General features: G+C 33.0%; 7 protein-coding genes across 9 annotated transcripts; 3 read left to right on the forward strand and 4 right to left on the reverse strand.

Annotated features, from left to right (window-relative positions):
• Positions 1 to 5,663: 5,663 nt before the first annotated feature.
• BDCG_16533 (uncharacterized protein) lies at positions 5,664 to 7,011 on the forward strand (the record flags this gene model as incomplete). Its single annotated transcript, XM_045425752.1, has 4 exons — positions 5,664 to 5,964; positions 6,171 to 6,505; positions 6,657 to 6,693; positions 6,928 to 7,011. Coding segments are annotated over 4 exons (756 nt in total), but the record flags the coding sequence as incomplete, so codon positions are not given.
• A 14,627-nt stretch (positions 7,012 to 21,638) lies between these two features.
• Positions 21,639 to 23,199, reverse strand: BDCG_02258 (40S ribosomal protein S30). Its single transcript, XM_045417800.1, has 4 exons — positions 23,114 to 23,199; positions 22,806 to 22,938; positions 22,478 to 22,582; positions 21,639 to 22,360 (listed from the first exon to the last, which is right to left on the reverse strand). The coding sequence occupies exons 2-4, from the start codon at positions 22,863 to 22,865 to the stop codon at positions 22,337 to 22,339; spliced, it is 189 nt and encodes a 62-aa protein (XP_045274529.1). The 5' UTR covers positions 22,866 to 22,938; positions 23,114 to 23,199; the 3' UTR covers positions 21,639 to 22,336.
• Positions 23,200 to 23,343: 144 nt separating this feature from the next.
• Positions 23,344 to 24,940, reverse strand: BDCG_02259 (60S ribosomal protein L24). Its single transcript, XM_045417801.1, has 3 exons — positions 24,788 to 24,940; positions 24,432 to 24,575; positions 23,344 to 24,201 (listed from the first exon to the last, which is right to left on the reverse strand). The coding sequence occupies exons 1-3, from the start codon at positions 24,836 to 24,838 to the stop codon at positions 23,914 to 23,916; spliced, it is 483 nt and encodes a 160-aa protein (XP_045274530.1). The 5' UTR covers positions 24,839 to 24,940; the 3' UTR covers positions 23,344 to 23,913.
• A 540-nt stretch (positions 24,941 to 25,480) lies between these two features.
• On the reverse strand, positions 25,481 to 27,578 carry BDCG_02260. 2 transcript variants are annotated; one of them, XM_045417803.1, is made up of 5 exons: positions 26,885 to 27,389; positions 26,719 to 26,784; positions 26,535 to 26,623; positions 26,329 to 26,460; positions 25,488 to 26,179 (listed from the first exon to the last, which is right to left on the reverse strand). In XM_045417803.1, exons 2-5 carry the CDS (start codon positions 26,769 to 26,771, stop codon positions 25,983 to 25,985), a joined length of 471 nt encoding a protein of 156 aa, XP_045279959.1. In that variant the 5' UTR covers positions 26,772 to 26,784; positions 26,885 to 27,389; the 3' UTR covers positions 25,488 to 25,982. The 2 variants fall into 2 exon arrangements, with proteins under 2 accessions (XP_045274531.1, XP_045279959.1); XM_045417802.1 differs by having other exon boundaries at positions 25,481 to 26,179; positions 26,719 to 27,578.
• Positions 27,579 to 34,681: 7,103 nt separating this feature from the next.
• BDCG_16534 lies at positions 34,682 to 35,174 on the reverse strand (the record flags this gene model as incomplete). 2 transcript variants are annotated; one of them, XM_045425754.1, is made up of 2 exons in its annotated part: positions 34,946 to 35,174; positions 34,682 to 34,828 (listed from the first exon to the last, which is right to left on the reverse strand). In XM_045425754.1, the coding sequence occupies exons 1-2, from the start codon at positions 35,123 to 35,125 to the stop codon at positions 34,682 to 34,684; spliced, it is 327 nt and encodes a 108-aa protein (XP_045279960.1). In that variant the 5' UTR covers positions 35,126 to 35,174. The 2 variants fall into 2 exon arrangements, with proteins under 2 accessions (XP_045279960.1, XP_045279961.1); XM_045425753.1 differs by having other exon boundaries at positions 34,682 to 35,174.
• Positions 35,175 to 61,566: 26,392 nt separating this feature from the next.
• Positions 61,567 to 62,045, forward strand: BDCG_16535 (uncharacterized protein; the record flags this gene model as incomplete). Its single annotated transcript, XM_045425755.1, has 2 exons — positions 61,567 to 61,740; positions 61,767 to 62,045. The coding sequence occupies 2 exons, from the start codon at positions 61,567 to 61,569 to the stop codon at positions 62,043 to 62,045; spliced, it is 453 nt and encodes a 150-aa protein (XP_045279962.1).
• Positions 62,046 to 71,570: 9,525 nt separating this feature from the next.
• BDCG_02261 (WD repeat protein) lies at positions 71,571 to 77,370 on the forward strand. Its single transcript, XM_045417804.1, has 3 exons — positions 71,571 to 72,168; positions 72,249 to 74,804; positions 74,866 to 77,370. The coding sequence occupies exons 1-3, from the start codon at positions 72,029 to 72,031 to the stop codon at positions 76,586 to 76,588; spliced, it is 4,419 nt and encodes a 1,472-aa protein (XP_045274532.1). The 5' UTR covers positions 71,571 to 72,028; the 3' UTR covers positions 76,589 to 77,370.
• The last annotated feature ends 35,455 nt before the right edge of the window (positions 77,371 to 112,825 follow it).

Raw genomic sequence — 112,825 nt, forward strand, 5'->3', positions numbered from 1 at the left:
TCAGTGATATTATATATTCAATATTAATCTTATCTTACAGAGCTGCAGTATTATCAGCTTTCAAGATTTTAATAGTAATTCAAATGTTTTTAATAAGACTTAATAGTATACATCTATATAGAGACTTGAAATGAATTCTTCACTTCTTAGAGTTGATATAATATATAAAAGAGAATTCTTGTTAAATTCTTAATAGAATATCAGTTTCATTAATAACTTTCACATCAGTTAATATATTAATATATCAGACTTTATAATTAGAGTTATTAAATGTAATCACTGATTTAATATCTAGTATATATTTAACTTTCTTCTAATATTTCTATAACTCATTTCTCATAGTGTCTCTTTATACAGAGATAGATATAGTTAGACTGGCCGCTGGAATCATGAATTTCACATTTGATCTCATTTAATCTGATCTCATACATTTCTTGGCGTGAATCCCGCTGGGACTGACTATCAAAAAAACATGTAAAGTGACTATATATCAGATTTTAAAATGAAACCATGACTTGAAAAAAATGAGAAAGTGATTTCATTTGATCTCATTTAGTCTCATTCTTGATATAAAGTTACTATTTTTAGACATTTTAAGGTTTTTTTTAGACTATTTTTAATTTTTTAAAAAGTAACACTTTTTGATAACACTCAAATAAGATTTAAAGTCATTTAAAGCAATAAAAATAATTTAAATTGAGAAGTGGAAATCATGATCTCATTTGAAAAATGTGACAAGAGTAGATAGTAAGTCTCACTGAGACAGTATAAGACTACTATCTAATGTTAAAACTGTGTAATGAGATCAGTCAAATTAATAATGAGACTATTAAAAAATCTGATTCTGATCTCAGACACGGTCACATAATCAGTCTAGATATAGTGAGATATTAAGTAATTTCAGCTATAATTATTTGATTCTGTAGTATTATCTATATAAGATTTATAAGATTATCTGCAGTGTAATAGATAGATTGATTCAGATCATTATTAAAAGTCAGTATTTCAGAGATAAGAAATAATGAAGAATTTAATAAGTTAAAATAAATAAATTCTGTAGATAAATATTAACTCTGCTTTTCTTTATTCTGAAGTTTCTCTATTATCTCATCATTAAATTTCATACTCTGGTAAAAACTAATCTCAGTCTCATCTTATAAGTCAGAAGTCTTGTGGCGTGCTTCTGCTCTCTATTTAAGTTAATTCTCTATTCAGCTCTAGCTTCTGCTTCATTTCTTGCTGTTTTCTGAAGCCTTCACTTCTATCTTCTCTCTCTGTTCTTCTCTTCATATGTAATTACTTCTTCTATGAGAGCTTTCACTTCTTCTCTACAGAGCCTTCATTCTTTTCTTCATATATAATCACTTCTTCTATAAGAGTATTCACTTCTTCTCTACAGAGTCTCTGTTCTTCTCTTCATAGATGATCACTTCTTCTACAAGAGTTAATCTCTATAAAACAATCACTGTATATATAAGAGTGTATGCTCATCTCTCATCTTTTAGAGAATAAGACAAGTTTTTACTCTTATATCTGACTCTATATAGCAGTATATACTACAATTTGATAGTATATCTTGTTAAGAATCAAGTTTTTCTAGCCTCTTTAACTTTCACTCTGCTCTTAATATATATAGCACTGATAATTGAACTGAGCTGCAGACACTAAGAATTGACTAGCTGATAATTAATCTGATTAGTTACTCTACCTTCTTTTAATACTGCAACTAGTGATTGATCTAGCTTGTAATTATTCAGCTGTTTTATCTTCTTCAGTACTGTAGCTAGTGATTGATCTGATCTGCAGTTATTTGAATCTACTTCATTTAATACTACAGCTGATAATAGGTCTGACTAATGATTATTTAAGCATTTTCTACTTCAGAATATTATAGCACTAGTGATTAGTCTAGAACATGATCACAGTTGCAGTAAACTCATCTTTACACTCTTATATAACTTCATCAGCTCTGTCATGATAATAAAGCAGAATAAATGAATTACTTAAAGCAGCTCTTATCAATCACTTTCTTCTGCTGAACTGAATGAGTCTGTCAGTGAAATTGAATGACTTATCTGAGAATTCACTGATGAACCTGACTCAGAATGAACTTACTTACAAACAATGACTGAAAAGTATGCTATTATAATTGCAGAAGTCTGGCAGAACACAGATGAACAGTATAAGAGTGTTAAAAGTTAAGTGACACTTGTAAAGAGTCTACACTGAATAGATTGATATAATATTGATAGATCTTATATAACAAAGATAAAAACACTAGAGAAGAAAAGAAAGAGAAAGTATGAGAATCAGTGATTAAGATGAATATTTATACACATATATAGTAATGTACACAGTGAAGCTTCAGAGTGAAAGAATATACATGCATTTATAGCAGCTGAGAATTAATGATCAAGAATAACTAAGAATTGAAGTGTACATGAAATCTGTGAAGTGTAACAGAATAGTCTATATAATTGATCAGAGTGACAGCTGAGAATTGACAATCAAGAATAACTGAGAATTGAAGTGTATATGAAATCTGTGAAGTGTAATAGAATAGTCTATATAATTGATCAGAGTGACAGCTGAGAATCAGTGATTAAGAATGACTGAGAATTGAAGCATACATAGAATCTGTGAAGTGTAACAGAATAGTCTATATAATTGATCAGAGTGGCGGCTGAGGATCAGCAATTGAGAATGGCTGAGAATCAGAGTGTACATGAAATCTGTGAAGTGTAATGAAATAGTCTATATAATTGATCGGGCGCAGCCTGCCACATTAGCCCCCTCTTTCCAGAAGCAGTTCCCATTGATAAAGGGCTGCTGTTTTGAATAACATGGAACTCGGAGTCTGGTCAGTTGAGAAGAGATTGAATTGATGGCGGCGCGGCGGTTCAGTGTGAAGTATTTGATAAGGGGATATGCTGGAGATTATGATGTCTTACAACTGGAGATTTTATCATTGCATAGTGGCATAGACCGCTGTCTACCATGGCTTTCATACATGTTATCAACCACAGTGAATACAAGGATCGCATCCATTGCCATTTTCTCTTCAAATTGTTGTCATTCAACCTCTTCAAGCTCCTGTTTGCGAATTTGAACAGGAGCTAATCTTTTCCCTGTTTCATTGGGGCATTCTCATAGTTATCTTCTGAATCTTCCTCTAATGTAACGTGGTTATATCGATCGTCGGATGTATGATATCTGTGGAATCTGAAGAAGTGTAATCGTATTCTCATACGTCTGGGTGTCAGGACTCTCGGGTCTTTCGCTGATGTTCTCTTGTAAGATCTTACTCTCTTTGTAAGATCTTGTTGCAGGGCCAGGGCGACTGGCGAGCAAGCTTCTATCTGGGGACTATCTGGGGACTCGGTGTCTGCTTAACTGTGTTTTCTCTTTCTTACGCGTCGTTACGCGTTCGGATATCTCTCGATGGATAATCGTTCCTGATGAGGAGACGATGCGTGGATAATTGTTTCCTAATAAGGAGACGATGCGTGGATAATCGTTTCCTAATAAGGAGATGATGAATGTTTTTATAGTGTAAGAGGCCTACGCTGAATAGATCGGTATAATATTGATAGGTCTTATATAACAAAGATAAAAACGCTAGAGAAGGAAAGAAAGAGAAAGTGCAAGAATCAGTGATCAAGGTGAATATTTATACACATATGTGGTGGCGTACGCGGTGGAGCTTCAGGGTGGAAGAATATACACGCGTTCATAGTGGCTGAGAATCAGTGATTGAGAATGGCTGAGGATCAGAGTATATGTGGAATCTGTGAAGTGTAACAGAATAGTCTATATGATTGATCAGAATGGCAGCTGAGAATCAGTAATTAAGAATGATCAAGAATCAGAGTGTACATGAAATCTGTGAAGTGTAACAGAATAGTCTATATAATTGATCAGAGTGATGACTGAGAATCAGTGATTGAGAATGACTGAGAATCAGAGTGTACATAGAATCTGTGAAGTGTAACAGAATAGTCTATATGATTGATTGAGATAGCGGCTGAGAATCAGCAATTGAGAATGGCTGAGAATTGAAGTGTATGTGAAATCTGTGAAGTGTAACAGAATAGTCTATATGATTGATCAGGCGCAGCCCGTCACAACACTGTACAATTGTATCAAAGTGAAAGATATTCTTATGAGTGTATCAGTCAGGTGTTACAATAACATAAAAACAGCTCTTAACTTCACTTCAGTAGTAGAATGAAAGAATACTATTGATTTCTGATTGCAGGCCTTCTGCACAGACATTACAAAGAATACTAAAAAGAGAGATTTAATAGTCTCAAGCTTTTATAAATTTAACTGTCAGAACTATGCTTCTTCTAATAAAGCAGTAATACTAGATATGATTAAGAAGTTAGAATAGTTAGAAGTCTGACTGGTCTGATAAGAGAGTAAACTCAATGAATATGAATATCAGCTTAATCAGTGAAAGAAGTAGTTGAATAAGTGTATCACTCTTATTAATAAATATATTGACAAACTTCAAGAGAATCTCAAATAATTGACAGATGAAAGAAACAGATTGATGAAAGTATAAAATAGCTTTCATACTGAGAAAGTCATACTCACTGCTCAAAGATAGAAGCTGAACTGTTATCAGCAGATAAACTGTTTAGCTTAGATTGATAGAATAGATATCAGAGCTAATAATTTTCTCAATAAGTCTGCACAGTAATTACATATCTTTTTTGAGAAAGACTTTGAATCATCTTCTAAAATCTGATAAATACTGATAATTTCACAGAGACTATGTAATACTGAAGACAGAATACACTGTTATAATCTAATAAGAGATAGAATTAATTTCCTCAGAGAAGCTAACACTGTATATTTTACTTATAACTCAGAGAGAAACTGAATGTACAGAAATCAGATATTTACTTATAATAATCTTGATCTTCTGCTTGATAGTGAACTCTGTTCATCTGTATGAAGTGATAATAGATCAGTGAGATTATAAGCTAGTGATATCATACTATTTAACTCAGTGAAAATGAATATAATAATATTTATCAGTTGCTTGAAATTCATTATTATATAGAAGAGAGATAATATAATTCTCTATGTATTCTCTCTATATCTGAAGAGTCAGATGTTGAAATGACATAACAGTCTATCTATTAAAATGAGAAAGAATATGAATATCTTTCTTTCTATTACTATTAATAAGTTAAAATGTGAGTTTCAGCTATCAGAAGAAGAAGCTTGAATGAAAGCTCAGATTCTGTATTTTTTCTTTGAAAAGTCAGATGAACTGTTTCTGATATTATACATCTCATAGAAAATTAACTTACTGCAAGCTGCTGTAATCTCTGACTCTGTTATAATAAAGAGACTCTTGTAAGAGAGTTTAGAGTTCAATCTTTTTTTAATTACACTACTCATTCTCATGTGATTCAAAGGTTGCTTAAGTCAGCGTACGATTACAGGCGTACGCCGGCTTCTTATATTGTAATCTCATACACTAAATTAATTAGCGTACACTATGGCCCCTTTACACACATATGCTAGTAGTTCGGAAGCAGCCGCGTTATTATCTGACAGTCATACATTCTTCTGAACCACATCCTTCCCCACCAGATTCAGTCATGCTCATGTGACCATGTTGTATGCCCTAGCTTCATGCGGATTAGCTTGTCACTAGTGTTTCACAATCATGTGGCCTATCCCTGATTCGGCTAGTGTCCCGCGTACACCCTCACAAAGAAACTTCCACTATATTACATCACTCATTCACTAACTTTTCTCATTCTTCAATTATCATCTTCATCATCATTATCATTGAACATCACTATCTCATTCAAGATTCCTACTCCTTCTTCTGTTCAACTCTTTTCATCTGTTCATCTATCACATCATATGTGTTCCTGACAATGACCCCCTGTTCTCACAACAAGTGTCATTGTAGTACTCATACCAGGCAGTTTGTTAGCAGTAAGTGTAATATATTGTGAAATGTGATCAGAACTTGTTTATCTTCTAACAATTGTCAGAATGATGTATTATCATGAATGATGACACATCTTCTTCATCTTCTCATACATTCTTGACTGTTTCTTCTTCTCAGCAGGTTTCTGATTGTGTTTTCTGGCATGATTTTGCATGGACACAGATGCTGATGTTTGTTTTTATTTGCATAGAATCTTCATATGTTGACAGATCTGTGTCTGCTGATGATAGTGAACCCAGTGTTGAATCATTGATTAAGAACTTGAAGAATGTGATAATGAAGGAATTGTCTGTGTCATGTGTGACTGAGTCTTCAGTGTCCTTCTCTGTCTCTTCTGCTGCTTCTTTTCCTGCTGCTCCCTCTCAATCTTCTACACTTGTCCCTGTGTCTGGTTCCCCTGCTCCTGCTACTTCTGTTCCCGCGACCTCTACTTCTGCTACTCCTGGTTTTATTGTCTCTGCCTTTCTTATCAGCTCTCCCTGTTTCAAGGAGATGTTGTGTAGGCTCAGTGAACCATGTTTCTCAGTGTGTATGCTTCTGCCCTTCTTACTGACCTCTAGAACAATTTATTGTATGAAGACTGTGTATAATATAACTATCTGAAGCTCAGTTGCAGATGCTGATTATTATGTTTATTTTAAATATTCATGATGAGATAATCATTCATTCATATCAGAGAATCATCTCTCTCTTCAACAGTGTTAAAATTATAAGTCTTTTTCTTTTTCATCTTTTCTTTCTAATGCTGATTTTTCTGTTCTTAGAGAAAATTATTATGAGTTTTACTGTGCACAAAGTCATGATATTCACAGACATCAAGAAACTTTTTACAACTGTAAAGTTCAATATCACAGAGACATCTGCTCTGATAAATTCCTTCAGAATGATAAATCTGTATCAGTCTATTCTCTGATATCTGTCATCTGACTTTGTGATGCAGGCAAAAGATATCTGTGTTTTTGAGAATGAGAATGCGGATGTTGTACTCTTTTACATCTGTGAGTGTGAGACTCATACATCTTATCTGAGATGTTGTTGTGAGAATGAGCTGTTCACACACTGTGTTCTGCTTTCTGCATTTCTCTGTGTCTCTCTCTCTTTTTCTGAGAAGCCTCATGCATGTTGTAATTGCACATACAATTCTAAGATCAGTGAGTGTTTATTCAGTAATTGTTATCCCTGTTTTTGCAGTTTCATATACTAACAATAGTTCTTAGTTGCTTCAGCATCAGAGATCATTTTAATCAAAGATGACAATGCTGCTGAGACTATCCTCTTCTACTCTTAAGCTTCTTCTGTCACTTCTTCTCCCTTCTCTGCAGAGAAGGTCATGTGCACACTGAGTTATAAGTGTTCAGCCCTGAGTGACTTCTGTCATTTGTCCAGTCCTGCATCTTCTTCTTCTTCTATTTCTTTCACCTCTGTTCTCCCTGTTCTGGCTTCTGGTTCTGCGGGTCCCGCGCTCTTCTTCAATTTCTCTACATGTACACATACACATTTCTATATTGGCATTCCAGCCAATCTTGTGATCAATGACATTAATGTTGTACACAGAGTGATAGAGAAATCAGAGACATGCACAGTGTTGTTGCAAGAGCAGCTTGTGACCCTTGAATTTCTTACAGATCTCAAGTTTTGAGATTTCCTTTGTTTTTGATGTTTTTCAGGTGGCATGGCATTGGAAATAGATTAAATGTGTGGCATATAAAAATGAATGAAGTGTGTATGATAACATTTGTCTTTTGCAGCTGACTCTTACAGTTGATGATCAATTCATCATTTCTTTTCTTATGCTTTTTCTCTATCTGCTAGTCACTACTCTTACATGACCTCTATATGATACAGCATTCAGTGACTAGATTCAGCAGCTTTCATCTTTTGTGATTCTGTCTTGTGTATTATACTGTCTCTCTTCGCCCACTCAGACTACTACAGTGAACAGCTCATTGAAACTAACCTCACCCAACCTCTGAGTGTTCTCAGAGATTGAGATGACTTGGTCTCATGTGTTCACAGATGTTTCAGATAGTTTGTCCTCTGTGATCTCTGTGATTGAACTGATGTAAACAGTTGAATTCAACTCTGAATTTCTTTTTCTTCTGTGACCTGACTCATGTGTAAGTCTGCTGCTTTGAGACTGCTCTTTGCTGTGTTGTGTTCACTGTCTGCAGTGTGTTATTATATAACTGACTACAGTCTCATCACTTATTGAAGTATGATATTTACCTGATTTCTTCATTTCTTTCCATTCTTTTCTTATAATTGTGAAAAGATCAGAATAAGTGAGATCATCTGATTCATAAGCATCTATGATTTCTCTTACTTTGTGAGGCTTTTCAATTGTAAGTCTCTTCTTTTTCAACACTGATGATAGTGCTGTGAATAATCATAATCTGCTTGAGTCTTGTATCTTTGCTTTCACAAGTTGTGAATCATTGATTAAGTTGTGTAAGATCTGTTCCTCTGATTCTTTCAATGCATACATTCTCAGAGAATGTGATTTGAGTATCTTATATGACTCAAACCATCTAGGTTGAAACTTCTCAGAACTCTCATTGTGTATGAGAACTCATGTTCTCATCTTGAGACTCAATTCCTTAACAAGTGAGTCTCATATTCTTTTTGATTGAATTGCTCAGTTCAGGAGTAACTTGTTAGCTTTTGCACATGTGTGGCTGATCTCTTTCAATCTTGGTTCTGTGTCTGTGACTGTTGTGTCCACAACTGCTGTTCCTGCTGTGTCTGCAACTGTTGTTCCTACTGCATCTGCAACTGCTTCCTCCCTCACCTTTTCTGAAGCATTCTCCAGGATGCGCGGATGCAATCCATACAACAGGTAGAATGATGAATGCTTGAAGACTGCATGCTGTTGAATCTGCATGGTCAACAGCACCTGCCTGAGATATTCATCTCATAGTCTCATAGGCTTGCTCACTAGATATTTTGTCAGCATGTTGCCCAAGATTTCATTCAAGCATTCCATCTTTCTGTTTGTCCGCGGATGATATGATGTTGTTCTATGATGTCTTGTCTGTAACTGGCCCATGAAATGTCTCACTGCTTCTCTCACAAGGTTTGCACTGTTATCAGTTAGAATCTCGCGCGGCATTCCATAGTTGACATAGATCTCATTGTGTAGGAACTTCACTATCATCTTCTCTGTCACCTCTGGAACTGCTTTTGCGACTGGCCAGCCAGTAGTGTAATCAATAGCAGTGATTATCCATTGATTTTCATTTGGTGTTCGCAGCAATATGTCTATGAGATCCATCCCTCATTGTTTGAACAGTTGTATTGTACATTCCATCTGGTGTTGCACTTCCTCACATTTCAATCCTTTCTTAGATTCTTTCATGACCTGGCAATTCGGGCACTTGTGAGTGTACACCTGGATGTCCTCAGCCATGCTTGGCCAGTATGCTCTTGATTCAAGTACACTCATAAGTTCAGAGCTTTCTAAGTGACTGAATTCCTTGTGCATATGAGTCATCAAGTTGTGTCTAAATGAAGGTTCTAGATAGAGAGCTTCTGTGTATTCTAGATCGCGGTAAAGCACAATGTTGTTTTTCAATTTTCTCAGCTTGAAGTTCAGAAGCATCTCTTCTACTATTTTTATGAGATGCTTGTCATCTGACATCTTGTCATTCTTTAAGCAAGAGATCATAGTGTTCACTCATTCTGATTCCTTGCATTCTCTCAGCATGTTTAACATGAATGTCTCTTGTGTCTGATTTACAGAACTCTCACTCATGAAATTAAGTCTGTGACTGATTGTGTCTGACATCACTGTGTCTGATCCCTTTCAGTATTTGATATGAAGATTGTATACTTGAAACTCTGAGATTCAATATGCTAAATATTTGAAAGATTTTATTATTAATTATAGATAGATGAGGCTTTCATGATCTGTGATCACTGTTGTTGTATGCTTGTTATCAATATATCTATTTCACAATGCCAGTGTGTGCTTGATTGCTAGCAATTTCTTTTCATGCACTGAGTAATTGAGCTCAGCATCTGATAGTTTTCTACCATCATATGTCACTGAGTGCAGCTTGTCATTCTTGCTCATCTGTAGAAGAGCGTCTTCAATAGCTCATTCAGATGTGTTCATCTCAATGTAGAAAGGTTTATCATGATCTGATTGAATAAGCACTGAGAATGTTGTTACATGTTTTCTCAGTGTGAGAAAAGCCTCTTTGCACATGACATTTCAGATAATTGAATGAAACTTCTTCTTTTGCAGATTTGCATCTGTTTCTCTTAAGAGATCTGAGAGTGATGCAGATATTCATGTGAAATCCTTAATAAATCTGTAGTAGTATAAGATCAACTCAAGAAACTGTTGTACATGATGTATGTTTCTCAGCTGTGGTCAATTTGCTATGACATTCAATTTCTCTGAGATGAGATGTATACAGTCATCACTCACTACATGTCTCATGAACTTCAACTCTTTCATTTCAAACACACACTTGATTGATTTGATGTAGAGCTTATACTCTGCCAGAGTTATAAGCACTTCATTGAGATGCTTCAGATATTCATCATATGAGTTTGAAAAGACTAGAATGTCATTGAGATATATAAGACATGAGATTCTATTCTGTTTATAAAGAATTGTATTCATCATCATTTGAAAGATGATGAGTGCATTTGTCAGACTGAATGACATTGCTAGGAATTTGAACTTCTCTCATTATGTATTAAATATGATTCACAGGACTGACAGTTTGTCTACATGAATCTGCCAGTATTCTGAGAGAAGATTAATCTTTGATAGATATCAGATGTTTCTGATTGTATTCAACTGTTGTTGAATTCATGACAGTGAATATTCATTCTTGATTGTTAGCTTGTTAAGTGCTTGATAATCAATACACATCTGTCACTCTTCATCTGCCTTTTTCATGAATAGAACTGGAAAGTCCCACGCGCTTGATGAGAGTTGTATGAGACTATGTTCTAGAAGGTCTGTGATCTGATGCTTCTGTTCTTCAAGATGTGTTTGTGACAGGAGATATGCATTCTGATTGACTGGTTTTGTGTCCTCTATGTCAATCTCATGTACAAATCCTCGTTCCAGCAGTAATTCCAGTGAAAGATCTGTTTGAAAGATCTTTTCATACTTCTTCAGAAGCTTCTTCATACACTTATCCTCCTGCATATCTTTTATCTTGGTTTCCTCTGCTTCCAGGTCCTGTATGACATACAGAATGCTTTCAGATGAGGTCTTGTGAATTGTTCTCTTTGCTTATTGATGTGTAAGCAGATTTAATCCTTCTATATCAGAGGTGTGAAATGTTCTTCTCATATCAGTTAGTAGAATTGTATGAATCATTTTCTTTCTATCAGTCAACTGCATATGACATGTATGCCATTGAATCTGTGAATTGAACCTTTGAAATCAATTGAGTCTGAGAATGAGATTGTATTCCATGTTCTGCAGCTCTCACGCTCAAATATAGCAAGATCATTCTCTGAAGTGCAAGAGAACTCTTACTTTTGCAGGTGATATCAAATATTAGTTATCAGATAATCTTATGCATCAGGGATTCTTCACTCAGCAGACTTCTTTCAATCTTCAGATTATATGATCATCAATATATTGTGTTGAAGCTTCTGTATCTGCTAACACTTTTGCAGCCATCTCTCAATTCTTACTCAAGTGCCTCTTATACATTAACATTTCAGGCCTCAAGGCATTGAGATGAGTATTCACTTCATTCTCACCTGCACCTCAGTCAGAAGCCTGCTTCTTCTTTGCATTCACAGAATTCAGAGAGTCATCTAATGCAGGCATCTCTTTCACTTTGAAGACTTTTCATAGAATATCAGTGAGTGTCTCTGAGCTCACTGATCCTGCTAGTTTTTTAACTGTGTACACTGAGTGCAATCTTTTGCATCATGATTTTGATGTCTGCAGTTGAAACAAGCTTGATGCTCATGATATCAAGGTTTCCACCCAGGGGATCTCTTTTTCAGAGGATTCAGTGCTTTAGCAATGACATTCAGATCTAGATTCATCACATCTGAGTGTGTGACTTGTGTTGTAGAAGTCTGATTATCTGTTCTCTGCTGAGATATACTTGATTGCAGTATTTTCTGTCACAATTGACTCACTTGTTCCTGTATGATGAGAATGTTGTATACTTTCTCCACTGTGCCTGACTGTGAGGTTAAGCATTTTCATTCTGCTCTCAACTCAGATGTAAGATCATGAATGAAGATCTGTAAACAGAAAGATGTTAAAAGCTCTTCATTCAACATGAAATAGTGTAAACTGAAGTGTGTGAAGTACAATGTAAGATCACTTACTTATCTACACTCAGTGAAGTGTTCATAACACTTGTCTCATACATTCACTTTCTCAAAGTTGTGTAAGATTCACTTGAAAAACTCATTTCATGTTTGTGAGAATGAATATCACTCTGAGTCTGTGAGATTCATCTTTTCATCAGTCATTCATAATGACTTTGCTTTTTCATGTAGAAATGTGGCAGATCTTAAGACTTGTTGAAATTCTGTTGACTACCTGTCTGTGAGTTTATGTTTAATCTGATAATATAATCATATCTGACTTAGCCAGCTGATTGCAGCATCATTTTTTCAGTCACTATTGAAGCTTGATGACTCTGGCAGATCTTCTGACTTGATGTATTTCATACTCAGATTCTCATCCTGCACAGCAGTCTCTGATGATGTGTACACTTCTGAAGAGGTTGTAAACAATTGTGATGAGATCTTCAGGTTCAGTGTAGTCACCTATCTGTGTAAACATTCAATCTTCTGCTGCAGACCTAAGATCTGGTTTTCTCTATTCTTATTGATGATGGTGATTGCATCAGCAAAGCTCTTCATAGTGAATGCTTAGTCTGCAGTGAATGTCAATTGTTATTTGATCTTCATCTCAGTCTGTCACTGTGTATGCAAGGCCTTGATCTCATTTAGAATCCTTGTATATGTACAGAGCTTCAATTCTGATTCAGTGATCTCAGCCACTTTTCTTACTGCTTTGAGTAAACCCTCTGAGAGGTTCTGCATATCTTTCAGTTCAGATAGCAGAGAAGGATGTTGTTTGTATTGACTAGAGAAGATATTCATTTCAGTGATTTCTCATTGATTATATGATGTCTATCATTATCACTGTATTGTTATATTACTATATCACTGTATCATTATATTGCTATATTGTTATATCACTATATCACTCTGTTATCATTGTACAACTCTGGTGGTGGTCACCCTCTCTTTTATCCTTCTTTTGAGTAGGGAGTGGACTCCTTTGAATCTGGTTCACTGCTCTCATTTTCTTTCTCACATCTCATCTGTTCATGTCTCATACATGACATTCATCTGGGTGTGGAGTTTTCCCCTAACAAGTGAAGCAGCATCAATCAGATGCTCTTCTGCTCACCACTCTTTGTATGCTATCTTTTGAGACATTCTAGAACCACACTGGCATGATAACTATGAATCACTTTGTAGATGGAATTATCACACCCTGGAGGAGCCTGCGCTCCTCACTGGTTTTTAGACATGCTATCAGATGTGATTCAAAGGTTGCTTAAGCCAGTGTACGATTACAGGCGTACGCCGGCTTCTTATATTGTAATCTCATACGCTAAATTAATTAGCGTACGCTATGGCCCCTTTACACACGTACGCTAGTAGTTCGGAAGCGGCCGCGTTATTATCCGACGGTCGTACGTTCTTCCGAACCACACTCACTGAATAATTGAATAACTTCTGATAATAAATTAGAGATAATAAGTTAGTTATCTGACATGTCTGAACTGATTGAAAGACTTAATTCACTGACTACATATGTAGTTTCAGACATTTTAAACAGAATAATAACTGCTGTCTGTATTGCATCTCTCTGTTTAAGCAGACAGAAGTTACAAAGCTGTCTATATCTACTGCAGAGATGACAGTGATTCTCATAAGTATTCTTACAATGAGTAAGTTGTCAATTCAGTGTATAATAGAAGAAGAAAGACTGCTGATACTTATAGCAGAGTGCTACATCTGTGAAGACTCTCATTATATTAATCACTATCTTAAAAAAGAGAAGAACAGTAATTATCTAATAAATTAAGTTGAACTGAAGAGTACTGAGAAAGATGATGATAAGCTGCTGAATCTAGATCTCAGTCTAGATTCTGACAGTGAGTTGAAAAAATAATCAGTGAGATAAGTACTGAGAAGCTTATCTTATCTACAGATATTCTCTCAGATAATTATCAAAACATCTTTAATACTGATATATATGTAATTGCAGTGTATGATATCTCTATAAGTGATTGAGAATATGTTAATAAACTACAGTATTTGTCTTACATCTTTCTCATCATTTCTATCATTATGTCACAAGATGATCTCTCTATTTATATGAATACAGATATGAATATATCACTTATTAATATAATAATAGCAAATCTATTCTTCTCTTATTATTAACTAATCTCTATACTGCATGATTAATATGTAAGCATTCAAGAAGTTGGCTTAAAAGCTGATGAATTAAATCTATTCATAATAACAGATCTTATCTTAAGAGTGAATAATAATTCTCTTTTCATTATTGAAGATGAATTTCACTTAGTGTGATATCTCAGATATAATATAATCATAGCTAATAATGTATTATTATTGATGAAAGCAACTATCAATATTTATAATGAGCTTGTTACATTTCATGAAAGATATTTTATAAACATCAAGATTATCAGAGATGCTATTTACATGAGTAGACATCTATTAAACTCACAGTCATCTCAGTAGTGAAAGAAGATTGTCATTTATACTATTAATACTGATATTATTCATCATTCTGACTGAAAAGATTCTCTGTTTTCTACCTTGTACATTGAATTATATTTAACAGATATGAAAGATCAGAATAATTCACTTCAAATTCTCACAGCAGACACTCTTACTGAGTGAATTCAAGTGAATGTATAAGATCACTGAGTGACAGAAGACTGAGCAGTTATTCAAGTGATCATTGACTGATATCATAAACTATTTAGCTTCATTCTAGACTTATTTTCAGATAATATTAAGATATCACTGTGATTTATTAATGAGAGCAACTTTTTCAGCCTGAAACAAAGACTCTATTCTCTATCTTGAAGAGATTACAAAGCTGCTGATCAGATTCTGAACCTGCTTCTGTAAGATAGAAGAATTGAATATATTCTTCTTGAAAACAGAAATCTTATTACTTCATTCATCTTTGTGATCTGACTTAGAAGAAAGTTGAGAGTGATGATTAATTTATGAAAAGTAAACACACACTTACTTCTCAATGTATACTCTCTACTGATATAATAAGATATGTTGTAATCACTCAGCAGTTCTATGATATTCTTATTTATAAATATTCATCAAGACTTCTTTCAATAAGTGATTGAATAGAGTGATTATTTTAAAATCATGTTTATAATTCTGTACTAAGATCTTGAACATTTTACAGTTATTATAATAAGATTAATAATCTTATCTGAGTTCTTTCAACAGTGTATAAAGAAGATTCTAGTGAAATTTCTATGATAATTTATATTAGTCTATGTAGATAATATCATCATCTTCTCTTACTCACTGAATAAATATCTTCATCATATGCAGCAAGTCTTCACAGCTCTCAAGATATCTGAGATAATAATATCATTAACTAAATATCATTTTATGTATCTCTCAGTGTGTTTGCTGAATTATCATGTCAGCTGACTAGATATATCTACTCAAGAAGAGAAAGTAGCTATTATTACTAATCTAGTCTTCTCTATAATACTCAGAGAACTAGAAGAAATCATCAGTCTCTTCAATTATTATTATGATTTTATCAGTTTTTATACAGATCAGATGAAAGCATTAGAGACTCTCAAGATCAAGTTACTGTATAACAGTTCAAAAACAGGCCAGAAAAGAGTGTTATATACAGCTAAGATTAAGTTAATGAGATTTAAGAACTTACTGCAGTTTCACACTCTGCTCATAGAAGTCAGACATTTACTTAACATGATAAAGCAAGTCTTGATAGACATCTTCACTCAGACATATTCTGACTTTAAATATCTCTTCATATTGTATGTAAACATCAGTAAGTAAAGAGATATTGAAGTAGCTCTATATCAAGTTGAAATGAATAATATTAAAAGACCTGTTCTATTTCTCTTTTACTGATTAAGTATGACTGAAAAGCACTACTGAACAACTGAATTGAAGTGTCTTGAACTTATATAAGCTCTGCAGAAATTACTGCAGTATTTAGATAATGAGTTTACAGTTATCATGAATTATATTACTCTTGTATCTGCTTTTCAGTTGCTGATAATAGATTATTGTAGCAACTGACTGATGAATTGAGTCTTAGTTCTAAGCTTATATCTCTCATGAATGATAATTCACTATTACAAGAACACTGCATATACTAATACTAATGCTCTATTCAGATTGTGCTGTTTAGATAATAATTCAGAAGAGATTCTTTCTGAAGAGTAGAAAAAAATTCATCAGATTATTATCAATCAGACAGATAAACTGATAACAGATACATCTTCAGTGAAGATATATATAATTTCAACTACAGTGATAGAGCTTACTGATGAATTTAAAAAGCAACTACACTGAGATATTCTCTATGACTCAGCATTGAAAAAGATCTTTTGCAAGGCCAGTCAGAAAGAGTGATATCAGTTATTTACAGTGTGAGATGAGCTATTGTTCTTCAAAGAATCATATCTCTGTATTCTCAAATCACTGATATAAGACATTATCTGTATATGTTACAACACAGCAGGTCACTCTGATCTTTATTAAATGAAAAACCTTATTCATCAGTTCTTCTTTCTTTCTCATATCTGAAAGAGAATTCTGAATCATCTATCACAATATCTCAATTATTAACTAGTCAAACTGCTGAATCACTTATCAGAGAATAAATTACATCTCATCTCATCTTTAAAACAGCTATTTGAAGTTCTTTTGATTGATTTTATTATAGAATTATCTGTGAGTGATAATCATAACACTATATTGACAGTTACAGACAAATTTTTGAAAGCAGTAATTCTAATTACAGAATAGAAATGATGAGATATTTCATAATAAGTAAAAGACTTCTATAAGAAGATGATCTGCTGCTGACAGCTCTCACTGATAATTATTTCAGATAGAGATCTCAAATTTACATTGTAATTTTAAAAGTTGATTCTTCAACTCATGAAAATTAAGACATGAATGATAACTGTCTATAATTCTCACTCAAATGATCAAAGTGAGTGAATCAATCTCATGATTGAAGTCATATTATGAATACTTCTTATAGATGAATATAAAGTAAATTGAACTGCTCTGCTTAAATAAGTAAAAAGAGTGTTGAACTCAGTAACTGTATAGTCAGCAATGATCTCTCTCTTTGAATTGCTCACAGGTGTAAAGTTTAGATAACTGTCATTGAATCATGAGAAAGCTCTGCTAGATATAGCTGAGTTCATTGCTATGTGAAATGCAGTGTGATAAGATATTCTTGACTCATATATTCTGATAAAAGCTAGAATGACTGAGTTCTTCAACTGATCTCATTCTCAATCAACTATTCAGATTAGTAATTGAGTCTTCTTGAACCTTGCTTAAAAAGCTCAAAAGAGCTGTACATTAAAAGAGATATTCAAGCTATCACTTTTATAAGTAGACTTGTTTCACATTCTTCAGAAGATATTAGATACTATATTTTAATTAAAACTGTCAGCTGATTGATGAATACACTCAGTAATCTTCATCATTCATCTGAAAAAGACTGTATTAATAGAAGTGAATATGAAGTACTTATAATCAGAATCAGTACTTATTGATGATCAGTTGTAATTTGAAGTTGAAAACATCATAAGAAAGCACACAGAGAATGATAAGACTTATCTTCAGATTAAGTGAAAGAGATATGAAGATCTGATCTGAGAGTCTCTTGAAGTTATTGTATAAGATACTCTGTACCTGATCAAGACCTTCATGACTAAGAAGTCTCACAGTCAGCTGAGTAAATGATAGAAAGAAAAGTAAAATAGAGACAGAGTGAAAGAAAGAAAGAAAATATATTATAATCTAATTTTAGCTATTAAATGAGAAGATAAAGAAAATAAGAAAATCATCATCTTTCATTCTTTTCATTATTTCACTCTGTCTCTTCTTATCAATCATCTTCAAGCTCTTTCTGCAGCTTGATCTCCTGCTCAGTGAGATGTGTATCTTAAAATACAACATTCACTGATAATCTCTTATTCATAAGATCACTGAAATGCAGTCTGCTGAGCAACTTAAAGAAATAATTATTAATCACAGTATCTCTCACAGCTGAAACTATATTAATGAACTCAGCTATCTTATTCAGTTCCTTTCACACAGTCTGAATAATGTTCAGATTATACTTGTCAAGATTAGACAGCTGTCTCAGCATCTTTAAATCTTGAACTCTACAATTGACTGTGCAGTCTTCAGAAGACTGAATTGACAACTGTTATACACTACTTATCTTGACCTTATTGATCATCTTAGCAGGAATTGAATGACTTGTCTTTGTCTCAATATCTGTCTTCACAGGTGTCAAGATGCCTCACTCACTGATTTAAATGCATTTCAAGAATTTCAGTGCAATCAGACTTAATGCCTTACACTTGAAAGATATAGATATTTTCTTTATTAAAACTATAATTGAATTATCCTTCTTCTCTGTATCACTGATCTCAATGATGTCATTAACATCTGTCTTCTCAGTCACAGTCTTTTCAAATTCAGACACACTCTCTTTAAATAGCAAGTTATCTGTGTTTCACCTGAGTTCATATCAGCTACAGTAATTTAAAGAGTAGTAAGATCTCTTATTTTCTCACTAACAGTTAATGCAAGTGTTATACTCTTGTCACATCTGTTTATCATCTGCAGAGATAATTATATATTTCTTAAATCATCTCTGACTCTTCACATAAGACTGATATGATATAGAAGCTATTTTTCTGTGAGTCTGTAGAATAATGAAATTCTGATTAGCAGAACTTTTAGAATTGATAATCTGTGAAGTGATTAGCTCATTATTATTCATTCATCAGCATAACTTTCACTTAATAGATAACTATCTTAAATCTTTAATTAATTACTAACTGAGTAAAATGAAAAATTTATAATTAATAAATAACATCTTCTTACTACATTCTGCAAGTCTTTCAATGATTGAGATAGTATTCACAAGCTTCTTCACAGTCAGGTTCTGCATGATTGACATACTCAGACAAGTGAGCTTGTCATTCTGCTGAAAGTATAAGTCAGTCTTATCATTGTAATACAGATATCTTATATATACTGTGCTATACAGTCAAGATATCTGATCACTCTTGATATTCTTCTTTCATTCTGACTTTCTTAAAATATTATCACTCAGAGTTTCATACTGCTTCTGACTAGCTCTCTAACACTTCTTATTCTCTTCTATCAGTGATAATTCTTTAGCATCTGTATCTGTCTATTCAGCTTCTGCTTTTAATTCTACTTACAGCTCTTCATCACTGACTGCTTCTACAGCAGTCTTCTGACTCTCTTCTCTCTTATTCATCTTAATGTCTTTTTCTGAAAACCAGTGTGTGAATAACTATAACTTTTTCAAATGAGTAAACAGTGTTATAAGCTTTCACATTATAATCTTAGACTCTTCTTGATTTTTCAAGCTTCTGTCATGTGATTCATCTGTTAACTCTTCTGTGATTGTATCATACAGTCTAGCTGAGTAATGATAAGATGTAACTGCCTTTCTCTTATTTTAATCTTTGACTACTTTGTACATGAAAAGATAAGTTGATAGTATTGAAAGCTTATCTCTGAAGTTTTCAGAATTGAAGATTTCTGACTTACTCTCTGTCTGAAATTCTAACTCTTTATCTTTATTATTTTCTTTCATCTCATTCTTATCTGTCTTCTCTTTACTGATCTTCTCACTCATCTTCTCTTCTCTATCACTTATATGAAGAAGAGTATCACACTTCTTCTGACTTAATAACTGAAATAATTTCTCTAAGATCAAGGCCTTTTTCATCATACTCACTGTGCCTGTCTTTATAACTATTAACTTCTTCTTAAGACTCATTGTTTCTGTAATCTAATCTTCTATATATTGTGATTTTCACTAATTCCACTATGTTAAATTTTAGCAAGATGTGTGAGAAATAAGAGAAGAATAAGAAGAAAGTAATTATAATATATATATTAATATAATCATTCATTTACATCAATCTCTATTACTCACAGAATCTTTTTTCTATCATAATAAAACTTTTATTCTTATCTATCTCATCAAAGAACTCTTTCTTATTCAAGCTTCTTATAATTTCTATACAATCTCTTTCTTTTCTTACAGCTGTTTTTAAATTAAAGAACTTCTGTCTCTTTTTTATCATTTTTTTTCAAATTATTCTTACATCTTTTGTTCTTTATAGAGATAAATAATTCTTATATCTGATCACTCTTTATATAAATAAGTGATTCTATCACTCAGTCTCTTCTTTTCTATAATATCTGTAGTATATGTAAATAAACTAGCACTTCTGAATAATATCTGTCTCTTTGAGTCTAGTATCTGTGATATCTGTTATCTTTTTTCAATGTCATTTTTTCTTCTCTGTGAATGCATTCTTTCAGATAGAGAGACTGTGATATGCTTTTATTCTCTATTCAAGTCAATTCTCTATTCAGCTCTAGCTTTTACTTTATTTCTTACTATTTTCTGAAGCTTCTGTTTCTATCTTCTCTCTCTGTTCTTCTCTTTATATGTGATTACTTCTTCTATAAGAGCTTTCACTTCTTCTCTACAGAGTCTTTATTCTTTTCTTCATATATAATTACTTCTTCTATGAGAGCATCTACTTCTTCTTTACAGAGTCTCTATTCTTCTCTTTATAAATGATTACTTCTTCTATAAGAGTTAATCTCTATAAAACAATCACTGTATATATAAGAGTGTACACTCATCTTCTATCTTTTAGAGAATAAGACAAGTTTTTACTCTTATATCTGACTCTATGTAGCGGCGTACGCTACAAGTCTTCTTATAATAAGTAATTATTCTATCAATAAGTTATCTAGTAAAGCATGTAATTCTAGATCTTAAGCTGAACTCTAAAGTAATAAATATATCACTTATAGTAAGATGACTCTACTTTCTCTAGATATATATAAAAAAAAAAGTAATATTCTTCACAATGAAGAATATACTTTCTTAAAAATATAAAGTATATAAATCTACTGATTAGCAGATTCAGAAAAAATGAAATATCTCTAATAAAGAGTGAGAGTCTTTTCAAAAAAGATGAACTATCTGTGTTAAAAATGTTAATGCAATGTTCTAAAAAGAAAAATGTGCCATTCAGGCTATAACCTGTAGAATAGTTGAAGGTTGTATTGATAGCTATCTACAAGAACATAATATAGTGGTGGGTCACGTGATCTAGTGGGATCGCTAACCGCAACGCCCGTAACGGCCAACAATAAATAGTTTAAATATTACCTGCAGACTAGAACTTACAACCTTCTCCACCTTCGCACTAGGAAACTAGGTTGAGATGATGGTGAGAGATGGACAACATAATAAAATGAGGAAGTAAAATATGAAGCGGAAGAGGATGTAATTAGCAGATATGTACTGTACATAGAACAACGATGCTCTTAATGAGGTTCAGAGCTCTTAGCATCGCAGGTCCGGGTTTGGAACCAGACGAGAGTCTATCAACGGATCCTCTAAAAAGAATACTCAAATGTAGAAGGTAGCGATTATGAAGGCATAAAATCCGCAAAACAAATTCGAGGTGTAGATTGCGTACTGCGATCGGGATGAAGCCGCTAAAAACATCACTCAATACAAGATACTCCGTACCCAGCTAGCCTCTTTGGCATCACAAAGGTCGAGGCCGGAAAATATTACTGAGTCAACACCAAGAAACCAGGCGCAAAGGAGAAAAAAAATTGAAAATTGAATTTCCGAAGTACCCGACACAAGAGTAAAATATATATTCAGAAATGGTTACACAAATGTGCCGAGAGGTATTGTAACTAGGCCCGTTTAGTCCTCTTCCCCGACTTCACTGAGTCGCCTGTTATTGTGTTCATGAATACACACATCTCTCCCCCCATTCGGTCCTACTCTTCCACCACGTTGCGAATGAGGGCAATAGGGCATCGCGAAACTGATCGTGAAAATAGCTCCGTGGGCTCGTTCAATTCTCATTCCGGCCGGTTTTTAAAGGAGATAAATGATTCCCAACGCATAAAAACATAACACAACAGAGCAAGAAAAACCGTAAAGAAATGCGTTTATGAGGTAGGGTTGGGGTTCATCTAGAGGGACGAGAAAAAAGTCATATTGTTAGTTCCAGGCTCCTTCGCAGTAGATAGCCCCGGTTGGGGGGTTCCTTTCCCCTTATCAGATTGGTATAAGGGCTCTAAAGGACGCACCTTTCGCTTTCCACCGGTCATGGTGACGTTGACGAATCGTCTGGTGTATTGCAGGCGCTTCTTGGCGCGACCCTTGGGGGACTTCTTCTTCTCTTGAGGCTCGACCTATGTCCATAAAAGTACTCCAAGTCAGTCCAAAAGTGGCTCTTGCCTCCCTATCTTCCATATCCCTCCACGTGTCTCCAGTATTCCCCTCCCATATATCGCGATCCATCTCGGAATCTCAGGATTCGCCGGACGGACAGAACGATTTTCAACGAGACGAGGGAACACCGCTGTTCGAAGACCATAGCTGGGTGCGAAAAAAATGAATGGGCGAAAAACTGACCTTGGGGGTCTGAGACTTGACTTTACCCGCACGGGCGAGGGATCCGTGAACTTTACCCATGATGCGCGATAAGAGATGGGGATGAGGTTTCGGAGGATGTCGTCGACGAAGGTGTTAATGACTGTGCGGGAGGCTGAAACGAAGTTGGGTTGATGAGACCCCAGTTAGCGTTTGTCTTCTCCGGCTCGCCGTATTAAGCGAGGTGTGGCGACTAGGGGAAGAGAGAAATAGTAGAAGGCCTTCTAGGTGTCTCTTTGCGGTGCTGGGAAGGAGGGACTAGATAGGGAGAAGAAAGAGGAGCTACTTACAGTCGCTCGGGATCCGATCCTCTTGTCGTTTGTCGTTGTCGTGGTTTGCCGTTCAACCGCTTCAAGCTCTTCTGTGTGACTTGAAGTTGGCGATGTCAAAAATTAGCGAGTGCCAAGACTTGGAGGCTGATGTTTATTAGGGCAGTGCCCTATTGCTTATTTTGGAATATCTCAGGTCTGGTTACTCCGAGCCTGATGACGGAGAGTCTATGCAGCTCTAGAAGACGATACTGACACCGAATTGCGGTTTCGCTCACTTGAGGGATTAATAGACTATATGAAGTATTAAGTTATGGTGATTTAGATTCTAATGAGCGGGACATGTACTGCGGATAGCCTAGGAATTGTGGTGCCACCTCCTAAGCTATCAGCACACTTGCTGCGCCTACAAGGTGTTCCTCATAAAGCATCGCTGGCGTTACGACTCCAAGAACCGCAAGAAGCCAGTTTGGGATCGTCTTGCCATAACCATGCAATGTCAAATGGAGTGAGAATGGGCTGGGTAAACAAACTGCGAAACCGAGCTCTTTCTTTTTAGCTAGAAACCACAGGACATTAAAAGCGTAAAAGAAAACAAGAAATCCAGCAAGAATCCATTTTTGCAAACGGAAAATCATTGCGCGCAAAACCTCCCATAGTAGAAGACTAATCTGTGTCTCACAGGGTTCCAATACAAAGGAATATACATCCCCAGTTGCTAAAATCATAGGAGGCTCCCGCACACTGATATTCATAAATTGCACCATTTCCCTTCCGCCTCACGAAAACCACCCCAGGCGCCACCACTAAATCCCAAAATCTTAACGAGACTTAGCAGCAACCTTGGGAGCAGAACCCTTAGCACCCTGCTTGCTTTGGATTCTGCTGGCCTGGCCTCTGGCAGCGCTGGTAGCGGCCTTAGCCTTCTCAGCTCTCTTCTTGCTCTCCGCAGCGGACTTCTTCTCCTTTCCTTCCTTGATGGCCTGTTGGCGGGCAGCGAGGCGGGCCTCGGGGCGCATGCTTCGTCGTTCTTTGATGACGTCTAGAGAGGCGCCGACAACGGCACGTTGGGACTTGACGGCGCGACGAGTACGCTTCTTGGCAACTTCCTATATGCGGTGATGAAAGATAAAAATTTTCCCTTGGTTAGCCCATAAGTCCCAATTCGTTCAATCCCCCATCTGCAAAAATTTAACATTCCTATCCATCCGTGATGTTTCCTTCGTTCTTTTCCTCATCCTCAGACCATGTATCTTCTGCTACTCCACACATCCTCCTTCCCAACCATAACCTTCGCATCTTGAAAACCCTAGGAGAAAAGGATGGAAATGCCACTGACTTCAGAGATACCCTTCTTGTGTTGTCTTCTGTAGAGGGTCGTCCATGAGATTCGGCGAGGGTTCTTGCGTTGGAGGAAGAGGGATTCGGTCTTGCCGTTCTGGAAGCGGAAGACTTTGCCGTCGCCGCGGACGAAGAGTTTACCCTGCACACATCACAGCCAAAAATGTCAGCTTGGTGTATTTTCCACAGTATTCCTCCACACATTCAAACGCGTATTTAAATTCCCATGTAAACTCCGGCGCATAGGAGGGAATCCTCCATAACCCAAACCAGAACGTGCGTGTGATGATCATTCTGATATCGAGAGCCCCCACAACATCTTCCAAAAAAGACAATCTCATTTTTTCGACATACCTTGCCAGGGTAAATCTTCTCGCCGCTGAAGGTATCGTCGTAGGTACGCATCTTGGATGAGTGGAGATGCGCAGCCGGTGGGTGGACGAGGTTGGATTTGTTGACTTCGTGGATTTAATTAATTGAACTCGTTACGACGCACGCCTTTCGACGCTTTGGGTTGTGGTGGTTGGTTGGTGCGAGATGCTTTCGCTAAAGTGTGGCACGTGACTTTGGTTGCCCTTCCGCGATATCTCCAACGAACTTTCCTCATTCTCTTCAACCACACCCATGCGAATTCCTTGCAGGAATACTTTCAGCAAATGCGGGTTTGTTCTATATTTTCTGGGACGAGGAATGAATTTCACAGTCGAGTCTATTACTAGTTACTGTATTTTCGTGTTACATGAGCTCGAATAGCGTGCCGAATGACTGGATATGAGTTACGGGACGTCGGTACATGATCCTTTCCTTTCCCTCCATTGTTGGAGTATTAAATCGCACTTTTGACCTCCTGGAGGAGACTCTACGTTCCATATTGAAACTCTCGGAACTCTTCATAGAAGTCTTCGAATGCTTACGAATGGCAGTTGGAAGTACTAGAAAAGCGTCTTCGCTAATTCTATCGCCTTGAGACACTTGGTACGTAGAACGGAACCGAAACAAGAAGCTCAAAATGAATCGTTTATGAAATGAGAGCAGATGAAACTCTCGTTTTCAATCCGGCAAAAGAAACAGAACCTTCATTAACTAATAACTGACATAACTATGAACCCATTTCCCTGCTCTGGTCCACTTCGTAGTTTCACTGGAGTGTAGGAAATTAGGAAATATGAAAGCACCGCGTGTTGCTCCCCGAAAAGAGAGCGCCGTAGTCTGTATTCTATCGAGCGGGCATTGAATCATCACAGGTTATATCTTCAACCCTGAAAAAAAATACATGACTATAGAAATGGAAATGAAACAGAAGATGAAAAGCCCAAACGCTCAAATATCAAAAGAAAGAGAATCGAATCATTAAACGATGAACAAAGAAAAAAGAAAACGAAGAACAAGAGCAGGGTGGCTCGCTGACAATATAAAACAAAAGCCAATAAGACGCAAACCAAGTAAAAAACGCAAAGGAATCGTCCGTAACGAATCAATCAATAAATCAATAAAGTGATATCACCCTCTTACTCAAATGATATTGTTAGCCAAACCCGGTTTCTTTATATCATGGCTTCTTGTCCGCTGCCTCTGGCATTGCATAGCGCTTCGTATCTGCCTTTGCTTGCGCAATGGCAGCGGCTGGGTTCTCTCTCCAGTGCTTCGCGACTTCCTCCGCGAGCGGGTCTTCGGCATTTGGGGCCCCAAGTAATGCCTGGATCGAGAGGAGGATGGTGCGGATTTGCAGAGCTGGGGACCAGTTTTCTATGGTTCAAGGTAAGGAGATTAGTTACTGTAGAGTACTCCTAGTAGTAGTAGTAGTAGTAGTAGTAGTAGCAGTGATGATGATGATGGTGGTGGTGGTGTGTGCGCTTCTGATGCTGCTACTAAGGAGGGGGAGGTTTTTGCCATACTCTTTAATACATCAAGACAAACCCTTCCGATGCCGTCGATGTTTGGGTGGTATATCTTTGTCTGGAACAGAACTTGTGGAGGCGCCATGGGATAATCTTCCGGTAGGAACAGCTGTAGCTTGAAGATTCCACCTGAATTACGTGTTAGCCCGGGCGGGAGGCCTTCATAGTAAGGGAGTTATCTATAGATTAGATATATCCCATACCTTCATAAGGTGAGTCGGCTGGTCCTTCGAGGGTAACGTCAAAGTGACGGAGATTGTCTTCCCTAGGGCTTGCAGTGATACCAGGAACACTTTTTGAACGGAACAAGAAGAGGAATAGACAAATCGCAGTTAGTCACCCAGAGGAGCAAAGGCACACTTTCTATTAGAAAGTAAAATAACTCACGGTTCAGTCATCAACCGCTGCGTCTCCTTCACTATTCTCTTGGGCAAATCCATCGCGGGCAAGTTGCTGTGCAGGCGCGTTTGGGCGGCCAGAAATTAAAATGGAGTTCTCTTCACGGTAAAGGATGAAACAAAAGCAGGCAGAATAGCCGGTTACTGCTACTGACAATATTTCTCGAAACGAAGAGCAACGCGCCTGGTGATTGGGAAAATTCGGTTGGAGTTTGGCGGGGTAGGGGGAAGCAAACAGCAACCGCAGCTCCCAGGCAAAAATCCAAAGTCAGACGGTCGCAGAAGGCCTGAAGAGTTGATTGATTATTATTCCCTTAACTTGCAGGGTCGATGTTATGCTGGAAGGGTTTTTTGCTCTGAATCTCTCGTGCGGCCCGCAATCTGCAATCTATTAGGGTTGGGAGTTGTTGCGGCAGATCAACGTTCGTCGGATAAACTGAGCCGGGCTAGGGGATTGTTCCGTGCCGTGCTGGGTAAGTGAACTATGTTAAGTTATCTGATTGTACCCAAATATAATAATGGCCAACAACTCTGACAAGCTATGGATCGTGGCCCTTTAAAGGCAACTGTGAGTCTGTGGCTAATAAGCAGATTACAGCTCATGCTTTTTCGCCGATAATGTGGAAGTATTTACTCATTGGTCTAGTCGGGCGTGATGCTCTTGTTTGGTGTGTTACAGCCTTTTTGCAATTAGCTAGGTTCAAGTGTAAATTTCGTTTGCAATACGCTGGGCTGGATGTAGAATAGCAATCTTTCAATTATAAACCCAGGGATTCGGTGACGATGATTGAAGGCTAAATAAGTTAGTAGGGAAACCTCAACATAAAGTATTAATTGCATTAACTAAATGCTGCAGTTATATAACGTATGATACAGAGCAAATATCGCTTTTCACCGCAAACTAAGCCTCTATCTACTATTGGCCGGATGCCCTATATGGGCCACGTGACCCACCACGTATAGAATGTGGGATGGTTAATCTGTTGTATTCGTGTAGGAAGAGCTAGCTATATATATTACATATGAGATCACGTGTAGGCGGAGCGGTCGCTACGGCAACGCCACTAGGGCGGATGCTACACCTCCCCTCACATCACCATGCAAGATCACAAACACTATAATAAAGAATCAATCATCTCTTGCAAATCTAGCTATGTCATTCTCAAATCCATTCAAATCATGCTACCTGTATTGAGTTTGTGTATTCTGTCTCTCTTCACCTGTAAAACCTAGTAAATCAAGAAATTGATAAAATGTAATTATACTCAAGAATTTAGTCAATTCATCTGCTGTCATTTCTTCAGTTGAAATATAATTAATTGAGATTATGTCATTATTCAACTGGCTGTAGATGTAATAAAATCAGATATTAATATACTTACTTCTTACAGTGATTACAGTCACTGTGACAAGATCAATCACTTTCTTATTATTCATCTTAATTGATAGAAGATCTTCTGTTTCAATGAAGCTCAGATTTATCATCATACTTCTCAATTATATTACTTTATATACAGCTTTGCTCAATGTTATGTATTCAGCCTTATTAGAGCTCAAGAATACACAGAGTTACTTGCTTAATTGTTATGAAATTAATATGTTTCTCAATTTGAAGATATAACTGAATGTAGATTTATAATTATTATTTAATAAGCTGACTTAATCAGAATCTGTATATCTGATCAGTATGTATGTTATATTTAAGAATTCATTCTTAGATTCCTCATTATCATTCTTTATATAGAATATGTCAATCTCACACATTTCTTTCAAATATTAAATAATGTGTAATAGAGTCTTTTATATCTTAGAGATAAGAGCAGTGTTCTTCTGTATCAGTAGAGATATCACACAGATGATATTCAGTTACAGCTTAACAGCTAAGTATTACAGACATCTGATATTATGCTGAAATCATCACTTTGTAAAATCACTTTCTTTTTCAGAGATGAGAGAGTTATCTAGTTATAGATTCTTATTCATAAGTATACAGACAGCAGTTGTATTATCTAGATGAAAATCTTCTATCAATTTATTAATATAATGTTAAAGTATTAATTTGATTTCACTCTTTATATATTTCACTTTCATTTCTAGATATTTTGTGAGTTTCTTTAAGTCTTTGATCTCTAGTTTTTACTGCAAAATATTAACAAGTCAATCAGTATTCTTCAGAGCATTCACAAAGATATGAAGATTATCAATATATATAGTCATATACAGGTGTTTTCAGGCTGAATACTTCTAAAGAGCAGAGTCATAAGAACTCAGACTGAAGTCATTTTCTCACAGTATAGCTGTTAAGTAGTTATATCATATTTTAACAGCTGAATTCAATTCATATAGAGATTCTTCAACTGCATAGATAAGTATACACTGAGTTTCTTATTCAAAGTCTGTGAGTTATCTTATATGAACTGTTTTCTCTAATCTATTATACAGATATGTTATTACTATATTCACTTACTATAGAATTCAATCATACTTTACAGCAATTATAAACATTATTTAATTTATTATATCTGTAATCACAGAGATATAAGTCTTCTAATAAGTATCTTTCTTTAATCAGTTATCATATACAACTCATTGAGATTTTCACAATATATCATTCTCATCAGTATTGAGATTATCAGAGCAGTTCTTTTCAATAAATACTCAGTGATCAGATATCACTGATTCATTATATAAGATATCAGAATGTGAAATAAGTGTTCAGATCTTGTATCTCTTAAGATTAGATATTTTATATTGTATTAATTTCTTTTAATAATCTCTTATCACTTCTGATCTACTCATAGCATTCTTGTGTGATTTTGAAAGAGAATCAGTAATAAAGATGAGAGTGTAAGCTGTAAATATCTTCACTGACTGCATTCAATCTGTACTTATCAATTCAGAAATGTCAGAATTCTTTATTAAATAGATAATAGAAACAGTGTCAGTTGCTGCAGTTATAGTAGTTATAGTAATCTTCAGCATTTCTTACACTTTTGTGAGAAAAATTACATCACTTGTATCAATAATTTTATCTGTTGTAGAACTTCACAAGCAATAGATTGAATATCTGTGAAATTTAATAAGCTTATATGAATCAGCTCATACAGATAACTTATTCAACAGCTTCTATAATTCATGAAGATGAGTAAAAACATCAGTTTCAAGCTCATGAAAATGTGTGATCTGCAGTGAGACATTCATCAATGCTGAAAAAGAAATTGTATAAGAGTTATGAACAGCTTCTTTACTATTATCATCTGCAACTGCAGGTCAATACTTTTCATTATATAGAACTGTAGATATGAGTGTATTATTTATGATTGAAACAACTGTTTTTAGAATATCTGTTCAGAATTTCTTCAGAATCTTCTTGCTAATAAAAACTGCTCTGACATGAGTCATAATCATATATATTTCATGCTCAGACACATCATCTTAATGTAGTGATTAAGAAGTAGTTGATTTTCATACTGTGTCATAATTAATGAATAATGCTGTAATCTTCATGAATCTGAACATATTATTAACATCAGTTCTGACATATACTGATACAGTAAAACCTAGATTCTTCATGAATTGAACTCAGTGCACATAGTAATTGTAAGCTTGATTCTTGATATATAAGAAATAGATTCATCTATATCTGATCACATCATCTGTGATTAACATGTAATATTTATTATTCTGTCACAATTCAACAGAGTGATCTGTAGACTTACTCAATATTCACTCATCACCTGCAAGATTGATATGAATTCACTTCATTGAGTGTACAGTCTGTGACATGAAAGTGATTGAGTATTTATATATCATACCTGCTTTAATACAGATGTTGCAAAAGAAATTGATCTTGATACTTTTAACATAGATGTCAGATAGTGAATTCTTTGTCAATACTATAATAGCTTCCATGTGTATATGTCTCAGATCAACATGTCACTTCATAAGTGTTTTCATAATTGTAGATGATTCTTGATGTTGAGATTGATCAATGATGAGATTATTATTGCTAATAGTGATCATGACTTTAGCATAGTCATTATCATATACATATGATTTTACTGTGAAGTAGACTGCTTTAGACTTATGATGTATATCAACTTCTGACATTCTTTCAACTATTTTATAAATTGAGTTTTGAGATGTACAGATTGCAGTGAAAATCACTTCACTTGATACTTTAATAATGAAATAGAATAAGGTGTTTGAGCTTGAAAGCTTATATTGAAAACTCTGATTCTTCAACCTGATAAATGACAATAGATTAACTGTGAGATTAAGAACATAATGAATATCATGAACAGTGATATTCTCTTCTTCAGATTCTAGAAGAAGATCACTGATCTCTTTGACATGACTGTAATCTTTATCTGCTATATGAATCTTCATATTATCATCATACATCTTTCACTGAATGAGGGACTGCTTTTCACCTGTCATATGAAAACTCACACATGTGTCAAGAAATCAAGATTTGCTTATTATATTAATAGTTGCTGAAAAAGCAATTGCTGTGTTGACAGCTGCAGGTTATAAGATCATAAGATCAGAGAATTTCTTCTTCTTATCATCTTTGTTCTTCTTTTTACTCTTTCACTTGCCATGTTCACTGATACTGACATTGTTACTATTGTTCTTCTCAGATGTAATGATATATTTCTTATTTAACTCACATCACTGTTCAGTAGCAAGTTCTGAATGCAGACATTAACAGGTGTTTTTTCAGTGTCATCTTGAACTGCATATCTCACATTTGAAACTGAATGTGAATAATGTAGAGAGAGTCATGATAGTTGTATTGACTTACTGAGACTTAGAATTTTCATCCTTGAACTTGCTTGTACAGTTTGTCAACTATTTTATAAGATCATTAATATCAATATTGTATATAGAGTTCTGATCAGACATGTAGAAATCATTTAAACATGTCTTGATAAAAGACTTTTAATGCTTCTTCAGATCAATAAGAAAGAGATTGTGATAGAAGTCTTCTGAGTTATTTATCAATTTCTTATGATGTGTAACTAGATAACAGAATCTTCTCTGAAATATCAGATAATTGTTATCTCTGATATGTAAGATGATGAATTCTTTCACAATATTTATACATTTCTTCACAAGTGAGACAGCATATTTAACTTCAATTCTTTCTCATAGCACAGCTGCATTATCTGGCTCAAGAGTTTCAATGATTGTATATACAGATTCTAATAAGAACTGCAATATATATTAATACAGTGCTTTGATATAAATGCTTCATTTTTTAGCACTTAATATGTCTTAACTGATGTCTTCTGAACAGACATGTTGATTCTTTATAAGAATGTCAGATTCACTGATGACTTCAGCATCTGCAAGAATTTCTGTACATCAGATCTCATAGTTATTGCTATCAAATGTAATTACAGCTTTAGTATTCATGACTTTTTGAACATTCTTTTGATATTCACAGATCTCAGATTTGAAATCATCTGCTGCAGAGATGACTACTCAATACACACTCATTCTATTATAGAACATTATCAGATTATTGAATGTTATTGATATTATATTATCTGAACTCATTCTAGACATGATACTTGTGTGTCACACTTCTGTACATGTTGCTTATGAGCTTAAGATGTCATCATTCAATTCATGATCTGCTTCACTGTTTACAGATAACTTTATAATCTCTTCTGTGACTTCTGTGTATTATGTAGTATCTATTTTCTCTGATTCTTCATTGATAGATGTCTGAGTGTGAGAATGTGAATATAAAGTTCTTCTTCTATCACTCTGTGACATAGACATACTACTCATCAGTCAAAGAAGAATTGAATGAAGGAATTGAAAAGAAAAAACATGTTATATTATATTATAGAATTCTGCTATTTCAATCATCAGTCAAGCAGATACACTTGAAATATGCAATGTAAACATGGTAAAAGAATTCTCCTATTCAGAGTGAACACATTCAATGCTTACACAGGTGTTTTTAAACAAAAGTAAAAAAAAAATGTAATTCTTTGTAAAAACATGCTATTCAGACTTATAATCTGTGAGATGATTAATCTGTTATATTCATGTAGAAAGAGCTAGCTATATATATTACATATGAGATCACGTGTAGGCGGAGCGGTCGCTACGGCAACGCCACTAGGGCGGATACTACATAGAATGCTGCGTGTTATCTCAGTGAGCTCAGATCTCTGACTCGGTTTGAACAGGTTACAGACTAATGTTACAGAATGAAGATTAACTTTACCAGAGTGAATAGCAGCAGTATACTAGATCATATTGAAACTGAATCTTGAAGAAGAAGAAGAAGAAGAGGAAGAAGCTATCTAAGCTAGAGATGAGTAAGTGAATATGAGATGATAAGACTTGTGTGAGTTATCTGATCATGCTTTATACTCTAAGATTCTTATATTCTGCCTTCTCATCTCTGCCGCGGGTCCTTCCTTCTGTGATTAAAAATACATAAATATGTGATATATTAATATTTGTGATTCATTGCTAGCAGAATGAGTCTAGAAATTCATTACTAGTAGAATAAGTTCTGCTCTAGTCATAGTCAGCAGAACAAGCTCTATCTCAGAGTTTCTAGCAGAACATACTCTGCTCTAGAGATTATAGTAGCAGAGACTCTCAGCTCTACTATATATTAGAATTATATACTAGCAGAATAAGCTCTGCTCTAAATTCAGTACTGATTATTATATTAGATCACTGTGTTGATATTATTATGATCTATGATATTGAACTTGAAATGAGAAAAGCATATCTACTTGATTAATTATTCTAGCTGATATACTGAGAATAGTGTTACTGAGTGAAGAAGACTGCAGTCAGTGTAAATAGTGCTTATAAAAGATCTCTATATATAATTGAGTATTGATAAGATGAGCAGAGTACATTCACTTATCAGACTGAGATTCTTTTTCAAGTTAATATATGAGAAACTTGACTTTGTTTTCTCTTATAAGTTTCACATCTAGAATCTCATCAATATCATAGTCTTCATCTGCATTGTCTATCTCTGAGTGAATAATCTCTGAGAATGTGTGATTGTTATTGATTTCTATAACTCTGTAAGATTCTAGAAGAGAGACATGGAAAACATTATATATACAGTATAATGAGAATAGTGATAGCTTGTAGACTTGAATATCAATATGTTTTTATACTGTGAAGAGTTCTAGAAACTTATGATTCAACTTCTTATTAGAGCATCTTATTTTTATATTTTTATTATTGAGAAAGACTAGATCTTCTTCTTTGAATTCTTGAGAATTATTGTGAACATAGTAAGTCATGAAATCTTAGATATATAGTAGATAGAAGTAAGTCTCTTCTTGAGCTTCTCTGATTAGTACTGTGTGATATTCAGTATCTGAGTGATTCAGTTCTGAGACTGAGAAGTCAGATATAGTCAGCAGTGATAAATGATGTTCTAGATTCATGAAAAAGAATGTGATATCTAGTACTGAATGAACTGAATTACTATATACAAACTCTGCAAGAGCTAGAAGATTCACTCAGTTGATTTGAAGATAATCTATATAAAGATGAATATAGATTTCTAACTCTCAGTTCTGTCTTTCTATTTATTCATCAGTCTGTGAATAATATACTGTTGAAAGTCTGTGATCTGTGCTCAGAGTTTGTAAGAGAGTTTGTCAAAATTCTGAGATAAATAGATGAGTGAAAGTATCATGAAAGTATTTTAGAAGAAGTTGCTTTGTAAGAAGATATTTAGAGACTATAATATAATTCTGATAGAAAAGCAGTTCATTTTCAATAGCTTAATTCTCTAGATGATTGTGATCAGTAAGAGAGATAAGAGATTCAAGATTCTCTGAAAGATGCTGATGTATAATGTCTAGAAGCAGGCTGAGAGTGAAGTCATCACTATAATACATATCTGCAGCTATTAACATAGCAGCTATTTTGACTTAATAAAGATGATCTTACAATCTGTTCAGAAAGTGATGAAAATTGTTGACCAACCGCTCCACCACGAACTCGCTCGATTTTTCGAATAAGAACCCGCCGATAGATCCATCGAAAAGCCCTCGATCATACGAGCATTTTGACCCCATCGCCGACCGCATACCCTGTGTGGTGGTGGAGTTATCCAGCCAAATGTGAACTGGACGTTGTTCGAAGCTCCTGTGTGGGATTATCCCCCGTTCTCCCCTACCACACCACAACCCCGGGCCAGAGTGCCATACAAATTGTAAGGTGAAGTGACCTAGCCATATGCACCAATCTTCTCGATTTTGGAAGACCCCCGACCTGTAGTTGTGGAGATATCCGAGGAGCGACCTCCGCGAAAACCCTGTCCATCTTTGATGTTCCAAAACACCAACGCCAAGTCTCACCCTCGTACCGCCCTTCCCAATCTGGCCCATCCCCGGCAGAAAAATACAAAAAGATACCTCAGCGATAATATCAAGCACATAATCAACAGACTCTTCTGAAGTGCAACCTCCACAGTCCGCCGCCAGTGTATCTAGACTTCAACACCAAGTCTCACCCCTGTACTACCCCTCTCAATCTGGCCCATCCCCAGCAGAATGATACAAAAAGATACCTCAGTAACAGTATTCAATACATAATCAGTGAACAATGAGTCAACAGCACATCAACAACTATAAAATCAGTATATCTCAAGATCTGACTGAGCCTTTGATCCCTGCACAGTGAGATATATTAAATCTAGTTTTAATATCTCAATATTCAATAGATTCTGCAAGGGATTGAGAACAGCAACACTAGATTTCTATTGAATTTGAGAATTAACTCTATATTAATATAATCATTGACAAAGTCTTCTATTTTGAGATATAAATAACCAGTTCCTCTACATCCTGCTGGCAATATTTATATTATCATATAGAAACAGACTTATATTCTCTATAATATCAAGACTCTGAAGAGAGAAAGTCTTGATAGAGAATATATAGTAGTGCATATCTTAGCAGTTTCTATCTCATTCTTCTACAGCAGTTAATGCAAAAAAAAAAAGATCTTAGAAATAGTTTTTTACTTCTCTTGAAAAAGTAAGATGTTTTTCTCTGAGTTTTACACAATATTCTTACAAAGAATTAAAAACAGAGTTGTTTTCTGTCATAATTTCATATTCTTTTAAGTAAGAATTACTTTTTCAGTGGCTGAAGAGCTTTTATTAATACTTAATTCTTTTTTACACTTTTTATTAACTGATTTGAGTTGCACACTTGTTATTATTATTATTATTCTTCAATTATAGATGTATGCAGTCAGAGACTATGACATCTACCTGAGAACTTTAGTTCTCAGGGTTTTTTCTATGTCTGTAAAGTTAACTATTATACATTCATCAATTTCAGATATGCAAAATCAGAAAATTCCAGCCCAGAATACAAAAACTGTGTTGCACACTTGTGTGAGAAGAATTGAATGATTTAGAATAAAATTGAATAGTTTTAATCAATTTCTCTGCAAAAAATTGATTTATTTTTTGTCAGTTTTTCTCTCAAAAACTGTCATATCATCTGATTTATTATCAATTGATATCATACTTTTTCTCACTGTATCCCAAGAAAGAGATTGTAAAGATTTTATTGATTTATCTTAAAAATCAATTTTAGTTTATTAGATTCTCTTCAAAAATCTAACCTAGTTACTGAACTAGTGTGAAAAAAATCAGGTGTTTTATACACAAAAGTCTTTTATTCTTCTTTTGAAACAGTCTGATCAACTTTTCAATTGAAAACAGACTTAGAAATATCTCAATTGAAACAGTCTGATCAACTTTTCATTGAGTGAAAACAATGAGTTCAAAAATACACTCAGTTGATGTGGAAAAAGATGCTTTCTCAAATGCTATTCCTGAGATTGAAATTCTGAAGAGAAGAAAGAAAGAAGAAATAGAGAAACAACAAGTTCTTGAAATACAGAAACTTGAAAAAGCAAGCAAGATTCTTGAAAAGCAGTGTCTGAGTGAGATGAATGAAGAAGTTCTGTTAATTCTTCATGCTCAGGTCAGACAACTACAGAAGATGATCAAGTTCAAACTTGGAATCTCAAACACAGTTCAAAAAACCTTGAAAATTCCTAGTACAATCACTGACTCTTCATCTTACTCTTCTTCTTTCTTTCTTCCTACTTCTTCTTCTTCTTTGAATCAGAAGAAAACATATGCTCAAGCAGCTGAATCTGCTGTCTCTAAACCTGCTGTCTCAAAACCTGCTCAAAATCCTGAGAAAACTGAGAAGAATACTGCTCATGCCTCTATTCATAGAAAAGTGAAAAAGAAAATGCAAAAAGAGAAAAACTTTCAAATCTCTAGAAATAGAAGACTCATTCTCAAAGTCTCAAACCAGGACATTCTGCAAAGAAACAAGCTAAACTCAAATCTCATTTTCAGAATCAGAAATGAAATTAATCAGCAGTTCTTTTCTCAGTTGATGACTGATATTGAAGTTTAAAAACCAGTTATAGCTTCAATTGAGTCATCATTCTTTGAAAACTCTATTATTCTGACTACAATGCCTGAATTCAGTGCTGAATTCCTTATTCAGAATGAGAATCTCTGAAAGTCAGCAGTAGAATCATTGCTAAACACAATAATTCTATCTAAAAGAGATGAAAAGTGAGACAAATTCATTCTTCATGATATTTCAGTTGAAATTTTTGACTGTGAAGAAGAAATGCTACTTCTCAAAAATGAATTGAAAGAATACAACTTCATTCAACTGAGAAAGAAGCCTGTATGACTAAATTCAATTGAGTTCAGACAAAGCAGGAGAAATGCCTCTGTTCTAGTATATATAAAAACACTTGAACAGTCAAAGATCTCTGAAGTAAGAGTAGCAGGTTTGAAAATGAGAGTTCATGAATACAAAGACTCAAGAATGAATCTCAAAGCTCAAACACAGTGTTCAAACTGTCAAAGATATGAACACTTTGCAATCTCATGTTTTAGAGACTCAAAATGTGCATTCTGTGCCAGAGATCACAAAACTAGTGAGCATAAATGTGAAACATGCTCAAAAAGAGGTGAAATTTGTCAACATACTCTGCTTAAGTGCTCTAATTGCAAAGAAAAACATGCATCTAGCTCAAAAGAATGTATGTTTGCTTCTAGAACTCAAAAGAACTGGAGAAAAGATGAAGCTCAAAGTCAATCTAGAACTGAAGAGAAGAGTCAAGCCAGTAAACTCACAACTGCAAGCTCAAAAAGAAGAAACTCTCAATTATCTAAGTCTTCAAACTTCAATTCTTCAGCAAAATGTAAACAGAATTTGAATCCTCAAACTTCTGTTAAGATTAGAGAATTGAGAAATGACTCTGATGATAAACTAGATATAATGCAAGCAGTTGAGATTTCTACTTTTCAGAACAGTTATAATCTACTATCTGATGATAGTGATTAGATTCTTCTCTACTCTCTTTTAGTATAAATATACAACAAAAACAACAAAAAAAGTTTAAAAACTCTTCAAAAATCACATTTATTCAAAATAATGTGAATAGAAACTCAAATTGCATTTATTCTTGTCTTCAAATTGTATTTGAACAAAAAGTTGATTTTGTACTGCTTCAGGAGCCGAATTTTAATGCTGAGCAAAAATATGTCATTTCTCATTCAAGCTACTACTGCTTTTTATCTCAAAAGTCTGAGATAAAGTCAAGAGTAGTGATCTATGAAAGAAAGAGATTAAGATATCAATTTAATCTAAGATTTGATATCATATCTGACTCTGATATTCTGATGAGTGATATTATAGATAAAGAAAATGAGTTTGATACTATACAGCTTATAAATATCTATAATGAAAAGTCATTGAAGAAAAATAACAATATCTGAACAATTGATAAAGAATTTCTGAACATAACTTCATCAAGAAACTCTATAATTGTGGAAGATTTCAATACACATCATCTCTGATAGAATTCAGAATGCAAGAGAGTAGTGAGAGCTGATAATCTGATTAAATGAATCTTTGAGCATTCAATAGATTTAGTGAATAAGTCTGATCAACAAACATTCTTTAGAAAAGGCATGAAACAGAAGTCTATTATAGATCTAATCTTCATGTCATAAAATCTAATGAAAAGAAGACTTGTAAACTGATTTATTGATTCAAATGAGACATCAGAATCAGGTTATGAGATTATTCAATTTAATATTGAACTGAGTGAAAAACAAATGAGTGAAAATCCTCTTCTCTCTAATCAGTATAACTTTGAAAAAGCTGATTGAAAAGCAGTTGAAGAAAGTATAAAACTGTTTAAATCTGAAAGACAGAATAAGCTATATTGAAATTCTGGTCAAGATATCTCAAATGAAATGCTTAAGAATAGAGTTAAGCTTATTACATCTATTATTCTAACAAGTGTTAGAGATAATATTTCAAAGAGAAAATCTTCTGAGTATTCAAAACCTTGATGAAATGAGAATATCTCATCTAAAAGAAAAGAATTAGCTACTGCTAGAAGAGATTGAAAGAATGATGTAATATCTGATGAAGAGTTCAAAGCTGTCAGAAATGAATACTTTTCAGATATTAAAAGAGCTAAAACAGACTGCTGGAATAAATTTCTTGAAGAAGCATAAGAGAAGAAAGTTTTTAAAGCTTTTAACTATACTAAAACAAGAAGTGTAGCAAAACTTCCAGTCTTAGAATATGAGTTTCAGAATGAATCATATACAGCAAACTCTTTTGAGAAAAAATATCAAGCTTTTATGAGAATTCTCTTTCAGAACTCACCAGATTCAGATTCAGATTCAGAGAAAGAGAATATATCACTTCTCAACTACATTGATGAAAATGACTGAGAATGGCCTGATCTTATACAAGATGAATTAGAGTCAGCTATTTTCTCAAGTTCTGTTAAAACTGCTGCAGGTCCTGATTCAATTAATCACTTAATTATTCAAAATATATATTCCTACTTAAAGAATGAATATTTTGAGGTCTTTTTCAATCTCTTGAAAAATGAATATCATTCTGAATGCTGAAGAGAAGCCACTAGAGTGATTCTTATAAAACCTAATAGAAAAACTTCAATTCCTAAGTCATATAGAGTAATATCTCTATTGAACTGCCTAGGAAAGGTTTTAGAAAAGATAATAGCTACTCAACTATCTTTTATAAGCTTTATAAATGATTCTCTTTTATTCAGTGAATAAATGAGAGATAGAAAACAGTGTTCTGCAATTGACACTGTTCTCTCACTTATTTATGATATTCAAATAGCAAAGCATGAAAGTCTGGTCTCAACTGCAGTTTTTATTGATATAAAAGAAGCATTTGATCATGTTTCAAAGTCAAAGTTAATTCAGACATTGAAGATATTAAAACTGCCACTTTCCCTAATAAAATGAGTTAACTGTTTTATGTCTAAAAGAATTATACAACTCTTCTTTGATGAAATGAAACAAGACAAGACTGAGATAAAAATAGGAGTATCACAGAGGTCTTCAATCTCACCCATTTTATTTGCAATATACACTGCATATCTATTCAAAAATAGAAATATGAGAATAGTGCGATCTCCAAGTTATGTGGATGATATTGATCTAGTCTACAGCTCAAAAACTATCAAAGAGAATTTGAAAGTAATTGAAGAAGCTGCAAAGGAAATCTTTGTTAGAGCAGATATCAATCAAATTCAATTTGATATGAATAAAACTGAGTTAATTCATTTCTTTCCTAGATTCAATGAGAAAGAACTATCTCTAACTCTTTTAAATAGAGAGATTAAACCCAGTGTAAATGTCAAATGATTAGAAGTATGATTAAACTCCAAGTTGAATTTTAAATATCACATTCAACAAAGAACTGTCAAGACAGAAAGACTATTGAACAACATAATCAGACTATCAAATACAGAGAGAGGTCTATTCTTTCAGACTATGAAACAGTTATATATAGCCTGTATTACATCAGTAGCTGATTATGGAGTTCAAGTTTGATGAAATAATCAAGGGAATTTCACTGAACTCTTTCAAAGTCTGTAAAACAGAGTCTTGAGAAGAATTCTGAGAGCATTTAAATCATCTCCTATTAAAGCAATGGAAATTGAAGCTTCAATTCCTCCTTCTACTATTAGATTTGAAAAGGCCTGTATGAACTATGCTCTGAGAGTTGTAAAGATGAGCTTAAATTATATAATCAGAGAAAGAGTCTCTTCTTCATTTCCATCAATTAACTCTGAAAATGAACTGAATTGAAATAGATTTCTTGATTGAAATGAAAATAATTCTTCAAAGAAAATGCCTTCTCAACTGTACAGACTATGCTCTCTGATTAAAAATCAATTTTCTTCTTTAAATATTGAAAAAGTTGATCATGAGAAGTTATCTCTCTGGAGAAAAAAGCTTGAATCTCTTATAGACTTACAAATAAGTGAACTATCAAAAGAGAAAGAATATGAACAGCATTTGAAGAGAATTTCTACAATCAATATAAAAGACTCTATTCTGATTTATTCAGATGGCTCAAAAAATGAGAACTTGAATAGATTAGGCACAGGCATTGCTTATACTGAAGATAATATTAATTTTATCTCAGATTTCTGGAATCTAGGCTCTGAATATGAAGTCTTTGATGCTGAACTATTTGCAATAGTGAAAGCTTTCAAACTCATTGAAATAAAATCTCATAAAAGAGGAAATTGTTTGAAAGAGGCATGGATATTCTCTAATAGTCAAGCTGCTTTAAAAAGACTTAGAAATAGTCAGATTCATAATGATCAAATGAATCTTGAACTGATCTTAAACTCTGTTTTAAAAATTCAAGAGAGAAGAACATCAAAGCTGAGAATTCATCTGCACTGAGTTCCTGCTCATATGAATATTCATGGCAATGAATTGGCTGATTCAGCTGCAAAAAAGAGTGCAGAATTAAGCAGATCTATTCAAAAAATTGTGTTCTGGTCTTTTATAAAGAGAAAAATAAAAGAATCTTGTTTAGACAAGTGGAATGAAAGCTGGCAGAAACAAAAGAAGAGTATACATTATTCAAGATTTGAAACAAAACCCAAGTGAAAATCTTGTTCAATTAAATGTAAAAAGAAAATATTCTCACCTATAATACAGCTGAAACTAGGACATGGCTATTTCAAATCTTATATACAAAGATTTGATGATAGATTTGACTCAATAGAATGCTCATTCTGCAATACAAATGAGAATCCTGAGCATATTATAATGCACTGTGCATTATACAATAGTCTCAGAGCCAGATTGAAAGAGAAGTATGATCTAAATCAATTAAATATGAGATTCTTATTCTCAACTGAGACAGAAATTAAATACTTAATAGACTTTCTATCAGAAACTCAAGCAGCTATAAGAAAATGGCTAAATTCAGAATTATCTGAATATGAAGAGGAGGAAATCAATCAGATATAGTCTGTTAAAACAGCTATACACTCTCTTTTAAGAATTTGTTTTATTATAGTCTCTCTTTACTTTTTCTTTTTCTGTATCTTTTCCTTTCAATTTCTTTCTATCTATCTATTTAATGTGTCTATCTTTGAGACTGTGTTCTTTCTCTCTTTTCTTTTGTCATGATATTGTCAAATGGTTTCAAAGTATCAAAAGATGTTAAAACACTGCAATTTGTAAACAGTTTTTGTATTCTGGGCTGGAATTTTCTGATTTTGCATATCTGAAATTGATGAATGTACAATAGTTAACTTTACAGACATAGAAAAAACCCTGAGAACTAAAGTTCTCAGGTAGATGTCATAGTCTCTGACTGCATACATCTATAATTGAAGAATAATAATAATAATAATAATAATAATAATGAAAATTGTTATTAAGCTCTGTCAACTTCTCTGACTTTAATCTGTAGTCTGAGCTAGACTGATCATATGATCATGTCTGAGATCAGAACCAGAATTTTTAATAGTCTCATTATCAATTCAACAGATCTCATTACACAGTTCTAACATTAGATAGTAGTTCTATACTGTCTCAGTGAGACTTACTGTCTACTCTTATCACATTTTTCAAATAAGATCATGATTTTCACTTCTCAATTTAAATTATTTTTATTGCTTTAAATGACTTCAAATCTTATTTAAGTGTTATCAAAAAGTGTTACTTTTTAAAAAATTAAAAATAGTCTAAAAAAACCTTAAAATGTCTAAAAATAGTAACTTTATATCAAGAATGAGACTAAATGAGATCAAATGAGATCACTTTCTCATTTTTTTCAAGTCATGATTTCATTTTGAGATCTGATATATAGTCACTTTGCATGTTTATTTAATAATTAGTCTCAGTGAGATTCACATCAAGAAATGTATGAGATCAGATCAAATGAAATCAAATATGAAATTCATGATTTCAGCAGTCAGTCTAGTCTGAGCATTAGCTAGAGATATCTGCTGAGTTTTTATAATCTTTCTTATACTTAATAATAATATCTAACTCACTCAGATACTGTGCTCAGCAGGCCTGAGAATGACTGAGTACTTTGATTATTAGAAAGAGAAGAAGGTTATTATAATTACTGTAAATAACTGTTTCATGATGATTACTCTGTATGAAGTGACTTCAATGTCTGATTAACTCTATGATAGTCAGTATTTTCTGATTATATGTGCTGTAATTATATTCTGCATTTGTCATTTTTCTGCTGTAGAATGTAACTGAGTGTAGATATTCATCTGCTTCTTTCTGCATGAGAATTTCACTTATAGTATAGTCACTGACATCACAGAAGATTATGATTTCTAGTTCATTAGAGTAGAAGATGAGAAGAGAGATCTTGATAAATTCATCTTTTAACAGCTGAAAACTGAAGTCTTCAGTGTCTATTCATTGAAAGATCTTATTAGCTTTCAGCAGATTTATCATTGATAGAGTGACTTTGCTATAGCAGTGTATGAAGTGACAATAGAAGTTGCAGAATCTCAGGAATTCACAGACATCTTAAATAGATCTAGAGATGAGCTATGATACTATAGCTTCTACACACTTTAAATTCATTCTTGTGCTGTGACAGCTGATTATATAACTCATAAAGTCAATTTCTTTCTGTAGAAAGCAGCATTTAAAGAGATTGTATATCAGTCAGACCTGTCTGAGTTTCTGAAGCATCTTTCAGATATGTTATCAATAAGTCTTCAGACTGTCATCTTTTGTGTATATGATAATATCATCTATATAGATCACAGTGAATTTGTCTATATATGAAAGAAGAGCTGTCTGAATATACTGTTGAAAGTGACTGAAGAAGTTGCAGAGACTGAAGAGAATAATCAGATATTCATAATTTTTATAATATATTTTAAAAGCTATGAGATGTTTGTAATTCTCTGTGATTTGTAGCAGATGAAAGATGTGAATCAGATCTAGCTTTATGACTCAGTGAATTCTGTTAAATCTTTTCAGAAGCTCTGAAATTAGAGATATTGTATATTGATTTTTGACTGTGATTACATTTAGATTTCTGTAGTTAATATAAAATCTTTTAAAGTCATTCTTCTTGAGAGTAAATAATACTGAGGATGCATGAGAGCTTTTACTAGACTGAATGAATTCTCATTTCAAATTCTCATTAATGTACTTCTTCAGAAGCTGTAGTTTCTTCTCACTTATATTATATAGTGAACTCTTCTTGAGAGTCTTATCATTTATCAAAGTTATCTTCATATCTGTATCAGAATGAAGAGAAAGAGAGTTTGCTGTGAGTAGATGAAAAATATTCTGAAAATTCTCTAACTGAGATGACAGAGTGTCTGATACTGATTGTGTTAGTTCAGAGAATTGTAATCAGACTATGATGAGAATCATTTCCTCTCTGAGGAATTTTTATAGCAGAATATCTTCTGCATATTATTGATATACTTAAAACCTGTTGAATATCTGACCTGTGTCTCAATGAATATTAAGGTTCATGTTATATAGTCAGAGCATGCCTAGAATAAGAAGTAAGATCATTGACATAGAGCAGAAGTAGTGTGTGATCAGCTGTTCATCAGAGTTCAGCAGAGTAAGTTTGTAGATAAAGAAAGCTGTTTAATATAAGCAGTGCTGTAGATTCTTCAGAGAGATCTCTGCTACTAGTATTTTAACAGCATTTAATGCTTCTGTCACTTTTAAGATTATGATATTTGACTCTGTGTCAGAGTTAACTAAGGCTGACAGAGTGACACAGCTGGGGTATTTTATGTTAGAAAGAGTGTTGAAGATGTGATATATAAAATGTATTATGTTATTGAGAGCTGAGATGATATTGAGAATTGATATGTCATAGTGAATGACCTTCATAGATAAGATGTATTCATTAATCTGCTGAGTGAAGAGATTGACTTGAGACTTGTCAGTGCACATAGTCACTTCTAGTAACATACTGATTCATTTTTTGATTTGAGAGAGAAGAATGAAGAGTGTGTGACAGCACAATCTGAAGAGACTGTGTGTGAGTGATCATTGATGATCACAGACATAGAGATACTCTGATGATTACAGATCTCTACAGATGAGTGTATAGAGACTGATATTAAACAAGTGTAGCATTCTGCTATTCAGTGTCTCATTTATTCACACCAGGTGCAGACATCTTCATAGCATTTTCAATATTCATTGTCTGTGATGTTCAGATTCTTGTTGCTATTATATAATGATCTGAAACAATCTCTATTAACAGTGATGTTAGATATTGTATTATCTCATGTAAAATTGAATTTAACTTGACAGTTCTATGAGATGAGTTAGCATGATATAGAAATGTAACTCTCTGTCATTGTGACTATCTTCTTTCATTTAGTGAAGAATGCTGATCAAGTATTAAAGTAAGCTTGATTAATCTGATGAAGAATTGATGTTATCAACTTGATACAGAATGTGACACATAGTACAGAATCATTTCACTTCAAGTCTGCTGTAATAATCTTAAAGTCAGTAATGAAGTTCACAGTATATTGATTGTATTGTATACAAAGAAAGTTTATTTATAGCTCTGCAGTGAGAGTCATATTAATCTTCTGATAGTTGTCACAGAGTCATATCTTCAGAATGTCTCAGATGATGATATACATGTCATGTTTTATTTGCATTTGCTGAACATGTTGACAAATCTTAGAGCTAAGATAGCTGATGCTGAAAGAGCTTTTGAAGACTTCATTGATAATGAAGTGTTCGCGGATGTTGTTATTCATATTCAGTAGCTAGAAATGAATGTCACTAGTCTCATCAGCAATTTCACCTTAGTAGCAGTGATCATGAGTTGATGATGAATCAGGGCCGGGGGCGCGTCTTTCATGTGAGTGATGACTTTCAGTGTTTTCAAATGTCAGGTCAGTTGTGCATTGACATCAGTTATTTGATGATTCTGAGTGATTAGTTTATTGACTTGATCTGTAAGAGCTTGAATTTGTGTGATTTGACTAAGTGCCATTTTTTTGCTGCAGGACACTGCATATGAAGATGTAGAGAAAAAAAAATGCTGCAGATCTATGACTGATAGTGAGATGAGAAGATTCAGTAATGTTACAGAATGAAGATTAACTTTATCAGAGTGAATAGCAGCAGTATACTAGATCATATTGAAACTGAATCTTGAAGAAGAAGAAGAAGAAGAGAAAGAAGCTATCTAAGCTAGAGATAAGTGAGTGAATATGAAGTGATAAGACTTGTGTGAGTCATCTAATCATACTCTATACTCTAAGATTCTTATAACTAATCCGGCATGACACTAACCTACTTTTAATACAAGTCATGTGCTCAGAGCAATTCTCATCATAGAGTCTGAGAAGAAACAGTTTCATCTTCAATAAAGATTCTCAAGATTTACAAGGATTTTTCAGATTCTTCAACTTTGACTTTCTATTACTATATATTTACATATCTTTGAGATTTGAAAATCACCTTAGCTTATAGCTAAGGAGAAGAAGAATAGAAATATTTCTTTAATATTTCAAAAAAATCTATATTTAAGATAGATGTATACTCTTGAAAATGATCATATTTTTTGATCTCAGAATTTCTAAGATGTGGCGGGCTGCGCCTGATCAATCATATAGACTATTCTGTTACACTTCATAGATTCTTCCGCTTCATTCTCGAATGCGTACACTCTGATTCTCAGTCATTCTCAATCGCTGATTCTCAGCTGTTATGAATGTGTATAGATTCTTTCATTCTGAAGCTTCACTGTGTATATTATTACATACATGTATAAATATTCACTCTGATTACTGATTCTCACACTTTCTCTTTCTTTTCTTCTCTAATGTTTTTCTCTTTGTTATATAAGATCTATCAATATTATACTAATCTATTTAGACTGACTGTGTGACTGTGTCTGGAATCAGAATCAGATTTTTTGATAGTCTTATTATCAATTCAACTGATTTCATTACACAGTTTTAACATTAGATAGTAGTTTCATACTGTCTCAGTAAGACTTACTGTCTACTCTTATCACATTTTTCAAATGAGATCATGATTTTCACTTCTCAATTTAAATTATTTTTATTGCTTTAAATGACTTTAAATCTCATTTAAGTGTTATCAAAAAGTGTTACTTTTTAAAAAATTAAAAATAGTCTAAAAAAAACCTTAAAATTTCTAAAAATAGTAACTTTATGTCAAGAATGAGACTAAATGAAATCAAATGAGATCACTTTCTCATTTTTTTCAATTCATGATTTCATTTTAAGATCTGATATATAGTCACTTTACATGTTTTTTTAATAGTCAGTTCCAGCAGAATTCATGCTAAGAAATGTATGAGATTAAAGTAAATAAGACTAAATATGAAATTCATGATTCTGATGATCAGTCTAGATCTATTCAGTGTAGATCTCTTATACTAGAAAAACATTCATTATCTTCTTATTAGAAATGATTATTCACATATTATCTTCTTATTAGAAACAATTATTCATTGAGAGATATTCAAATATGTAACAATGTATAAGAAAGAGTAAACAATCAGTTAAAGCAGATACTAAGTTCTCAGATAGAAGCTTACTTATCAGTTATTCTGACTCTGTAATAAGATTTTACAAAGAGAATGTCAGTGACAAATCTGAGAGTTTTAATATCTCAGATATATAAGATATTCATATAATTACACATTTAATAATTAATATAATCATGTCTAATAATAATATGAAACTCTTGAATATAAGTATAGATATAATATCACAGTGACTTTAAATAATATTAAAATTACAACAGTAATAGATAGTGAATATATATATAACTCACTAACTTTAATACAAAGAGATTTAATAATTAACTTATATAATTTTAACATCTACAGAATTAAATATAAAAGCACTGAAAGAATGCTTAGATACTTCTATATATTTTAATACTTCTGATCTCACTCTCTACTTATCATGAAGAATAAAAATGCTTATAAAACTAAGTATAGATAAAGATATCATCAGTTCATTAATTAATTAAGATTAATATATCAATGAATAATTGAAGAATTATATAAAACAGAAGTTTTATTCATGAATGAAAGTATGTGAATCAGTGTTATGAATATCTGATAATATTATAAAATATCTTGATATTCTGTTCTGAGACACTGTTATATAATAGAAGATATTAGATTAATTACAGAGTATCTGACAGAGAAACACTTCTCTTATAACATTTATTCCTGACTTTGATATCAAGATCTTAGAAGCAGATAATCAATCTTAAGAGAATTGAATAAAGATTAACATAGTTAAGAAGATATTAACTTTTAAACTCTTACAGACTCTTATAAGTGTAAATAAAGACTCAACTTATGAAGACTTCTGTACACAGCTTTGAATATTGAATAACTGTCTTATCAAGCTCAAGAGTATATAGAATAGTGACACAAGATATTATACTTCAGTCACTTATACACTTATACTGAAGAATAGCAATGATGCAGATGCTATGAACTGAATAAATTCAAATGTCTATATATAAGTAAGAGTTTCTGCTGTTTGAACAGGCTTCTGAGTCTCTGAGATCACTTCTGAGAAAGTCACTAATCAATGTCAATGTCAAGTATACATTAACTGTAACTGATTAGAATACATTACTTTCAACTGTTGATTAATTTATATATCTTCTAAATTGAGAGAAAGATCAGTGTCTTCTTATTCAAAGAATGAATCAGTGTCTTTCTGTGCTAATCACATTACAGTGAAGAAAGATTCAGAAGATAACTATAAGAATATCTTAATGAAACAGAGAAAAGATTAACTTCTGTTCAAATTTACAAACAGAAGCTTGAAGAGATCAGATAATAATAATTTAAAGAGAAAATAACAATGAATGTAATTCTTATATCTACTGTAATTAATAATATGTATAATATGAAAGTCATGATGAACAGCAGTCTATATTAGACTGATCACCGGAATCATGAATTTCATATTTAATCTCATTTGATCTGATCTCATACATTTCTTGGCTTGAATCCTGCTAAGACTAATCATTAAATAAACATGCAAAGTGACTATATATCAGATCTCAAAATGAAATCATAACTTGAAAAAAATGAGAAAGTGATCTTATTTTATTTTATTTAGTTTCATTCTTGACATCAAGTTACTATTTTTAGACATTTTAAGGTTTTTTTAGACTATTTTTAATCTTTTAAAAAGTAACACTTTTTGATAACACTTAAATGAGATTTAAAGTCATTTAAAGCAATAAAAATAATTTAAATTGAGAAGTGGAAATCATGATCTCATTTGAAAAATATGATAAGAGTAGACATTAAGTCTCACTGAGACAGTATGAAACTACTATCTAATATTAGAACTGTGTAATGAGATCTGTCAAATTAACAATGAGACTATCAAAAATTCTGATTCTGATCTCAGACACGGTCACACGGTCAGTCAAGTCTATATTACTATGTAATGATAAAATCTTCAGTTGTAAGACATTATAATCTTCAGTATATTTCTTTATTAAAACTCTGACTCCTTGCAAAATTTAATGATTTAGAAGACATTTATATCTGTTATATAATGAAGTTAATCAGAGATGTGAGAGAATATCAATATGAAGATGCCTATATATATGAAGCTAATAATCTTGATTATAATCTTATATTAGAACTTGCCTGACTATCTAAACAAGGCATCTTATTGAATACTTGAAACAGAAGCTTGATATTCTCTAATAATGATAGAATCTATGAAGATGACATTCACAAGATCATGAATCTAACACAGATCTCTGTCAATGTGTATGAAATACTCTGAAAAAGAAGTCACTAATAGCAGAATTATATAATAATCTATTCTATTAGTCTGATCAATATTAAAAAGACTCTAGAAAAGTTATTCTGTGTTACAATAACAGATTCTTATATAAAACTCTCTTAACAATATTATGAATATCTAGATGTTTTTCAATAAGATAATATTATAAATATACTTCTCTTATGAGATTCTAAAGTGAATCACAGTATCAAGTTAGAGAAAAAGAATGATAAGAACTTTGAATTATTATAAGACTCTCTTTATAACATATTCTGAGATGAACTTCTGCTTCTTTAAAAGACACTCAATAATCTATTGAATAACGAATTTATATACATTAGTAACTCTTTCACTACAATCTCTATTCTCTTTACAAAGAAATCAGGTGAAGAACTTCAGTTCTGCATGAATTATTGAGAATTGAACAGATTAATAAAGAAGAACTGTTATTCTTTATCTCTTATCAATAAAACTCTAGCTTACATTGAACAAGCTCAATGATTTACAAAGTTAAATATCATTGTCACATTTCATAGAATCTGTATTATTGAACAAGATGAGTAGCTTACAGCATTCTGAATATGATATAATCTCTTTGAATGAATAGTCACACTCTTTAAACTGATCAATACTCTCAGTATATTTCAGATATTTATCAACTAAGCACTCTGAGATTTTCTTAATGAATTTATATTCACTTATCTAGATAACATTCTCATCTTCATCAATGAATTCAGAAAGAAATATCAAGAGTATGTATAAAGAGTATTACAATGACTATAAAAAGCAGAACTATTAATTGATATTAATAAGTATGATTTTGAAGTCAAGAGTACTAAATACTTAGATTTCATCATAGAAGCTGATAAGAGAATTCAAATAAATTCTGAGAAGATCTCTATCATTCTTGAATGAGAAGCTTTATATACTGTGAAAGATGTATGAAGCTTCATTGAATTCACTAACTTCTATCAGTGATTTATATGAAACTTCTCAGATATTGTGAGATCACTTATAGAACTTACTAAAAAAGACTTAGTATTTCAATAATCAGCAGATACTGAAGCTGTATTTATACAGATAAAGAAGATATTTATTAATATCTCTTTACTAATAACATTTAATTCTGATTATAAAACAGTTATTGAAGCTGATTTCTCTGACTATGTGATAGAAGAAGTGATATTGTAATATGATGATAAAGATATTTATCACGCCTCTGGCCGCGCCAAGGCCCCGCTGCGGTTCCACACGGCTCATCGCTTTCATGCGGATGATTTCATCCATCCCGCAAGTCATCTGAACCGGTTTCCAACTACTCTATGACATCATTCAGATATATCATAGAAAGATCTGATTGATGAATATAAGAACTCTGCTTCTATATGAGGTCAGCAGATTACTCTTTCTTAACAGTGAGACACTGCTGAGATATCAGTTCAGCTATTCTCACTCATGAAATGAGAGAAGGGTATCTGCTCATTATCTATATAGAATAGCTAGATGCTGACTTCTTATCAAAGAAGTCAGTGATTCATTTTTCTTCTACTGAAATATATACAAGAGTACTACATGTCTCATACAATCTTCTTAGTATACTAAGTATCATATCTGTGATATTCTTGTAATAACTCTGTAGTCTATGAGCTCACTATTCAAGCAAGATAGTCAAGCTCACTTATATAACTTCTTAAATAACTATTTCTACATATTACTGCTGACTAGTCATTACTTCAGTTTCATCATATTACAATTTGAATCACTCAATCTGATTATAAGTTTGAATCAGTCAAGCTCTAATAAGTCTGATATAGTCTCATGCATCTGCACTGAGATCAACCTGACTTCACTCTCTGAAGGAAACACTACATCATCTTCTAGAGAGTGTACATCTCTATCTCAGCAGGAATCTGAGATTTCTGAACCTACTGCATATTTTGACATGAGCTCTTCAACTGCTCTGCTACTGTCACAGCCTCTACACACCTACATCTATCATGAAGATAGAGAGATTAAGATCAGAGATTCTCTGAGATATAAGAGAAATATCTTGTCTGAATTTCACAGCTTTATCTGTACTCTTGAACAGAAATTCTGCCTTAATCTGAGCCAGTATAATACTCATGAGATACAAGTAATATACACTGTCAACCTTCTTGAAGGCATCTCTGTAACTACTTGAATTATCAAGAAGAGAGAGCTTGAGCATATCAATACTGTCATGACTTGAGAAGAATTCAAGAACTTTCTACTGAATCAAATTGAAGATTACTGTAACTGCAGCTTCACAGCAGTACAGCAGTTCAACTCATTACATTAATAAGATAATAAGAATTCTTCTGATTTCAATGCAAGATTTGAAGAATATTGAGAGAAATTAACTGATAATTTGAATCAATTAAAAACATAGCTTTATCTCATAAAGCTGACTTACAAGATGCAGACAATAATATTATAATATCAGAGTTTATTAATCAACTGCACTGAGCTTGTTAACCTGACTTCTCAGATCTATTTGAATAATCAATTCTCTGAGAAAAAGATTAGTAAGACTTCTTCTAAGTAATCTATAACAGAATCTAAACAGCACTGTGACAGCTTCAGTATAAAGAAAGTAAAGAAGAGTTTCAAGTGTTCTGATTCTTCACTCACTGTGAAGAAATATTAAAAAAGATTTAATAAAGATCTCTGTTTCAACTGCAGAGTTGATAAATACTATATCAGTGATTATAAGAAGCTGAAGAAGAGAAGAAACTGAGAAGATATCTTCTTAAAGTTAACTTCTCTTCTGATAAACATATCTACAGAAGATAAAGAAGAGAAAGAAATGAAGAATTGACAATTTTCACATCTCTGAGTTCATGTTACAATCACAATGTATACTCTGAATGAGGAGATATCAGTGAGATACCTACTCAACTTCAGAATAGATACTAACTTCATATTCTATTTCTTTTCTTTAATAAAGAATTGAAAGAAGATAGACTTATCAGATCATGTAAAATTTATCAATGAAATAAAATATCACTGTTTTGACATAATTCAAGTGAAGTGTGTGATCACAGACTTAGAAGAAATCTTCAAGAAGAGCAGTCTGCTTCTTCACACAGTTAATATTATAGATAAGAATGTCATTCTAGATCTTCTGTGATTGAGAGAAAACTATTCTCTCATTGACTGAGTAACTCAGATGTGACAGTATCATCTCACTGATGAAGAGACAGTAATAGAGAAATCTGAAGAGTTTTATCAGAAGAATCTTAAGAAAAAGATTGAGTCAATATACTGCATAGCAGGTGATTGAGACTTGAGAATAAATGAAGAAGTCATCACTCTCACTGCAAGATTAGCAGCAGTATCTGTCATTGAAGATGAATATATATGATATCTCTTTACAGATTTTAAGAATGTCTTTTCAGAAAGAGAAGCAGTGAAGTTTTCTGATATCATGATATGATATAAGATTTATCTTGAAGACAGTGCAATGATGCTGTACAGGTCTCTTTATAACTTGTCTATAAAGAAATTGAATATTCTGCATAAATATCTTGAAGAAGCATAATCAAAGAACTGAATACATTCATCAAAAAGTTCAACAGAGACATCTATACTCTTTGTACTCAAGAAGAATAATAGACTACATCTATGCATAGACTACAGAGACCTCAATAAAATAACAGTTAAGAATTGCTATTTATTATCATTAATTGACAAGATAATTGATCAATTATCTGAAGTAAAGATATTCTCAAAGATTGATATACAGAATATCTATCATAGAATCAGAGTTAATAAAGACAACATTTGAAAAATGACTTTTCATATTAAGTACAGTAATTTTGAATATCTTGTTTTATCTTTTAGTCTTTATAATGCTTCAGCCATCTTTCAGATCTATATAAATGAGATACTGCAGAGTCTTATTAATATCTTCTGTATAGTATATCTGAATAACATTCTAATCTTCTTAAAATCAGAGAAAGAACATGATACTCATGTTTAAGAAGTATTGAGTCACTTGAGACAGTATCAACTCTATGTAAACATTGAAAAATACTTGTTCCACATGCAGGAGATTGATTTCTTAGATTATATTATTAAGATGAACAGCATTTCAATGAACAGAAGCTGAGTCTTCATCATTGAGAACTGGTCAGTACTGCAGACATATTGCAAGATGCAGGTGTTTCTGAGATTTGCAAATTTCTATAGATGATTCATCTATGCATATTCACAGATTACTGCCTCTCTTACAGATCTGTTAAAGAGAAGTGTGAAAGACAGGAAAACAGAACTGTTTACTCTCACTTAAGACATCATACAGACATTTGCAGAATTGAAACAAGCTTTCACAGATATCATAATACTGAATTACTTTAATTCTGACTTATTCAGTCAGTGTGAGACTGATGCATCTGAGAATGAGATCTATGAAATCTTTTCACAGTTGACACTGAAGATCTTTCAACATTGAAAGAATTAGAGAATAATCATCTCTGAAGAAATAGATAATGAATTATCTGTGAGAGAAGACTTTTTCACAGAGTCTATAAGACACTGTGAATAAAGATCAGTGATCTTCTTCTTCAAGAAGTTATCACTCATGCAGAGAAGATATGATACTCATAATCAGAAGATGTTAGCAATTGTTAAATTCTTTAAAATCTGACAATATTATCTTCAGAGTAGTAAGTACTCAGTACAAGTTCTCACTGATTATGCAAATCTGTATTACTTCTTGATAACAAAGAGCTTGACAGAATGTCAAGTCAGATGAGTAAAGCTGCTTTCAGAGTATGATTTCTATATCTGATATTATTCAGATTAACTTAATCTTGCTGACATGCTGTCTAGACAGTCTGATTATAATATCATTAATGTGAAGAAGAATTCTATAAAAGAATCTCTATCATCACTGCAGAAGAAGCTGACTGTAGAGAGTTAAGATTCTCTGAAGCTTAGAAACAGCACTGAAAAGACAGCTGTATGACTCAGTATAGAAGATGAAAGAAAACTCAGATTCTCACAGAGAACTGACACTGAAGATCATGAGCTTCTCATATTATATCTTACAATTATTGAATTAACAAAGAATGAAACAGTCTACAATCTTTCAATCTGACTACTTTTAAAATTTATTAATAAGTTATAGAAGAGAAATGTCTCTACTGCAGCTTAAATTCAGAAGTTGAAGAAGAAAGAATTCAGTTTAAACTTGAAAGAGACAGACTCTGAACAGAACAGTACTGCTAAGAAATCAAGTCACTGATAACTAGAAGAATATGAACTTCTACTGTTAAATGATTCAGTCTTCATCTCTTATAGTAGAATGATATGTCAGAAGTTATTGAGAATTGATTATAATAATTCTCATACAGAGCACTTTGAGTTAGAGAAGACTAAGACACTTCTAAAATATAAATATATTTGAGATAAGCTTTAAACAGATGTCAAAGAGTATATTGAGACTTATAATATCTGTCAAAGAATAAAGATTCTGTGATATAAGTAATACAGTGAGTTAATATCACTGCCTGTTTTAAAGAGCTTATGACAGAATCTATTAATAAATTTCATAGTTGATCTGCTAAAGTCAATAAGAGTCAAAGAATATAACTTAATTTTAATCATTATTGACTACTTCACAAAGATAATCAGATATATTTCTACTTATAAAAAGATTAAAGTCTCTGAATTAACTAATCTATTTTTAAATATTATTATTTATAATCACAGTGCTTCAAAATTATTGATAACAGATTAAGAATCTCTCTTTATCAGTAAATACTGATCAGCTTTTTACTATTATCTTATAATAAGACATCTTCTCAGTATCACATTTTATCTGCAGACAGATAGTCAGACTGAATATCAGAATCAGATACTAGAACAGCATCTTCAAGCATTCTATTCATATTATTAGAATAATTAACTCAAACATTTTCTAACTACTGAATTCATATATAATAATACAAAGAATGCAATCTTAAAGATATCTTCTTTCTATACTTATTATAAATATAATTCTTTGTTACTCAGTGATGTCACAGATAATATTTTAAAGAGAAGAATAGACAGTTAGAATGTTAAATAGATACAGAGAATAGAGTGTTTCTCAGTATCAGAAGTAAAAGTAAGATTAAAACTTTTAAATGAAATTCATAAGAAGATAATAAAAAGCATCTACTATGCTCAGAAGCAGTAGATAAAATACTATAATTAAAAACATCTTTCAATGAAGTTCTCAATACAGAATTAAGTACTACTTTCAGTAAAGAATATTAAGATAATGAGACTGTGTAAGAAGCTCAGTGAGTGATAACTAGAATCTTTCTCAGTAATAAGAGTGATAGATAAGCAGATATATGAGTTAAAACTACTCATAGAATTGAAATTAATTTATTCTATTTTTTACATTTTTTATTTAAAGCTCTATAAGTAACACTCTGAGATGAAGTTATCTCAGCTGAATAATATTAAGATTAAGAGTAATACTAAATATCTTATAAAGAAAATATTAAATAAGTGAATATATTACAGCAAGCTTTAATATCTTATTAAATAAGAAGATTATTCATTATCAGAGAATTTATAAGAACTGTTTAAGTATTTGAAAAATACTAAGAAAGAGATTGTAAGCTATGAAATAATTAGTAGAGACTGTCTTATTATATATTAGAGATATTAAGTAAGAAATATTACTTAAGACTTCTTATTTTTCTTAAAGAGTTTTTTAAAGATAATCTTACAGTAATAAGCTGATATCTTATAGACTCTATAATACTCTTTTTCTATTTTCTCTCAAAGGATTTTTTAGAAGTTTAATAAGACTATACAAGTGTAAAATTCCTGAAGTGATTAGAGAAAAGAGATATTGAAAATCAATAAAAAGATTAATATTATTAACTTATAAGCTGCTGCTATTCTAATGAGACTGCAGCTCACTGAAAAAGTAAAAAGAAGAAATCTCAGAGTCTACTTACTAATAATTATACTCTTATTAAACTTATTCTTTATCATTAAAGTCTCTGATACTGATATCTTTATCTGCTGAGAAGTTAATACTGTAGTACTATAGAGAAGCATACTATAGAAGAGTATAAGAGATACTTAAAGTATTAACTTATTAATTTATAAAATATCTCAGTTATCTGCTTTAATTGAAGTGAGATTCTCTTTAATTAGTAATTGATCTTTATAATACTTTTAACAGCAGCATCAGCTGATCTCTTCTTGAGATCAGTTGTTCTGAGATGTTTTTTCATCTCAGAGATTCACACTTTCATCTTCTTTTATAGATAAGTAAGAGAGATCTTCTCAGTCTTGATAGAATCTATTAACACTTAAAGCTCTGAGACTCTCACTCTGTACTACTTGAGTATCTGAACTTCTTATCAGAGCTGATATAATATCTTCTTGTAGAGTAGATAATACTTACAGAGAGATAGAAGTCATTGTTACAGATGTAACAGAAATAACAGAAGTAAGAGAAGAGATAGATATATAAGATTCTTCTCTTCTTCAGCTGCTTAGCATAGTGCAGACAAGTAGCAGTGCTGGTCATAGACTATATCAGAGCCTTCTCACAGAGAGAAGATAAAGAAACTGCAGAACTCTGCAGACTTAACTTAGTAGTATTCTGAGCAGGACTCAGATATACTGTGAAAGAGAAACTATGAATTGAGCTTCTCAGAGTCACTATCTCTGAAATCAAGCTCTCTCTGAGTTTCTCTCTGAATGATCACACAGGGTCATACATCATTATATTGACTGAGAAAGAGGGCGGCGTCACAACGGTGACAGAGAGAGCAGAGAACAGATCAGATGCAGACACATCAGTCAGCAGAAGAGATGACATCTCACTGCAAGGCACAGCAACTACTGCTGCAGCTGCAAGAGAAGCAGAAGAAGATGTGACAATGAGAGCAGTGCTTTCATGACTCATTGACACTGCTGCCTCTAATCTGACTTTCTTGATAATTATGAAGACTGCAGCCGCATCACAAAGATATTTACTCACTAGAAAACATCAGAATAAGTCTCTTATTATCTCTCAAGAATGATGCTCTCATGCACTCACTATTACAGATGAGAGAGAAGAGAGAAAAATATATCACAGAGAGAGAGAATCTTTTCAAAAAATCCTGTTACTACTGTTAGCTTTGTCTCTAAAATACATCACTTTTACAGAGAATTTCATATATAGAACAGAATATAATGAGAGATCTGTAAGTCACTTATTAACTATGTTTTTCACATTTCAAATTGATATATAAGAAACTCACTTATCACATATTTGATTTGAATGAAGATGAGAAAAGAAAGATCTACACAGTCAGCAGAAAAACTTATCTATTTCTTTATACAGTATATACACTATCAATTGATTAACAACTGTTACTATATAATAAAGATAATTTCTAATCTGATAATCTTGAGAGCATTAGAACTATATTCTTAAAGAGAAGAGTATTATTATGTCTCTGACTGTGTTAAGACTCTGCTATGATTTCACACAGCTCATCACTTTTATGTAGATAATTTCATTCATCTCACAGATTATCTGAACTAGTTTTCAATCACTCTATAATATTATTCAGATATATTATAGAAAGATCTGATTAATAAATATAAGAACTCTGCTTCTATACAAGATCAGCAGATTACTCTTTCTTAGTAGTGAGACATAACTGAGGTATCAGTTCAGCTATTCTTACTTATGAAATAAGAGAAGAGTATTCACTCATTATCTATATAAAATAGCTAGATGCTGACTTCTTATCAAAGAAGTCAGCAATTCATTTTTCTTCTACTGAAATATATACAAGAGTTACTGTATATTTCATACAATCTTCTTAGTATACTAAGTACTATATCTGTGATATTCTTGTAATAACTCTGTAGTCTACAAGCTCACTATTCAAGCAAGATAGTTAAGCTCACTTATACAGCTTTTTAAACAACTATCTCTACATGTCACTGCTGACTAGTCACTGCTTCGGTTCCGTCACATTACAATATTCTATAATCATATATCTTCATGTCTAAGAAACTGAGTTCTGTTAAATACAATTATAAGATTTATAACAAGAAACTTCTTATAATTATATACTGTTTAAAAGAATAAGACTCTGAACTCTGAAGTATCTCTGAATTTGAGATAGTTATAGATTATAAGAATCTCAAATACTTCATAACTATCTATAAACTCACTGAATAATAGATATGATAATCTGAGTTCTTAAGCTGCTTTTATTTTATAATACACTACTGTTCTGACAGTCAGAACTTGATGACAGATGCTCTCTTATAATGAGAGTAAGATATATCATTTAATATAACAGATACTCACTGAATGAACTGAGAGTATCAGCTCTTGAATCTGAAGATACTAGTTAATTAAGATAAAACAGCTCATGACACTATATATACTTCTCTGATTAGAACTATTACTGATATCTCAACTTCTCTTAAATCTATATTAGATAAGATATGATATACAGCAGCTCAAACTAATGAACTTCTCTAAACACTCACTGAAGCAGTATAATAAGAAGCACTCTGATTTTCTTCAGAACTACATGTAAGAACTGACATCTCAGAATATTCAATTGATGATAATAACACTTTATAATTTCATGAATAATGATGAGTCTCTCACTCTGAACTCTTACATATCTGAATAATATAAGAGATGTATGATTCATATATAACTGATTATTCAGACTGTGAATAACAATATATAATAATCTTCTGAGAGTTCTATTAACCTGAGATATTAAATAGTATTAGATACTTTGTCTGAAACTGCAATCACTGTTTTTTTATTATCTTATGAAAGAACTGTAGAAAAGATCTACTGAAATCACTTAATATCTCTGATAGAATCTGATAAGATGTAATAATTAACTTTACTATTAATCTATCTAAGAGTAAGAGTTATAGAAACATTCTGATAATTTGTTAACTAACTAAATAAAGATATAATTTTGAAATCTTGTAATAAGATGAATACTGAACAAGTCACTGAAGTCTTCTTATGAAGTTTATTCTATCAGATATATAAGTTACTGAGATCTATAGTATTGAATCAGAGCTGTCAATTCATGAGCACTCTTTGAACAAGAATCTGTCAAGTTCTCAGAATTACACACTGTCTGTCAACTGTCTATCACTCTGAGACTGATAATGCATCAGAATGAATAATTCAGACTGTAAAAAATTATCTCTATAAGTTCTATAATCACTTATAAGATAATTAACATGATCTGCTTCTACATACAGAGATCACTATTAATGAATAAGATGCTGTTTCAATAGATATGAGTCTGTTCTTTCTTATATATAATTATCACATAAAGATGTTGAATCTTTTAGAGATTATGCAGTTCACATCAGATCTCTGAAGTCTGATTCAGATCACTGATAATATAGTAATAAACCTCTGAGATATCTGTGATTAAGCAGAGATCTTCATGATAAGCACTAAACAGAATTAAGAAGATTGAATCAATGTTCACTGAGACTTCACTGAATAATATAAGATAGAAGATCTGATATGATTGAATCTTAAGAACATATAAATTACATGTTTATCTTATATACTGAATTATCATTATATTAAGTATAAAGTGATAGAAGTTCTAGATAGTTATAACTACTGTCTTGACATATTATCAGAAATTTATAATATCTTTTATATAAGCTTATCTCACTGCACTATCACTGATCTGTTCTCTTCTTAACTGACTTCTAACTCACAGCTATCATACATCATAGAAGAAAATCATAAGCTTGAGTGAGAGATTGAGAATATTCTTGATAAGAGACTCTGCAGCTGTGACTGATAATATCTTATAAAATGAATTAAGTATGATTATCTGATCTGAACTCTGAGTTTTATGTTATCTGAAACAGCAGCTCTTAATCAATGAGAATAGCTTCTGAAAGAGAGAAGTTAATGTGACAGGCTGCATCTGATTAATTATATAGACTATTTCATTACACTTCATAGATTCTTTCACTTTATTCTTGAATGTATATATGTAAGAGGCCTACGCCGAATAGATCGGTATAATATTATAGGTCTTATATAACAAAGATAAAAATGTTAAAGAAGGAAAGAAAGAGAAAGTGCGAGAATCAGTGATTGAGATGAATATTTATATGTGTATATGATGGTGTACGCGGTGGAGCTTTGAGGTGGAAGAATATACGCGTGTTTATAGCGGCCGAGGATCAGTGATTGAGAATGACTGAGAATCAGAGCACACGCGTTCATGGCAGCTGAGAATCAGTGATCAAGAATGACTGAGAATTGAAGTGTATATGAAATCTGTGAAGTGTAACAGAATAGTCTATATGATTGATCAGGCGCAGTCTGCTACATTAGTTCTCTCTTTTCAGAAGCAGTTCTCATCAGTCAAGAACCACTGTTTTGAATAACATAGAACTCAGAGTTCAGATCAGTTGATTGTAGTTAACTCATTTCATAAGATATTATCAGTCACAGCTGTATAATCTCTTATTGAGAATTTCTTCAATCTCTCACTCAAGTTCATTATCTTCTTCTATAATCTCTGGCAGTTATCAGTCAAAAGCACACAGTGTTCAAACTGTCAAAGATATGGACACTTTGCAATCTCATGTTTTAGAGACTCAAAATGTGCATTCTGTGCCAGAGATCACAAAACTAGTGAGCATAAATGTGAAACATGCTCAAAAAGAGGTGAAATTTGTCAACATACTCTGCTTAAGTGCTCTAATTGCAAAGAAAAACATGCATCTAGCTCAAAAGAATGTATGTTTGCTTCTAGAACTCAAAAGAACTGGAGAAAAGATGAAGCTCAAAGTCAATCTAGAACTGAAGAGAAGAGTCAAGCCAGTAAACTCACAACTGCAAGCTCAAAAAGAAGAAACTCTCAATTATCTAAGTCTTCAAACTCTAATTCTCCAGCAAAATGTAAACAGAATTTGAATCCTCAAACTCCTGTTAAGATTAGAGAATTGAGAAATGACTCTGGTGATAAACTAGATATAATGCAAGCAGTTGAGATTCCTACTTTTCGGAACAGTTATAATCTACTATCTGATGATAGTGATTAGATTCTTCTCTACTCTCTTTTGATATGAATATACAACAAAAACAACAAAAAAAGTTTAAAAACTCTTCAAAAATCACATTTATTCAAAATAATGTGGATAGAAACTCAAATTGCATTTATTCTTGTCTTCAAATTGCATTTGAACAAAAAGTTGATTTTGTACTGCTTCAGGAGCCGAATTTTGATGCTGAGCAAAAATATGTCATTTCTCATTCAAGCTACTACTGCTTTTTACCTCAAAAGTCTGAGATAAAGTCAAGAGTAGTGATCTATGGAAGAAAGAGATCAAGATATCAATTTAATCTAAGATTTGATATCATGTCTGACCCTGATATTCTGGTGAGTGATATTATAGATAAAGAAAATGAGTTTGATACTATACAGCTCATAAATATCTATAATGAAAAGTCATTGAAGAAAAATAACAATACCTGGACAATTGATAGAGGATTTCTGAACATAACTCCATCAAGAAACTCTATAATTGCAGGAGATTTCAATGCACATTATCCCTGATGAAATTCAGAATGCAAGAGAGCAGTGAGAGCTGATAATCTGATTGAATGAACCTTTGAGCATTCAATAGATTTGGTTAATAAGTCTGATCAACAAACATTCTTTAGAAAAGGCATGAAACAGAAGTCTATTATAGATCTAACATTCATGTCACAAAATCTAATGGAAAGAAGACTTGTAAACTGGTTTATTGATTCAAATGAGACATCAGAATCAGGTCATGAGATTATTCAATTTGATATTGAACTGAGTGAAAAACAAATGAGTGAAAATCCTCTTCTCTCTAATCAGTATAACTTTGAAAAAGCTGATTGAAAAGCAGTTGAAGAAAGCATAAAACTGTTAAAATCTGAAAGACAGAATGAGCTATATTGGAATTCTGGTCAAGATATCTCAAATGAAATGCTTGAGAATAGAGTGAAGCTTATTACATCTATCATTCTAACAAGTGTTAGAGATAATATTCCAAAAAGAAAATCTTCTGAGTATTCAAAACCTTGATGGAATGAGAATATCTCATCTAAAAGAAAAGAATTAGCTACTGCTAGAAGAGATTGAAAGAATGATGTAATATCTGATGAAGAGTTCAAAACTGTCAGAAATGAATATTTTTCAGATATTAAAAGAGCTAAAACAGACTGCTGGAATAAATTTCTTGAAGAAGCACAAGGGAAGGAAGTTTTTAAAGCTTTTAACTATACTAAAACAAGAAGTGTAGCAAAACTTCCAGCTCTAGAATATGAGTTTCAGAATGAATCATATACAGCAAACTCTTTTGAGGAAAAATGTCAAGCTTTCATGAGAATTCTCTTTCAGAACTCACCAGATTCAGATTCAGATTCAGAGGAAGAGAATATATCACTTCTCAACTACATTGATGAAAATGACTGGGAATGGCCTGATCTTACACAAGATGAATTAGAGTCAGCTATCTTCTCAAGTTCTGTTAAAACTGCTGCAGGTCCTGATTCAATTAATCACTTGATTATTCAAAATACATATTCCTACTTAAAGAATGAATATTTTGAGCTCTTTTTCAATCTCTTGAAAAATGGATATCATCCTGAATGCTGGAGAGAAGCCACTGGAGTGATTCTTGCAAAACCTAATAGAAAAACTTCAATTCCTAAGTCATATAGAGTAATATCTCTATTGAACTGTTTAGGAAAGGTTTTAGAAAAGATAATAGCTACTCGACTATCTTTTATAAGCTCTATAGATGATTCTCTTTTATTCAGTGAACAAATGGGAGGTAGAAAACAGTGTTCTGCAATTGACACTGTTCTCTCAGTTGTTCATGATATTCAAATAGCAAAGCATGAGAGTCTGGTCTCAACTGCAGTTTTTATTGATATAAAAGGAGCGTTTGATCATGTTTCAAAGTCAAAGTTAATTCAGACATTGAAGATATTAAAACTGCCACTTTCCCTAATAAAATGAGTTAACTGTTTCATGTCTAAAAGAATTATACAACTCTTCTTTGATGGAATGAAACAAGACAAGACTGAGATAAAAATAGGAGTACCACAGGGGTCTTCAATCTCACCCATTTTATTTGCAATATACACTGCATATCTATTCAAAAATAGAAATATGAGAATAGTGCGATCTCCGAGTTATGTGGATGATATTGATCTTGTCTACAGCTCAAAAACTATCAAAGAGAATTTGAAAGTAATTGAAGAAGCTGCAAAGGAAATCTTTGTTAGAGCAGATATCAATCAAATTCAATTTGATATGGATAAAACTGAGTTAATTCATTTCTTTCCTAGATTCAATGAGAAAGAACTATCTCTAACTCTTTTAAATAGAGAGATTAAACCCAGTGTAAATGTCAAATGGTTAGGAGTATGGTTAAACTCCAAGTTGAATTTTAAATATCACATTCAACAAAGAACTGTCAAGGCAGAAAGACTATTGAACAACATAATCAGACTATCAAATACAGAGAGGGGTCTATTCTTCCAGGCTATGAGACAGTTATATATAGCCTGTATTACATCAGTAGCTGATTATGGAGTTCAAGTTTGGTGGAATAATCAAGAGAATTTCACTGAACTCTTTCAAAGTCTGCAAAACAGAGCCTTGAGAAGAATTCTGGGAGCATTTAAATCATCTCCTATTAAAGCAATGGAAATTGAAGCTTCAATTCCTCCTCCTACTATTAGATTTGAAAAGGCCTGTATGAACTATGCTCTGAGAGTTGTAAAGATGAGCTCAAATCATATAATCAGAGAAAGAGTCTCTTCTTCATTTCCACCAATTAACTCTGGAAATGAACTGGATTGGAATAGATTTCTTGATTGGAATGAAAATAATTCTTCAAAGAAAATGCCTTCTCAACTGTACAGACTATGCTCTCTGATTAAAAATCAATTTTCTTCTTTAAATGTTGAAAAAGTTGATCATGAGAAGTTATCTCCCTGGAGAAAAAAGCTTGAATCTCTTATAGACTTACAAATAAGTGAACTATCAAAAGAGAAAGAATATGAACAGTATTTGAAGAGAATTTCTACAATCAATATAAAAGACTCTATTCTGATTTATTCAGATGGCTCAAAAAATGAGAACTTAAATAGATTGGGCGCAGGCATTGCTTATACTGAAGATAATATTAATTTTATCTCAGATTTCTGGAATCTAGGCTCTGAATGTGAAGTCTTTGATGCTGAACTATTTGCAATAGTGAAAGCTTTCAAACTCATTGAAATAAAATCTCATAAAAGAGGAAATTGTTTGAAAGAGGCATGGATATTCTCTGATAGTCAAGCTGCTTTAAAAAGACTTAGAAATAGTCAGATTCATAATGATCAAATGAATCTTAAACTGATCTTAAACTCTGTTTTGAAAATTCAAAAGAGAAGAATATCAAAGATAATAATTCATCTGCACTGAGTTCCTGCTCATATGAATATTCATGATAATGAATTGACTGATTCAGCTGTAAAAAAGAATGCAGAATTAAGCAGATCTATTCAAAAAATTATGTTCTGATCTTTTATAAAGAGAAAAATAAAAGAATCTTGTTTAGATAAGTGAAATGAAAGCTGGCAGAAATAAAAGAAGAGTATACATTATTTAAGATTTGAAACAAAACCCAACTGAAAATCTTGTTTAATTAAATGTAAAAAGAAAATATTCTCATCTATAATACAGCTGAAACTAGGACATGGCTATTTCAAATCTTATATACAAAGATTTGATGATAGATTTGACTCAATAGAATGCTCATTCTGCAATATAAATGAGAATTCTGAGTATATTGTAATGCACTGTGCATTATACAATAGTCTCAGAGCCAGATTGAAAGAGAAGTATAATCTAAATTAATTAAATATAAGATTCTTATTCTCAACTGAGACAGGAATTAAATACTTAATAGACTTTCTATCAGAAACTCAAGCAGCTACAAGAAAATGGCTAAATTCAGAATTATCTGAATATGAAGAGGAGAAAATCAATCAGATATAGTCTGTTAAAACAGCTATATACTATCTTTTAATAATTTGTTTTGTTACAGTCTTTCTTTATTTTATCTTTTTCTTTCAATTTCTTTCTATCTATCTATTTAATGTGTCTATCTTTAAGACTGTGTTCTCTTTTCCTTTGTCATGATATTGTCAAATGATTTCAAAGTATGAGATGATGTTAAAATACTGCAATTTGTAAACAGTTTTTGTATTCTGAGCTGGAATTTTCTGATTTTGCATATCTGAAATTGATGAATGTATAATAGTTAACTTTACAGATATAGGAAAAACCCTGAGAACTAAAAGTTCTCAGGTAGATGTCATAGTCTCTGACTACATACATCTATAATTGAAGAATAATAATAATAATAAAACACAGTTACTGAGTAAGTGTCATGATAATATTAGAATGTTCTGCACTGTCTCAATACTATCTTAGCATTTAATATTCAGTGATGTGTCACTGAATATAATAATGAAACATGTGTTACAATCAGTGACACGTGACACAGATGAAATGGTGAATTCACGGTGTAATCACTGTAAATTAACTCTATATTCTGTAGAATAGTTGAAGGTTGTATTGATAGATTTATCTACAGAAACATAATATAGTGATGAGTCATATGATCTAGTGAAGATTGCTAACTGCAACAGCTGTAAGAATTAACACTCTCTCTTGAGATAATAAGAATCACATACAAAAACACTCAAATCATCAAGATAGTCTGTCAAAACTAAATACAAATGTAAAATTAAACATTCTCAACTTTTATACCTGTAAGACCTAGTAAAATCATGAATTATGCAAATGTCATAGTATCTAGAGATTTAGTAAGTTCATCTGCTGTTATCTGAGTGATGAGAATATATTCTAAATCAATGACTCTCTAATTCAACTGTCAACATGAAAAATGAAAATACATGTCAATGTGTTTACTTCAGACTGTAATGACTGCTATCTTTGTGAGATCTATGACACTCTTATTATCAGCAAGAATTCATATCAGAGATATAGTGATGAAGCTAAGCTCAATCATGAGGTTCTGAATTCATGTTGTCTTATAGACTGCCTCACTAAGAGTCATATATTCAGTCTCATTGAAACTTAGAGATATACAAGATTGCTTCACTGAATGCTATGAAATCAGGCTGTCTGCAAGCTTAAAAACATAGCTGGATGTTGATTTTCTATCATCATTCAAGAGGCCGGCTCAATCAGAATCCGAGTAGCTGAAGAGTAGGTAGAAATCATCAGAGAAATCAGAGGTAACAGAGGAATTGATAGAAACAGTAGGAATGATAGGAACGGAAAGATCGATAGAAATGAAAAGATTGGTAGAAACAGACCTCTTATACAGGCCGCGTCCGTAGAAAATACCCAGACTCATGATTCCTTTCAAATAATGTATAATGTGCAATAGCGCCTTTCAATATTGAGATGTTGAATCAATGTTCTGTTGAGTAAGTAATGAGGCAGTGTGAGTGATATCAGAACATGTTTTAACTGCAAGATATTACAAGTAACTCACATCATGTTGATATCATTAAATTGTGAAATCAGCCTCTTTCTCAGATATAGAGAAATTATTAATATAGAATTCATTCTTCATTGATGTTCTGATGACAGCTGCATCATCAAGGTAGAAATCTTCAACAAGGTATTTGATATATTAATAATGTATTAAATCAATTCCCTTATTCAAATAATTGATCTTCATATTCAAATACTTGATTGACTGATGTAGATTCTTGACTTTCAATTTCTCACTGAGTATACTCACTAGTCAATCAGCATTCTCAGAAACTTTAGATATGATGTTAAGATTGTTAATATAGATTGTTATATAGAGATCTCTTCTCTAGAACTCTTCTTAAGTTAGTTATTATAAATCACTTAATATGATTTTCTAAGAATATTATCAGAATCAGCATTCAGGTTCACAGGCCTATCTTTCTCAAGAAACACTCAACAGTCTGAAGTAATCAATTCACTTCTCAGAACATCAGATCTAGAAATCAAACTTCATATATTATATCTCTTCAGATCAGTAATCTTGTGTTATATGAACTTCTTTTAATAATCTTCTATCTTCTCTGACTGAGATATGGCATTCTTGTAGAACTTCAGAAGGTTATCTGTAATAAGACTCAGAGTATATATAGCCAGCGATTTCACAGGTCACAATCATGTAGAATTCAGATCATTAATATCAGAGACATCTTCATTATCAATCAGATAAATATCAGACTCTGATTCAATAATATAATTAATGAGTTTCACAGATGTAACAATCAGTTTTTCAGTGATCAGAAATCTCACATCACTACTGACAATAATCTTATCAGATTCAGAATGTCATAGATGATATATCAATGTGTCACTGAATTCAATGATATAATAGAAATCAGCATATGAAGAAAGCTTATTCACAGACTGCTGAGATTTATATAAGTGAATAAAAACCTCTGCACTTAATCAGTGAAAATGCCTCACATTCAGCAGAGTATTCATAAGTGTATATCAAGAAATCTTATATAGACTTAGAATCACAGAAGTCTCTGCAGTAGAGAACTAAAATTTTGAGTTGTAAAAAACTGTAGATATGAGAGTATTATTGATTATTATAATCACTGTCTCTAGAACATCTGCTCAGAACTTCTTAGAGAGATTATCTTTCAAAAGAGCAGCTCTAATCTGTTTCATAATAGTGTGAATTTCATATTCAGAAACACTATTCTGATGTGATGAATGTGATACTGTTAATTCTCATTTGATATTATATGAATTCATAACTGTGTGTATATGTGTAAATTGAAAAACATCATCAATATCAGTCTGTAGAAAAGCAGAGGCTATATACCTGAGATTACTCATGAATCTGAGTCATAACTCAAAGTATTAAACAGTCTCATTCTTGAACTTTAAAAAATATACTCAACAGTAGTGAGTTGCATCACAGATAATAAGCATTCAGTATTTAATTCTCTGATGAGACTCTAAGAGATAATCAGAGAGATCTTTCAATATATATTTATCATCTGCAAGATTAATATAGATCTTCTCAATGAGTCAAATAGATCTAGACATCAGTGTTTTCAAATAATCTTATATTATATCTGTCTTGACACACTTCTTATAAAAGAACTTAGTCTTAGAACTCTTAATTATGACTTCAGTACAAGAATTCTTGATCATAGTAATTATAGCATCAGTGTGAATGTGACTGAGATTATAATGTCAATTCAAAAGAGTCTTTAATATCTTTGATGTCTGTGTTCTCACATCTGCAGAATTGATATTATTAACAGTAGTGATAGCAGTCACAGAAAGATTAACTTTTCAGTTAAAATTGTACTTGTATAACATTGCAATATACTTGACTGCCTTGTTTGAATAATTGAGATTCTTATTGAACTTTTATTCATTGATCTTATATATGTTGTTCTGAGCAGTCTGAACTGTATGAAAAATAATACTGTTCAGAGCTCTGCAAATGAAAAATGAGAAAATAGTGAAAGACAATGTAAATCAGAATTCCTGATCTTCAAGCTTTATAAATGAGAGTAGATTGACTGTAATATTAGAGATATAGTGAATATTCTGCAAGTTAACATCATTACTCTCAATCTTCAAGATGACAGTTTCAATTTTCTTAATAAACTCAGTTTCTTCAGTCACAGAATTGACAGAGATATTATTATTAAAAGATTTAATATTTAAAAAAGAATGAAGCTCACTCATTATATTCAGACTTGCATATGTGTTCAAATATCAAGATCTAGAGAATGATTTTTCAGTGACTGTAAAAGAGAAATAGAACTCAATCTTTATAATTACTGCATTTACTGCTGATTAAGAACTTATTAAGTTATTCTTCTTCTCTTTCTTCTTATCATTCTTCTTTTTCTTTTTATCAGAGTGTAAGATGAAACATCTGTCAACAGTATGTTCATATCTTCTACAGTGAATGCACTTTTATACAGATGTGCTTTTATTCTCATCTTTGTTCTTATCTTTGTTCTTATCTTTGTTCTTTTTCACAGTTACAGAATTGATCTGAGACTGCTTTTTTCACTCAGTGATAATCTTCTTAAATATATGATTGATCAGTTACTTCATTAAATTATCAATATTAATATTGATAATAAGTTTCTGATCAGTGAAGAAAAACTCATTCAAATATATCTTAATAAATAGTCTTTGATAATCTTGTAGATTGTTGAGAAAAAGATTATAATATACATTCTCAGTACTCTGACAGAGCTTCTTATAATAGATAATAAAATAGTGAAAATATCTCTGAAAAGTAAGATAATCATTCTTCTTAACTTATAATTTTATTAATTTCTTAAAGATATTAACTTATTCTTCTGTTAATAATATTATATATTCAACATTGATCTTGTCTCACAGAGCTATAGTATTATTAGCTTTCAAGATTTTAATAGTGATTTAAACATTTCTAATAAGACTTAATAGCATATATCTATATAGAGACTTAAAACAGATTCTTCACTTCTCAAAGTTAATATAACATGTAAAAGAGAATTCTTATTAAATTCTTAATAAAATATTAGTTTCATTAATAACTTCTGTATCAGTTAATATATTAACATACTAGACTTTATAATTAGAGTTATCAAATATAATCACTGATTTAATATCTAGTGTATATTTAACTTTCTTCTGATATTTCTGTAACTCATTTCTTATAGTATCTCTTTATACAGAGATAGATATAGTAAGATATTAAGTAATTTCAGTCACAGTTATTTAATCTCATAGTATTATTTATATAAGATTCATAAGATTGTCTGCAGTGCAATAGATAGATTAATTCAGATCATTATTAAAAATTAGTATTCTGAAGATAAGAAATAGTGAAGAATTTAATAAATTGAAATAAACAGATTCTGTAGATAAATATTAACTCTACTTTTCTTTATTCTAAAGCTTCTTTATTATCTTATTATCAAATTTCATACTCTGATGAAAACTGATCTCAGTCTTATCTTACAAGTCAGAAGTCTTCTTATAATAAGTAATTATTCTATTAATGAGTTATCTAGTAAAGTATATGATTCTGAGTCTTGAGTTGAACTCTGAAGTAATAGATGTATAACTTATATCAAGATGACTCTGCTTCTTCTAGATATATAAAAAAAAAAAAATAAAAAAGTAATATTCTTCACAATGAAGAACATACTTTTTTAAAAATATATAAAGTATATGAATCTACTGATCAGCAGATTCAGAGAAAATGAAATATCTCTAATAAAGAGTGAGAGTCTTTTTAAAAAAGATGAACTATTCATGTTAAAAAAAATATTGATATAATGTTCTAAAAAGAAAAATGTGCCATCTGGGCTATAACCTGTAGAATAGTTGAAGGTTGTATTGATAGATCTATCTACAGGAACATAATATAGTGGTGGGTCACGTGATCTAGTGGGATCGCTAACCGCAACGGCCGTAAGGGCCAACACATTCTTCCCGTATGGAACCAGTTAAGCATATCACGTGGTAACTATTCATCTTGGAGGATATATCACACGCGTTTAAACCTCCAAGCATCTTTGACTACAGCTCGTTGAATGAGTCCGTCAAGAGCTTGAGAAATTCATATCTTAGTTTAGGTGCATTACTGTCCCCGTATTTTCTCTATATTTATCTCTTTCCCGAGTTTCCTTGCTATAATTGGGAAGCTATATTGTACGTCTTCATCCTCCTAAATGACGAAATCACGCAGCCACGACCCTTGTTGCGCATTCTGCATACTGTGGTGAATAGTTATTCGACACAAGAGCTGGGTTGTTTAATGTGCGCAGAGGCTCTTTTGCTTCTCTCATACCATCTGCCAGACGTCCTATATGGGTCCTGATTCACCCACCATATGGGGGGAAAAATCTTCTACTACTGCCTGTCTCCGTGGCAGTAATTTAATAGGGCTATCTTAGGTGCAGGGAGCAACGAGGGAGAGAGATATTCGACAATATGTCGAGTCCTATGGCTCTGAAGCCACTGGCATCTGCCTATGAAAGCCCTACCTTCGGTGAAGACAGCTCATTTCATGTCGAGCAGCCGGTTGGGTCTATGTCAATATCTCCATGTGGCAGAGATGTTGTACTCGCTTCGTGGGTTTTTTGTCTTTTTTTCTTTTAAGTAGCTGGAAAATGGTATATATTTCCATTATAGCTGATAGTCGATGTAATAGAAAAGAAGGTCTCCATATTATTGACCTGGATAGTCCCTATTCCCCCCCGCGATACCTCCCCCACCATACCCCCTGGGAAGTAGCGGACGTCCAGTGGTCCCCTTTCGCCGCACGAGACAGCTGGGTTGTGAGCACATCCAATCAAAAGGCTCTAGTATGGAACCTGGCAATGAAATCGACACAAAACTCCATTGAATACGTTTTGCATGCACATTCTCGAGCTATTACAGATATTAACTTTTCCGCCCACCATCCCGATGTCCTAGCTACGTGCGCCGTGGACAGTTTTATTCACTGCTGGGACCTACGCTGTCCAGCAAGGCCAGCGATATCATTTTCCGACTGGTTCGCTGGTGCAACCCAAGTCAAATGGAACCGACAGGACCCTCACGTTATTGCAAGCTCGCATGATAGGTTCCTCCAGATTTGGGATGATCGAGTGGGTGCTCGTCCACTGCGTACGATCGTGGCACATAATACGAAAATCTACGGCCTTGACTGGAACCGGACACGTCGAGAGGCATTGGTGACTTGTTCGTTGGACAAAACCATCAAGTTTTGGGATTATTCGGTTGCAGAAGATATTCCGGAAAAGGTCATTCACACTCCGTTTCCTGTTTGGCGAGCTAGAAACACGCCATTCGGATGGGGCGTTCTTGTCATGCCGCAACGTGGAAATAGTGATTTGCATCTTTATAGCCGGAAGAGAGGTGATGATGGCGGTGATCCTCCGCGTGTTCATAGCTTTCCTGGTCACAGGGGTCAAGTCAAGGAATTTCTCTGGAGATCGAGAGGGACGGTAGTGGATGGTTTAGATCATCGCGAATTCCAGCTTGTGTCCTGGGGCACGGATAAGGAGTTGCGATTGCATCGAGTAAACCCAGAGATTTTGGAGGGAGTTGGATACGAAATCGGAAAGTCCTTCAACCCCTCTCTAAACCTGACGCGAAAAGGTGCTGTCTATAAAACGTTCCGCGATGATCCACCGCTAGAGGATAATGCCGAGCAAAAGGGTATTCCTCTAGGAAATCAAACATCCAGCCACCATCGATCGCTATCGACTGTTGGAGTTGGACCCAGTAGTGTCTCCATGCCTTACTATCGTAGCTGGAACCGAGGGGGGACGATGGGGTCTGTGGTTGGTGTACAAGGGCGGTCCGCTCTACGCGCTGACATGAATCCTATTTCTTGGATGCGGGGTGTCAAGATATCAGGTTGGGAGGTAGAAACACTAGGAGACGAAATTACACATGTTGGGGAAAAGTTCACAAAGGTTTCTTTCGAATCTGTTAATGTTGGGCAACGCAAAACGACAGTTTCAATGCATGGCCCTTGGGGTCCCGACAACAGTAACCTTTTCATAAAGGTCGACATTAAATTCCCTCCTGACTACCCACGAGCTTCGATCCCCGTATATACTGTGCAAAAGACTAGCTCAGTCACTGCCCAGTTGGCGTCGACCATGACGGCAGGGTTACGAACTATCGCTGAGACATATCTCGCTCAGAAGCGAGGCTCCCTCGAGGGAGCCATCCGCTACCTTTTGGGCGAACATAATGTCGAGGAGAGCGTGGCGTTGGTGAAACGTCAGTTCGGCGAAGCGTTGAAGTCCCCAGATCTACTAGATGGCGATGAATCCAGCGATGATGATGAAGAAAATGGGCAATTCCGAGCGTCGCAACTCGGCCTAAGCTCTTCTGAGATGCTCCGGCCAGTTAATGCAAATGTTATGGTGCCGGTATATAAAACATGTGGGGCGTTCTGGACCAACGATGGCCGGCTTGTGTGCTTTTTCCCTCCCAAAAAGGAGAAGGCAACAGTGTTCATGGGCTCCATGGGACTTAGTGATATGCGACTTGCAAGAAGCGATAGAGTTTTTGAAGCCTTTGGCCGATTGCAGACAAGCTCACCGGGCCCAAAGCCTTCTAGTGGCGTCGGGACTGGCCGGGCCACCATCACGGATGATGGAGTTTCTGACTATTCAGATGATTCGTCTGTCGAGTCCTCGAGCTCATCAGGCTCATCAGATCTTCTGGGAAACCTCCCACCTCAATTTCATGGCCCGAATACTTGGAGAAGTGGGAGTTTGGGGTTCTATCGTTCAAGATCCACTGAAAACTCTCAGAAGTCTACGACGGGAGTTGGCACCGTGAAGTCATCGTCGGACAACTCACATAACATCATCCATATTTATGATCTAAAGGGCCTTTTACCAGCCAAACGGGAGCTCGCCGAGAAATATCAAGTATTTGGTAACCCGCCGGACATATGCGCCCATAATATGGCAGTTGCAGCTGGCGTGGGAATTTTTGATCTCGCTCATGTTTGGGGTCTCGTTAGGTTAATGCTACAAAATGAGCTTTCCTCGAATACTATCCCTGGAGATGATGTTGTCGGGATTGCACGAAAAGCCATGCGTGACATTAAAGGGAAAGATAGCGCTGTAGACTCGAGGCTCGATGAATTTACGCGGATAAAGCCGTCTAGCAGTTCTCGGCCTGACAAGGTAAAATGGGGAGAGCATGCTCTTGGCCGTGGTTGGCTTATTCCAGCATTGTAAGTTTTCCCATCCAGGACGGTCAGTCGACCTTGTGTGTCAGTGGCTAATTTTGGGTAGATTTAACTACTTCGAGCGGTTAGGGGACATTCAAATGTTGGCAATGCTCTCATGCATTTTATACGAACCGAAGTCTGGAATGGATGCAAGCCAATCGGGATTTCGCCGGGTCAGACGATCATCAGTTATTGTACACCACCCACCGCTAGCTGAAGATAACAGTTCACCAACAGGAAATTTCCATAACAAATGTCAAGCAACATCGCAGCTCCCGCCATTATCCAAGTCGTCTAGCCACGGCGTTTCGGCGTCCCAAAGCTCTGCTTGCTCTTCAACAGAACATTGGCAAGTAGATACGCCACCACTATACTCCACTGGGAACACGCCCCCTCAAGGAATCCAACTGAGCAGACAACCTTCGGGCCGAAAATCGCAGCCTCAAGTTATAACTTTGTCGGGGTCACCAGATCGTCATTCTAATCCACGCTCCGTTTCCGGCTTAGGCACCACGCTCGCTTCTTCGCTCTCCCGGTCTTTTACGTTTGGACCTTCAGGATCCTCATCACCTCCAAGTAATAGTAGCAAGAAGCGACCAAGCCCCGCAGGCAGCCTCCATGTGAATGGTCCCAGTGGATGGACTACAGGTGGTATTTTCGGAAAACCAGCATCCGCAATCCCGGACCACTTAACGGCATCGACTACTGCGACATCACAAACCCCTTCTGATTCTGAAAGTGAAAGGCCAACGTCACCCAAGTCCAAACCACCAAAGGGGGTGAAAATAGTTATGAAAAATCAACATTTGTTCGATTGTGACAACCATAATTACTCACCTCTGCTTGATCAGCAGCACAGGCAACTCTTCAAATCGTATCGAGCTGCGTATGCTAACCTGTTATTTGTTTGGGATATGCCCATAACGCGCAAGGAGGTACTTAAAATCGATGGCGCCTCTAGCGGTTGCCCCGACATGTGTCATTCATCACGCCTGAAATATCATGATAAGCGAATATCAAACTTCGCAAGACGTGATTCTAGGCCACTAGCCTCGATTCGATCTCAAGAAAGACACCCTTTTGAGATCAACCAAGGTCTGGATATACAACGAAATTGCGCGAGATGTGGATGTGCTCTTCATATATCAGCCTTTGAAATGTCTAGCATTGTAAAAGACAGCTGCAGGAGTAAAACGCGCCGTGGAGATTCGCCTGCAATTCAATGCCCCCAATGCAAACCACCACAGCCCATCCCTACCAAGTTGTCATGTGTTATCTGTGCCGAAGTCATTGATGGAATGTTTGCTCCATGTTTAAATTGCGGGCACATCACCTGTATCGAATGCCACCAGAACTGGTTCGCAACCCACCCTCACCTCGCCGCAGGAAAGAAGTCGACCGATACTCCATTCTGCCCAAGCGGCTGTGGCTGCATTTGCTCCGATCATGTCGTGATCAAGGTCCCCATGCCATCGCCGCCGAATGTATCACCCCCAGAGAAAAAGTCTTCTACAGTCAAGGAATCTTCGTCGCATCGAAGTCGATCGCAACCTGCCCGTCGAGATCGCCGGCGTAGCACAGGAGTTACCACCAGCAATCACGGCTCCAGACACGATGGAGATGCATATCTTGATGGCAGGACTAGCTTACCCTTTGTCTCGCAAGTTGCACGTGGTCTTAATCTTGATCTCCATCAGAGGAAACATGCCTCGAGGAAATCTGCCACCCGCATTTCTGATAGGAGTGGCGATCTAAAAAATGCCTTGGAAAGAGTTGATACACTCTAACTTTTCTGCGTCATTTTATTCCGCTCCTCTCTACCCTTCCCTATTGCCCCACCTAATCGATATATTCTTCGTATAAATACCCATTCAAATTCTTCTTCACATTTCTTACTAGTGTTTTTTCCCCCATGCTTCCAGCATATCTACTATTCCCCGTATAGCGCTGATGGTCGTTAGTGGGTGTTATCCACATTCGGTTCTCACCCTATGAAATAACTAAAGGATATCCCAGATAAGTGACCTCGTCCTGGGCCCATGTAATGTGTATATATAATGATTTGTGATGGTCATGTACATTATGATTTTAAGTATTTAAATGCAACATTATTGTTTGTTTTCTACTACTCCAGTCACATAATTCCTCCCCGTTTCCGTACTATGCGAAGCGAAGTGTGCTCAAAACTCTCAATATGTTTAACCGTGTTTTATATTTGGAGAATCTATTCCTCAAGGTTAATTGATCATTTACCGAGCTGGTAACAGCCACGAGAAATATCTCGTAGAATATTTGAATTGTAATAGGACCTGGAATATTATGTCTACTACAACTCCTAGCTTTCCAAGAAAAGCCGCATCCCATCTTGCTCGGCCTAGCTGAAAAGTTTTAAAACGGCGCCGCTGATATCCCCATAAAGAGGTAACATGGAATGGCAACGAGAGTAAATCCAGTCCGTACGAAGTACATGCAAACCAAAGGTCCCACAGATACATTCAATTCCAATGTAAACCGCACTGGTGAAAATATTCCACCAAGATAAGGCTAGAATTTCTAAAATCTTGATCAGAGACAAGCCCAAGAAAAGAACTGATGCCCCTACCCGAAATAGTGAATAATCACCAAGCCGATAATCCACATGATCGGCGATCGCAAGCTCCCTATATAAGGCCACGTAGCAGCTAGCTTCTCATAATAACAACCAACTACTCTAAGAACACCTCCATCACAAAGGGCTTAAGCATGATGCATATCGTATAAAATGTTTTTGTAGCACACAAGGCTTGGTGTGCAGCCGTGTGCTAAGTATTGCAGAGCTAGTTCATATTAGAAAACAGCAATTCTACAGACAGATTACAATATAGTACAATTGAATATTTTCATCATCATCATTCTTCTCTGTAAATCATTAATTTTGTACTCTGTAATAACTATTTTTTTTTAAAAAAAAAAAAAAACATTTATATAGTTAACTCATAACTATTTAATCATTTTTGAGAAATTTAATAGTCATTTCTAAGAGACTCTGAACAAGATTTAATTTTCTTTGAAAAGAGATATACTATCTTCTCTGATCTGATGTTTAAAAGAACTAATGAAAACTAAGACTATAAAAATGTTTTTATGATATATAAGTCTTGATATGTTAATTATTACAGAGCTACTTTACATTAGAAAATAGCAATTCTACAGACAGATTGCAATATAGTAGAATTGAATATTTTTATCATTATTATTATTCTTTTCTGTAAATTATCAATTTAATTACTCTGTAATAACTAATTTTTTTAAAAAAACAAGATCTGCACAGCTCAGCTCATAAGTTATTTAATTATCTTTGATGAATTCAACAGTCATTTTCAAGAGATACTGAACATGATTTAATTTTCCTCAAAGAGAGATGTTCTCACAGTATAGATATTCAATCTCAACTTTTTTAATATTAAGTAACTTAACACTATTATTTCTGGCCTGGTATTTGATAGCAATTCTATAGAAGTCTTAGAGACAGATTGTGAAAATTCTGCAGAAAGTTAAGTTACACTGTTAAAGTATTTTCAAGCTCTGATACTTATACATTGATTATGACAAGCTCTGCACATTGTAAAAAAGATGTTTAATAAGTGATTAAATATAAATTACTCAAGAGTCAGAAAATGATATTATTCAGAGCAGATCTTATTTCTTATAACAGATTGTGAATAATAGACACATTGTTGCAGAGAAGCTGTAGAAGATTGAAAAGCTATAATAAATTAAAAATATGAAAAAATCTGCTGTAGAATATAGTTCTGAAGCATAGAGAATTAGTTTTGAAATATAAATTTTATAGAAGATAAAGATCTTGTAAAAGAGAGAGTAAAATCTCTTATTTCAGTATAAATAACATAACATTATATTATTAAATCAACGAAATCAAAGAACTGTATAAATTCACAGTCACATTCATACAGAATATAAGAAAAAGAAGAATATTCGCAGTTAATTCTTAAACTGTAAGAGCGGTATGAGTCTGTAGTCACATTTATACAGAAAAAAGTATAAGATTTATAAATGTTTGTAGTTAATTCTTTAACTATAAGAACTGTAGAAATCTGTAGCTATATTCATATAAAAGAAAGTAGAAGATTTGCAGAACTGTATAGTAAGTGTGAATTCTAAGTAAAGAAGAACTGAATCTTTGCAGAGAGAGATAGATTATATTATACTTTTATATTAAAGAGTGTTTTATTATATTGCAGCAGTAGCAATTGCAGTAATTAAAGCTGTAATTACCTGCTTAATAAGTGATGACTACTTATACAGGTTATTACAGCTTTCTATTCAGACTGTTACAGCTTTCTCTATAAGCAGTTATAGACTGACTAATGAGATTATAAATTTCAAATTGAATCTCATTTAATCTGATCTTATATATTTCTTGATTTGAATCTCACTGAGACTATACTAGATTATCTTTTATAAGCTCTATTAGTGATTCTCTTCTGTTTAATGAATAAATGAAAGGTAGAAAATAATGTTCTGCAATTGACACTGTTCTTTCAGTTATTCATGATATTCAAGTAGCAAAGCACAAAGGCCTGGTCTCAACTGCAGTTTTTATTGATATAAAAGATGCATTTGATCATGTTTCAAAGTCTAAGATAATTCAAACTTTGAAGATGTTAAAACTGCCACTTTCTCTAATAAAATGAGTTGATTGTTTTATGTCTAAAAGAATTATACAACTATTCTTTGATGAAAGAAAACAAGATAAGACTGAGATAAAAATAGAAGTACTGCAAGAATCTTCAATCTCATCTGTTTTATTTGCAATATACACTGCATATCTATTTAAGAATAGAGAGATGAAAATAGTGAGATCTTCAAGTTATGTAGATAATATTGATCTACTCTACAGTTCAAAGACAATCAAAGAGAATTTAGAAGTGATTGAGAAAGCAGTAAAGAAAATCTTTGTTAGAGCAGATATCAATCTAATTCAATTTGATATGAATAAAACTGAGTTAATTCACTTTTTTCCCAGATTTAATGAGAAAGAACTAAGTCTAACTCTTTTAAATAAAGAGATTAAACCCAGTTTGAATGTCAAATGACTAGAAGTATGATTAAACTTCAAGTTAAATTTTAAATATTATTTTCAACAAAGAATCATCAAGACAGAGAGACTACTGAGTAGTGTAATCTGACTATCAAATACTGAGAGAGGTCTATTCTTTCAGACTATGAGACAATTATACATAGTCTGTATCATCTCAGTAACTGATTATAAAGTTCAAGTTTGATGAAATAATCAAGATAATTTCACTGAACTCTTTCAAAGTCTGTAAAACAGAGCTTTAAGAAGAACTCTAAGAGCATTCAAATCATCTTCTATTAAAGTAATAGAAATTGAAGCTTCAATTCTATCTTCTACTATTCAATTTGAAAAGGCCTGTATGAACTATACTCTCAGAGTTATAAATATAAGCTTAAATTATATAATTAGAGAAAGAGTCTCTTCTTTATTTTCATCAATTAACTCAGAAAATAAACTGAATTGAAATAGATTTCTTGATTAGAATAAGAATAATACTTTAAAAAAATTCTCTCTCAACTGTATAGACTATATTCACTGATTAAAAATCAATTTTCTTCATTAAATGTTGAGAAAATTGATCATGAGAAGATATCTCTCTGAAGAGAAAAGCTGAAATCTCTCATAGACTTATAATTAAGTGAACTATCTAAAGAGAGAGAATATGAACAGTATTTGAAGAAGATCTCTAGAATCAATATAAAAGACTCTATTCTGATTTACTCAAATGACTTAAAAAATGAGAGTTTGAACAGATTAGATGCAGATATTGCTTATACTGAAGATGTGATTCAAAGGTTGCTTAAGCCAGTGTACGATTACAGGCGTACGCCGGCTTCTTATATTGTAATCTCATACGCTAAATTAATTAGCATACACTATGGCCCCTTTACACTCATACACATACACTAGTAGTTCAGAAGCGGCTGTGGTATTATCTGATGATTGTATGTTCTTCTGAACCACATTCTCCCCCATCAGATTCAGTCACGCTCACATGACCATGTCATATGCTCTAGCTTCATGCAGATTAGCTCACCACTAGCATTTCACAATTGTGTGACCTATTTCTGATTCAGCTAGCATTCTGTGTATACTCTCACAAAGAAACTTTCACTATATTACATCACTCATTCACTAACTTTTCTCATTCTTCAATCATCTTCTTCATTTTATTATCATTGAACATCATCATCATTTAAGATTTCTATCTCTTCTTCTGTTCAACTCTTTCTATCTGTTCATCTATCACATTGTATGCATTTCTGGCAATGGCCTCTTATTCTCACAACAAGCATTATCATAGTGTCTATACCAGGCAGTTCATTAGCAGTAAGTGTAATGCATTATGAAACATGATCAGAACTTGTTTATCTTCTAACAATTATCAGAATATACTATCATGAATGACATATCTTCTTCATCTTCTTATACACTCTCTTCATCTTCTTGTACATTCTTGACTGTTTCTCTCTCAGCGGGTTTCTGATCATGTTTTCTGACACAATTTGTGTGAACACAGATGCTGATATGTTTGTTTTTATTCACATAGAATCTTCACACATTGACAGATCTGTGTCTGCTGATGATAGTGAACTCAATGTTGAATCATTGATCAAGAACTTGGAGAATATGATAATGAAGGAATTGTCTGTGTCATGTGTGACTGGGTCTTCTGCATCTCTCTCTGCCCCCTCTGTTTCTTTCTTCACTGCTCTCCCTTAATCTTCTACATCTGCCTCTGTGTCTGGTTCTCCCGCTCCTGCTACCCCTGTTCCTGCAACTCTCACTTCTGCTACTTCTGGTTTTGCTGTCTCTGCTTTTGTTATCAGCTCTCCCCATTTCAAGAAGATGTTGTGTAGACTTAATAAATCATATCTCTCAGTGTATACACTCTCACCCTTCTTATCAACTTTCAGAATGATTTATTATATGAAGACTGTGTATAACATAACTATCTGAAGCTCAGTCACAGACACTGATTATTACATTCATTTTAAATATTCATGATAAGATAATTATTCATTCATCTCAGAGAATCACTCTTCTTCTTAACAGTATCAAGATTATAAGTCTTTTTCTTTTTCATCTTTTCTTTCTGACACTGATTTTTCTGTTCTTAGAGAAAATTGTTATGAGTTTTGCTGTGTATAAAGTCATGATGTTCATAGATATTAAGGAACTTTTTACAACTGTAAAGTTCAATATTGTGAGAATATTCACTCTGATGAATTTCTTCAGAATGATTAATCTGTATCAGCCTATTCTCTGACATCTGTTGTCTGACTTCATGATGCAGGTGAAAGATATCTGTGTTTTCAGAAACAGGAATGTGAATGTTATACTCTTTTACACTCACAGGCATGAGGCTTGTACACCTTGTCTGAAATGTCATTGTGAGAATGAGCTGTTTGCATGCTGTGTTCTGCTTCCTGCATTCTCTCATGTCTCTCTCTCTCTTTCTGAGAAGCCTCATGTGTGTTGTAATTGCATATACAATTCTAAGGCCAGCAGGTGTTCATTTGATAATTGTTATCCCTGTTTTTACAGTTTCATACACTAACAATAGTTCTTAGTTGCTTCAGTGCCAGAGGCCATTTTAATCAAAGATGACAACACTGCTGAGACTACCCTCTCCCACTCTCAAGCTCCTCTCATCACTTTCTCTCTCTTTCCCTCTCCTGCGGGGAAGATTGTGCGCACACCGGGTCATAAGTGTTCAGCCCCGGGTGGCTCCTGTCATCATTCATCTGGTCCTGCGCCTCCTTCTTCTGTTTCTTCTGCCTTCATCCCCCCTGTCCTGGCTCCTGGTTCTGTAGGTCCCGCACTCTTCTCCAATTTCTCTATGTGTATGTGTACACATTCCTATATTGGCATTCCAGCCAATCTTGTGATAAATGACATTAATGTCATACACAGAGTGATAGAGGAATTGAAGACATGTACAGTATTATTGCAAGAGTGACTTGCAGCTCTCAAATCTCTTACAGATCTCAAGTTTTGAGATTTTCTTTGTTTTTAACATTTTTCAGGTGGCATGGCATTGAAAATAGATTAATATGTGACATATGAAAATGAATGAGATGTGTATGATAACATTTGTCTTTTATAGTCAACTCTTACAGTTAATGATTAATTCATTATTTCTTTTCTTTTCTTACACTTTTTCTTTGTCTGCTAGCTACTACTCTTACATGATCTCTATATAATACAGCATTCAGTGACTAGGTTCAGCAGCTTTTATCTTTTATAATTCTGTCTCACATATTATACTGTCTCTCTTCACTCACTCAGACCACTACAGTAAACAGTTCATTGAAACTAATCTCACTTAATCTCTGAGCATTCTCAGGAATTGAGATGACTTGATCTTACATGTTCATGAATGTTTCAGATAGTTCATTCTCTGTGATCTTCATGATTGAACTGATGTAAACAGTTGAATTCAACTCTGAATTTCTTTTTCTTCTGTAATCTGACTCACATACAAGTCTGTTACTTTGAGACTGCTTTTTACTACATTGCACCTGCTGTCTGCAGTGTATTATCATACAATCAGCTACAGTCTCATCACTTATTAAAGTGTGATATTCACCTGATTTCTTCATTTCTTCTCATTCTTTCCTTATAATCATGAAAAGGTCAGAATAAGTGAGATTATCTGATTTGTAAGCATCTATGATTTCTCTTACTTCACAAGGCTTTTCAATTGTAAGTTTCTTCTTTTTCAACACTGATGATAGTGCTGTAGATGATTATAATCTGCTCAGATCTTGCATCTTTACTTTTATAAGTTATGAATCATTGATTAAGTTGTGTAAGATTCATCTCTCTGATTCTTTCAATGTGTATGTTCTCAGAGAATGTGATTTGAGTATCTTATATGACTCAAATCATCTAGATTGAAACTTCTCAGAACTCTCATTATATATGAGAACTCACATTCTCATCTTGAGACTCAATTTCTTAATAAGTGAGTCTCATATTCTTTTTGATTGAATTGCTTAGTTCAGAAGTAACTCATTAGCTTTTGCATGTGTGTCGCTGATCTCTTTCAATCTTGATTCTGCATCTGTGACTGTTGTATCTACAACTGCTGTTTCTGCTGTGTTTACAACTGTTGTTTCTGCTGCATTTACAACTGCTTTCTCCCTCACCTTTTCTAAAGCATCCTCCGGGATGCGCGGATGCAATTCATACAACAGGTAGAATGATGAACACTTGAAGACTGCATGCTGTTGAATTCGTGTGGCCAACAGTGCCTGCCTGAGATATTCATCTCATAGTCTCATAGGCTTACTCACTAGATATTTTATCAGCATGTTGCTCAAGATTTCATTCAAGTGTTTCATCTTTCTGTTCATTCACAGATAATATGGCATTGTTCTACAATGTCTTGTCTGTAACTGGCTCACAAAATGTCTCATCACTTCTTTCACAAGGTTTGCACTGTTATCAGTTAGAATCTCATGCAGCATTTCATAGTTAATATAGATCTCATTATATAGAAACTTCACTATCATCTTCTCTGTCACCTCTGAAACTGCTTTCATAACTGGTCAGTCAGTAGTGTAATCAATAGCAGTGATTATTCATCAATTTTCATTTGACATTCACAGTAATATGTCTATGAGGTTCATCTCTCATCATTTAAACAGTTGTATCATACACTTCATCTGATATTGTGCTTCTTCACATTCTAATCCTTTCTTAGATTCTTTCACAACCTGGTAATTCAGACACTTGTGAGTGTATATCTGAATGTTCTCAGTCATACTTGGCCAGTACACTCTTGATTCAAGTACACTCATGAGTTCAGAGCTTTCTAAGTGACTGAATTCTTTGTGCATGTGAGTCACTAAGTTGTGTTAAAATGAAGATTCTAGATAGAGAGCTTCTATGTATTCTAGATTGTGATAAAGCACAATGTTGTTTTTCAATTTTCTCAGCTTGAAGTTCAGAAGCATCTCTTCTACTACTTTCATGAGACACTTATCATTTAACATCTTGTCATTCTTCAAGTGAGAGATCATAGCATTCACTCATTCTGATTTCTTGCATTCTCTCAGCACATTTAACATAAATGTCTCTTGTGCCTGGTTCGCAGGACCCTCACTCATGAAATTGAGTCTATGACTGATTGTGTCAGACATCACTGTGTTCAATCCCTTTCAGTATTTGATATGAAGATTGTACACTTGAAACTCCAAGATTCAACATACTAAGCATTTGAAAGGTTTTATCATCAATTGTAGATAGACAAGGCTTTCATAATTCATAATCATTATTATCATATGTCTATTGTCAATATATCTATCTCACAATGCCAGTGCATGCTTAATCACTAGCAATTTCTTTTCATACACTGAGTAATTAAGCTCAGTATCTGATAGTTTCCTACCATCATACATCACTGAGTGCAGCTTGTTATTCTTACTCATCTGTAGAAGAGCATCTCTGATAGCTCATTCAGATGTGTCTGTCTCAATGTAGAAAGATTTATTACAATCTGATTGAATAAGCACTGAGAATGTTGTTACACATTCTCTCAGTGTGAGAAAAGCCTCTTCACACACAGCATTTCAGATGATTGAATGAAACTTCTTCTTTCACAGATTTGCATTCATTTCTCTTAAGAGATCTGAGAGTGGTGCAGATATTCATGCAAAATCCTTGATAAATCTACAGTAATATGAGATCAACTCAAGAAACTGTTATACATGATATACATTTCTCAGCTGCAGTCAATTCACTATGACATTCAATTTCTTCAGAATGAGGTGTATACAGTCATCACTCACTACATATTTCATGAACTTCAACTCTTTCATTTCAAACACACACTTGATTGATTTGATGTAGAGCTTATGCTCTGCCAGAGTTGTAAGCACTTTATCAAGATACTTCAGATGTTCATTATATGAGTTTGAAAAGACTAGGATGTCATCAAGGTATACAAGACATAAGGTTTCATTCTATTTATAAAGAATCATATTCATCATTGTTTGAAAGATGACAGGTGCATTTATCAGACCAAATGGCATTGCTAGAAATTCAAACTTCTCTCATTGCATATTAAACACAGTTCACAGAACTGACAGTTCACTTACACAGATCTGCCAGTATTCTGAGAGAAGATCAATCTTTGATAGATATTAAGTGTTTTCAACTGTATTCAACTGTTGTTGAATTCATGACAGTGAATATTCATTCTTGATCATAAGCTTGTTAAGTGCTCAATAATCAATACACATTCATCACTCCTCACCCGCCTTTTTCACAAATAGGACTGGAAAGCCCCACACACTTGATGAGAATCATATGAGACCACATTCTAGAAGGTCAGTGATCTGACACTTCTGTTCTTCAAGATGTATTTGTGACAGAGGGTATGCATTCTGGTTGACTGGTTTTACATTCCCTGTGTCAATCTCATGTACAAATCCTCATTTCAGTGGCAATTCCAGTGAAAGATCTGTTTGAAAGACCTTTTCATACTTCTCCAGAAGCTCCTTCATACACTTGTTCTCCTGCATATTCTTTATCTTAGTTTCCTCCACTTCCGGGTCCTGTATGACATACAGAATGCTTTCAGATGAGATCTTGTGAATCATTCTCTTTACTTGTTAATGCATAAGCAGATTTAACTCTTCTATATCAGAGATGTGAAATGTCCTTCTTATATCAGTTAATAGAATCATATGAATCATTTTCTTCCTATCAGTCAACTGCATATAGCATGTACATCATTGAATCTGCAGGTTGAACCTTTGAAATCAATCAAGTCTGAGAATAAGGTCATATTTCACATTCTGCAGCTCTCGCATCTAAATATAGCAAGATCATCCTCTGAAGTGCAAGAGAACTCTTACTTTTGCAGGTGATATCAGATATCAGTTATCAGATAATCATATACATTGAGAATTCTTCACTCAGCAGACCTCTTTCAATCTTCAAATCATATAATCATCAATATATTGCATAGAAGCTTCTGTGTCTGCTAACACTTTTGCAGCCATCTCTCAATTCTTACTCAAGTGTCTCTTATACATTAACATTTCAGGCCTCAAGGCATTGAGATGAGTATTCACTTCATCTTCACCTGCATCTCAGTCAGGAGCCTGCTTCTTCTTTACATTCACAGAATTCAGAGAATCATCTAACACAGGTATCTCTTTCACTTTGAAGGCTTTTCATAGAATATCAGTGAGTGTCTCTGAGCTCACTGATTCTGCTAGTTTTTTAACTATGCATGCTGAATGCAATCTTTTGCATCATGATTTTGACATTCACAGTTGAAACAAGCTCAATACTCATGATATCAAGATTTTCACTCAGAGAATCTCTTTTTCAGAGAATTCAGTGCTTTAGCAATAACATTCAGATCTAGATTCATTATATCTGAGTGTGTAACTTGTGTTATAGAAGTCTGATTACTCATTCTTCACTGAGATATACTTGATTGCAGTATTTTCTGTCACAATTGACTTACTTGTTCTCATACAATGAGAATGTTGTATGCTTTCTTCACTGTGCCTGGCTGTGAGATTAAGCATTTTCATTCTGCTCTCAACTCAGGTGTAAGATCATGAATGAAGATCTGTAAACAGAAAGATGTTGAAAGCTCTTCATTCAATGCAAGATAGTGTAAGCTGAAGTGTGTGAAGTATAATATAAGATCATTCACTTATCTACACTCAGTGAAGCATTCATAACACTTATCTCACATGTTCACTTTCTCAAAGTTGTGCAAGATTCACTTGAAAAACTCATTTCATGTTTATAGAAATAGATATCACTTCAGGTCTGTGAGGTTCATCTTTTCATCAGTCATTCATAATGACTTCACTTTTTCATGTAGAAACACAGCAGATCTTAAGACTTGTTGAAATTTCATTGACTGCCTGTCTGTGAGTTCACATTCAATTCAATAATATGATTGTATCTGACTTAGTCAGCTGATTGCAGCATCATTTTTTCAGTCATCATTGAAGCTTGATAACTCTGACAGATCTTCTGGCTTGATATATCTCATGCTCAGATTCTCATTCTGCACAGTGATCTCTGATAATGTGTACACTTCTGAAGAGATTGTGAACAATCATGATGAGATCTTCAGATTCAGTGTAGTTGCCTGTCTGTATAAACATTCAATCTCCTGCTGCAGGCCTAAGATCTGGTTTTCTCTATTCTTATTGATGATGATGATTGCATTGATGAAGCTCTTCATAGTGAATGCTTGATCTGCAGTGAATATCAATTATTATTTGATCTCTGTCTCAGCCTGTCACTGTGTACACAAGGCCTCAATCTCATTTAGAATTCTCATACATATACAGAGCTTTGATTTCAGTTCAGCAGTCTCAGTTACTTTTCTTACTGTTTCAAGTAAACTCTCTGAGAGGTTCTGCATATCTTCTAGTTCAGATAGCAGAGAAGAGTGTTGTTCATATCAGCTAGAGAAGATATTCATTTCAGTGATTTCTCATTGATCATACAATGTCTATTATTATCACTATATCATTATATTGCTATATCACTGTATCATTATATTGCTATATCATTATATCACTATATCACTCTGTTATCATTGTATGACTTCAGTGATGATCATCCCCTCTTTTATCCTTCTTTTGAGTAGAGAGCAGACTTCTTTGAATCTGGTTCACTGCTCTTATTCTCTTTCTCACATCTCATCTGTTCATGTCTCATACATGGCATTCACCTGAGTGTGGAGTTTTCTCTCAACAAGTGAAGCAGCATCAATCAGATGCTCTTTCACTCACCACTCTTTATATGCTATCTTTTGAGATGTTCTAGAACCACACTGACATGATAACTATGAATCACTTCATAGATGGAATTATCACACTCTGGAGAAGTCTGCACTTCTCACTGGTTTTTAGACATGCTATCAGATGTGATTCAAAGGTTGCTTAAGCCAGTGTACAATTACAGGTGTACGCCGGCTTCTTATATTGTAATCTCATATGCTAAATTAATTAGCATATGCTATGGCCCCTTTACACTCGTACACGTACGCTAGTAGTTCGGAAGCGGCCGCGGTATTATCCGACGGTCGTACGTTCTTCCGAACCACAAAGATAATATTAATTTCATCTCAGATTTCTGAAATTTGAGCTGTGAATCTGAAGTCTTCAATGCTGAACTATTTATAATAGTAAAAGCTTTCAAACTTATTAAGATGAAAGTTTATAAAAGAGAAAATAGCTTAAAAGAGATATGAATATTCTCTGATAGTTAAGCTGCTTTGAAAAGACTTGAAAATAGTCAGGTTTATAATGATCAAATGAATCTTGAACTGATTTTAAATTCTGTTATAAAGATTTAAAAGAGAAGAATATTAAAACTGATAATTCATCTACACTAAGTTTCTGCTTATATAAATATTCATGACAATTAATTGACTGATTCAGCAGCAAAAAAGAGTTCAGAATTAAACAGATATATTCAAAAAACAGTGTTCTGATCTTTTATAAAGAGAAAGATAAAAGAATCTTGTTTAAATAAGTGAAATAAAAGCTGGTAGAAACAAAAGAAGAGTATACATTATTCAAGATTTAAGATAAAATCTAAGTGAAAATCTTGTTTAATTAAATGTAAAAAGAAAATATTCTCATCTATAATTCAGCTGAAACTAGAACATGATTATTTCAAATCTTATATATAAAGATTTGATGATAGATTTGATTCAACAGAATGCTCATTCTGCAATGTAAATGAAAATCCTGAGTATATTATAATATATTATGCATTATACAATAGTCTCAGAGTCAGATTGAAGAAGAAGTATAATTTAAATCAATTAAATATAAGGCTCTTATTCTCAACTGAGACAGGAATTAAATACTTAATAGACTTTCTATCAGAAACTCAAGCAGCTATAAGAAAACAGCTGAATTCAGAAATATCTGAATATGAAGAGATGAACATTAATTAGATATAGTCTGTTAAAACAGCTATATACTATCTTTTAATAATTTTATTTTATTATAGTCTCTCTTTACTTTACTTTTTCTTTTTTTTTATTCTTTTCTATCTATCTATTTAATGTGTCTATCTTTAAGACTATATTCTCTTTTCTTTTATCATGATATTATCAAATGATTTCAAAGTATCAGAAGGTGTTAAAATACTGTAATTTATAAACAGTTTTTATATTCTGAGCTGGAATTTTCTGATTTTGCATATCTGAAATTGATAAATGTATAATAGTTAACTTTATAGATATAGAAAAAACTCTGAGAACTAAAAGTTCTCAGGTAGATATCATAGTCTCTGACTGCATACATCTATAATTGAAGAATAATAATAATAATAATAATCACTGAGATTATAAATTTCATGTTTAATCTCACTTAATCTGATCTCATACATTTCTTGATGTGAATCCCGCTGCGACTAATTATTAAAAAAACATGCAAAGTGACTATATATCAGATCTCAAAATGAAATCATGACTGAGAAAAAATAAGAAAGTGATTTCATTTGAGTTTATTTAGTTCTATTCTTAGTATAAAGTTACTATTTTTAGACATTTTAAGGTTTTTTTTGACTATTTTTAATTTTTCAAAAAGTAATGCTTTTTGATAACACTTAAACAAGATTTAAAGTCATTTAAAGCAATAAAAATAATTTAAATTAAGAAGTGAAAATCATAATCTCATTTAAAAAATGTAATAAGAGTAGATAGTAAGTCTTACTGAGACAGTATAAAACTACTATTTAATCTTAAAACAGTGTAATGAGATCAGTCAAATTGATAATAAAACTATTAAATATTTTAGTCGTGATCTCAGACACAGTTACACAGTCAGTCTAACTGCATCTGATTAATTATATAGACTATTTTATTATACTTTATAGATTTCTATTCTTCTGCTCTGAATCATTGATTCTCAGTCACTGATTCTTAGCTGAAAAACACACAGAATTTCTATTCTTCTACTCTGAAGCTTTATTATGTATGTGTATAAATATTCACTCTCATTATTAATTCTCATACTTTCTCTTTTTTTCTTCTCTAATATTTTCTACTTTTGTATTTTAAGATCTACATATATTATACTGATCTATTCAGTGTAGGCCGCTTACACTGACAGAGCTTAAAATATAAGAATAAGTACTCACTGATAATTATTCAGTGATTCACAGCTTAATATAATATATAATAATAACTACTAGAAGTATTCATAATAGAAAGATAAGTATAAAAATTAAATATATAATAGTATTCAAGCTGAGTTATAAATAGTAGTTATGAACTTCAGTCTATATAATTGTGTATAGTTAAGAGCTACTAACTCTATTAATTATATAAGAGATAGAAATAGAGGTAAAGAATCTGTAAGAAGCAGAATTTCTTACTATAAATCTACAGCTATATTTATACAGAGTGTAGCGTACGCCGCTACGTAGAGTCAGATATAAGGGTAAAAACTCGTCTGATTCTCTAAAAGATGAGAGATGAGTGTATGCTCTTATATATACAGTGATTGTTTTATAGAGATTAACTCTTGTAGAAGAAGCAATTGTCTATGAATAGAAGAATAGAGACTCTGTAGAGAAGAAGTGAATACTCTTATAAAAGAAGTGATCATATATGAAGAGAAGAATGAAGACTCTGTAGAGAAGAATTAAAAGCTCTCATAGAAGAAGTGATTGCATATGAAGAAAAGAACAGAGAAAGAAGATAGAAGCAGAAGCTTCAGAAAACAGTAAGAGATGAAGTGAAAGCTAGAGTTGAATAGAGAATTGACTTGAATAGAGAGTGAAAGCATGTTACAGTTCCTCTATCTGAAAAGATGTGTTTACAGAGAAGAAAAAATGACATTGAAAAAAGATAGCAGATATCACAGATGCTAGGCTCAAAGAGGCAGATATTGTTCAGAAGTGCTAGTCTGTTTATATATACTGCAGATATTATAGAAAAGAAGAGACTGAGTGATAGAATTGCTTATTTATATAAAGAATAATCAGATGTAAGAATTGTTTATTTATACAAAGAATGAAAGATGTAAGAATGACTTGAAAACAAATAATAAGAAAGAGATAGAAGTTCTTTAATCTAAAAATAACTGTAAGAAAAGAAAGAGATTGTAAAGAAATTATAAGAAGCTTGAATAAGAAAGAGTTCTTTGATAAGATAGATGAGAATGAAAGTTTCATTGTGATAAGAGAAAGATTCTGTGAGTGATAGAGATCAGTGTAGATGAATGATTATATTAATATATATATCACAATCACTTTCTTCTTACTCTTCTCTTATTTCTCACATCATTTTGTTAAAATTTAACATAGTAAAATTAGCAAAAATTATGATATACAGAAGATTAGATCACAGAAATAGTAAGTCTCAAGAAGAAGTTAACAGCTGTGAAGACAGACACAGTAAGTATGATGAAAAAGGCCTTGATCTTAGAGAAATTGTTTCAGTTATTAAGTCAGAAGAAGTGTGATGCTCTTCTTCATATAAGTGATAGAGAAGAAGAGACAGGTGAGAAGACTGATGAAGAGAAGACAGATGAGAATAAGTTGAAAGAAAATGATGAAAATGAAGAGTTAGAATTCTGAACAGAGTGTGAGTCAGAAATCTTTAATTCTGACAACTTCAGAGATAAGCTTTCAATACTATCAACTTATCTTTCCACATACACAGTGATCAAAGACTAAGATAAGAGAAAGACAGTGATATCTCATTATTACTTAACTAGACAGTATGATACCACTGCAGAAGAGTCAACAGATGAATCATATAACAGAAGCTTAAAGAGTCAGAAAGAGTCTAAGACTGTGATATAAAAGCTTATAATATTATTTACTCATTTGAAAAAGTTGTGACTGTTCACACACCAGTTTTTGAAAGAAGATGTTAAGATGAATGAGAAGAAAGAGAGTCAGAAGACTGCTATAAGAGTGACTGATAATAAAGAACTGCAAGTAGAACTGAAAGTAGAAGCTGAACAGACAGATATAAATACTGAAGAATCATCATTGACAGAAGAGAATAAGAAGTGCTGAAGAACTAGTTGAAAGCAGTATAAGACTCTGAGTGATGATGTTTTGAGAAAGTCAGAATGAAAGAAGAACATTGAGAGTGATCAGATATCTTGACTGTATAGCACAGCAGATATAAAATATCTATATTATAATAACAAGACTGACTTGTACTTCTGTCAGAATGACAAGCTCACTTATCTGAGTATGTTAATTATACAGAACTCAACTGTGAAGAGGCTTGCAGATGCTGTCTCAATCATTGAAAGACTTATAGAATGTAGTGAGAAGATATTATTTATCAATCATGAATTTTTCATTTTACTCAGTCAGTAATTGATTAAAGATTTGAGATAGTTATCTGTTAAGTGAAAGTTGTACTGATGAATGAATAATAATGAGCTAATTACTTCACAGACTGTTAATTCTAAGAATTCTGTCAATCAGAATATTATTATTCTGCATATCAGTCTTGCATAAAGAATTAGAGATAATTTGAGAAATATGTAATCATTTCTGCAGATAACAAATAGATGTGACAAGAGTATGATACTTATATTAACTGTTAGTGAGAAAATAAGAGATCTCACTACTCTTTAAATTACTGTAGCTAGTATGAACTCAGATGAAATATAAATAACTTACTATTCAAAGAGAGTGTGCCTGGATTTGAAAAGACTGTAACTGAGAAGATGAATATTAATAATATTATTAAGATCAGTGATACAGAGAAGAAGAATAATTTAACTATAGTTTCAATGAAGAAAATGTCTATATCTTTCAAGTGTAAGATGTTGAGTCTGATTGCACTGAAACCTGTGAAACACATTCAATCAGTGAGTGAGACATCATCTCAACACCTGTGAAAGCAGACAGTGAGGTGAAGACAAGCTGTTTGACCTCTGCTAAGATGATTAATGAGGCTAAGATAAGTGATATATAACAGTTATTGATTCTGTCTTCTAAAGACTGTACAGTCAATTGTAGAGCTTAAGATTTAAAGATGCTGAGATAATCATCTAATCTTAATAAGCATAATCTGAATATTATTCAGACTGTGCAGAAGAAACTGAATAAGATAGCTGAGTTTATTAATGTGATTTCAGCTGCAGAGAATACTGTGATTAATAATTATTTCTTTAAGTTACTCAGCAGAGTGTGTTTCTGTAAGAAATTCCACTTCTTGTGAATTCTTTACCTCTATTCCTATCTCTTGCGTAATCAATAGAGCTAGCGGCCCTTGGCTACACACAATTATATAGACTGAAGTTCATGAATACTATTCATAACTCAGCTTGAATACTATTATACATTTAATCTCTATATTTTATCTTTCTACTGTGAATACTTCTAGTAGTTAACAGTATATATTATGTCAAGCTACAAACATCTGAATAACTGTCTGTAAGTACTTATTCTTATATTTCAAGCTCAGTTAGTCAGCAATCATCTGTTATAACTGAAAGAACTAGAAACTTATATACTTCAATCTCTGTGAACTCTACTGCAGACACTCAGAAGCAGTTATCTGAACTATGAATAGCTCTTATAAAAGAAGTCTCAGAGAACTTATTAATTACTTACAGAATATTATTCTCTACATCTGTAACAGAGAAACTCTTTAAACTCATGAATAAATCAATCTCAGTGAAGAACATTCTTGAGTATCTTCTATAAAATCAAGCTATTTTTCTATAAGAAATGCTTACTGTCTGCAAACACTCTTGAACTGAGTCTCTAAATATAATCTTCAGAAATATCTATGAACTGAAAAGAAACTTTCTTAAGCTGTAACTACTTAAGATTACTTATTAAATCATAATCTATAAAAGCTTTTATAAGTTTGTATTTGAAATTGACTTATAAGTCTGACTGTGTGATATGAAAGATGAAGAAGCTGTCATCTATATAATAACAGATCTCTATTACACTGAAGTTAAGAACTGACTGAATTATTTAGAGAATAATTATAAGAGATCTCACTGATCTATTCTCAAGATCTATTTAGAGAATAAGTTAAGAGACTCTGTAAGCTGAACAGAGAATATCTGAGCTGTGATTATTAATATTAGAAAAAGAGATGAGAAATCTGATAAAGACTACTCACAGCACTTTATAAAATTATGATATGAATTAAGATCTGTGAAAATAGAGCTTTGAAACAAGACCTGAATAATAATATTTATAAAGAGACTGAATAAAGATATATAGAATAAGCTTATTAAGTAAGACTCTAAGCTCTTGACTCTGAAGAAACTGATAACTCTTATTCACTGCTTATGAATCACTGTGAGAGTCATAGATTTACAGAGAGTGAATCACTGACTGACTCTGTGAGAGCTAGAATAACAGAGAACAGATTTATCAGAAAAAGATGATAAGATATAGAGAGATTTATATCTGACTACTGAGTAGAGAGAGAGAGCTTTACAAGCTTCTATAAACAGAGTATATAATAGAGAGATTAAGAAAAAGAGACTCTGTTTTATCTGTTCTATATCAGAATATCTCTGCACAAACTATCTGAATAAATCAAAATAGAAATTTAAGAAGTTATAGACAGAGTCAGTAACAGTCTTCTTAAGAGTCTTAAAGCTGACATCTGAATCTGTTACTCTCTCAATGAAAATACTTGCTTACAGAGAGAGACTGTATCATGATACTGCTGTCTTATAAGTATGAGAAGTATTAATAAACTCAGAATCTCAGATCACTGTAGTGTTTCTAAAGCTTATAAAGTGAATAAGCTGAATGATAAAAGCTGAGAATCTGCTCTTATAACAAGCAGAGTATGAGAACTTAGATCTGAGAACTGAGAAACTTATAAGAATCATCTTTGAATTATAAGATCTCTCTGAAATCTGAAGAAGATTTACAGAAACTGTGATTATTACAGACATTATAGATAATATATACTTGAGACTTATATAACTTCAAAGACACAATCTGCACATAGCTGTCTATGAGTCAGGTTTATACTTTCAATCAGTGTTGACAGACTTACTTATAGAGATAGAATCAGTTAATACTGCAGAGTTAATTAGAGAAGATAAGCTTATCTATATAATGACTTTACAAGTGTCTGAGAATCTCACAGTCATGAAAACTGAGCTTCAGATATCAGAGAAATACTGAGATCTTGCAGAGATGTTCAGCTTAGTAAAGAGAGCTGAGTTTTCTTCTCATTATAAGAAGAATCTGATAATAGATTTGATAGAAGAGTAGAAACTCTTCTGAGAATTAATCTATAAGCTCTCTTATTATGAGATAGAGATCTTACAGATCTATGTAAAGAAGAATCTGAAGAATGACTTTATCTAATCTTCATAGATCTCTGTGAGAGTCTCTGTGATATTTGTGAAGAAGAAGAATGAAGATCTCAGATTGTATGTAAACTACTATAATCTGAACTTTAAGATAATAAAGAGCTGCTACTCTCAGTCTCTGATTAAGAATGTAATTAACTATCTCACAGAAGCTATTATATTCACATAACTGAATGTAATTAATATATATACATAACTGTGAATACAGTCTGAGAATGAATGAAAGACTATCTTTAGAACTGCACTGAGATTATTTGAATATTTAGTGATGTCTTTTAATCTGACTAATATCTCTGCAGTATTTCAGTCTTTCATTAATAAAATACTTCATGCATATCTGAATATCTTTGTGATAATATATCTGAATAATATGATGATGTACTCTGTGAAGAAGAAAGAACACACTGAGTATATACAAAGTATATTAAAGATCTTAGATGAGATAGTGTGGTTCGGAAGAATGTATGACTGTCAGATAATAACGCGGCCGCTTCCGAACTACTAGCGTACGAATGTAAAGAGGGTCATAGCGGCCACTAATTAATTTAGCATACAATATTACAATATATAAGAAGCCGGTGTACGCCTGTAATCATACACTGACTTAAGCAATCTTTGAATCACATCTGATAGCATGTCTAAAAATCAGTGAGAAGTGCAGACTTCTTCAGAATGTGATAATTCTGTCTACAAAGTGATTCATAGTTATCATGTCAGAGTGATTCTAGAACATCTCAAAAGATAGTGTACAAAGAGTGATGAGTGAAAGAGCATCTGATTGATACTGCTTCACTTGTTGAGGAAAAACTCCACACCCAGGCGAATGCCATGTATGCAAACAGATGAGATGTGAAAAAGGGAATGAGAGCAGTGAACCAGATTCAAAGAAGTTCACTTCCTACTCAAAAGAAGGATAAAAAAAAGAAGGTGATCATCACCGGAGTTGTATGATGATAACAGAAATCATATAATGATATAGCAATATAATAATATAGTGATAGAATGATATACTGATATAATAATATAGCGATATAATAATATAGTGATAGAATGATATACTGATATAATAACACAGTGATATAATGATAGACATTGTATAATCAATGAGAAACCACTGAAATAAATACCTTCTCTAGTTAATATGAACAACACTCTTCTCTACTACCTGAACTGAAAGATATACAGAATCTCTCAGAGAGTTTACTTGAAGCAGTAAGAAAAGCAGCTGAAACTGCTGAACTGAAATCAAAGCTTCATATGTGTATGAGAATTCTAAATGAGATCAAGGCCTTGTGTACACAGTGACAGACTGAGACAGAAATCAAACAATAATTGACATTCACTGTAGATTAAACATCTACTATGAAGAGCTTCACTGATGCAATTATAATCATTAATAAGAATAGAAAAAATCAGATCTTAGACCTGCAGTGAGAGATTGAATATTTATACAGATAGATAACTACACTGAATCTGAAGATCTTATCACAATTATTCACAATCTCTTTAGAAGTATACACATCATCAGAGATTACTGTGCAGAATGAGAATCTGAGTATGAAATATATTAAGTCAGAAGATCTGTCAGAACTATTAAGCTTTAATAATAACTGAAAAAATAATGCTGTAATCAGCTGACTAAGTCAGATGTGATTATATTATCAGATTGAACATGAACTCACAGATAGATAGTTAACAGAATTTCAACAAGTCTTAAGATCTGCTGCATTTCTACATGAAAAAGTAAAGTCATTATAAATAGCTGATGAAAAGATGAATCTCACAGATCTGAAGTGATATTCATTCTTATAAACATGAAATAAGTTTTTCAAATGAATCTTGTATAACTTTGAGAAAGTGAATATATGAGATAAGTATTATGAATGCTTCACTGAGTGTAGATAAGTAAGTGATTTTATATTATACTTTATACACTTCAGCTTACACTATCTTACATTAAATGAAGAACTTTCAATATCTTTCTATTTACAGATCTTCATTCATGATCTTACAACTGAGTTAAGAGTGAAATGAAAATGCTTAATCTCATAATCAGACACAGTGAAAGAAGCATATAATATTCTCATTATATAAGAATAAGTGAGTCAATTGTAATAGAAAATACTGTAATTGAGTATATCTTAGCAAAGAACAGATAATCAGACTTCTATGATATAAGTTATACATCTGAATATGATAAATCTAGATCTGAATATTATTACTAAAGCACTGAATCTTCTGAAAAAGAGATTCTCTAAGTGAAAATCTTAATGTTGTAAGCATTGAGCTTACTTCAACTATAAACATTAAAATCATGATATAAAAGATTGCATTCAGTATACACAGTTAAGAGAAGCAAGAGAGTTAAAAAACTAGCAGAATCAGTGAGCTTGAAGACACTCACTGATATTCTATAAAAAGTCTTCAAAGTGAAAGAGATGTCTGTGTTAGATAATTCTTTGAATTCTATGAATATAAAGAAGAAGCAGGCTTCTGAATAAGATATGAGTAAGAATGATGAAGTAAACACTCATCTCAATGCCTTAAGACTTAAAATGTTAATATATAGAGAGCACTTGAGTAAGAATTAAGAGATGGCTGTAAAAGTGTTAACAGACACAGAAGCTTCTATGCAATATATTAATGATTATATGATTTAAAGATTGAAAGAGGTCTGCTGAGTGAAGAATCTCTGATATATAAGATTATCTAATAACTGATATTTAATATCACCTGTAAAAGTAAGAGTTCTCTTGTACTTTGAAGAATGATCTTGCTATATTTGAGTGTGAGAGCTGCAGAACATGAAATACAATCTTATTCTTAAACTTGATTGATTTCAAAGGTTCAATTCACAAATTCAATGATGTATATGCTATATACAGTTGACTGATAGAAAGAAAACAGTTCATACAATTCTATCAACTGATATGAGAAGAACATTTCACATCTCTGATATAGAAGAATTAAATCTGCTTACACATTAATAAGTAAAGAGAATGATTTGTAAGACCTTATTTGAAAGTATTCTGTATATCATATAAGACCCAGAAGCAGAGAAAATCAAGATAAAAGATATACAGAAGAACAAGCATATAAAGAAGCTTCTAAAGAAGTATGAGAAGGTCTTCTGAACAGATCTTTCACTGAAATTACTGCTGAAATGAGAATTCATACATGAGATTGACACAGAGGATGCAAAATCAGTCAATCAGAATGTGTACTCTCTGTCACAAATACATCTCAAAGAACAGAAGTGTTAGATCACTGACCTTCTAGAATGTGATCTTATATAACTCTCATCAAGCATGTGAGGCTTTTCAGTTCTATTTATGAAAAAGATGAGTGAGGAGTGACAGATATGTATTGATTATCAAGCACTCAATAAGCTTATGATCAAGAATGAATATTCACTGTCATAGATTCAATAACAGTTGAATACAGTTGAATATATCTAATATTTATCAAAAATCAATCTTCTCTCAGAATACTGGCAGATTCATGTAGATAAACTGTCAGTCTCACAAATCATATTTAATATATAATAAGAGAAGTTCAAATTTCTGATAATATTATTTGATCTGACAAATGTGCCTATCATCTTTCAAATAATGATGAATACAATTCTTTATAAACAGAATGAAATCTCATGTCTTATATATCTTGATAACATTCTAGTCTTTTCAAACTTATATAATGAATATCTGAAGCATCTCAATGAAGTGCTTACAACTCTGACAGAGTATAAGCTCTATATCAAATCAATCAAGTGTGTGTTTGAAATGAAAGAGTTAAAGTTCATAGAACATGTAGTGAGTGATAACTGTATACATTTCATCTCAGAGAAATTGAATGTCATAGTGAATTAGTCACAGCTGAGAAATATATACTATGTACAATAGTTTCTTGAGTTGATCTCATATTACTGCAGATTTATCAAGAATTTTATATGAATATCTGCATCACTCTCAGATCTCTTAAGAGAAACAGATGCAAATCTGTGAAAGAAGAAGTTTCATTCAATCATCTGAAATATCATGTGTGAAGAGGCTTTTCTCACACTGAGAGAATGTGTAATAATATCTTCAGTATTTATTCAATCAGATTATGATAAATCTTTCTACATTGAGACAGATGCATTTAAATGAGCTATCAGAGATGCTCTTCTACAGATGAGTAAGAATGACAAGCTGCACTTGATAATATACAATGATAGAAAACTATCAGACACTGAGCTCAATTACTCAGTGTATGAAAAGAAATTGCTAGTGATTAAGCATGCACTGACATTGTGAGATAGATATATTAACAACAGGTATATGACAACAGTGATCACAGATCATGAAAGCCTTATCTACTTACAATTAATAATAAAACCTTTCAAACACTTAGCATATTAAATCTCAGAGTTCTAAGTGTACAATCTTCATATCAAATATTAAAAGAAATTGAACATAGTGATATCTGATGCAATCAGTCACAGACCTGATTTCATGAATGAGAGTTCTGTGAATCAGGTACAAGAGACATTCATGTTAAATGTGCTGAGAGAATGCAAGGAATCAGAATAAGTGAATATCATGATCTCTTGCTTGAAGAATGACAAGATATCAGATGACAAGTGTTTCATGAGAGTAGTAGAAGAGATGCTTCTGAACTTCAAGCTGAGAAAATTAAGAAATAAAAACAATATTGTGCTTTACTGTAATCTAGAATACACAGAAGCTCTCTATCTAGAATCTTCATTTAAATATGACTTAGTGACTTGCATGCACAAGGAATTCAGTCACTTAGAAAGCCCTGAACTCATAAGTGTACTTGAATCAAGAGCATACTGATCAAGCATGACCAAGAACATTCAGACATATGCTCACAAGTGCCCGAATTGCCAGGTCATGAAAGAATTTAAGAAAGGATTAGAATGTAAGAAAGCACAACATCAGATGAAGTATATGATACAATTATTCAAATAATGAGAGATGAATCTCATAGACATATTACTGTGAACATCAAATGAAAATTAATGAATAATTACTGCTATAAATTATGCTACTGACTGGTCAGTTGTGAAAGCAGTTTCAGAGATGATAGAAAAGATGATAGTGAAGTTTCTACATAATGAGATCTATATCAACTATGAAATACTGTGTGAGATTCTAACTAATAATGATGCAAACCTCATGAAAGAAGTGATGAGACATTTTGTGAGCCAGTTACAGACAAGACATTGTAGAATAATGATATATTATTCACAGACAAACAGGAAGATGAAACACTTGAATGAAATCTTGAGCAACATGCTGATGAAATATCTAGTGAGCAAGTCTATAAGACTATGAGATGAATATCTCAGGCAGATGCTATTAATTATGTGAATTTGACAGCATGCAGTCTTCAAGTGTTCATCATTCTATCTGTTGTATGAATTGTATCTGTGCATCCCGGAGAATGCTTCAGAAAAGATGAAGGAGGAAACAGCAGTTACAGATACAACAGTCACAGATGTGAAACCAAGATTGAAAAAGATCAGTCACACACATGTAAAAGCTAATAAGTTACTCCTGAACTGAGCAATTCAATTGAAAAGAATATGAGACTCACTAGTTAAGAAATTGAGTCTCAAGATGAAAATGTGAGTTCTCATATACAATGAGAGTTCTGAGAAGTTTCAACCTAGATGATTTAAGTTATATAAAATACTCAAATCACATTCTCTGAGAACATACACATTGAAAGAATCAGAGAGACAGATCTTATACAACTTAATCAATAATTTATAACTTATGAAAGCAAAGATGCAAGATCTGAGCAGATTATAATTATTCATAGCACTATTATCAGCATTGAAAAAGAAGAAACTTACAATTAAAAAGTCTCATAAAGTAAGAGAAATCATAGACACTTATAAATCAGATGATCTCACTTATTCTGAGCTTTTCACAATTATAAGAAAAGAATGGAAAGAAATGAAGAAATCAGGTGAATATCACACTTCAATAAGTGATAAGACTGTAGCTGATTGTATGATAACACACTGCAGATAGCAGATGTAACATAGTAAAGAGCAGTCTCAGAGCAGCAGACTTACACATGAATCAGATTACAGAAGAAAAAGAAATTCAGAGTTGAATTCAACTGTTTACATCAGTTCAATTGCAGAGATTACAGAGAATGAACTATCTGAAACATTTGCAGATATATGAGACTAAGTCATCTTGATCTCTGAGAATACTCAGAGATCAGATGAGATTAGTTTTGATAAGTCATTTACTGTAGTGATTTAAGCAGGTAAAGAGAGACAGTATAATACATAAGACAGAATCACAAAAAGTGAAAGCTGCTGAACCTAGTCACTGAACACTGTATTATATAGAGATCATGTAAGAGTAGTGACTAGCAGACAAAGAAAAAGTGTAAGAAAAGAAATAATGAATTGATTATCAACTGTAAGAGTCAGCTGTAAAAGATAAATGTTATCATATACACTTCATTCATTTTCATACATCATATGTTTAATCTATTTTCAATGCCACATCATCTGAAAAACATTAAAAATAAAGGAAATCTCAAAACTTGAGATCTGTAAGAGATTCAAGAGCTGTAAGTCACTCTTATAATAACACTGTATACATCTCTGATTTCTCTACTGCTCTGTATACAACATTAATGTCATTTATCACAAGATTGACTGGAATACTAATATAGAAATGTGTACATGTACATGAAGAAAAATTAAAGAAGAGTGCAGAACTCACAGAATCAGAAGTCAGAGTAGAGAGAGTGAAGGCAGAAGAAATAGAAGAAGAAGAAGATGCAGAACTGAATAAATAATGACAGAAGTTATCTGAGACTGAATGCTTATAACTCAGTATGTACACAATCTTCTCTGCAGAGAAGAAAGAGAAAGTGATAGAAGAAGTTTAAAGATGAAAGAAAGTAGTCTCTGTGATGTTATTATCTTCAATTAGAATGATCTCTGACACTGAAGTAACTAAGAATCATTGTTAGTGTATGAAAATTGAAAAATCAAAGATGAGAACAGTTACTGAATGAACACTCACTGATCTTAGAGTTATACATATAATTATAACATGCATGAGGCTTCTCAGAAAGAGAGAGAGAGATACAGAGAAATGTAGAAAGTAGAACACAGTATATGAACAGCTTATTCTCACAATGACATCTCAGACAAGATGTATAAGTCTCACACTTATAAGTGTAAAAGAGTACAACATCTGTGTTTCTATTTCTGAAAATATAGATATCTTTCACCTGCATTATGAAGTTGAATGATAGATGTTAGAGAATAAGCTGATATAGATCTATTATTCTGAAGAAATTCATCAGAGTGAATGTTTCTATGATATTGAATTTTACAGTTGTGAAAAGCTTCTTGATATCTGTAAATACTATGACTTCATACACAGTAAAATCTATAATAATTTTCTCTAAGAACAGAAAAATCAGCATCAGAAAGAAAAGATGAAAAAGAAAAAAACTTATAATTTTAACACTGTTGAGAGAGAGAGTGATTCTCTGATATGAATGAATAATTGTCTTATCATGAATATTTAAAATAAATGTAATAATCAGCATCTATGACTGAGCTTCAGATAGTTATATTATACACTGTCTTCATACAATAAATCATTCTAGAGATTGATAAGAAGGGCAGAAGTGTATACACTGAGAAATGTAATTCACTGAGTCTATGCAATATCTCCTTGAAATAGAAAGAGCTAGTAATGAAAGCAGAGATAGTAAAACTAGAAGTAGCAGAAGTAGAGGTTGCAGGAACAGAGATAGTGGGAGCAGGAGAATCAGACACAGAGACAGATATAGAAGATTGAGAGAGAGTAGCAGAGAAAGAAATAGAGAGAGTAGAGAGAGACACAGAAGACCTGACCACACATGATACAGATAATTTCTTCATTATCACATTCTTCAAGTTCTCAATCAATGATTCAACATCAGGTTCACTATCATCAGCAGACATGAATCTGTCAATGTATGAAGATTCTATATAAATAAAAACAACATATCAGCATCTGTGTCCATGCAAAATCATGTCAGAAAACACAATCAGAAACCCGCTGAGAAGGAAACAGTTGAGAGTATATGAGAAGATGAAGAAGGTGTGTCATTCATAGTAGTATGTTCTGACAATTGTTAGAAGATAAACAAGTCCTGATCATATTTCACAATGTGTTACACTTACTGCTAATGAACTGCCTGGTATGAACACTACAAGAATGCTTGTTATGAAAACAGAGAGTCATCACCAGAAACACATATAACATGATAGATAAACAGATGAAAAGAGTTGAACAGAAGAGAGATAGAAATCTTGAATAAGATGATGATGTTCAATGATGACAATGACAGAGATAATAATTGAAGAATGAGAAAAGTTAGTGAATAAGTAATGTAATATAGTGAAAGTTTCTTTGTGAGAGTGTATGTGAAATGCTAGCCAAATCAGAGATAGATCACATGATTGTGAAATGCTAGTGATGAGCTAATCCGCATGAAGCTAGAGTATATGACATGATCACATGAGTGTGACTGAATCTGATGAGAGAGAATGTGATTTGAAAGAACATACAATCATTGAATAATAACACAGCCGCTTCTGAACTACTAGCATATGAATGTAAAGAAAGTCATAACAGCCACTAATTAATTTAGCATATGATATTACAATATATAAGAAGCCGGTGTACGCCTGTAATCATACACTGGCTTAAGCAACCTTTGAATCACAATAGAACTGTATATTAAGCTTACAAAGTACAACTTCAGTATCTATTAAATTAATTTTCTAGAATATGTAATCACTGCAGATGATATTCAGATGAAATCTTTATAAGTTAAGACTATTCTATTATAGCTGAAGTTAACTAGTATTCATAAGATTCAGATCTTTCTGAGCTTTGTGAATTTCTATAGACAGTTTATCTTTGTATTTATGAGAATCTTCTTGACTCTTACAGACATGCTAAAGAATGAAAATAAGAAGAAGTTATTCTATAAACAGAGAATGAAAAGATTGTTAAGAAGAAAGAACTGTGAGAACTTTCTTATCTCAGAAGCTCACAGAGTCTTTATAAGATTAAAACAGATATTTACAGATATAGTAATACTATTTTACTTTGATTTCTTACTCTTAATCAGATTGAAGACAGATATCTTCTTCTTTATAATTTCAGAAATAGTCTTATAACTACAGTTAAATAAGAACTGAGTTTCAGTGATCTTTTTCTTATGAAAGATGCAACTCACAGAGATCAACTATAATATTTATAATCAGAAGCTTCTTATAATAGTGAAATTCTTTCATCACTGATATCACTACTTTGAGAATCTTATAATAGTGATTACTGTTAGAACTGATCATGATAGCTTATAACAGTTTACTTTAATCAAGAAACTCTTACAGTAGCAGGTTTACTGAGCTCAGAGACTGAGTGAGTTCTGATTCAAGATAGAATATATTAAGAGAACTAAGAACTCAGTGAACAGACTCTTTCACAGACCAGACTATATTAAAGTGATCAGAGTGACAGATACAGAGAAACTAGAGAAGATAGAAAAGCTTCATAAGATACTCAGACTGAGTGTTATAAAGAGATTAACTGAAGAGTCTCTCAATTCTCTGTGAGAGAAGAAGAGAGAGAGAGAGAAGAAGTCTGTATAACTACTTTCTATAACACTGAGAGTTAACACTCTGAGAATCTCTATAAGAATTCTTGAAGAGAGTATCTATAATCTGAAGAGTTTGTAAGCTTTGAGAAATACTGTAGAAGATCTGATATAAGAAAAAACAGAGTATAAGTCTTTATAAGATCTTCTATTCAGATTGTCTGAACTGTAACTGAAGAATGAATATACTCAGTATATTCAGAAACTGCTTATAACAGAGATCAATTCTACAGAAATAAAGAATTGAAGAGACTTAAATAATCTCTTATAAAGAGAGAACTGAATTTATGTATCTGTGAATAAGTTTCTATGTATAGAACTTATTAAAAGACATTATAACTCTTCTCTAATAGATTATTTTACAGATACTAGAACTCATAAGTTGCTTGTAAGAAAATACTTCTAACTGAAGATATAAGAACTTGTAAAGAAGATAGTGAATTCTTGTACTATTTATCAGAGTTCACAGATAATATGATTCAGACTATATAAAGAACTTACTTCTCTATTCATTCTGCAGAAACCTTGAAAACAGCTAGAAATGAATATTCTTATAAGTCTTTCTGAAAGTAAGAACATATATGATGTCTGCTTTGACAGTGTGCTGATGATAGTGAATCACTTTATCAAGATAACATACTTTATACTCATCTGTAAGAACTTGAAGTTAAAGAATTTAACTTATATCTTTATTTATAATATAATCTGATTGCATGAATTGTCTGTGAATATTATCTTAGATAGAGAATTAATCTTCATAGAAGAGTTCTGATTTAATCTGATAACTATACTGAAGATCTTATGAGATCTAAGTATGACTTTTTACTAATAGACAGATGATCAGACAGAATGCCTGATAAGTATATTAGAACAGTATCTGCAGTACTTTGTTAATTACAATCAGAATAACTGAGTATATTAATTATCACTTACAGAGTTCATGTACAATAACTTAAAACATGTCAGTATAGATAAAACTCTCTTTGAGATGCTCACTGAGACTTATTCATGAATAATCTTGATAAATCTGCAAGAGTATACTATAAAGTATAATAATGTCTGTGAACAGACTGAGAGAATTTAATTTTTCACATTAACTCAACCGCTCCACCACGAACTCGCTCGAATTTTCGAATAAGAACCCGCCGATAGATCCATCGAAAAGCCCTCGATCATACGAGCATTTTGACCCCATCGCCGACCGCATACCCCGTGTGGTGGTGGAGTTATCCAGCCAAACATGAACCAGATGTCATTCGGAACTCCTGCGTGGGATTATCCCCCATTCTCCCCTACCACACCACAACCCCGGGCCAAATTGCCATACAAATTGTAAGGTGAAGAGACCTAGCCGCATGCACCAATCTTCTCGATTTTGGAAGATCCCCGATCTGTAGTTGTGGAGATATCTGAGGAGCGACCTCTGCGAAAACCCTGTCCATCTTTGATGTTCCAAAACACCAACGCCAAGTCCCACCCTCGTACCGCCCTTCCCAATCTGGCTCATCCCCGGCAGAAAAATACAAAATGATACCTCAGTGATAATATCAAGCACATAATCAACAGACAATGAGTTAACAGCACATCAACAACTATAAAATCAGTATACCTCAAGGTCTGACTGAGCCTTTGATCCCTGCACAGTGAGATATATTAAATCTAGTTTTAATATCTCAATATTCAATAGATTCTGCAAGGGATTGAGAACAGCAACACTAGATTTCTATTGAATTTGAGAATTAACTCTATATTGATATAATCATTGACAAAGTCTTCTATTTTGAGATATAAATAATCAGTTTCTCTACATCCTGCTGACAATATTTATATTATCATATAGAAACAGACTTATATTCTCTATAATATCAAGACTCTGAAGAGAGAAAGTCTTGATAGAGAGTATACAGTAGTGCATATTTTAGCAGTTTCTATCTCATTCTTCTACAGCAGTCAATGCATAAAAAAAAGATCTTAGAAATAGTTTTTTACTTCTCTTGAAAAAGTAAGATGTTTTTCTCTGGGTTTTACATAATATTCTTACAAAGAATTAAAAACAGAGCTGTTTTCTGTCATAATTTCATATTCTTTTAAGTAAGAATTACTTTTTCAGTGGCTGAAGAGCTTTCATTAATACTTAATTCTTTTTTACACTCTTTATTAACTGATTTGAGTTGCACACTTATTGTGTGAGAAGAATTGAATAATTTAGAATAAAATTGAATAGTTTTAATCAATTTCTCTGCAAAAAATTGATTTATTTTTTGTCAGTTTTTCTCTCAAAAACTGTCATATCATCTGATTCATTATCAATTGATATCATACTTTTTCTCACTGTATTTCAAGAAAGAGATTGTAAAGATTTTATTGATTTATCTCAAAAATCAATTTTAGTTTATTAGATTCTCTTCAAAAATCTGACCTAGTTACTGAACTAGTGTGAAAAAAATCAGGTGTTTTATACACAGAAGTCTTTTATTCTTCTTTTGAAACAGTCTGACCAACTTTTCAATTGAAAGCAGACTTAGAAATATCTCAATTGAAACAGTCTGACCAACTTTTCATTGAGTGAAAACAATGAGTTCAAAAATACACTCAGTTGATGTGGAAAAAGATGCTTTCTCAAATGCTATTCCTGAGATTGAAATTCTGAAGAGAAGAAAGAAAGAAGAAATAGAGAAACAACAAGTTCTTGAAATACAGGAACTTGAAAAAGTAAGCAAGATTCTTGAAAAGCAGTGTCTGAGTGAGATGAATGAAGAAGTTCTGTTAATTCTTCATGCTCAGGCTAGACAACTACAGGAGATGATCAAGTTCAAACTTAGAATCTCAAACACAGTTCAAAAAACCTTGAAAATTCCTAGTACAATCACTGACTCTTCATCTTGCTCTTCTTCTTTCTTTTTTTCTACTTCTTCTTCTTCTTTGAATCAGAAGAAAACATATGCTTAAGCAGCTGAATCTGCTGTCTCTAAACCTGCTGTCTCAAAACCTGCTCAAAATCCTGAGAAAACTGAGAAGAATACTGCTCATACCTCTATTCATAGAAAAGTGAAAAAGAAAATGTAAAAAGAGAAAAACTTTCAAATCTTCAGAAATAGAAGACTTATTCTCAAAGTCTCAAACCAGAACATTCTGCAAAGAAACAAGCTAAACTTAAATCTCATTTTCAGAATCAGAAATGAAATTAACCAGCAGTTCTTTTCTCAGTTGATGACTGATATTGAAGTTCAAAAACCAGTTATAGCTTCAATTGAACCATCATTCTTTGAAAACTCCATCATTCTAACTACAATGTCTGAATTCAGTGCTGAATTCCTTATTCAGAATGAGAATCTCTGAAAGTCAGCAGTAGAATCTTTGTTAAACACAACAATTCTATCTGAAAGAGATGAAAAGTGAGACAAATTCATTCTTCATGATATTTCAGTTGAAATTTTTGACTGTGAAGAAGGAATGCTACTTCTCAAAAATGAATTGAAAGAATACAACTCTATTCAACTGAGAAAGAAGCCTGTATGACTAAATGCAATTGAGTTCAGACAAAGCAGAAGAAATGCCTCTGTTCTAGTATATACAAAAACACTTGAACAGTCAAAGATCTCTGAAGTAAGAGTAGCAGATTTGAAAATGAGAGTTCATGAATACAAAGACTCAAGAATGAACCTCAAAGCTCAAACACAGTGTTCAAACTGTCAAAGATATGAATACTTTGCAATCTTATGTTTTAGAGACTCAAAATGTGCATTCTGTACCAGAGATCATAAAACTAGTGAGCATAAATGTGAAACATGCTCAAAAAGAGGTGAAATTTGTCAATATACTCTGCTTAAGTGCTCTAATTGTAAAGAAAAACATGCATCTAGCTCAAAAGAATGTATGTTTGCTTCTAGAACTCAAAAGAACTGAAGAAAAGATGAAGCTCAAAGTCAATCTAGAACTGAAGAGAAGAGTCAAGCCAGTAAACTCACAACTGCAAGCTTAAAAAGAAGAAACTCTCAACTATCTAAGTCTTCAAACTCCAACTCTCCAGCTAAATGTAAACAGAACTTGAATTCTCAAACTTCTGTTAAAATTAGAGAATTGAGAAATGACTCTGATGATAAACTAGATATAATGCAAGCAGTTGAGATTTCTACTTTTCAGAACAGTTATAATCTACTATCTGATGATAGTGATTAGATTCTACTCTACTCTCTTTTAGTATGAATATACAACAAAAACAACAAAAAAAGTTTAAAAACTCTTCAAAAATCACATTTATTCAAAATAATGTGGATAGAAACTCAAATTGTATTTATTCTTGTCTTCAAATTGCATTTGAACAAAAAGTTGATTTTATACTGCTTCAGAAGCCGAATTTTGATGCTGAGCAAAAATATGTTATTTCTCATTCAAGCTACTACTGCTTTTTACCTCAAAAGTCTGAGATAAAGTCAAGAGTAGTGATCTATGGAAGAAAGAGATCAAGATATCCATTTAATCTAAGATTTGATATCATGTCTGACCCTGATATTCTGGTGAGTGATATTATAGATAAAGAAAATGAGTTTGATACTATACAGCTCATAAATATCTATAATGAAAAGTCATTGAAGAAAAATAACAATATCTGAACAATTGATAGAGGATTTCTGAACATAACTTCATCAAGAAACTCTATAATTGCAGGAGATTTCAATGCACATCATCCCTGATGAAATTCAGAATGCAAGAGAGCAGTGAGAGCTGATAATCTGATTGAATGAACCTTTGAGCATTCAATAGATTCAGTTAATAAGTCTGATCAATAAACATTCTTTAGAAAAGGCATGAAACAGAAGTCTATTATAGATCTAACCTTCATGTTACAAAATCTAATGAAAAGAAGACTTGTAAACTGGTTTATTGATTCAAATGAGACATCAGAATCAGGTCATGAGATTATTCAATTTGATATTGAACTGAGTGAAAAACAAATGAGTGAAAATCCTCTTCTCTCTAATCAGTATAACTTTGAAAAAGCTGATTGAAAAGCAGTTGAAGAAAGCATAAAACTGCTAAAATCTGAAAGACAGAATGAGCTATATTGAAATTCTGGTCAAGATATCTCAAATGAAATGCTTGAGAATAGAGTGAAGCTTATTACATCTATTATTCTAACAAGTGTTAGAGATAATATTTCAAAAAGAAAATCTTCTGAGTATTCAAAACCTTGATAGAATGAGAATATCTTATCTAAAAGAAAAGAATTAGCTACTGCTAGAAGAGATTGGAAAAATGATATAATATCTGATAAAGAGTTCAAAGCTGTCAGAAATGAATATTTTTCAGATATCAAAAGAGCTAAAACAGACTGCTGGAATAAATTTCTTGAAGAAGCATAAGAGAAGGAAATTTTTAAAGCTTTTAACTATACTAAAACAAGAAGTGTAGCAAAACTTCCAGCCTTAGAATATGAGTTTCAGAATGAATCATATACAGCAAACTCTTTTGAGAAAAAATGTCAAGCTTTTATGAGAATTCTCTTTCAGAACTCATCAGACTCAGATTCAGATTCAGAGGAAGAGAATATATCACTTCTCAACTACATTGATGAAAATGACTGAGAATGACCTGATCTTACACAAGATGAATTAGAGTCAGCTATCTTCTCAAGTTCTGTTAAAACTGCTGCAGGTCCTGATTCAATTAATCACTTGATTATTCAAAATACATATTTCTACTTAAAGAATGAATATTTTGAGCTCTTTTTCAATCTCTTGAAAAATGAATATCATTCTGAATGCTGGAGAGAAGCCACTGAAGTGATTCTGGCAAAACCTAATAGAAAAACTTCAATTCCTAAGTCATATAGAGTAATATCTCTATTGAACTGTTTAGAAAAGGTTTTAGAAAAGATAATAGCTACTCAACTATCTTTTATAAGCTCTATAGATGATTCTCTTTTATTCAGTGAATAAATGAGAGATAGAAAACAGTGTTCTGCAATTGACACTGTTCTCTCAGTTATTCATAATATTCAAATAGCAAAGCATGAGAGTCTGGTCTCAACTGCAGTTTTTATTGATATAAAGAGAGCATTTGATCATATTTCAAAGTCAAAGTTAATTCAGACATTGAAGATATTAAAACTGTCACTTTCTCTAATAAAATGAGTTAACTGTTTTATGTCTAAAAGAATTATATAACTCTTCTTTGATGGAATGAAATAAGACAAGACTGAGATAAAAATAGAAGTATCACAGAGATCTTCAATCTCACTCATTTTATTTGCAATATACACTGCATATCTATTCAAAAATAGAAATATGAGAATAGTGTGATCTCTGAGTTATGTGAATGATATTGATCTAGTCTACAGCTTAAAAACTATCAAAGAGAATTTGAAAGTAATTGAAGAAGCTGCAAAGAAAATCTTTGTTAGAGTAGATATCAATCAAATTCAATTTGATATGAATAAAACTGAGTTAATTCATTTCTTTTCTAGACTCAATGAGAAAGAACTATCTCTAACTCTTTTAAATAGAGAGATTAAATTCAGTGTAAATGTCAAATAATTAGGAGTATGATTAAACTCTAAGTTGAATTTTAAATATCACATTCAACAAAGAACTGTCAAGGCAGAAAGACTATTGAACAACATAATCAGACTATCAAATACAGAGAGAGATCTATCCTTTCAGGCTATGAGACAGTTATATATAGCCTGTATTACATCAGTAGCTGATTATAGAGTTCAAGTTTGATGAAATAATCAAGGGAATTTCACTGAACTCTTTCAAAGTCTGCAAAACAGAGCCTTGAGAAGAATTCTGAGAGCATTCAAATCATCTTCTATTAAAGCAATGAAAATTGAAGCTTCAATTCCTTCTCCTGCTATTAGATTTGAAAAGGCCTGTATGAACTATGCTCTGAGAGTTGTA

Source organism: Blastomyces dermatitidis (assembly GCF_000003525.1).
Source record: "Blastomyces dermatitidis ER-3 genomic scaffold supercont1.2, whole genome shotgun sequence".
In the NCBI taxonomy this organism is placed as follows: domain Eukaryota; kingdom Fungi; phylum Ascomycota; class Eurotiomycetes; order Onygenales; family Ajellomycetaceae; genus Blastomyces; species Blastomyces dermatitidis.

What these genes read in the sequence shown, in the direction of transcription:
- BDCG_02258 (XM_045417800.1), bottom strand. Translation starts at nt 22,865, where the DNA reads ATGGGTAAAGTTCACGGATCCCTCGCCCGTGCGGGTAAAGTCAAGTCT. An exon ending in TCAAGTCTCAGACCCCCAAG is followed by an intron (nt 22,583 to 22,805) that starts GTCAGTTTTTCG and finishes TTATGGACATAG; the next exon opens with GTCGAGCCTCAAGAGAAGAA. An exon ending in TGACCGGTGGAAAGCGAAAG is followed by an intron (nt 22,361 to 22,477) that starts GTGCGTCCTTTA and finishes TCGTCCCTCTAG; the next exon opens with ATGAACCCCAACCCTACCTC.
- BDCG_02259 (XM_045417801.1), bottom strand. Translation starts at nt 24,838, where the DNA reads ATGCGTACCTACGACGATACCTTCAGCGGCGAGAAGATTTACCCTGGC. An exon ending in AGAAGATTTACCCTGGCAAG is followed by an intron (nt 24,576 to 24,787) that starts GTATGTCGAAAA and finishes TGATGTGTGCAG; the next exon opens with GGTAAACTCTTCGTCCGCGG. An exon ending in ACAAGAAGGGTATCTCTGAA is followed by an intron (nt 24,202 to 24,431) that starts GTCAGTGGCATT and finishes CACCGCATATAG; the next exon opens with GAAGTTGCCAAGAAGCGTAC.
- BDCG_02260 (XM_045417802.1), bottom strand. Translation starts at nt 26,771, where the DNA reads ATGGATTTGCCCAAGAGAATAGTGAAGGAGACGCAGCGGTTGATGACT. An exon ending in AGCCGACTCACCTTATGAAG is followed by an intron (nt 26,461 to 26,534) that starts GTATGGGATATA and finishes CACGTAATTCAG; the next exon opens with GTGGAATCTTCAAGCTACAG. An exon ending in TTGTCTTGATGTATTAAAGA is followed by an intron (nt 26,180 to 26,328) that starts GTATGGCAAAAA and finishes CTTGAACCATAG; the next exon opens with AAAACTGGTCCCCAGCTCTG.
- BDCG_02261 (XM_045417804.1), top strand. Translation starts at nt 72,029, where the DNA reads ATGTCGAGTCCTATGGCTCTGAAGCCACTGGCATCTGCCTATGAAAGC. An exon ending in AGAGATGTTGTACTCGCTTC is followed by an intron (nt 72,169 to 72,248) that starts GTGGGTTTTTTG and finishes TCGATGTAATAG; the next exon opens with AAAAGAAGGTCTCCATATTA. An exon ending in GGTTGGCTTATTCCAGCATT is followed by an intron (nt 74,805 to 74,865) that starts GTAAGTTTTCCC and finishes AATTTTGGGTAG; the next exon opens with ATTTAACTACTTCGAGCGGT.